Source organism: Lynx rufus, unplaced genomic scaffold, assembly GCF_022079265.1.
Source record: "Lynx rufus isolate CCGP_SWC_20201006 ecotype Redwood Valley unplaced genomic scaffold, mLynRuf1.p SCAF_30, whole genome shotgun sequence".
Lineage (NCBI taxonomy): Eukaryota > Metazoa > Chordata > Mammalia > Carnivora > Felidae > Lynx > Lynx rufus.
Window position 1 is genome coordinate 6475669 of NW_025814846.1, and position 144179 is coordinate 6619847.

Sequence of the window (144179 nt, forward strand, 5' to 3'; positions counted from 1 at the left end):
GGAATGTTTTTCCATTTCATTGCATCATCTTCAATTTCTGTAATCAGTGTTTTATAGTTTTCAGAATCCAGGTCTTTCACCTCTTTGGGTAGGTTTTTTCCTAGGTATATTATTGTTCTTAATGTAATTGTAATGAGATTGAATCCTATATTTCCCTTTGTGCTGCTTCATTGTTGGTGTACAGAAACGCAACAGGTTTCTGTACGTTGATTTTGTATCCTGCGACTTTACTGAATTTGTGTATCAGGTCTACCATGTTTTTGGTGGAGCCTTTCAGGATTTCTATATAGAGTATCATGTCAACTGCAAATAGTGAAGTTTTACTTCTTTGCTGATTTGGATGCCTTTTGTTTATTTTTGTTGTCTGGTTGCTGAGGGTAGGCCTTCCGGTACTATGTTAAATAAAAAATGGCAGGGGTGGTCATCCCTGTCTTATTCCTGAGGATGATATTAGCTGTTTTTTTTTTTTGTATATTAGTTTTATTATGTTGAAGTATGTTCCCTCTATCTCTACTTTGTGGAGGGTTTTTATAATGAATAGATGTTGTATTTTGTCAAAGGCTCTTTCTGCATCCCATTGAGAGGATCATGTGGTTCTTATATGTTATTTTATTAATATGTATCACATTAATTGATCTGTGAATATTGAACCACTTGCAGCCCAGGAATAAATCTTCTACTTGATCATGGTGAATTATTCCTTTAATTTACTTTTGGGTTTCATTTGCTAATATTTTGTTAAGATTTTTTGCATCCATGTTCATCAGGAATATTAGGCTGTGGTTTCTTTTTTAGTGGACTTTTTTCTCTGGTTTTGGAATCAGTGCAATGCTGGCCTCATAAAAAGAATTTGGGAGTTTTCCCTACATTTTTTTTATTTTTTGGAATAGTTTGGGAAGAATAGATGTTAACTCTTCTTTAAATGTTTGGTAGAATTTGGCTGTGAAACCATCTGGCCCTGGAATTTTGTTTGTTGGAAGACTTTTTATTACTTATTCTATTTCTTTACTCATGTTCAGTCTGTTCATGTTTTATATTTCTTCCTGTTTCAGTTTTGGTAGTTTATATATTTCTAAGAATTTATCCATTTCCTCCAGGTTGTCCAATTTGTTGGCATATGGTTTTTCATAAAATTCTCTCTTTTTTTAATTTTTAAATGTGTATTTACCTTTGAGAGAGAGAGAGAGAGAGAGAGAGAGAGAGAGAGAAGGGGGGGCAGAGAGAAAGGGAGACAGAATCCAAAGCAGGCTTCAGGCTCTGAGCTGTCAACACAGATCCCAATGGGGCTGGAACTTGTGGACCATGAGATCATGATCTGAGCCAAAGTCAGATGCCCAGTCAACTGAGACACCCAGGTCCTCCCCCCTCCCCCCTGTTTTCTCTCTTCTTCCAATGGGAGTCCTGTAATACAAATGCTATGTTTGATGGAATCACTGAGTTCCCTAAGTCTATTCTTATGTTGCCTAATTCTTCTATCTCTCTTTTGTTCAGCTTCATTTTTTTCCCATTATTTTGTCTTCTGGGTCACTAAGTCATCCTTATGCTTCTTCTAGCCTGCTACTGATTGCATTGAGTCTGTTTCTGAACTCATTTATTGTGTTCTTCATTTCCAATTGATTCTTTTTTAATTCTTTTATCACTGTGGTAAAAGTCTACCTGATGTGTTCTTTTCTTTTCTCGAGCCCAGTGATTATTTTATGATTTTTATTATTTTTGCTTTATATTCTTCCTTGAGCATGTTATTTATAACTATTCCCCTTAGATCTCTCACTGTAGCCTCATCTTGTTCTTTAATTTGGAATAAATTTCTCCATATTGGCATTTTGTCTAAGTCTCAGCTTTCTTCTCTGCATTATAAAGTCCAGTTATGTGTCCTGGTTCTGAACATAATGGCTTTATGAAGAAAAGGTCGTGTAGTGTCCAGTGCCTGGTGCTTCAGGAAGTGTCTCTGGTGTGTGCTGTTTGTACTCACACGTTGTGTTGTGGCTGCTCTATCCTTCAGACCAGTCGTCTGCAGTTGTATCCTTGCCTGTTGTGGGCAATGTGTGGTTCATGGCCTTAATGTGGTATGTTTTAACTAAGTGTACTCTTATCTGCTTGTGAAATGAGACCTGACATCAACTCCAACAGAACTGAGGCTTTGTGGAACACTCTGTTCTGGAGATGTGGTGTGGAGAGAAGTTTGCGCTAGTCTTCTGAGGCAAGGGCTTAATGTGCTGTGACTGAGGCAAGCTTGACTGAGAAGGGTAGTCCCACAGAACACAGGGCTATGTGGTTTCATGTAAGCAAGTTAGGCAGCCTATGTCTGCACTGAGCTGCTTCTCCCAGGTGACTCTGTGTTTATCTTAGGGATGGGGGAGGGAAATGTTGCTAGCCAGCTCCTTTGTTCCTAGAGAGGTGTCTCTTGAAGGCTGTCTTTCAGGGAAGTGCTTCTGGAATAAAGAATAGTCTCCTGCGGTCCCCAGGTGTTCTTCAAATTGCAGTTTGCACCCTATCTGTCTCAGGGCTTTTTGCCTGCCTTCTCTCCAGGAACAGTGCAGTGCTTTCCTGGCTCTATCCCAGTCAAGCTTGTTGACCTTTACAACTCCAGGATTTAGAGAGGTGGTGTAGGATGCGGTTTGTGCTGGTCTTCTGGGGGAAGGGCCTGCCATGCTGGGACTAAGGCAACTTTGACTGAGAAAGGCAGTTTCATCAGAGCACAGGGACATGGGGTTTTGTGTAAGCAAGTTAGTCAGCCAGTGTCAACAAGTCAAGTGACTGTGTTTATGCTGATGGGTGTGGGAGGTAAATGGCTCCAGCCAACTCCTTTGTTCCCAGTGAGGTATCCCTGTGAATGCTGTCTCTCAGGGATTTTCTCCAAGAAGAGTGAATAATCTCCCCACTCTGCCCCAAGCATTTTTTCAGATCACTGTTTCCATGCTGTCTGCTCCCCCTTTCCTGCTTGTTTGCCTGCCTTCTATCTAGTATTGCAGTGCTTTTCAGGTGGTATCCCAGCCAAGCTCACTGACCTTAAAACTCCTGCCTTCAAGCCCTGCTGGTTGTAAGAACTTATGAAATTCAGCCCTTCTCATTTTCCAAGCCAATGGCTTTGGGGAAATATTCTCCTTGTGCATTCTCCTATGTACTCCTCCCTCTCTCCATCCCTTCTCCATCACCATAGCTCCCTCCCCTCCACAGCACCCATGATCCATTTCTTCCCTAAACCATGTCTCCACACTTCCTACCTTCTTCAATGTGGCCTCTTCTTTCCCTTTAGTTGTGGAGTTTGTTCTGTCAGTCTTCATGTCAATTTCTATGGTATTTAGGATGATTTGATAGTTATTGAGTTGTGTTCGTGAGACAAGATGGGCCTAGGGTCCTCCTACTCTGCTACCATCTTCCCTAGACATCCCTGGTCATGGGCCTTTCTGTGTAGCAGGCATTCTATCAGGACAACTAAAGCTGAAGTGGGTATAGGCTGAGGTGTCCTTACTGTGCAGAACTTGGAGGAGAGTTAAAGCCTGTGTGTCCTAGGGTGCTCTGTGCAAGGGTTGCTTTGGCAGGGTGGCTGGAGCTAAGGCAGTGTGTAGGACTGGACTCATTTTGCAGAAGGTGCCCCCAATGTAGGTACAAGCCAGGGTTTTCTAAGATTCTTCATGCAGGGTGAAGTATGGCTGGAGGGGTGACAGAAGCTGAGGTGGGATACAAGTTACAGGGTTCTGGGGCATTCCATGAACGGGGTGCCTAAAGTTAATATGGAATGCACTGGTGTTGTTCCCTGGGCTCTCCATGCAAAACGTGTTCTAGCAGGACAATGGATGCTAAAGTGGTTGCAAGCTGTCTTGTTCTGGGACTCTCCACATTGAGGGTGACAGGGAAGGAAAGCTGAAGCTGAACTGTATGCAAGCTTCGGTGTCCCAAGATCCTCAGCACTTAGGTTGCCCTGGTCAGGTGACTGGAGCCAGTGCTGGTGCAGACAGGGATGTCTGGGGTGCTCCATGCAAGGTGTGCCTTTTTAGGGTTATTGGATATGAGGCAGATATCACCTGGAAGGTTCCGGAATACTACATACTAGGTATATACTAGGGGTGCCCCAGCAAAACACCTGAAGCAAAAGTGGTGTGAGCCTGGCATGTTCAAGGGTGCTTCATGCTGGTGTCACCTTAGTGCAAAGGCTGGAGCTGTAGTGGGCACTAAACAGTGGTGTCTCATTGTGCACCACTTTGTGGCCATTTTGGTAAGATGGCTGGAGATAGTATAGGCTATGGGCCCAGGGCTCACTGAGGCTAGTTAGGCACTCAAAATATGCACTGGTCTGTGCTTTTTTTTAGGTAGAGGAGGAGTATAGACTGTGTTTCTCAGTTTCTTCCATCAGGAGAGATTTCTAGCAGCCTCCTGGTAATTTGGTGGAGTTGTGGTACTGACTTTTTTATATGCTAGTTTTTCTTTTTTTAAATATAATTTATTGTCAAATTGGCTTACATACAATACCCAGTGCTCATCCCAAATGCCCTCCTCAAAAAATTAAAAATAGAACTACCCTATGACCCAGCAATAGCACTACTAGGAATTTACCCAAGGGATACAGGAGTGCTGATGCATAATTTTTCTTTTAATCCATGCCTTTTTTTTATGTGACAGGGTGTCCAAGACTGGTGTGGGTTAAGGGACCATGTGTTTGCTGAGGTGGCATGCAATTTTGGAATCTGGACCCTGTTCTGGTCTGCACTTCTGAGGTGGAGGGGAGGATATAAACCATGTCATTCTCTGGTCCCTGTGACCAAAAGAGAGTTCCAGCAGCCCTCCCACTGTTTGGCAGAATTCTAGGGCTGGCTCCTTTATATGCTGGATGCTTTTAAATTGCCACCTTTTTCTGTGCCCAAGGACAGAGGAATCTGCTCCTGGTCCTTCAGTACTATCCCTCCCCACTGAAGATTGTAGCATCAGGGATAGGAGATGTCTCTGTCTCCTTACTGTGTCTCATTACTGTGTCTCTGTCTCACTTAACTGTTTTCTTTCACCATTCTTTCCTACCTTTTCTTGTGCAGAAGCAGTTCAGTCAGCCCTCAGATCTTCTTCAGGAGGAATTGCTTTATAAATAGGTGTAATTTGATGTGCTCCATGGAAGAAGAGTTCAGGGTCTTTCTACATCACCATTTTACTTCATAATCTTCAATCTTTGTTTTAAAGTCTATTTTGTCTAATGAGTATTGCTATCTTGACTGGTTTTTTTTTCACTTTTATTTGCATGGCACATCTTTTTCTGTCCCTCCACTTACAGTCTAAATGTGTCTTTAGGTCTGAGGCAACACTTGTAGGTAGCATATGGATGGATCTCATTTGTTATTGCTGTTGGTGGTGGTGTTTATCCATTCAGTTATCCTATCTCTTTTGATTGCAGCATTTAGTTCATTTACATTTAAAGCAATTATTGATAGGAATGCATTTATTGTCATTTTGTTAATTGTTTTTTTAAAGTTTTTATGTTATTTCCAGTTAGTTAACATATAGTGTTACTTTAGTGCCAGGTGTACAATATACTGATTCAACAATTCCGTGCATCACCCAGTGCTCAACATGGCCAAGTGTCCTCCTTAATCCCATCACCTATTTAACCCATTTTCCCACCTGGCTCCCCTCTGGTAACCCTTAGTTTTTTTCTCTACAGTTAAGAATTTGTTTCTTGGTTTGACTTTCCCTCTTTTTTTCCCATTTGCTTATTTTGTTTCTTAAATTGCCAGGTGAGTGAAAGAAATCATATGGTATTTGTTCTCTGACTTATTTCACTTAGCATTATAGTCTCTATCTCCATTCACGTCATTGCAAACGGTAATATTTCATTGTTTTTGATGGCTGAACAATATTCTTGTGTGTGTGTGTGTGTGTGTACCAGTTCTTTATCTACTCATCTAATTCATCTATTGATGGACACTTGCACTGCTTCCATAGTTCGGCTATTGTAATTAATGCTGCTGTAAACATAAAGGTGTTAATATCCCTTTGAATTAGTGTTTTTGTATTTGTTGGGTATATACTCAATAGTGCAATTCCTGGATCAGAGGGTAGTTCTATTTTTAATTTCTTGAGGAACTTCCTTACTGCTTTCCACGGTGACTGTACCGGTTTACATTCCCATCAACAATGCACGAATGTTCCTTTTTCTCCACATCCTTGCCAACACCCACTGTTTCTTGTATTTTTGATTTTAGTCATTTTGACAGGTATGAGGTGATATCTCATTGTAATTGTGATCATAAGAGATAATGAACATCTTTTCATGTGTCGGTGAGCCATCTGGATGTCTTTGGAGAAATGTCTGTTCATGTCCTTTGCCCATTTTTTAATTGGACTGTTTGTCTTTTGGGTGTTGATTTGTATATGTTATTTAATATTTTGGATACTAACCCTTTATCAGATATGTCATTTGCAAATATCTTCTCACATTCTGAAGATTGATTTTTAGTTTGTTGATTGTTTCCTTTGTTGTGCAGAAGCTTTTTATTTTGATGTAGTCTCAATAGTTTATTTTTGCTTTTGTTTTCCGTGCCTTAGGAGACATATATAGAAAAAAGTTGCGGGGATTCTGGGAAGATGGCGGCGTAGGAGGACGCTGGGCTCACCGCGCGTCCTGCTGATCACTTAGATTCCACCTACACCTGCCTAAATAACCCAGAAAACCGCCAGAGGATTAGCAGAACAGAGTCACCGGACCCAAGTGCAGACGAGAGGCCCACGGAAGAGGGTAGGAAGGGCGGCGAGGCGGTGCGCGCTCCACGGACTGGCGGGAGGGAGCCGGGGCGGAGGGGCGGCTCGCCGGCCAAGCAGAGCCCCCGAGTCCGGCTTGCAAAAGCGGAGGGGCCTGACAGACTGTGTTCCGACAGCAAGCGCGACTTAGCGTCTGGGAGGTCATAAGTTAACAGCTCTGCTCGGAAAGCGGGAAGGCTGGAGGACAAAGGGAGGGTGAGCTGCGGAGCCCCCGGACGACAGAGCTCAGTTTGGCGGGGAACAAAGGCGCTCACCAGCGCCATCTCCCCCGCCCATCCCCCAGCCAAAATCCCAAAGGGAACCGGCTCTGGCCAGGGAAATTGCTCGCTCCGCGCGAACACCCAACTCTGTGCTTCTGCGGAGCCAAACCTCCGGCAGCGATCTGACTCCCTCTGGCTGCCACAGGGCCCCTCCTGAAGTGGATCACCTAAGGAGAAGCGAGCTAAGCCTGCCCCCCCTGCCGCCGTGCACCTTGCCTTCCCACCCCAGCTAATACGCCAGATCCCCAGCATCACAAGCCTGGCAGTGTGCAAGTAGCCCAGACGGGCCACGCCACCCCACAGTGAATCCTGCCCCTAGGAGAGGGGAAGAGAAGGCACACACCAGTCTGACTGTGGCCCCAGCGGTGGGCTGGGGGCAGACATCAGGTCGGACTGCGGCCCCGCCCACCAACTCCAGTTATACACCACAGCACAGGGGAAGTGCCCTGCAGGCCCTCACCACACCAGGGACTATCCAAAATGACCAAGCGGAAGAATTCCCCTCAGAAGAATCTCCAGGAAATAACAACAGCTAATGAGCTGATCAAAAAGGATTTAAATAATATAACAGAAAGTGAATTTAGAATAATAGTCATAAAATTAATCGCTGGGCTGGAAAACAGCATACAGGACAGCAGAGAATCTCTTGCTACAGACATCAGGGGACTAAGGAACAGTCACGAGGAGCTGAAAAACGCTTTAAAGGAAATGGAAAACAAAATGCAAACCACCACGGCTCGGATGGAAGAGGCAGAGGAGAGAATAGGTGAACTAGAAGATAAAGTTATGGAAAAAGAGGAAGCTGAGAAAAAGAGAGATAAAAAAATCCAGGAGTATGAGGGGAAAATTAGAGAACTAAGTGATACACTAAAAAGAAATAATATATGCATAATTGGTATCCCAGAGGAGGAAGAGAGAGGGAAAGGTGCTGAAGGTGTACTTGAAGAAATCATAGCTGAGAACTTCCCTGAACTGGGGAAGGAAAAAGGCATTGAAATCCAAGAGGCACAGAGAACTCCCTTCAGACGTAACTTGAATCGATCTTCTGCACGACATATCATAGTGAAACTGGCAAAATACAAGGATAAAGAGAAAATTCTGAAAGCAGCAAGGGGTAAACGTGCCCTCACATATAAAGGGAGACCTATAAGACTCGTGACTGATCTCTCTTTTGAAACTTGGCAGGCCAGAAAGAATTGGCACGAGATTTTCAGGGTGCTAGACAGCAAAAATATGCAGCCGAGAATCCTTTATCCAGCAAGTCTGTCATTTAGAATAGAAGGAGAGATAAAGGTCTTCCCAAACAAACAAAAACTGAAGGAATTTGTCACCACTAAACCAGCCCTACAAGAGATCCTAAGGGGGACCCTGTGAGACAAAGTACCAGAGACATCACTACAAGCATAAAACATACAGACATCACAATGACTCTAAACCCGTATCTTTCTATAATAACACTGAATGTAAATGGATTAAATGCGCCAACCAAAAGACATAGGGTATCAGAATGGATAAAAAAACAAGACCCATCTATTTGCTGTCTACAAGAGACTCATTTTAGACCTGAGGACACCTTTAGATTCAGAGTGAGGGGATGGAGAACTATTTATCATGCTACTGGAAGCCAGAAGAAAGCTGGAGTAGCCATACTTATATCAGACAAACTAGACTTTAAATTAAAGGCTGTAACAAGAGATGAAGAAGGACATTATATAATAGTTACAGGGTCTATCCATCAGGAAGAGCTAACAATTATAAATGTCTATGCGCCAAATACCGGAGCCCCCAAATATATAAAACAATTACTCATAAACAGAAGCAACCTTATTGATAAGAATGTGGTAATTGCTGGGGACATTAACACCCCACTTACAGAAATGGATAGATCATCTAGACACACGGCCAATAAAGAAACAAGGGCCCTGAATGAGACACTGGATCAGATGGACTTGACAGATATATTTAGAAGTCTGCATCCCAAAGCAACAGAATATACTTTTTTCTCGAGTGCACATGGAACATTCTCCAAGATAGATCATATACTGGTTCACAAAACAGCCCTTCATAAGTTTACAAGAATTGAAATTATACCATGCATACTTTCAGACCACAATGCTATGAAGCTTGAAATCAACCACAGGAAAAAGTCTGGAAAACCTCCAAAAGCATGGAGGTTAAAGAACACCCTCCTAACGAATGAGTGGGTCAACCAGGCAATTAGAGAAGAAATCAAAAAATATATGGAAACAAATGAAAATGAAAAGACAACAATCCAAACGCTTTGGGACGCAGCGAAGGCAGTCCTGAGAGGAAAATACATCGCAATCCAGGCCTATCTCAAGAAACAAGAAAAATCCCAAATACAAAATCTAACAGCACACCTAAAGGAAATAGAAGCAGAACAGCAAAGGCAGCCTAAACCCAGCAGAAGAAGAGAAATAATAAAGATCAGAGCAGAAATAAACAATATAGAATCTAAAAAAACTGTAGAGCAGATCAACGAAACCAAGAGTTGGTTTTTTGAAAAAATAAACAAAATTGACAAACCTCTAGCCAGGCTTCTCAAAAAGAAAAGGGAGATGACCCAAATAGATAAAATCATGAATGAAAATGGAATTATTACAACCAATCCCTCAGAGATACAAACATTTATCAGGGAATACTATGAAAAATTATATGCCAACAAATTGGACAACCTGGAAGAAATGGACAAATTCCTGAACACCCACACTCTTCCAAAACTCAATCAGGAGGAAATAGAAAGCTTGAACAGACCCATAACCAGCGAAGAAATTGAATCGGTTATCAAAAATCTCCCAACAAATAAGAGTCCAGGACCAGATGGCTTCCCAGGGGAGTTCTACCAGACGTTTAAAGCAGAGATAATACCTATCCTTCTCAAGCTATTCCAAGAAATAGAAAGGGAAGGAAAACTTCCAGACTCATTCTATGAAGCCAGTATTCCTTTGATTCCTAAACCAGACAGAGGCCCAGTAAAAAAAGAGAACTACAGGCCAATATCCCTGAGGAATATGGATGCCAAAATTCTCAATAAGATACTAGCAAATCGAATTCAACGGCATATAAATAGAATTATTCACCATGACCAAGTGGGATTCATTCCTGGGATGCAGGGCTGGTTCAACATTCGCAAATCAATCAACGTGATACATCACATTAACAAAAAAAAAGAGAAGAACCATATGATCCTGTCAATCGATGCAGAAAAGGCCTTTGACAAAATCCAGCACCGTTTCTTAATAAAAACCCTTGAGAAAGTCTGGATAGAAGGAACATACTTAAAGATCATAGAAGCCATTTATGAAAAGCCCACAGCTAACATCATCCTCAACGGGGAAAAAATGAGAGCTTTTTCCCTGAGATCAGGAACACGACAGGGATGCCCACTCTCACCGTTGTTGTTTAACATAGTGCTGGAAGTGCTAGCATCAGCAATCAGACAACAAAAGGAAATCAAAGGCATCAAAATTGGCAAAGATGAAGTCAAGCTTTCGCTTTTTGCAGATGACATGATATTATACATGGAAAATCCGATAGACTCCACCAAAAGTCTGCTAGAACTGATACATGAATTCAGCAAAGTGGCAGGATACAAAATCAATGTACAGAAATCAGTTGCATTCTTATACACTAACAATGAAGCAACAGAAAGACAAATAAAGAAACTGATCCCATTCACAATTGCACCAAGAAGCATAAAATACCTAGGAATAAATCTAACCAAAGATGTAAAGGATCTGTATGCTGAAAACTATAGAAAGCTTATGAAGGCAATTGAAGAAGATTTAAAGAAATGGAAAGACATTCCCTGCTCATGGATTGGAAAAATAAATATTGTCAAAATGTCAATACTACCCAAAGCTATCTACACATTCAATGCAATCCCAATCAAAATTGCACCAGCATTCTTCTCGAAACTAGAACAAGCAATCTTAAAATTCATATGGAACCACAAAAGGCCCCGAATAGCCAAAGGAATTTTGAAGAAGAAGACCAAAGCAGGAGGCATCACAATCCCAGACTTTAGCCTCTACTACAAAGCTGTCATCATCAAGACAGCATGGTATTGGCACAAAAACAGACACACAGACCAATGGAATAGAATAGAAACCCCAGAACTAGACCCACAAACATATGGCCAACTCATCTTTGACAAAGCAGGAAAGAACATCCAATGGAAAAAAGACAGCCTCTTTAACAAATGGTGCTGGGAGAACTAGACAGCAACATGCAGAAGGTTGAAACTAGACCACTTTCTCACACCATTTACAAAAATAAACTCAAAATGGATAAAGGACCTAAATGTGAGACAGGAAACCATCAGAACCTTAGAGGAGAAAGCAGGAAAAGACCTCTCTGACCTCAGCCGTAGCAATCTCTTACTCGACACATCCCCAAAGGCAAGGGAATTAAAAGCAAAAGTGAATTACTGGGACCTTATGAAGATAAAAAGCTTCTGCACAGCAAAGGAAACAACCAACAAAACTAAAAGGCAACCAACGGAATGGGAAAAGATATTTGCAAATGACATATCGGACAAAGGGCTAGTATCTAAAATCTATAAAGAGCTCACCAAACTCCACACACGAAAAACAAATAACCCAGTGAAGAAATGGGCAGAAAACATGAATAGACACTTCTCTAAAGAAGACATCCAGATGGCCAACAGGCACATGAAAAGATGTTCAGCGTCGCTCCTTATCAGGGAAATACAAATCAAAACCACACTCAGGTATCACCTCACGCCAGTCAGAGTGGCCAAAATGAACAAATCAGGAGACTATAGATGCTGGCGAGGATGTGGAGAAACGGGAACCCTCTTGCACTGTTGGTGGGAATGCAAATTGGTGCAGCCGCTCTGGAAAGCAGTGTGGAGGTTCCTCAGAAAATTAAAAATAGACCTACCCTATGACCCAGCAATAGCACTGCTAGGAATCTACCCAAGGGATACAGGAGTACTGATGCATAGGGGCACTTGTACCCCAATGTTCATAGCAGCACTCTCAACAATAGCCAAATTATGGAAAGAGCCTAAATGTCCATCAACTGATGAATGGATAAAGAAATTGTGGTTTATATACACAATGGAATACTACGTGGCAATGAGAAAAAATGAAATATGGCCTTTTGTAGCAACGTGGATGGAACTGGAGAGTGTGATGCTAAGTGAAATAAGCCATACAGAGAAAGACAGATACCATATGGTTTCACTCTTATGTGGATCCTGAGAAACTTAACAGGAACCCATGGGGGAGGGGAAGGAAAAAAAAAAAAAAAAGGACGTTAGAGTGGGAGAGAGCCAAAGCATAAGAGACTGTTAAAAACTGAGAACAAACTGAGGGTTGATGGGGGGTGGGAGGGAGGGGCGGGTGGGTGATGGGTATTGAGGAGGGCACCTTTTGGGATGAGCACTGGGTGTTGTATGGAAACCAATTTGTCAATAAACTTCATATAAAAAAAAAAGAAAAGAAAAAAGTTGCTACATACAATCAATGTCAAAGAAGTTACTGCCTTTGTTCTTTTCTAAGATTTTTATGGTTTTATGTATTACTTTAAGTCTTGAGTCCACTTAGAATTTATTTTTGTGTATGGTGTAAGTTTATTTCATTCTTTTGCATGTTGCTGTCCAGTTTTCCCAACCCCATTTATTGAAAAGACTGGTTTTTTTCCTATTGGATATTCTTTCCTGTTTTGTTGAAGATTAATTGACCATATACTTGTGGGTTTATTTCTAGTTTTTCTATTCTGTTCCTTTGGATCTATGTGTCTATTTTTGTGCCAGTACCAAAGCGTTTTGATCACTAGAGCTTTGCAATATAACTTGAAGTTGGAATTGGCTTATGTCCATCATTGTTTTTCTTTTTCAAGATTGCTTAGTCTACTCAGGTTCTTTTGTGGTTGATTACAAATTTAGGATTTTTCTAGCTCTGTGAAAAATACTATTAGTATTTTGATAAAAATTGCATTAAATGTGTATATTGTTTTGGATAGTATAGACATTTTAACAATATTTGTTCTTCCAATCCATGAGCAAGAAGTATGCTTCAATCTTTGTGTCATTTTTAATATCCTTCATCAGTGTTTTATACTTTTAAGAGTACACGTCTTCCACTGATTTGGTTAGGTTTATTCCTAGGTATTTTACCACTTTTGGTGCAATTTTAAATGTGATTGATTCCCTAATTTCTCTTCCTGTGCTTTATTGTTGGCGAATAGAAATGTAATAGATTACTGTGCATTGATTTTGTATCCTGAAATATTACTGATTTTCCTTATCAGTTCTAGTAGTGTTTTGGTGGAGTCTTTTGCGTTTTCTATAAAGAGTATCAAGTCATCTGCAATAGTGACAGTTTTACTTCTTCCTTACCAATTGGATGCCTTTATTTCTTTTTGTTTCTGACTGCTGTGGCTGGGACTTCCAGTACTATGTTCACTAAAGGTGGTGAGAGTGGATATCCATGTCTTTTTTCTGAAATTAGGGAAAAATCTCAAAGATTTTCTCCACTAAGAATGACGTTAACTGTGTTTTTAATATATGGACTTTATTATATTGAGGTGAATTCCCTCTAAACCTACTTTGTTGAAGGTTTTCATTATGAATGGATGTTGTGCTTTGTCAAATGCTTTTATTGTGTCTATTGAAATGATCATATGTTTTTTAATCCTTTCTGATTCTTGATGTGCTGTATCATGTTGATTAATTTGTGAATACTGAACAACACTTGCAACCCAGGAATAAATATCATTTGCTCGTGATTCATGATTTTTTAATATGTATTGTTGGAATTGGTTTGCTAGTAATTTGTTGAGGATTTTTGCATCAATGTTCATCAAGAATATTGGCCTATAGTTCTTGTTTTTAGTGGTGCTTTGATTTGCTTTTGTATCAGGGTAATGCCGGCCTCATAGAATGAATTTGGAAGTTTTTCTTCCCTTTCCAGTTTCTGGAATAATTTGAGCAGAATAGGTATCAACTCTTCTTTAAATGTTTGCTAGATTCTGCCTGTGAAGCCATCTGGCACTGGGCTTTTGTTTGTTGGGCGTTTTTTTATTACTGATTCAGTTTATTTGCTGGCTATTGGCCTATTCACATTTTAAATTTCCTCCTGTTTCAGTTTTTGTAATTTATTTGTTTCTAGGAATTTATCCATTTCTACCTGGTTGTCCAATTTGTTGGCATACAGTTTTTCATCATATTCTCTAATAATTTGTTGTGTTTCCTTGGTGTCGGTTTTTATTTCTCCTCTCTCATTTATGATTTTCTTTATTTGAGTCTTTTCTCTTTTATCTTGATGTCTGGTGAGAGGTTTATCAATTTTACTGATTTGGGGGGGCACTTGGGTTGTTCAATTGGTTAATCATGCAACTTCATCTCAGGTCATGATCTCATAGTTCGTGACCTCAGATACCCACATTGGGTTCTCTGCTGTCAGCCTGCTTCAGATCCTCTGTCTCCCTCTCTCTCTGCCCATACCCCACTCACACACAAACTCTCTCAAAAATAACATTTTCAAAAAATTTTATTGATGTTTTCAAAGAACCACCTCCTGGTTTCATTGATCCCATCTATTGTATTTTTACTTTCTATATCACTTATTTATGTTCCAATATTTATTATTTCCTTAATTCTACTGTTTTTACCTTTTGTTTGTTGTTCTTTCTCTAGCTCCTTTAGGTCTAAGTTTAGGTAAGTTATTTGAGATTTTTCTTTCTTCTTGAGGTTTGCCTGTATTACTATAAAGTTCCATATTAGACCACACTTGCTGCATTCCAATAGTTTTGGACCATTTTGTTTTCATTTTCATTTGTTTCTATGTAATTTTTATATCATTTCCTGGTTGACCCATTCATTGTTTAGCAGCGTGTTATTTAACCTCCATGTATTTGTGGGATTTCCTGATGTTTTCTTGTGGTTGACTTTTAGTTTCGTAGTGTTTTGATCAGAAAAGGTGTATGGTATGACTACAATTTTCTTGAGTTTGTTGAAGCTTGTTTTGTGGCCTAATATGTGATCTAGTCTGGAGAATGTTCTGTGTGCACTTGAAAAGAATGTGTATTCTGCTGTTTTCAGATGAACTGTTTTGGATATATGTTGTCCACCTGGTCCAGTGAGTCATTCAAATCCACTGTTTTCTTGTTTATATTCTGTTTAGAGGCTCTATTGATGTAATTGGGATGTTAAAGTCCCCTACTATTATGGTGTCATTATCAATTCATTCTTTTATGTTTGTTATTAACTGTTTTATGTATTTGGGTGCCTCCATGTTGGGTACATAAGTATTTACATTTGTTATATCTGCTTGATCAATTGTCGTAATAATTATGACATAGTGCCCTTCTTTATCTCTTGTTACTTTGTTTTAAAATCTACTATGTTCAGGGGCGCCTGGGTGGCTCAGTCGGTTAAGCGTCCGACTTCAGCTCAGGTCATGATCTCACAGTTTGTGGGTTCGAGCCCCACGTCAGGCTCTGTGCTGATAGCTCAGAGCCTGGAGCCTGTTTCAGATTCTGTGTTTCCCTCTCTGCCCCCCTCTTGTTCACAGTCCCAAAAACAAATAAACGTTAATTTTTTTTATTCTAAGTTCAATATAAGTATTGTTACTCCAGCTTTTATTCGACCTCCGTTAGCAAGATGTTTCTCAACCCCCTCACTTTGAATCTTCAGGTGTTTTTTGATGTAAAATGAGTCTTTTCTGGGTGGCATATAGATACAGCTTGATTATATATATATATATATATATATATATATTCTGTCATCCTATGTCTTTTTATTGGAGCATTTAGTCCACTTGATTTCAACATTATTGATACATATGTATTTATTTTTATATTATTTCTTTTGTGGTTGAAGATTTTCTCTGATTATTTCTTGTCTTTCTCTTCAGTTTCCTGGTTTTCTTTGGTAATATATTTGGATTTCATTCTTTTTATTCTTTCCATTTTTGATATATGGTTACCATTAGGTTTGTGTGTAAACTCTTCTGCATATAGCAGTCTATATTAAGTTGATGGTTGTTTAAGTTTGAACTCATTCTTTAATCCTCTCTTCCCTACATTTTGGGTATATACTGTCATATTTTATATTCTTTTATTTTGTGAGATCATTGATTTTTTAGATAAATATTCATTTTTGCTGCTTTTGTGTTTCCTACCATATAATGGAATATTATTCAGCAATAAAAAGGAATGAAATTTTTCCATTTGCAATAACATTGCAAAGGGGAGATGGGTGAAATTGGTGATGTTGATAAAGAGTGCACTTGCTGTGATGACTACTGGGTTATGTATGGAATTGTTGAATCACTGTATGGTACACCTGAAACTAATATAACTGTATGTTAACTATACTGGAATTAAAATAAAATTTAAAAATAAAAAAAAGTTAAAAAATAGTATGCCCTCAGAGCAGTGGTTCCCAAGTCTGGCTACTAATTGGAATCATCAAATATACTGATGGCTGTATCCCACTACTAGAGATTGTAATTTGATCTGAGGATGAGGTCTGGTCTTTTAAAACAACTTTTACAATTCCAATGTGCAGACCAATTTAGGCACCACTGGCTGAAAGTTTTCTTGTGAAGGATTTAAAGCTCACATAATACATGGTTTACTTTTCTGTGCAAGTGTGGTTCACCAAGAAGGAGACTGGTAAATGAGACAATGTGCTAGGTTCAAGACAGCCTGGAAGTCTTACCTGGGTCTGTTTCCTCATCTGTAAAACTAGCATAAGTACATTTAGGTTATAAAATTGACATGTTTCATAAGCAACAAAGTACTTCCCAACAGCTTTTGTACATATATACACTCCATCTTCACTTCACACTCCACTCCTCACTGCCTTTTGCAACAGGGTTCAAGGTAATTTCTCTGACCTTTATTGGAACTGCAATAAGTAGTAGGAAATTGGCAAGCCTGGAGTACTTCCCAATAAGGAAGCAGGACAGGGCCTGACTATCCCAGGAGGAGTCTAGAGACCCTTCACAAGAAATTCTAAAGCCCCAAGTCCAAGTGAGCCCAGGAGCATCCCATGATCAATTCAGGGCCCACCTACACTGGAAAAGTTGACCTGTAGTCCTGGAAACTGTGTAGGCAATTAAGTCAGACAGTCTTGTCCCTTGGGTAGTGTTTTCTCAAGTCCATTGCTTCCCTCCTAAAATGAGGATGGTAATATCCACTCTCCATAGGACTGAAATGAGTATGAAATGAGACCAGGATTGGAAGGTGGTCTACAGAATGTAAATTACAGTGAAGTATCTTACAACCACCCACTCATACATACTACAACAAAATATCAAGTCACAGAGAAGTCTTCCTTTTATTGGCACTGAAACAGAACATGAGTTGAGCATAAACCCCTCCAAAAAAATTTTTAAAACCCCCCAAAATACACATGCACACAAAAACCTAAATACAAAATCTAACCTTTCTTCCCAGCCTCCCTGTGAATGGGTTATTGCCCTTAAGGCAGCTAAACTGCCCTACAATTTCAGGTTTGAATTTAGCTAGTATAGGGCATATCACCAAGAGAGTGTCAATATAATTCACAGCAATGCACATGACTCCCCAAAGTCAGAATGAAGTCAGGGAGGGATCAAAGCCAAGGGCTCTGGGCTAGGGGCATTGCATGGAAGGACAGTATAACCCCTTGGGAACTGAACTCTTGGGAGAAGGCAAAATAAAAACAATGAAACAAATACCAAGTATTTTAAGAAGGGACTGTAGGACCTATAGTGACAGGTGACATCACTAATACTGAAAGCTTCTTGCAATAATGTTTCTGGCAAAATATTCTTTAATAATATAGTATATGCTTCCCAGGTGTGGGGATGGTAAGGGAATGAGGCCAAAATGATCCTGCCTCAAGACTAATATCTTCTAAGAGTGCATTAGCAAGAAACACAGAAATCAATATTGAATTAGATGCCACTAGAATATATAATACTTGTAAAAAAAAAAAAGAGCACACATGAAACATAGAGGAAGGGGAGGTTAATCCTGGATTGAAAGAAAGATGTTGGAGTGTAGAAGGGACCAGACCAGAGCCCCCAACATCTGTCTGGTTCACAACTTCAAGGGGCAGCACAGCTGGGGCAAGACTTGGGTAGAGGTTTGTTAAACAGAAGCAGGGCCCATTCATCACCTTGGGGTGAGGGAAAGGAGCTATTAAGGATCTCAGGGGGGTCAAGTAAACAGTGGGATCCAGGCTGAAGGCTTTTCTCACCACACTCAGCATCTTCTACCCACTCACCAATTGAACCAACTGGCATCAAGCTCCAGAGCTCACCATACTAAGGCATGGATGGCCCTGAAGCAGGAATGGTGGCCCACATAGCTCTGATGGAAGCTCTGATGAAAGAAGTGACCTTAGAACCCTGGCAGAAAAAATACTGAAGCCCAGTGTGAACATTTCCTCCCTTTGGCAAGAGTGCTGGATGGGACTGGCTAGGTTTTTGGGTAACCATCCCTACCATTCTAGCTGGAGGGAATTTGGGGGTTGGAGTGGGGAGGGGCAGATCCCACGAAGGAAGGAACTCAGAATAATACATTTTCCGCCCATAAAGCTCACTTGAAACAAGCCTAGGCTCCTATAAAACATTAGGGTAGGCTCTCCTATCCAGCCTTGCCTGAAGTGAATGGCCAACAGCCTTCTAAGACGTTGGTGAAGTCTCTTGAAGGTACTGTCTCCTGCCATCTCGCCATGGGGAGAAACTGAATTCCTAAACTCAGGGATAAAACTTATTAGAACTGAGTTTGTAGCAGGCCCCATCTGGGAGGTATAGAGAAGAATGACTGAACATCTTTTTAGCTTCCAATCATTATAAAGCCTAAATAACTCTAGAAGAAGTGGGAATTGGAAGGGCTAATCCTAGGTCATTTGACATCCTAGAGCATATACTCAGGGCCGTGCCTCCTTTCCTAAACCATGTGATTTTCTGCAAATCACAGGACCCTGAAAAGGAAGGCAGTCTGTGGCAGGGGTGTGGGGGTTATTTTTCAACCAATACCACACTTCACCCCTACAGAACAACAGTAAATGAGGGGGTATTTCCCAAATCAAGTGCGAAGTGCCTCTGAGCTAGGGAAGTGGTCTTTTCCTGTAAGCTATATTAAATGGGACAGAGGGAAAGAGGGTCCAATTGGCACCATTGTGGGCCATTTACTTGTCCAAGGAAGTGAGTGGGAGCTGAGGGGCTAGGTTTGGTCCCATGGCTACACTGAATGCTTGGCATGACTCCAGGGCTGTTCTAGTTAGTGGCTTCAGCACAGTGTGAGTTAGGCAGGAGTAAAAGTGTGTGGGGGCAAGGAAGAAGGGAGGAGGGGTCCCTACAGTTGGGGTGACCATTACATCGACTCAAATTCATCGATGCGCTGCTTGGTATTGCCCTGCCGGATCTGACGCAAGGTCTTGTATTTGTCTCGGCCAAGTCGCATGTTCTCAGCATGTATCATGTCATTGGCAGTCTTCTTGGACTCATCGCGGGCATTGGCCAGTTCTGAAGTGAGGGCCTGTGCAGGTGTAAGGGGATGAGGGGTTAATGGCTTGATCTAACTTTACCTTCCCTTAAGCAGATTCTCTCTCTCTACCCCCCCTCCACACACATTCACCCCTCTTTTTCTATATACACTAACACATACACATACAAACACACACACACACACACACATTTGTTGAGGACCATTTTCAGCCCTGTTGGGACTGCAGTGGAGCAAAAATAAAACAAACCCCCCACAAACTTAGGGGACCAATTGATTGATGGCAGGTATTCTCTAAGAGTAGAATAATGGTAGAAATCAGGTCAGGGTATTTTCTGAATACAAAAGTTAAATGGAGTATGGGGCAAAAAGAAAAAAACAAGGAATAGGGGGCCAGGTCTGATGAGTAAGTGATGGGTGCCTACCCTTAAAGCTCTTGTCATAGAAAGGCTCAGCCTCCCACACTCCACTGAGACAGGCTCCTCTACCTAACTCCCATGATGATCTAGAGAATGCACATGGTATCTTTGACCCTTTGGCCCTGCCAAGATACCTTCAGATGCTTCTGCACACGCTCATTCTTCTCTGCCTCAGTGGTACGTTCCTCCTCACTGCGGTCCTTGGCCATGGCATCAGCCCGCAGGTCAGCACTGGCCTCTGCCCCATTCTCATCCTGCTCATCCTGCTCATTCTCAGCAGGCTCGGCTACATGAGGTGTACTCATAGCAGTCTTCAACTCAGCACGGGTCTTCTCCAAATCTTCTTGTACCATCTGAGCCTGTCCAGTAACAGAGGGAAAGAAAGACCAGCAGTCAGACCAGGCTAACTTGTGGCATCCTACATGTGCATAGACTAGCCCAGAAGGAGGCAGGCATCAGGTAGTCCAAGTCACTTTGTCTTTAGTTTCTGCAGCTGTATAATAGGAGCAATTTACTAATGTCCTGGTGTATTAGAGAATTCTGGGAAGTATTTGAGAAAGCCTTGAGCTCTTTCTCCCATGATGCCTGCTGTCAAGGAGGGATGGAAGGGGTAAGGAGCCCAAATCTGAGGAATCTAAGGAACTGAAACTTATTCATATAGTACTCTTTCCCATAATGCTTTGCTCTGGGCACTGTGTCTCACCTTCTGCTGCCATTCCACAGCTTCACTTTCCTTCTTCTGTCGGGCCATCTCCAGCTGGGAGATTCGAGCTGTCAACTCTGCCATTTCCAAGGCCTATGGATAAATTGGAAGGTTGTGAGAGCTGAGCCTTCTGGTCCTCAGGCCCCAGGTATCTTCAACACCAGTTCCCCTGGGGAACAAATAGGGAACCTGCTGTTCCACTTGCTTGCTGTTCTGGAGCCTCTTTTTACCACACCTCCTCCAGGAAGCCTGGAAGACCACTCCTATTCTCAGATCTACTATTCTTTAACTCCAAATCATTTCCATATAAGTCAGAGATCCCCATCTAGACTATAGACCTCCTAAAGACAAACATGTCATTTCTCTCTTCTTCATCTCTTTCTCTCTCTCTCTTTCCTCTCTCCCCCTCTCCCTCCTTCCTTCTATCCCTCTCCCTCTCAATTTCTCTTACATACACTACTGCCCACTGCATAGTTAGGGCCTCCATAAAGCTTTGGAGATCACTGTGTCACTAGCTAAAGTACCAGAACCTTTCCTGTTTTCCTAGAATGCTCAGGGTTTCCACTAAGACTCCTCCCAGGACAAGTATAGGAAAGACACTGTAGTGTCACAAGACGATCTGAACAAGGGAAAAAGCCTATACACACCCTCATACCTTGGACAGGTATCCTAGAGGAAACTTCCCTCTGCTAACTAGGTCTTAGTTCCTGCACTCTCACTCCAAACAGTACAAGGGAAGAACATGTATCAAGGAATTTGGGCCACAGGTTCTTAATTTCTGAGTCACAGAACCCTTGGAAACATGATAAAAGTAAGGATGCTAACCCTCCTCCCTGATAAATGCATAGACACATAGTCTTACATATGATTTAGAGAGCAAACCCTTCAAAGAGAGGCAAAAATGGGTTCTTATCCTTATTCAGTGACATTGTGTGACCTTTGACAAGTCTCCTAAACCTCCTTGAGCCCTAATTTCCTTATCTGGGCATAGTATCTGTATGGGTTAACCTCATAGGGTTATTGGAGAGGAAATAAGAAAATAAGGGGAAAGGAAAAGTCATGAGCATAACTTGTAACACACAGGCAGTCAATTAAGTGTAAATCCCTTCGCTTCTTTCATCCCTCCCTTTCCTTTGTCAGGTCATCAGCTCAGATACCCAAGGGCTAAGAAGAAAGTAGAATAAAAGTAAGGGTAACGGAAGACAGTTTGCAAAGATTTCTGGGCCACACCAATGACTTTGCATCTTGCTTCTGAATAAGCCATCTGCTGGGGGCCCATAGACTGGGACCCTGCTGGAAGAAGCCAGCCCTGCAGGCAAGGGTAACTGTGAACAGGTAGGCAGACAGAGAAGAAAATTCAGGTACCACAATCCTAGCCCATTTGGTAGCTTTACCAGCTGTTCCTGGGTCTTCTTCTGATCCTGAGAGGCCTGCAACAGGGCTTCCTTGGCTTCTTCAGCTTCTTGACGCTCTTTGGCTAGTTTTTCAGCCTCACTCTGGGCACGCTTCCGCTCCTGCTCAAGCTCCAGAGCCCTGCGGGTCTGTTCTTCCAGTTCTGGAAAGAGAAGAAGGGGGAAAAGTGGTGAAGAGTGCAGATATGAAGAAGAAATACCTAGTTTCCCTTCTGGAGATGCTTCACCCTAGAGCACAGCTGGCAGAAAGTTCTAGGCACTCTTCCTCTTGCCCAATCTTTCATCTATCTGTAGCCATATATGGATTATACAGCCTGAGTCTGCAGCTCAGGCAGAAGGGTCTCCAGCTCATAAAGTCAGGCTCTAGGAAAACCCAGTCTCAAAAATGACTCTAAGCCTCACCATGCTGAGCCTTCTTAGTCTGTTCCTCAATCTGCTTCAGTCTCTCCATCAGTTCCTCCTTTTCCCGTTCGATCTTCTCCTTCTCCTTTTCTGCCATCTCACGCTTCTTCTTCTCATTTTCCAGCAGAGCACTAAGAACAGAGAAAGGATGGAATAGTATATCAAGGTTACATGGAAAGACCCCAAGTCTCCCTTGCTCTTGACCCTCAGCCCCTACCACACTTAGAGCTTGTGAGTTGGGAACACATTGCCTTATCTCCACATTTTTGTCTTCACATCATAGCCCCATGTGGGCCAGTATACTCAGGACCCTGTCAGTTTGTCCCTGAGTCAGGAGATCCAACCTGGACTCCCAGCTCTACTAGTAACCAATGGGTAACCAGTGGGTAACCTTAGCTATGTCACTTCTTTGTTCTTGTTCTCAGTATCCCATCTGTAAAATGGCCTATTTGTCCTGCCTTGTCTACCTCATAGTTATAGGGAGTCAAGTTTTGACTCTGCTAGGATACTGTGCTTCAAGTCCAATAATCTCTATGGCTAGGGTATCAGTCCTTAGGCTTAACTCTGCTTGCCCTCTGAAGCCCAGCTCTAGGCTCTTTTTTTCCCCAGAATGTGTTGCAAATCTAGAACAAGTATTCACTTTTTCTTGTCCCAATACCTCTTTAAAGAGGTTGCTTCTCACTCTAGCCTAGATGTCTTTTCTTTTTCTGGGCCCTCAGAATACTTGTCCTATCCTTCTCCCCATCTTTCCCCTTTATTATTTTTCTCCACAGCACTTATTACCATCTCACATACTGTTTAATTTGCTTATTTGTTCTGCCTCTTCCCACTAGAATATCAGCTTCCTGAGAGCAGAGATTTTTGGTTTTTTTCACTGCTCAATAATTATTGAGTGAAAAGATGACCCAGCCTTTGTACCTTCAACAGTTATGTACATACTGTTTTTTTTTCTCTTTATCCTACAAGACTATATATAAGGTCCTTGAGGGAAGGTTACTGTCAGATCCAGCTCTGTGAACTGCCCCCAATCTCAGTAAAATGTTTTTGAATAAGAACCATGGTGTCTAATGTCTCAGACATGAACTCATTTATATTAGAAGCTTCTTGAGGATCCAAACTCTTTATGACAGAGTACCTACTAGAGCAGTGCTCTCAAACCTTGAAATGTATAGCAATCACCTGGGATCTCATTTTTTAAATAAACCTATTGAGGTGAAATTCATATAATAGTAACCATTATAAAGCAAACAATTTGGTGGCATTTACTACATTCACAATGTTGTATATTTGCCACTTCTATCTAGTTCAAAAACATTTTCATCACTCCAAAACAAAAGCCTATATCCATTAAGCAAGTCTCTTCCTATCTCTCCTCCCCATAGCCCCTAATAACCACCAACTTGCATTCTGCCTCTACAGATTTATCTATTCTAGATATTTCATATAAATGGGATCATACAGTATGTGAACTTTGTGTCTGGTTTCTTTCACTTAGCATAATGTTACAGAGGTTCATAAACATTGCAATATGTATCAGTACTTCATTCCTTTTTACAGCTGAATAATATTCCATTGTATGGTTGTACAATTTGTGTATCCATTCATCGGTTGGGCATTTGGACTGTTTCTACCTTTTGGATATGAACACTTGTGTACATGTACTCTTTAAGTTTATTTACTTTTGAGGGAGAGAGAGAGAAAGTGTGAGTAGGGGAGGGGCAGAGAGAGAGGGAGAGAGGGAGAATCCCAAGGAGGCTCCACACTCTTAGTGTAGAGTCAGATGCTTACCTGACTGAGCCACCCTGGCGACCCACATGTACTCTTTTCAACACTTTTGAGTATATACCTAGTAGTGGAGTTGTGGGATCATATGATAATTCGGCTTATTTTTTAATTTTTTAAAATAGTTATTTTTGAGAGGGAGAGAGACATATTGTTAGCACGGGAGGGGTAGAGAGAGAGAGAGGGAGATACAGAATCTGAGGCAGGATCCAGGCTCTGAACTGTCAGCACAGAGTCCAATGCAGGGCTTGAAACCATGAACTGCAAGATCATGACCTGAGCAGAGGTCAGAGAGTCAACCGACTGAGCGACCCAGGTGCCCCTCATGTGGTAATTCTATGTTACACTTTTTGAGAAACCACCAAACTATTTTCCACAGTAGCTGAAACATTTTACATTTCTACCAGTAATTTACATGAGTTTCAATTTCTCCACATGCTTGACAATGCTATTATTTTCTATATTGATTTATTTACTTATTCTATATTAGTGAGTTATCAAGTGCTACCTCATTGTAGTTTTGATTTGCATTTCCCTAATAGACTAAGGATGTTTTCATGTGCCTGGTGGCTTCTTTGGAGAACTGATCACCTAGGATCTTAAGATGCAGATTCTGAGTCAGTAGATCTGGGGTAGGGTCTCAGATTCTGACTTTCTAATAAGTTCCCAAGTAGATGTTGATGTTGCTGAGCTTTGCTACACTTTCAATAACAAAGGGGTTACAGAGAGAGTACAGGGGCTTCATAAGGAAAATTCTGGTGGCTCTTCCTAATTCCACTCAAAAATCCCTACAGAATCCATGTTTAAATGTGCATGAAAAGTTTCTGCTAATGCCACCACACTGGTCAGATAATCTGGAGCAACCCAGAGTCTGCATAGAAGAGCAACAACATTAAGGTCAAAGACAATGTGGAACTATGAAATCCTTCATAAGCCTCTGAAATCCTAGGCTTCTAATGCCTGCTTCCTGGGTAAAGGGATGCCTGAGACTTGAGAAAGTGTCAGACCTGTACAGCTCCCTCTCTCTACCTATCCAAGGATGGCTTCATATCTTTGTTTTTTGTTTTTGTTTTTGTTTTTGTTTTTTATAATTTGACACCTTTGAGAAGTTTCTTTTCCCCAGCCCCAGCCTCCACTCCACTCCAGTTCCACAGAACCTACCGTTCCATCTGTTTCTGGTGCTTTTCCTCCCGGGCCTGTGCCTTCATCTGCTGCACCTCAATGGTGTCAGGCTTGCGGCGGCGCATGTATAGTTCATGGTTCCCCATGCACAGGGCCAAGATACGCTTGTTAATCCGCAGCCGGGGAGCATAAAAGACAAAGTCCTGATGGGAAACCAATAATAAAAATGAATTTTAAGGGACATATGAAGGTAAGCTTTTGCTTTTTGAAAAGCTAAGTCCAAAAGCATAGGAAAGGTTTTTTAGCCCAATTTTCTCATGTTAGAAATAGGAAAATTAATTATCAGAGTGGTGAAGTGACATAGCAAGCTAGCAACAGACCCAGGACTAGAACCCAGGTTTTTTGTCTCTGAAAACTACCAAACTACAATTTCTTGCAACTTGTGCTTATGAAAGCATCCTAAAATACCCTCAATCTAATTGAAAGATAGGAACTGACTACATCTGCTAATCAGGGATCCTGCTGAATCTCAGGGGCCTCTTTTAGAGACCCAATAACCCCTACATAACACACTGGTGAGTGCAGTATGGGTGGCTGGACTGTTTCTGTAATCTCCTAAAAGCACATCCCAGACACAGCCCCTTAAATTATTTTTGGAATAAGGCAAGTTGTAAATACATACATGAATACCTAAATCTCCTTAACATTGACTGTCCTAGCTGTCCTTTTTTTAAAAGAAGCCCTTGATCTCAGCTGGCTTTATTACTTACCTTTTTCTTATGAAAGTTGAACACAGCAGCAGTTTCAATAAACACACACACACACACACAAGTTGTGTGAGTCTGAGTTTGTTATTACAGATACCACTGGACCAAGATTATCAGATAATGGATTAACTACTAGCTCCTCTGCCACTGAACCCAAACTACTAGTGTATAAGCTACTATATAGCTTAGTGTGCAGTGGAAGGAGCACAGGCTCTAGAAGTCAAATAACTTAGGTATAAATCCCAGATTTACCATTTTTAGTTGTGTGATCTTGGGCAAATCACTCCATCTCTCCAAAACTCAGTTTAATCAGTTATAAAATTGGTATGCTACTACCTGACAATGCTGTTGAGGGTTAAATGAGATTATATATATATATATATATATATATATATATATATATGTAGTGCCTAGCAGCAGAAGTTCAGAGACCTCAAGGCTGGAGAAGAATGATTGAGGCCTCATAAGAATGGTCTGGCTGGGCATGGCCATTGACCTTGTTGCACATGAGGTACACCAAAAGAGGAGACTCTTTTTTGTTTTTTTGTTTTCTATCTTACTCCCAATCACCAGCTTTCCAGTCTTATTAGCCACAGGCAACTGAAAGGGTGAAAAGTATAATGAGGATATTAAAGGAATGAATGGACCCAAAGCCCTTTCTTGTTCTTGGGTTATTGTGGAGATAAGTCTTGAGAGGACAGCAGCAAAGTAACACCAAAAAACAAGTTTGGAGGATCATCTTTGGATCTGAACTTCCGACTCTATTCTTTCTTTAAAATTAAAAATAGGCCAAAGTACATGAACAGTTTAACTTTCTGGAGCCTAGATGCTTTAAAAAACAGATACACTCTCTGTTTCCACCCCTAGAGCATCAGGGCAGCATAAGACAGTGGCTAAGAGGCAGCATTTAGACTGCCTATGGCTCTCCCTCATCCATGCTTCTCCTGAGACACAGGTAGCAGGGCGGCACCAGCTACAGGATGCCTGTTAGCCATGTCTTGGCATCAAAATCCCCTTCCGGTACCAATCTCCTTTTGTGCCTCCTCCCCCCTACAAAAAAAAAAAAAAAGCCAGAAAAATGAGAGCAAGATGGTATGGTTGCTCCTAGCATTATCAAGGTCTTGGTAAGTACCTGTCTTGGCCAGTAGGAGGAATCACTTACCGGGGCTTTTTTGTCAATGGGCTTGATGACAAATTTCTTGTCATTGAAAGAAATGTTTCTGATTTCACTCCAGGGAAAGCCTATCTTGGGAGTCAGTCTGTAGAGAACAAGAACATCAGGACAAGGGAAAGATAAGAAGGACATAGAGGGTTGGTGGTTTGCCCTCCACGCCTCCAGCTTCTTCCTTAAGGAGGTAGATCCAGTGTTATCCTATGCCATGAGGTCAGATGCCAGTATTGAGGGTGCACAAAAGACCTCCTGATACTACAACCAACATATTATTCCTTGTCCCAATCTTTGAGGTTTGTTTTTTTTTTTTGTATTTTTTGTTGAGGCATGGACCTTATAAAAATCTCTCACAAGAATCTCCAGCCCTATTTTATTGGGACTCTTCCTCTCGAGGTTGTAACAGCTGGGAGAATGTAAACAATGAGCTCTAAGATTCAGAAATTACATGGAACAATAATTTATTATATCCATCCTCACCAAGGGCAGACAAAAGGGAAAAAATAAGCAAGTGAGATATGTTTGTAGCAAGAGGGATTATAGGCCAAAAGGTATTTAATCGTCATATGGGAATGGGATTAATTATAAACCCTCACAAGGTAGGTTCTAGGCTAGTGCTGTCCAATGGAAATATAATGAGAACCACACATGTAATTTTAAATTTTCTAATAGCTATATGAAAATAAGTAAAAAGAAATATGGTGGAATTAAATATAATAACAGTTCATTTAACCCAGTATATCCAAAATACTATCATTTGAACATGTAGATTAATATTAAAAAATATTAATGAGACATTCTACATTCTGTATTTCACACTAAGTCTCTAAAGTCTGGTGTATAGTTTATACTTATAACATATCTTAATTCAAGAGTAGCCACATTTCAAAGTGCTTAATAGCCACATGTGGCCAGTGACTACTGTAGTAGACACTGCAAATCTAGTCAATGCAAGATCTAGAGGCCTGGGAGGTTGTGCAAACATTTGGGCTGATCTAAACTAGGTAGAAAAAGGTGGGAGCCAGGTGGGACCCAGGAGGTACAGTCCTACTTCATCATGAGCCCTAGGTGTCAGAGTGGCCCAAATAAACTAAGAGACCTCTGAGATATACCTGTCATTCTGCTCATAGATGTTGAGACCTAGAGCATCCACCCCCAGCCACAGCTCTGAGCCTTTCTTGTTCTTGATGCTGAAGTAGTTCACACCATACATCTCCAGGTCCTGGGCAATCTTCAGATACTCTAGGACAGCATCTTCCCTAAATGACAGATATGGAGGTGTTACAGAGGGGAGCCTATGAATTAGACCCAGGAAGACAGCATCCCTGTTCTGCACTTATGACAAGAATGTTCTTAGCAGAGCCCAGATGGTGTGGTGATGGCAAAATGAGAAGATTTATTCCTTAACTAGACAACACCTAAATGATTTACTATGTTTAGAGAGCTCCTTCCCCATTTCTTTGTTGGGAAGAAGCCCTTGGTACCCCAGAAGTTCTCTAGGGATACTGAGGTCCCTTTCATTTCTTTACAGTCAAAACTGTTTGGGCTAACAGTTGCCATCATTCACAAAAATAATCCTGATTTGCCTTCTATCTCTACTTTCCCCTATAAATTGCATTCCTGTCCCTTTACCTCCAACATCTCCAGTGTCTTTAGTCTTTTGTCTCTTTTCCCCCACAACCTACTCTCATTCTCCCTAAAAAAAAGCAGTAGAACCCATAGTTTCCAGGGCAGGCTTACCTAAGCATGCCCCGGTGCTCCTCATGCCACACCTGGATCCGCTCCTCCCACTGGTCCTTGTTGAGTTTATGCTGCTCCAGGACCCTGGAAACACAACAGATAGTAGTTTCAAGCACAAAACCCAAATGAAGGAGTAAAAGGGAGCTCACTTAGCTCTCTGAAGGGTTGATGCAAAGAAAATATGGAAGTCAGCCCACTGAAGTCATATTGGAAGTAGATGGAAATTACAGCAGGAGGTATTAATTAGACATAGGGAACTGCCTGAGATGTAGGAGGGTTACAATAATGGGTGGAAAACAAAGACAATGGAAACATCTTCCTTTGTAGTTTTAACCAAAAAATCCAATACTAAGGGGGTACCTGGGTGGCTCAGTTGGTTAAGTGTCCAACTCTTGATTTCGGCTCAGGCCATAAACTCACATTGTGAGATTGAGCCCTGTGTCAGGCTCCATGCTGGGAGTGGAGCCTGCTTAAGATCCTCTCTCTCCATCCCCCTCTGCCTGCTTCTCTCTCTCTCCCTCCCTCTCCCTTTCTCTCTCTCTCTCTCTCTCAAACACACACGCACACACACACACACACACACACACACACACAATAATATGTTGTGGTCTCCAAGTAGGGCAGTAATGTATCAAGAGTCTGTGCTGAATTGAGAGGCTAAGAGTCAGGACACTCTCTCCTAGATCCCTGTGGGACCAATAGTTTGTGTTTATGAGAAAATTGCTCAGGGATGAGATCACAGCCCGTGTGATCAGAGAACTGAGCCCAAATAGCTTTGGAAGAAACTAACAGGCTCAACTTCCCAGATGTACTACATCATAAACAAGACTTGTATTAACTTTTTTATGTTTATTTATTTGAGAGAGAGAGAGAGAGAGAGGCAGAGAGAGAGGGAGACACACAGAATCAGAAGCAGGCTCCAGGTTCTGAGCTGTCAGCACAGAGCCTGATGCAACAACAAACCAACAAACTGCAAGATCATAACCTGAGCTGAAGTCAGATGCTTAAACCGACTGAGCCACCCCGGTCCCCCAAGACTTGTTTTAAATATGCCATCTCAGACATCAAAGCAGTGATCAGGTAGAGTTCCAGGGAACAACCACTATCCCTAACACTTTCAGGTAAGTTGTGCATATGCCACAGCTCCAGTGGGACTGAGGATCCCAGAATCAAGAACTTTCCCTTCTATCCGAAAGCTTATGAAAATGGCCATTGGATGCAGTAGGGAAAAAAACAGGGTTAAAAATTCAAAAGACTAGGGCTCCAGGTCTGATTCTGTTTCAAATGAGCTGTGAGAGATCTGGCAATTCATAGTGAGTGCCCCTGCTCTATTTCCTTAGCCAGGAAATAAGTATAATGCCTGCCTTATTCATTTTATGTGTTGTCGCGATGCTAAAACAAAAATAATGAATGTTTGAGAGCATTCAGCTTTGATGTTTATAAAAGCAGAAGTCTCTATACACTGGCTGTCAATATTAAAAGACTGTTGGAACTCCCCCACATCCTGGCTTGGGTATTTCTCTCTCTCCTCTGTGAACCTCTGATACAAGAGGTCTAAATCAGTGGAAAGGATTGAGAAAATGGAACCAGGATAGGATATGTCAAGCTGTCTCTGGTAATCCATACAAGCACCTGTTTCCAGAGTAAAGAAGTTCTGTAATCAGGCAGAGAGGGAAAAAAAAAAAACTTTTTATTTTGAGAGTCAGAGAGACAATAGGGTATGGCGCCATATGCAAATATGTCTCTCTGAGCAGCATAAGATGGTCCTCAGACAGACCCTAGTGGAAAGGAACAGATCTGGCAGTCCCTGTGTAATAGAGATTGGTCAGCCATGGACTGCAGCCCCCTCCCGCCAAAGGCACCACCTTACCTCTGTGGCAGCAACTTGTCCCCAGCCAAGTAGCCAGACTTGTGGACTTCCTTATTGAAGTCACCATATTTAGACTGGACAGCATAGGAGGCCAGCAGCACAGCAGTCTCAGGTGGGCAGTAAATATCATCGTTGAGAATGCCCTCCTTCACTTGCAGGAAGAACAGGCGCTGGGTGATGTCCTGGATCAATTCCTCAGATACATCCTCAGGGTAGAACTTAGCTCGGAACTTGAAGAGTAGAGGGCTTTCCTTCCGCACATCCTGGGCAGTCACCTGGGAATAATAAGAGATTATGGGCTCTCAAAAAAATATTTTGGCTGTAGGATGGGGAGAAACACTGAAAGGTCATCAATTTGGGTAATCCCAAAGAGCCAGGGGACAATTGTTTTGGTAATTCAGAAAGGAGACACATTGCTTTCACTTGGGGACCCAATCCCATGTCTGTAATTGCTTCCCTTCAGAGATTCCTTCCTGAAATGACCTAAGACCCACTAATGATCATAAGCCTTTAAGATCCCACCATCTGACAATATATCCAACTGCCCCCAAATTTTGAGGTTAGGCTTAAGAAAGCTCCTCTTTTAAGTCTCCCACAACACTGTAAGTTAGCAAAGTAAAAACCAGTATGTATCATTGAGCCCTGGGAATTGGCTAGGCAAGATAACAAACTAGAATGCTTTTTAAAACCTGAAGTTGGCTCTTGAGAGCTCCACATTTGCCCAGCAAATGTCTCCACTCCTCTGGAAAAGAAGACTTTGCCAGCAGAGGGTGGGGCACCTATCCCCTAGACACAATCAGAAACACAAGCCACAGGACATTGGAAATCCCCAAGGACAAAGTTGGGAAGTTTGAGGATACTTAGATGGAGGACTACCATGTTCCTGCAGAGATACTGCATGGAGGTGATGAGCTTGAGTGGACATATACTCAAATCATCTCATTTGGAGTTCGACTGAGATAGAAAATGAAGAAAGAATGGGTTAAATAGATGATGGGTATTATGGAGGGTACTTGTTATGAGCACCAGGTGTTGTATGTAAATAATGAATCACTAAATTCTTCACCTGAAAATAATATTGCACTGTATGTTAACTAGCTGCAATTTATGAACTTGGAGGAAAAAATATGTGCTAATAAACTTATGTGTAGATGCCTATAGAGGAAAAATAGAAAATCAAGAAAGAGGGAAGCATCTGTATGGAAGTTAGGTATGAGTTGACAGGTGGAGCAGGGACAAAATAAGATTAGGAGACCCTCAAGATTCTTTCCAGTTCAAGAGTCAGTAATTCTCTTTTAAACAATCCTCCTAAAGCCCTTGAGTTTGGCAAGAAAAAATAGGATGCTAATCCCCTCTTGAAAAGGCATTAATGGCTGTGGTCTAAAACAAGTCAAAGTTTAAGACAGAGCTCCCAGAAAAAAAGAAAGGGTCTCTCCATCCTTGGACATTGGCCATTCTCACTGTTAAAAGTCTAAGTGGAGACAGAGCAAGAGCTCTGCCTTGGCTGAGGTCCTCTGCCTTTATTCTGATCTAGTGGTCAATGGACCACCCCAGTGGTGAAAAACACAGCCCAGAATTTTCCAGCTAGCACATATTACCCCATGAATAAGATGTAATGGAGAAATGAATTCCAAACCCAACAATGGGGTAAACAGTTACCTTTTTATTGAGTTTCAGCCAAGTAGAGAAACTTTTAGTGTCCTGGTACTGCAGACCAAAGAACCAAACTTCCCTCAGGCCAATAGTTTTTACCACCTAGAAAAGAAAATAAAAAGCAACAACTGATTGAATACATACTTTGTGCCAGGGACAGAGGATACAAAAGTCCAACATGGTCCCTGAATTTATTTTTTTTCCAAGTTTTTATTTAAATTCAAGTTAGTTAACATACAGTGTAATATTGGTTTCAGGAGTAGAGTTTAGTGATTTATCACTTACACAGTAACACCCAGGGCTCATCACAAGTGCCTCCTAATGCCCATCACGCATTTAACCCATCCCCCCACCCACCTTCCCCCCTAGCAACCCTCAGTTTGTTCTCTATAGTTAAGAGTCTCTTATGGTTTGCCTCTCTCTCTGTTTTTCTCTTATTTTATTTTTCCTTCCCTTCCCCCATGTTCATCTGTTTGTTTCTTAAATTCCACATATGAGTGAAATCATATGGTATTTGTCTTTTTGTGACTGACTTATTTCGCTTAGCATAATACATTCTAGTTCCATCCACATCACTGCAAATGGCAAGATTTCATTTTTCATGGCTGAGTAATATTCCACTATATATTTATATTTATATATATATATATATATATATATGTTCCACTATATATGATATATATATATATACACACACATATATATATCATATCTTCTTTATCCATTTATCAGTTGATTGGTCCCTGACTTTATTTTTTTTTAATTAAAAAAATGTTTATTTATTTGAGAGAGATAGTACAAGTGGGGGAGGGGCAGAAAGAGAGGGAGACAGAGAATCACAAGCAGGCTCTGCACTGTCAACACAGAGCCCGACATGGGGCTCGAACTCATGAATCCGTGAGATCATGTCCTGAGCAGAAACAAAGTGTCAGACACTTAACCAGCTGAGCCACCCAGGTGCCCCTGGTCCCTGATTTTAAAGTACATAAGGTGTCCAGGGTCTGGCAAGGAAATACACTTGGGCAGCAGTCAAGAAATGATGTCAGCATCTCTTTTGCACAAGATACTTCCGCTGAGGTAGGGAACAGATCTATTACTTATAACCACTACCACACATCAAAAACGTTATATCCATTATCTTCTTTGATTTTCACAAGCCCTGTGGTATATTTACAATTAGCCCAATTTTATAGTGAAAATAAGGTTGCAAGAAGTGAAAGTTCAGTTAGTGAGTAGCAGAATCCGGTCTGTTTGACTCCAAACACATTCAAATCCAGTGCTTTCTGCCACTTCTTCCCTCTATGATGTCATGTGCCTTTCCACTCCCAGGATGAATTAAAGGCTGGAAGTAGAAATTGTTGGTTTAACTCCTATATCTTGTTCTGCTGGATTGTTCCTTTATCTTTAGCAAGTAGGAATATTCCCACACTCTTTTAACTGAGTCCCATTTACAATGCCCAAGAAATAATGTTTGGGGAGACATAACAGGCATTGTGGTATCTATATACTCCAAAGATGTGCTGTGTCTGGGTGCTGAGATGCTTCTTTCCAGCCCTGATTTGAGGCTATTCATGATTCCCCTTACCACTCACACAGGTTGAGAGTGGGAAAGAGGGTAGAAACATGGTGAGTACCTCAGTATGTATAGTGGCTAAGGGGCCCGTTGTGTCGTGGGCCTTGTGGCTGAGAAATGGGTAGGAAAGGGAGAGCAGCCAGGAGATGGGGTTTGTTTTCCAGTCCCTGACATTAGCATTTTAATGGTTCTAGCTGGCAGCTGAACCCAGAATGGTCATCACTGGAGATGGAGGCAATAAAGTTGAGCCACACCCTAATTGGTTATGCTGACTACCTTGAGGCATGGGCAGGGGAGATAGGAGAGTGAGGTGAAGAAATGTACCTGGAGATAGAAACAGGGAAGAAAAACCCAATATTTCTAATATCCTTCCTTGTGAACAAATCATATATTCCCTCAAAACACACACACACACACACACACACACACACACACACAAACACACCTCCACGTATCCACAAAGTTTCTACTAGGCACCCGAAGCCAGGCCCCATAGTCACTCCCGAAGCTTATAATCTAGAACTTCAGAGGCCCCAAGGAAAAAGGATCTCATATCTATTAAGTAACTATTATGTACCAGGTACTGAACACTGAAAAACCCTGAGATAGCTATTATCTCCATTTTATAAATGAAGAAACAAAAGCTTATGGGGCAACCTGCCTACAACCATAAAGCCTAGACTAGAATCCTGATGTGCATGACTCTAAAACCCTTTCTTTTCTAGCATGCTCTCTTTTAATTACAAGAAATCATAGGGGCTTAGGAGCCCTGGGGTTCCCAAACGACTAACTGCCTTGTCTCTCTTTTGCCCACATATCCAAGGAAGGTAATGAGCTTTGACCATCTCTGCAGCTAGATATGGTTCCTGGCTTTCCCACTAGGTTCAGTCAGCAACCACTTTGGAGAGAAGCCATATATATCCCCCCAGTCATCAAACTTCATTGCTCACTGGGGCATGCATGGTGATAAACCTTCCCTTTCACAGCTTGAATAAGGCATGAATAAACCTGAGTGAAAGTCTCACCTGTCTCTGATTTGGTGTGTGATCTTTATGCAGCACATTTCCCTCTCTGGGACTTAGCTTCTTCATCTATCAAGCTTTTCCATCTACTACAACTCATATGGCTTGACTAGTCTCTTTCTTACCTCAAGTTCAGTCTACTAATTAGGTTTATTTTTAAATGACTAAGAAATACTGTCCCATTTCCCACCTACCTCTTGCTGACTTGGGTAACTAGGAACATGTTTAGAAAAGATAAGTTGTGGGGGGCATGGGATGAGAAAAGATCAAAAGACTTCCAGGATTCAAAGGCAAGGTGAGTCCCTGAGTCTAAGTTAACAATCAAAAGGAATTGCCTATAGGTTTTAGATGTAGAATACAAAATGCTCATGTTGAAATGTGATATTGGCATCTTTTGTAGAGGATAGAGGCAGGGCATGGACAGAAAAGATTATTTAAAGTACTATTATCTAATCCTAGTTCTAAGATAGAGCCCAATTAACAGTTCTGATGATTTTCACAGGGTTGCAGAATGATAGTGGGTCCAGATGCAATTGGTGGGAAGAAGTAGGTCAGCCCCAGGAGAGAGACACACTGAAGATGCAGAAGATTAGGGCCAGGATGCTAGGTCATGGAGTGGCAGACTGGAACAGAACTGGTAGGGCAGCAAGTTGCATCTACCAACTGTAGAGGTTCAGAGACACCAGAATTAAAAGGGAGTAAGGCAGGTACAGACAACATAGCCAGTTGTAGAGGTCCCAGAAGTGAACTCCCTAGCCTTGTTTTGTACCATATTGTTCATTTTACTAGAAGGATGGGTAGGAGTGTAATAAGAGGAAGACCACAGGACTCAAAATAGTTCTAGGATCTGGGATATCTCTGAGGAGAAGTTGGACAAATAACAGCTAAGGTGATGTCAAAAAACAAAAACAAAAGCAAAAAAGATTTCAGGATCAGTAAGGAATTTTAATCTCTCTGAGCTCTGCTTTTTCCTTTTCAAACACAGAGAAATCAGATGCATATAAATTTTCCATTTCCTTAGGCTCCAAGGCTTTGGAGAAATGAGCAATATCTCTCGGCTTTCAATGAAGTCCTAAAGTGAGGAAATGAGGGTGTGGAGGGAAGGAAATGTGATCTAAGGTCAGAATTGAGACTGAAAAAGAACAAAGGATAAAACAGATGACCCCTAGACTACAGGCTATAAGGAAGTCTCCAATTAAGGTCCACAGGGTACTGGGAATCATTTGTTCAGGCAACTCTTGTCTCCAAATGAGGCCAAGCTTCCCTTGCTTCCAGCTTTGCTTCCAGCTGAGACTTCCACTCCAGACAAAATGGAAACCCCATCTTCTAGTGGGAAAGAGTATCTAGGTTATGGTTCCAGGAACAACATCTGCTGCTGCAGTGACTAGGGTCCTTACCATTCCACTCTGAGAAATGGTTCCATTTCTGATAAAAAGATTCTTTCTTGGTTCCCTTTGACCCCAGACTGCCAACTTACCTGGCCTGAGCTAACATTTCTCAAATCTGCCATGGAATAAATCCATAAACAGCAGAAAATAATAAATACATATACTCAGAGGACACAAAAGGGTAGTATATCCCAGGGGATGTAAGTAGATGGCTTCAAGCCAGAATTTCTTTGTAGCCTCAGGTTTAATTAATCACATGTGCACATTTTACATCTACTCCTTAAATGTTTTAATAATGATATAGATAACATCTACAAGTAAAATTGATGCTCCAAGATACTAAATCAAATTCATCCCACAGCTCTGTGTACCTCCTAAAACCAGTTATATACACTTATATATACACTGACTGTGAATTCTATTGAGCCACACAACACAAACTCCCACAACAGACTGTGCAGCATTATAGAGTCCAAGCATCATAAACTAGAAAACTGAGGTCCAGTGAGGAGAAGAGATTTGCCTCTGAGAAAATCCTCACTAATTTCTAGGAGCATCTGAATGTAAGAAAGAACCCTCTTTTGTCACTCCTCTGCATGTGAATGCTGCTTACATCTGAGGTCTATGGATGGGAGGGGAGATCAGGTAAATTCTGGAGCCCAGAACCCTCTTTTCCATAACCCCCATGCATCTATCTGAGAAAACCAACAAGTGATGTAATCAGCCACTTCAGAATCCCAGATCAGGATTGGGAAGCAAGACTGGAGCTTCAAAAGGAAAACTGCATGAAAAATTATGTGCAAAATTCTGTCAATGCCCAAACACCTGAGGCCCACTGAGATCCCATTATAGGCTTGGCAGAAGCTCTATCAACCACCCATCTGAAAGCAAATCAACACACAAACTGAAAAGTTCTAGTAGGGGTTGCTACCAATGCTGTTTCTGCTGCCCTACACTGCCTGTGTTCAAGTGGCAGTTCAAGTAGATAGACCACACTCAGCTAGGATTCTAAGTTTAGGGACAAATTTCCTCCACTTAGAATAGGAACAGGTAAATAAAGGGGAGGTCTCAGAGGATATAGCTGACAAAAGGCATTGGGAAAACTGGAAAAGATATATGCCTTGATTCAAGCCACTATATCACTTCCTAGCTATCTGACCTTAAATAGGTCTTCCCCCCTGCTCTAAGCCTCTGCCCCTCATCTATAAGATGGAGATATTAGTATTATAATAATAAATGTTAGTTATTTTATAAAGTAAAAATGGAAGGAAGAGAAGAAAATGTTGTTGCCTTCAATGCAGAGTCCACAAACCCTAAGGAATTTACTGAGCCAGAAAATCTTCCTGATTTAATGGCTCTTTATCTGAACTCCCAGGGCAATTTCTACTACTTATTTAGCCTTTAATAAGAACAACCAACACTCAAATGTCTGCTGTATGCCAGACACTTTACTTATTTGAGGATTAAATCAGACCACAAAGTTTGTGAAATTAGTTTGATTACAACTTTACTGAAAAGAATAAAGTCCTAAGAGGCTAAATGAGTCATTCAAGCAGGACAGAATTTGAACCCAAGGCTGACACCAAATCCCATGCTTTATACACTGTGCACCACCTCTATACACAACCTTAACCTCAAGGGTGTTTTGTTCTATCTGGGAAGAAAGTTGCATTTACTTTTCTGTTTCTATAGGCAAAGAACTCCAAGTTCCTTAAAGACAGAGATGGTGTTTGATAGGTTTAGAGATTTTTCTTGAGACACAGTAGACTTTCAGTCAATAGTAAATCAGTCAATTAAAAATTAATGCTCTGAGATTTCACCTTTATTGTAGAGGTCAAAATCTTAAAGAGAAGGGGCTGGTTAAGCTAGAGGCCCTGGCTGGGGTGGAGCCGGCAAAGGGTTCTCAAAGTGGAACTCATGGTCGCAACACTGCCCCTTAGTGGCACCTACATAATCAAGAGCCTTTTTGGATATGCACCAGGATGGATCAGTCAGTTGAGCATCCATCTCTTGATCTTGGCTCAGGTCATGATCTCATAGTTCATGGTTTTGAGCCCCACATCTGTGCTGACAGTGCAAAGCCTGCTTGAGATTCTCTATCCCTCTCTCTCTGCCTCTCCCCTGCTCATGCTCCCTCTCTCTGCCTTTCTCTGTCTCTCTAAACAAACAAACAAACAAACTTTAAAAAAGAGCCCTTGGAAGAATCTCAGGCTTTAGAAGTGGTGGTAGGTGACAGAATTGCTCACACTCTTGTGCACACTCACAAGAAGAAACAAAAGTAAACGGAGGAACTAGGGGCTACACTTCCCTTTCCAATCAGGTCTTCTGTCTCCTCAAGCTATGACTTCCCATTGTTGCATGTTATGTATTACTGGTGCCAAAGAGGGTGCTTCCTCTCTAATTAGCTTCCTCTCTAGTCACTGGCCAGACAACTTCTGGGTTCCAAGATGGCCCCAGAGCTTTGGTAAATTCCTCCCAAGAAATTCCTCCCAGCTCCTTCCTCTTAGGCCCCAATTCCACCAGGAGGGCCTCCTTGAATAATGGGTCTCAAAGCCCAGATGGAATGGACTCCTTCCCTTATGACTCATCAAATTAGAAGGAAAAGATCATATCCCCCAATAGCCTGTGGAAACATACCTCTGTGGATCCCCATCCAGACCTGCACTAACCCCAAGAGTTCCAGATGTTCAACTTCTTGTCTGAGTTCAAATATTTTTCCCCTTTTCACCCATGGGGTCCCAGCTCTTCCCCATCTGACCTCACAGAACATTACTGTTTCCTCCTTCCTATGACAGTCCTTCAGAGATCTCAAAGCAGAAAACACATCTTCTCTTGAGTCTTCTCAACCCAAACAGCCTCACTCACCCTGCAGAATATTGCAGTGGGAAAACTATAGTTTTTTAGTCAGATTTGTATTTGAAACTCCATGTTATAACTTACTAAACTGCATAATCTAGAGTATATTATATCTCTCATAGGCAGGATCATTGTAAGGATTAAAGCACTTGGCCAAGGCTAGTCCATAGTAAGTGCTCAATAAATGATATTTCTCAAAACAACACTGATTTTCCCAATGAGAAGTCATGAACTTCCTGGTTTTCTCCCTTTCCTCTCCCCAGCCAGTATGAAAGATTAAAGTCTGTCAAAGGTTTTGTTTGGGAAGTAGTAGCTTTCACAACTATCATAACATCTGGCTAGGGTTCCCCACCATCTGGGCTTCCTACAGAACAACACCCACAGTACACAAATCAAACCAACACTAACAAAGAATTACCATGCCTTTTGGCTTTCTGAAGTTAATAAGTTAATAAGTTAATTCTTTGTTCAAGAATTTTTTCTGCCCTAGGATCTAAATTATGCCTTCTTCACCTTCCCTCTACAGTTATACCCCTCCAAAGCAAATGAACAAAGCCCCCAATGTTGACATCAGGAGATGGCATCATTTGGCTTGAAAAGGGTGATGTGTAGATCCAGGGATCTGGGAAAAAGTCTGAGAAAAGGCCAAAGGAGACTTTCTTCCTTTCCCTCCCCAGCTCTGGGCAAGTTCTTAGACAATAGAGGAACTCGGAGGGAAAAAGAGAAAGGGAAGCAAGAGGGCCTAGAAAATCCATCAAGGATGTAGTGCCAACATCCTGGACAATATCAGACCCCACCTCACCAGAAAGTGGAGGAGAAATGGGGTAATGGCCCATCTAAAGGGATCTCAGCCTCTGGAAATGGGAATACAATTTCACTCCTGGAAGTCTGGTCATAGATGGCACATTCCTTGGCCCTTGGAGAGTCTTTGAATGCTGAAAGATTCTATGGCCCCCACCTGGCTTTTACATTATATAGCACATCCCTTATGATAATAGTGAAGGGACACCCCTTGAGTTAGAGATGGGAATGAGACTTCAACATTAACTCCAAGGCATGACTGCAGGTTATGAAGTACCCTCATAATGTATTCATCACTCCCAGTGGTATCCTAAGTTCCAATATTCTTTTGAGGGCATACTACCTCAGGGAGAATAACTTGGTTTCCTTCTACTAGGAAGCAAAACAAAAACAAAAACATGTGACAGGGGCCATGGGGTGCAGTGACTAGAATGTAGCATTCAAATCCCAGCCAAATACCAGCTAGATACAAAAAGCTACTTAATTTCTGAGTCTCATCATTAAAATGGGGGAAGAGATCGCTTATATCTTTCCAACTTGAGAGGAAGGCTCCATGTGTTAACATTTTTAGAGCATCTAGCAGAGTCAGACCCTGCTTGCTTCTCTTTTGTTCCATGTTCAGGACCAAGGATAGGATTAATCGTGGACATCCAAGGAGCAGGCTGCCGAAGTTAAACTTTGCCTTTATTATTAAGGCATGGGTCAGCCTTTCTTTTGACCTAGCTTGGAGGAGCATGTAGGAGAAGAGATTCCCAAGAAGTGGGCATTGTGGTGGGAATTATTAGAAGTGGAAAAGGGTAAGAAACAAATAGTCCCTCTCTTACTTGATCAAACAGCTGTTTCCCAGTGGTGTTGGGCTGGATAGCAAACTCCAGCTCTGCATCCATGGTGGTCACACGCACATTGATCTAGAATGAGATCAAAGGAGGCAAGTTAGTTGTCTGGGTCTGTGCTTAGCAGAGCCTGGGACAAGTGTATCTGTTCAACAAGAGAAGAGGGAACTAGTAGTATGCTAAGAATCTGAGCAACTTAGATATTGGTGGGAAGGAAAGGAGAATATTTAGACAAACAAACAATAACTCAGCCTTGGCTCCCAACCAGCTTACTGAAGACAAAAAACATAGCCACAGAGCAATGCTTACCAAGGGGCAAACAGATAAATGCAAATCAGCATACTATCAAGAGGAAGCAACTGTTGATTGTACTTCTTCCAGGAAGCCTTCCCCACCTATATCAGCCAGCTGTAAACCCACACCATTCTCCTCCCACCTCTGATCCACAGCCTGAATTATCTATAGCACTGGTCTTTGCAGACGCAAGTTAAGGGCAAGATAAAGAACACTGGGTTCCAAGCCTAGCACTGTACCTGGCTCAATATACTGGCTTATCTCCTTCCTGGGCCTTAGTTCACCTCATCTGTACAACAGTAGTAATGCAAGGAAAGAAGTCAATTACACTAAGTGATGACCATTTCAGTTCTACTGTCTATGGTTCTATATACTGACTTGCATTGTTAGTACCTCCTGAATTATTGGTCTCCCTAAGAAGAAAAGTGGAAAGGGGCCTCAGCAAAGGTAGTTGTTCATTGCACAGAAGTGTTACCAAAGCCAAGTCAGCAGAGGGATAAGGGACAGGAACAGGCACTGATGAAAACAACAGGTAGTTACATACATGATTTTATAGGCACTGGAATAAAGTACCTTCCACTTTTATGAGTAGATCCCCCATCTCAGGTCAATGATAGCTGAAGTTTCATCAGTAGAGATTTTTTACTTTGGCTGAAAATTTGGTAGTGATGGTAATATTAGTAGCAATATGCAGTAGTTTTCACGTATGGAAACTTGGTACTCACAAGGCAATTCGTGTGCACTAGCCCATTTAATATAAACAATCACTTTGTGAGGTAGATAATGTTATCTCCATATTGAATAAATAATAAAGATAAAGAAATAAATGTTATCTAAAGTCCTATCACTAGGATGTAGGGAAGACAGGGTTTGAATTCTGATCTAAATCCAAACCTCATAATTTAAACTGATACATTAAGCCCTTCATACATCAAAGTACAAAATATCTCCCATGAAAATAAATGATGGATTAATTCTTTAAATTATAGGACATTTTGCTTAAGTAATCTATATGGTACAGCCACAAGATGGTTTGTTATAAGGTCATATAAAATATTCTGAAAACTATTTCATTCCCAAGTAAAATAGTTCAGTAACATTAAGTAAGGAAGGGAAAGCAACAAGAGTGCATGAGCTCAATGCCATAAAAAGTATGCACAGAGAGGGGCGCCTGGGTGGCGCAGTCGGTTAAGCGTCCGACTTCAGCCAGGTCACGATCTCGCAGTCCGTGAGTTCGAGCCCTGCGTCAGGCTCTGGGCTGATGGCTCGGAGCCTGGAGCCTGTTTCCGATTCTGTGTCTCCCTCTCTCTCTGCCCCTCCCCTGTTCATGCTCTGTCTCTCTCTGTCCCAAAAATAAATAAAAATGTTGAAAAAAAATTTTAAAGAAAGTATGCACAGAGAGATAATAATTGGAATCATGCCTAAGTGTTAGTCAGGCTTGGTTTTAGGGTGGTGATGAGTGTGTTCCCTCTTCTTTAAATTAAAAAAAAAAAAGACCCACTAATCCACATTTTCTAAGATGCTTACATACTACTTGTACTATTGGGTGGGAGACTAAAAATAGAATTATCAAAAATGCAAATCCCCATGGAGTGGGTAAGACATTAAGTCTTATCAGTCTTTGACACCTCTGGGTCTTTCCTGACCATAAGGGTCAGTTAGCGGGGAAGAGGGGGTCAAACAGCCATTTTGCCAGCTAAACAATTCTGATGAGGACCAGGCCTGGGGAAGTCAGGGAGTCAGGGAGGAAATCTATTTCAAGATTGACAATGGGACAGGAAAGGCCCTGAAGGCAGGAACAAGTAAGGCAAGTTACCCCAGTGGGAGACAACAGGCAAGATTAGCCACCTTGACTTGGTGTTATCCTAGGCTTCCTGCCAATCCAGTGACCTCTGTAGAATGGGCCCTCATAAGATAGGGATAATGAAGCCCAATGGGCTAGAATATGGCTTCAACATCTAGCCTCAAATCACCCTTGAAGTGGGTCAAGGGAGACTTCAAATCACCAATGACTTGAGGAGATAGGACAGGGTGAAAAAGAGACAGTGGGCCTTTTAGTAAACTGGACTTCATTATCACCTCAAGGTTTCTGTCTTACTTAGATTTACTTCCCAATACCAAAGACTCAGTAGGTACTCAAAGGATGTTGGTTAAATGAGCACTTCTAAGCATGGGGATATAAGGTCACCTTTTTACTGTGCCATGGACCCTTCTGGCAGTCTGGTAAAGTCTATGGACCCCTTTTTGGAATTTTTATAAATACGTGAAATAAAGTGATATAAGTAAACCAATTATATTGAAATAGTTATAAAAATATGTGCTTTTTATGATATTAAGTAAATGTCTAGCACCGTATCTTATTAGTTATTTCTACTGTAATTTCAACATTGTGTTGAGCATAGTGATACTTTGAGAAATCTACAATAACTAGAGAATTGAGTAATGTATAGAGCTGTCAAATTATTATGTTGTACACCTGAAACTAACATTGTATATCAACTATACTTCAATAATAAATTTTTAAATAAATAAAATAAAAAAGTAAACATCACCAAAAAATTGTGATATAAAACTTTAGTAGATTTCTACTAGTGACAAAGTCACAGGTACTGCCATTATTACCACTTCCTTTTTTTTTTTTTGGCCTGTATTCATAATTGAAGGAGGAGCTAAATCTCAATGAGAGATCAGTAAAAACAAATATATAATTTTTCCCAATCCAAGTTCATGGATCGTTCTCACTTCAGATTATATCCATGGACCCTCATGGAGGCCTAAGGATTCAGGGTCAAAGAGCTTCCTATAATTTATTTCAATTCACCCAATATCAATGGAACACAATATTTAAGGAACTATAGTTAGAGTAGAGCTATCGGACCAGTCCCTGATCCCAAGCCACTTATTGAATAATAAGAAAACTATAATATACAAGGAATACAAAGAAGACCATGAGAAATGCCATAGCAGAACAAAAGAAACTTTTTGTGGAAATAAGGAACCACAGTTCAAAGTGATATTTGCACTGGTCCCTGAGAATAAACTTCATTTTAAAAGAAGGGATACTGCAGGAGTTGGGGGTAAGAACACCCAAATGTCTCAGGTAGAGAAATCAATATGTGCAATGGCCCAGAATGAGACAGGGATGGAGATGGTTCATTAAGACCTGCAAACATGCAGGTCTACTCCAGTGTGAATGAGGCCTGCATAGTGAAAAACAGGCAGGGAGGCCTAAAAGGTAGGCAGAGGGCCTTGAAGGCTATGCTAGAAAGCTGGGCCTTATCCTGTTAGCAGTAGCCAGAGAGCCTTGAAATTCTGAGCAGAGTGGGGCAGAATCAGAATAGGGCTTTTTGGAAGAAAGTGCCCAGGGAGGAAACTGACAAAAGAGGTGGGACTCCAGGGAAACATTCCACAGCCTAAGATTTCCCTTTAATTTCCACTATTGGGAAGGACTTCAGAAGAAATAAGCCAGTGGCAATCACAGATCATGTCAATCACAGGCCATGTCAATGTAGTATCTTCAGGGCCTAGCTCATAGGCCCAAATATTTAAGTCAAATATTTGTTAAATAAATGTTTCTTGAATAAAATCAACTAGTAGATGGTAATGCAAGCTGGTGCAGCCACTCTGGAAAACAGTATGGAGGTTCCTCAAAAAAGTAAAAATAGAACTACCCTACAACCCAGCAATTGCACTACTAGGCATTTATCCATGGGATACAGGTGTGCTGTTTCAAAGGGACACATGCACCCCCATGTTTATAGCATCATTATCAACAATAGCCAAAGTATGGAAAGAGCCCAAATGTCCATCGATGGATGAATGGATAAAGAAGAAGTGGTATATATACATATATACGATGAAGTATTAGTCGGCAATCAAAAAGAATGAAATCTTGCCATTTGCAATTATGTGGATGGAACTGGAGGGTATTATGCTAAGTGAAATTAGTCAGTCAGAGAAAGACAAAAATCATATGACTTCACTCATGAGGACTGTAAGAGACAAAACAGATGAACATAAGGGAAGGGAAACAAAAATAACATAAAAACAAGGAGGGGACAAAACTTCTGTTTTGAGACTCATAAATATGGAGAACAAACTGAGGGTTACTGGAAGGGTTGTGGAAGGGGGGCGGGGCTAAATGGGTAAGGGGCATTAAGGAATCTACCCCTGAAATCATTGTTGCACTATATGCTAACTAATTTGGATGTAAATTTTAAAAAATTAAAATTAAAATTAAAAAAAAAGAAGTAAGGCAAGCTAAAAAAAATCAACTAGTAGAAAAGTCTGGGTTAAGAATACGCATGTCACACAGGCTAGTGTTGTCCATGCTTCCTTCCTCCTAAATAGACCATCACCCCAGAACAAGGGCTCTCCTAAAATCCAAAGATGTCCAGCTGAAACCAAACTGGAACCTACTTCTCCAGAAACCCTGCTCAGAGTTTCTGCCATTTCCACAGTGGCTGTTTCTTCAGGGAATATAGCCTGATATCTCTTGAACTTCACTGTGAAGACAAATACTCTTAGGTTTAAAATAATTAGAAAGGAAAGCAAACAAAAGGGAACTTCTATTCTTGCCACCACTTAACTCAGAAGAAAATGTGAGTCATGATGACAAGAGTCATAGGTCTGGTACTCTCCTGTTTTCTGCATGTTGGAGTTAGGGGCAAATAAGGATAAAAATATAGCTGAGGCCTTAAGGTTATAGGTAGAGTAGGATTCTTGATCAAAGAAGATCCCTTGTTCTCTGGAACCCTAGGGTGTAAGATGAACTGCAGGATCAGACCCACTTCCACACAGTGGATGCTCACAGGGCCCACTGGATGCTCACCCTAGCTTCACTGAAGGCTCACCCACTGTCTTCCTTTTAGGCATGACATCTGCAATTTCAATGAGAAGAGGGTGGTCTAGTTTGGGAGGCAAGAACCTGAAAATAAAACCTCCAAAGTCAGCAGAAAGTTCCCAGAAAGCCCCTCAGCTTGGCAAGAGTGGAGGAACTGGCCTATGTAGGGTAGCATTTCATACTTATAGAATTAAATCCCTTCCAAACCCTGTCCCTGCAGATCTAGGCACAGGCTGAGGTCAAAGATTGGGTCTCTGGAGACCACTAAGGCTTTAGGGAACAAAAAAAGTCTGAGTGTGGTAGGGATGGTATCACCCTCTCATATACACTAGCCCTCCCACCTCTAGCCCAAGAACAATAAATACACTGTTATTTATTGAACAACAATTGAACACGGACACTTCCCACACCAATGCTCTTCATTGGACACTAACAAACTTATCTCAGTGGTCTGCCAACCAAAGTCCTCAACAAACTGGGATCTCCAGTTGGCTGGCCTAGAAAATGAAAATAACCAGGCCAGATGCTACCTTGGCTGTAGCAGCTGGGGTACTTTGGACTCTGGGACTGGTCAGCTTCAAAGAAGGGACTGGCCCTCTCTTTTCCTAGAGCTAAGAACATACAGGTGAGCAATAGCCAGACCACAGCAAGGAGATCAGGACAATGTTTCCCATCACTTGCCCCATATCACTGAGCTACAAGATGGCCCTTCCTGGAGAGAAGTTTGGAGGAGACAGGGGAGAAAGCAGAGAAAGAGTCAAATAACAACAAATAATTTCCCTGAAGCATGGACATGTAAGCCAGAAAGAATTAAAATTACTGGTCCCACTTCATGGATGACGAAACTGAAGTACATAGAAGCACGTGACAGACAGATGGAAATGAATGCTTACTGAATACCAAATATGTGCCAAGCCCTTTCACCCATAGTCTCACTTAACATCACTGAAACCAAATTTAGTCAGCTCTAAGTGGGGGGAGACTGGTCTTCTAGACATTCCCGGAGCTCCTATCATGACTCCACCTACCTCTCTGGTCATGCTGATTTCACTGTTGCCTTCAGACACTGCCTTGACAACTATTTTGGCCAAGGCCCAAACACTCTGGCATTGAAAGCCTGAGCACATCTGGGAAGCAGTCCTTGGGAAGGCCCCCTCGCAGGGGCAGAGCTTGCAAGTCAGCCCAGTTGGGTCTGAGCTCAATACCTCACCCCCACCTGCCACCTCCCCATTCTCCTCAAAAGTCCACATGCTCCATCCTTCCAGTGGAACTGCTGGTATGAAGAAGACAAAGGCAAGTCAGGGAGGGGGACAAAGGCAGGACAAGCCTTACCAGGGCAACTCCAAAAATTTAGTCTCTCCCCTGGACAAAGAACAGTCACCAGAGTGTTACTTAAACTACCTAATCTCCATTATTTAGGCTCCAGCACCCACCATTTACTGCTGCCAGAACTGAGGCAAGGGCAGGGCAGGGCAGGGCAGGGCAAAGCCTGGTCTGTCTTGCCTCTTGGGATGACAGCACTGCCTCAAGCATCTGTTTTCCATAAGGGGAAAAACAAGGGTTGCTTTGAATCTCCAGCCTAGGAGGCATTCTCCATCTCCCCCTCCTCCTCCTCCACTGACTCACTCACTTCCCAGCAACTCAGCCATTTCCCTATTGACTTAGACATTGTACCTGGAACAGTTAGTTATCTGTTCTGACCTCTTCCTCCCCATCTCCATACCCTTAACACATCCAGAAAGACCTGCCTGGGGTTAACCCTTCCTATGCCTGTGTCTTTTTTTCCAGTAGTTTCTAGAAGGGAGAGCCACATCCAACCCCACGGACACCCATATCTTAATGGGTCAGCAGTAGTTCTTCAATAACTCCAATTGCTTCAAATGCCATGGGAGACAAGGCTCCCCTTTTACTTGCTTTGGCCCAGTCCTGCCCTCCAAAAGTTCCCCAAGAAGCATTGGGAGACAAGGGCATGTTGGAAATGGGGTGTTATTCCCCCAGTCACCATATATTTGGAGAAGTAACCTCCACATGTAACTAATCTCTCTTAGCAATGAGAACATAGCTAACTTGTCACTATGGGAATGAGAGTTCAGAGCAGAGCCTAAAGCTGAAAAGGTCAGGAACTGTAAGGCTACCTTACCAAGCTGTAGCTTCCCCATTAACCCAGGCTTAATTACATCAACCTCAGGCTGAGGCAGAGTCCCCCCCCACCCCCCACCCAACACATGAAAGTCAGGAAGGAAACTAGCTCCTCCCTATTTGCACTTATCTCCAGGAGTTACTCGCAAATTCAGCTCAGCCAAACCATATTCCAGAATAAAACAACACATACTTCTCTACCCCCACCCCAGTTCATCTCTTCTTAGCTACAGGGGCTGCCCACTAGCTCCTTACCATAGCCTCTTTACAATTCCTCAAGATTTCAATCCTAGAATCTCATCTGGCTCCTCCAGAATAACATCCTTATGAACTTCTCATCCCTCTTCTTCAAGAGAACAAACAGTTCAGAATCCTAAACTGTCAGAGCTGAAAGGAACCTTAGAGACAATTTGATTCAAATTTTGCAACATACAGCTGGGGAAGCTGAGGTCCAGGAAAGGAGAGACACTGTCCCGGAGTCATGCAGCTGTTAGGCAGAATGAGATCAGGGATTGAAAACCTGGCTCTTGATCCACTGGCTATTTAATAAACTATAGAACCACCCTGACTCTTAGAAACAGTAGACACCTCAAGTGAACCACTGCTGAAAGGCTATGTGGAGGAGGCTGGACCACCTTGCCTCCGTGAAAAACTCCAAGCTGGCATGGCTTGGAAGTCTAGGTTTCAACAGAAGGCAGGCCTAACTTTCAGGCTCTGAGACATTCATCAACACTCATTCTAGGGAGACTAAACCTTTCATAACACATCATACAAGAAAATTCAAAGATCCCTTGTTTCTAAGATAGCTTCTTTTGCACAAACTTGGATAGCAATTCATTGGGAAGTTCCATGATAAAAGACACAGGCAAGAACCAAGCTGGAGGTTGGTAGGGAGAGGGTGAGATGCAGTAGGGAACGAGGCAGGGAATTTGAGGAACAGATTTATATCTAAGTAGCCAAGAAGAACAGATTCTTTAATTCTCATAAAACTTTGATGCTACTGAAACAAAAGGGGACAGGATCCATCATTAATAAAGTAAGTCTTATAAATGGGCAAAGCCCCTCTCTGGGGCTACACCCAGCTGGACTTCATTCTCTCACATCAGTTTCCTGCTTGACCCAGTTTCCTGCCTACAAGTTTCACAAGAATGTAGACTGGAAGCACAGACCAAAATTTGCAGCTGCCTCGAGATGCCAGGCACCAGAGCACCAGATAAGGGCTTTACTTTCTCTGCTCAGAAACACACCCCTGCAACCTCCAGCATCACAGCTCTGAAGCACACTGGAGATGATCCAAGCCTCAGCTTGAGTTCTATCCAATGCTCATGGGATTTCTGTCCTGTCTTGTACTTCTGGGTGTTAAAAATTGCTGAAGCTAGAATCAGTTAACTCTGCAGCTGCAGGAGGGGGCTTCCATGCCAAGTCAAAAAGTTGTTTTTAACCCCAGAGCTAGGCTAGGGTCAGCTTCCTGCCTGCCAACCTTACTGGTAAGTCAACAGCTAAACCCATATCTAGGTAACCCACAAAATTAGAGTCCTCATCCCAGAAATAATTATCTCAGCTTTAGATGAGTGGAGCATGGTATATTAGAAAAAAAAAAAGCTCTTAGAGGAGTGGAGCATGGCATAATAGAAAAAAGCTCTGGAGCTTTTTTGACCTTCCTTTTCGTGAAACTCACTTTCCTAATCTAAAAAAAAATAGGTCTAATAATAACAACTTCACAACAGGGTTATTGGGAGCTTTAAGTTAAAATAATAGACATGGAAATACATAGCACATCATAAGTAGAATGTGAGGACTCCTAACCCCCCCCCTTTTTTAGTCATAGTATTACAAATACCCTACCTCTCAGGAATGATTTAAAATGAAAATGTGTTCAACTGTAGAGATCTTGGGGCTACCCAAGGAGATCTCTAGAGAGCCCTTCTAGCATAAAGGACTATCACTTTGGGAACAAACTCTAAAATGTGATTAGATTTCTAGTTGGTTATACAATATGAAGCCATGCACATCAGGTAGACATACACATATCCTTACATGCATTATTATAAATGCTTTCTCTCTTGGAAGGATGGGGATTTTCCCCAAGAGGCAGTGCTCTGAAGGGAGGTAGAACACAACAGAGCATGTATGCTACTTTTTCCTTTTCAGAGACTGCCTGATCTTTCCTAATCTTGGCTCTGCCTTGCCATTTTCTCCAATCACATTTCACCATAATACACAAACCTCCACCCCATAAACAAAACTCGCTGGGACCTCCAAATCACAAACTGGGCTGAAAACTGGCTCATCAGAATCACCTGGGGAAAATTTTTTTTTTTTTAAATACAGATTCCCTAAACCCACTCACAGATTTACTATATAAGAAGAAGAACCTGGATATCTGAAGTTAGGAGCTTTAGATAATTCTAAGGCCCAGCCATATTTGGGAACTTCTGGCATGGAATACGGTTCCCTGAACCAACCAGCCTCTCATGGGCTGGTGTATTATGGCTAGAGTGATGCTTGAAGGAAGAGAAACACAACAAGTAAAAAACAAAAAACAAAAAACAAACAAAAAACTATGGAGACATTTAGGCTGGGCCTGGTGAACGGCTCTCCAGAGTTGAATGCAGCCCACCTCCCCTAATGATGAGAGATGAAATCAGTCCTGCCACTGCCTCCAAACCCCTCTGCAACCTGGTCTCCCTATTTGTAAAATAGAGCAGGGATTATCCTTGGCCCTCGCTACCTAGTATCATCACTCCCCACCACCACAAACATTATTGTGCACTAAAACAATGTCCCTGTTGTAGAAAGAACATAACTTTGTATTCTGAAAACCTAAGTGCAAGATCCAACTCTACCAATAATCCATGAGCTCTTGATCTTTCCACCTGTAAAATGGGCATAATTATGACAACCTGGCAGAATGTTATGCAGTACTAATGTGGTGTTTCCCAAACTTAATTGATCATAAGAATCATTTGAAGCACTAATTTAAAACTCAGATTTCTAGACCCCACTCCAAACTTACTGAAATAGACTCTCCAGAGGAGGATCTTGGGAATTAGTCATTTTGGCCCCAGCTGATTCTTTTCCCTAGGAAATTTAAAGAACCATCACCTGGCACAGACACTGTTGAGAGGAGATTGAGGATTAGATCAGAGAGGTCTGGTCTTCCAAACTGCTGTCTGGCTGAAATATCCTTATGACAGGGACCTTGAGGTTAGGACCCAGAAGAGCAGGCTCTGCAGGCAGTAGAGGGAGGAGACTTTGGAATTCCAAACAGAAAGCTAAATGCTTTCTGGAATGAACAAATATTCAGGTCATTGTCCAGAGCTTTCCACCATCCTACCATCTAGTTAAGAATCAGACAGTGGGAGGAAATAGTCAATGCAGATACCTCACCAGCCAAAACACATGGATCAAAATGTTCTAACTACAGTCCTAATCAAAGCCTTCTTGAGTTCTCTTTCCCTTAAACACTCTATATTCACTCTTCCCCAGGAGAGCTTTCAGGCAAGGAGCAGACCTTAAATAATATTTTCCCGTTCTTAGATGTTCTGAGAACTTGGAAGAACAGAAGAGATATGGTGAGGGGGTCCTACATTTGCATAGAGATGTGAGAAGGTGGGGGACGTGAGAATGAGAGTCTAAGATAGATGTCATTAATAATGGTGCACTGGAACCAGCTTACACTAGACCTGATCATGTGCATCTCTTTACAATTCCTCCCTCAAGGACCTCATATTGGTACCTTGGAATCAGCCATGGTGAGAGTATTTACACCACAGGGATCACTAAACAGTATAAATCTTGACTTCACCAGGAAATTTGATTTTAAATATTTACCAGTACATTATACACATGTGAAGTAAGCATATTTAGCCCCATTTTACAAATGAAGAAACAAAGTCCCAATGAAGGGAAACAACTGCTGTCTTCAAGCTGCATCACCATAGCCAAGAACTAGTCTAGCAACAAATTCCTGGCTCTACCTACCAGCACCCTAAGGAAGCAGGAAAGCCTTCTTGTCAGCAAAAAGGTGGCTGACCCAAAAGGCTCCTCCATCATCTAAAGGCCAAACAAGGACACCTAAATATGCCTGGTGCCAAGGAAAGCTGTGGGTAAAGACCCAAGACTGAGATGTGAAAGCAACAAGAAACAGTCCCATCACTACCAGAGGAGAGAGACTGGAATAAGGCAGGAAATGGGTTAGCAAGCCCCAGTGGAAACTGCAGCACATTCTAAGAGTCTCTTCACAAATATCCAACAGTGTGGTCTCTGGCAGGGGGCCCTGGGACACTGCAATTTTCTAGACTTCTTGAATCCTCAGTTTCCCTACAAGTAAAATGGGAATAATAATGCCTACTTCACAGGATTGTTGTGAGGACAACCATCATCTCCTTTACTTATAGGAAAGAAACTTGCTTGACATTTAGCATGTATTAAATGTATGTATTAAATTAAATTTGATAAATTTTAATTCTTTTTCTCCTGCAACCTCATTATTCAATCCGGATTCTTCCAGGGTGCCTGGTTCACCTTAACAATAATAATCCCATCCCACATACACAGTGCCTTACAGCTTAAAAGACACTTGTTCATATGCATTCTTTCACTGAATTCAACTCTATATGAAAGTCAGGGCATAGACAAGCCCCATTTTACAGCAGGGAGAAATGGAAGCTCAGTGAAGTAAACAGCAATTTGCTCAAGTGTGAAGGAGAGAGGACTAGAACCCAGGTGTCCCCAGCTACTAGTACACTGTTTTTTACCCTTACAAGTTTATCTTATTCAAGGTTACAAGAGAGTCCAATGGCTTACTTATTGCCATTTAATTCATCCAAGAAATCTAGTGGCCTCTGGCCTCTGGCCTCTGGCTCTGTCTCAGATTGCTACGAGAGGAACTGTCCATGAGATGGGAGAAAATCAAGGCAGCAATGGAGTAGGAACAGTCTTCTTGTGGTAGAGGATACTACACCATTATCTAGGAGAAACCAGCTAAGAACAGTGGGCCAGAAATTGGTTCTGGGTCTGTCCCAGTAACCTTGGGATAATCCCTTACCCCTCTAGGTAGAGTGTCCCAAACTGTACTGCATAAGTCTTGCTCAGTGGTTTTCAATTTTATTTTATTTTTAGCAGCTTCTTGCCTCTTCACACTTCCAGATAGAAAACCACATGAAACTTCAAAATTTGAAGTACATAAAAGTAGAACTTTTCTAGCTAAAGGGGGACTGCAGCTTCCCAGGCAGTTCAACCAAATACAAACCACTGGACTACCACCTTAGGGAAAGTGAGAGAGCTCCAGGTATAACTTTCTAGAATTTTACTCAACTCTGCCACTATTTTTATAGGACTTCAAAGACTCTCTTGGCCTCAGTTTCCCCATCTAAGGTAGCTGGACCAATTGGCCTCTAAAGGCCCTTTTAGCATTGGGATTCAGGAAAAGAAAGCCCATCAATCCCCATGGTGACGAACTGTGAAGAGAGACCAACAAAAGCAAAGCCCCATCCCTTTGCCCTGGAAAGCCCCTCCACCTCTGGTGACTGTGAACTCTTCAATTAGTTCCTCAAGCACTGGGTAAATGGCAACAGGGCGGGTGGACAGACAGGCAGGAAGGCATGCACCCCACCCTCCCTTGCACAGGAAGCTAGCTACATCCTCTTTTCCCCACCCCAGGCAGCACATCTCCAAAGGTCCCCAAAAGAAGTAGTGGGGGCAGGGAGAAGAAGAGGATGAGGTTTGAAAGGAAACTGAACATGCAAATCGCCACAGTGTGCTAGGGAGCCATCTGGGGGGAGAGGAGTGACTAGGGCCCTGGGAAAGAGCAACAAAGCAGGCCCATTCTCTACTGGGGCCCAGCTTCCCCAACAAAACTATGCCAAAATGGTATATGGCTGCAAGAGTTACAAGGCAAACGTAGGCCCACCCACTCCTTACCAACTGAGTTTCTCCAGCCTGAAGAGTTGGGCCTCATTCATAGGCTATTACAGTTATTTCTTATAGTAAGAACACAGATGTGTATGCATAACTATACACATAAGTACACATAAGTGAACCCTTAAGAATACAGGGGCTCTTCCTGCCTCTCAGAGCCAAGGAGGCAGGTACCAACCCGCATGGCCACACCACCAGCCCACTTTCCTGTGCCCTCCCCAAACCCTGTAACTGGGGCCCAGCCTTCCCCACATCCTGTTCTCAGAGAACACGTGGCTGCCTGGGGAAAGATAATGTCATTACCACACTTCCCCTCCCTGGAGGAGGCTTTGGTTGACTGGGGAGGGAACTGGAGTTCTTTGCCTGATCAGGCTGAGTAATCTGCAGTAAATCTCCCAGTTTTACAGACAGGGACTGGAAGGGTGACAAGTTAACACTGAAAGCACCTTCCACATTACAGGATCCATGCTAGAGACAGATGGTGATGATCCAAAGTACTTCTGGAAAAATGAATTTTCTGGAAAAACACAAATTGGCAACTTTTCCTACATTTGGAAACTAGAATACAACATGCTAATGCTATTCCTTGATTAATGAGCTAGGAGATGCAAAAATACAATAAACTTATTTTTCAAAAAGTCTCCCAAACATTACTCAAGTCACTATACCTGGGTTTTAGATGTATCAACATTTCTGCTAAAGCAGCTTGATCTGCTGGCAATCTTAATGGGCCTAGAGTGGCTTTGGCCACTAGGAAAAAGAAAATGACTGCAGACCCATAAGAAAGAGCTCCCCAAACACACTCAAAGGAAGGGATGGAAAGAGGGTACCAGAGCCCGAACCCACTAATTGTTCAATTTTCCTTCACTCCTCTCTGATCAGCTGACTCCCTGGCTCACCCTTGTCTTCACTTCCCAGACTATAAGTAGCAAAGAATGTGGCTGAACATTCCATCTGAATATTCAGGGAGAACCTCCTCATTCATCAGCATGAAGTCAGGAGGCTTCACCATTAACAGAACTGCCTTACTAAGTGCAGACCTTCAGTGCAACATGATCCTTGTCCAGGCTTGTATGAGGGACCTTGGCTGACCGCCCCTAAGCAGGATGTCCTCAGTCCCACCCAGCCTGCTACTTACCCACACCTAATCTCACAGCCCAATCTGACTCTTGTCCCTATCAAGGAACAAGGTTTATCACATAGACCTTAAGAAAATACCGACTTCTCAGAACCTGCCTCCAGTGGATGTGCTGAAGGCTGAAGAGTAGTGTCATACCTGCCCTAGGTATCTCTGTTTGTTGCCATAGCTTATAGTCTTCATTTTTGTCATGGTCATCTTCCTGGAAGCAGAGGTATAAAGAGCCCAAATAATGCCCTTAAGCTCTATGGATCTGATTGTTTTGGAAAAGTTGCAGAGCAGGGGTGATCAGTAAGAGAACAGGGACATGACATCCATCTTATTAGTTTTGGTCCCTATGTAGATTGATATAACTTCTCTAAAAGCTGGCTTTGTATTTTTTTTTTCAGTTAATAAAGCCACATCTTGCCTTTCAAACTACAAGCTCAGCTATCAAATTACTGAGACTGGTAAAAACTGTTTAACTTATTTGGCCAACACTAGGGTTTTTAGCACCCTTCCACCACAAACATGCAACCTTTGTAGCCCCTAATGCTGAAGTGAGCGGGCACGAAACCACTCACCCTACACACACACACACACACACACACACACACACACGAGTTCTTTGGGTAGAGTAAGAAGTCCCCTTCCCCACTACCCTAATTTTGGTCTAGTTTGTTCAGATAGCAGCAGCAGGAAAGAGGCCTATCAGAACCTATACAGTAACTACCCAGCAGCCCCCCTAATGGCCCAGGCAATAGACCTTATTCCATAATCCAAAGTAAACCTTAAAATTGTACCTACAATGCTAGTAAGTGTTAGAAAAGCAAATAAGGCCACCTCTTACCTACCTTAGGTGTTTTAGAAAGGATCTGCACTCCTGATACAGTCACATAGACATACATGCTGGTTCCATATACCAACTTATTAGATGCCCAATATGGAGCAGGTCTCGAGATGATTTTAATGTTTGCACATGTGTGTGTGAAAGTGAGTGAATGAGCATGTGAGAGATTTGGGGTGGAGGTAGGCAGTGATCTGCAGAAAAGTGAGTGGGTAATTACCATTCTGTACACAGCAAGAACAGTAATTGAGGTAATCAAAGGGAACTGTGGAAACATAAAGGGGCACTCAGGCCATAATGGAGAAAGTAGGAAAGCAGAAGGTTTTTAGAGGAAGGGCTGACATGTCCTGAGATATAGAAGACTGTCACAGGAAAAAGATGTTAAATGGAAAGGAAAGCTCATGGTGTTCTGGATAGAGAAATAGCATGTATGAGGACACAGAGGCAAGAATCACAATGTATGCCCTCCAAATGCTGCAGTGAAATATCCAACATGTGAACACTATCCCTAAGATACAAAGGATCAAGCCTTACTATCCCAGTTTCAGGACTCTTCTCCCAGAATCTATCAGAAGAGAATAAATTACAGACCATTTCACCACCACAGAATTAGGCACCAGATCACCAGATCTGGGGGAGAGGTGTTCCACTGGCAGAGAGAGAAATTCCTGAAGACAAACCCAGACAAGATGGCTTAATATACAAGATATAGATAGGAATCTGGCTCTGTTCCACAGAGCCCCACTGAGGCACCAGCTTAACCTAATGAATAGTCTCTACCCTAGCTCCCACAAACCTGGGAGGAACCACTCCCCAGACCTCAAGGGAGCCTACCACAACCAACTTTCAGTCCATATGGAAAACTTGTCTACCTACAAATAGACCTGGAAAGGCAACTAGAATGAGATTTCCACTGCACTCACACCCCACCACACACACACACACACACACACACACACACACACACACACTCACAAAGAGGAAGTGAAAGCTACCAGCACAGCAAGGGCTTGGGACGGGCCTCAACCACAGCTGCCTGGCTTCTGCAAAGAGGTGGCGACCCACTGGTTTCACAAACTGCTGTGCCCTCTTGAGTAAGGGTTCCTCTCATCATTTTCTTCTCTGCACATCCTATCTTCTTCCCACCCCATACCCATCAAGTATAACCTGGGTCTCTTTTCCCCCACTCCCTCATTCTGGGATTTTCAAGGCTCCCCAGAGCTGGGATTCCTCTTCACAAAGCAAGATACACCCACACAGATTCTCACCACGCCCTCAATATGCTGCAGTGGAAGGCACAGCGTGGTTAACCACAAAGTAGGCCAGTAATTGTTTCAAATTAGGCATCATTGTTTCAAATATCAGTTTCCATATTTAAAAAAAATCATACAGATATAGTGCTATTACACTATCATAGGGAGCACACTTACAAATTACAGGCAAAGCCTAACTAGGGTCCTAAAATTACTATTTAAAGAGAGTAAAATGCCATGAAAGAAATTAAGAGAAACAGGCATTTATCAAGCACTTTCAATGTGTCAGGTCCCCTTCTAGATGTACTTTTACATGTGTGAGCTATTTTCTCTCTCATAAATCTGAAGGAAGTGGGTATCATTATCCACATTTCAAAAATTGAAAACTAAGGTTCAGAAAGGTTAAATGCCTTATCTAAGGGTATACAACTATATAAATAGTAGCTGATAATGATGCCACATAATTGACCTACTTTATTTACCTTCTGGCTGAGACCCATCCTTTCTCTCAAGTTACCTTGAACAATGCTGATGAGACCCCCACCCGAAAAAAGTCATGGGAAAGCCTGAGGCAACTCTACTTGGAATGTTTACTATTAATTGTCACATTAAAACCATTTAAGCTAATCTTACTCGCTGACTATTCACAAATATGGTTCAGCCATTAAAGGCAGAAACATCTTTGCATATTCCACAAAGTCTTCTACATTGTTGGGTTAGAGGCAAGGCATTAAGGACATTAGGGAAGGGGATAATAAGAGCAGCTTTGGTGAGTGCTGTTTACCTCCTTGTACCCTGGTCACCTCTGGTCAGGAAGGTCAGTGATTGAGTCTCCCAAGTAGTCTGGAATTGGGTATGTATCTGCAAGCCTAGGTGTGTTTGGGGAAGGCAGTCACAGCAGAAGGGAGAAGTCCCTAGAAAATCTGATACAACTCTTGTTAGAACTCTGACCTTTCCAGAAGAGTGACTCAGTCTTGACACCACACTCTCTCCATTCCAGGATTCCCAAAGACTTATCATGAATGGGCATAGGTGCCTGAATAGGCATGTACCCAGAAAAACACACAACAGCTAACATAGTAGAAACCCTCAGAACACTGGATGTAAGGGCTACAGATAGAGCTGGAATGTTTCCCTGTCTGGGTAAGCCTATCACTAGAGCTACATTGTAGTACCATCCCATAACTCCAGTTATGGTGTCATACTCCAAAAGTACCAAGATCCGCTCTGTTTAGGCATGGTCTCGCAAGAACACAAAGGAGTTACCTTCTCAAAAAGTCAGGCTTGATTTTAGGAGACTCAGCAAAGCCAAGGATTAAGGGTGGGGGAGGAAGAGGAAGAAGGAAGAACCCCAGCTCTGGAATCCCCTATTGAATGTAGCTTTGGACTTTTGTGTTTTCATTTTCAAATCTCCTTAATTATGATCAACAGCAGCTGTGTACTTACAAGATTTGGGGCCATCTGAGATGAAAAGTTAAGTCTTATATAGGAACAGTGAGCTGGAAGAAAATCATCATCTACCAGGTTCTTTTTACTCCAAGAAGGATACAATTTTAATTTTAACCCCAGTGACTGAGACCCCAAAGTGTACCCCAGAAGGAGACAGAGAGGTTTGGTTAGTTAGTAACTAACATGGAAAGGGCTGGCTACAAACAGCCTTATTACAAATCGGAATTCAGAGGTCTACCATGTGCATAGCTCAGGAAAGAGGTGTCATGAGTTTATAAGAAATTGGTATATAATAAATTGGTAGTATAGAGAATAGACTATTAAAGATTGGGAATCTGTTTCTGTTAGGCCCATAAGGTCTCTGTTGCATATTCTCCCATTTTTCTTTTTAACAATGTTTTTTGAAATGTGAAATCAGGTGCACCTTAGTGGCTCAGTCAGTTGAGTGTCTGACTTCAGTTCAGGTCATGATCTCATGGTTCATGGGTTCAACCCCATATCAGGCTTTCTGCTGTCAGCACAGAGCCTGCTTCGGATTCTGTGTCCCCCTCTCTCTCTGCCCCTCCCCTGCTTGTGCTTTCTCTGTCTCTCTCAAAATAAATAAACTTAAAAAAAATTAATGTGAAATCTATTTTTACTAACATAGGACTCAGAAACAAGTTTATCAACTGCCAGACTAGGCCAAATATTGTCAAGTTAGTCACTCCACTATCAACAAGGCCTCAAATCTGGTCTAACACCTCTCTTCACATTCTAATTTCCATTGAAGATGGACAGCAAGGGTCTGATCCAAAAGTTAGCTAAAGATAACTGGCCTAAACAGTAGGCTACTCCTTTCCTGAGTAAAAGCACTGGGAAAAAATAAGCAATAAGTTTAGAGCACTTGCCATCTTCCCAAAGGCTCATTCACATACCAGAAAGGCCCTGGGTCATGCTGATCCCCCTCAGTAGTATGCTCCAGTCCAGGAGCTAAGCCATGGAGTGCCTAGCGCCTAGGCTTCTGGCTCAAACCCCAGGCCTTGAAGAACAAGAGGCATGTATGAAGAAGAAAAAAGAACAGGACCTTCCCAGCTGGCCTATGAAGGGCTCAAGAAACAAAGGGGCATCTATAGCTTACTTCTCTCCTTATGTATTTAGAAAAGGTGTGGATAATAAAAAGAAATAAAGTCAGAGATGCCAAACTCAGTGGGAAGGAGAGTTAAGAATGAAATTAGTGCCAACCACAAAGCTCCAACACTAAAGATCTCCAGTTAGCACTTCTCTCATAAAGAAGTGGTGAGAAAAAAAAAAAAAAAACAACCATTCAGGAGTGCCCACCTTCTAACCTCCCACTCCATGCCTTGACTCCTCACATTTACCTCTCTTGTAGGAAAAAAAAGAAAAGAAAAGAAAAGAAAGAAAAGAAAACTATGTATGTGTGAAAGCATGTGTACCCTAAAATTCAACTACTGTTAAGAACTGTGGACTTCTAGAAACAGGGATACCACTGATGGCCAATGCTCAGATGTGGCCCTTTTCTCCCAGTTAGCTTCCAGATTCTTCCCTCAGGAAGGAAAGAATCTAGTCTGACTCAAAGGAGGAAGCAAGAGAAGAAAATTCAGCACCTATTGAGTACCTGAAAAGTGTGGGACAGGGTATTGGGCACTAAAAATACAAAGATTATCATAAGCCCTTACTTCAAAGGATTTCCCATTTAGTAGTGAAAAGATGTAATTATTGGGTCCCACAGAATGCAGTATGTGCTATATCTACCCTAAAGCTCCCAGTCACCTTTCTCTCCAAATAAAAAGTTTCTTTGGAGGCTGATGGCTGAAAAGAAATCAAGATATCCTCCTGGAATTGCCTCGTTCTCCACATCAAACACTCTCTTGTGCCCCAGGGAAGTCTTAGAATAAAAACCCCTTTCCTACCATAGAAGAAGCTTATGCTAAAGCTCAATTAAAATTGGGATGCCACATATAAAACTGTTAAAACATAATTAAAAAGCACACTGTGATATGGTACCAGGCCTTGTGGGAGAACTTCATGTACTCTAAAAGTATAGAAGCAGCAGAGGCTGGGGCCTAGTCGGGTGTAAAGGCCATGTAGCTGAAGCAGGAAACAGACAACAAGCAGTCTCCAGTTCCCAAGCACCTTGCTGTGGACACAGGGCAGGGTCCCAGCCCAGCACTTCTACAATGGCACTGAAAAATGAATTCACAGGGTCCTTGGGCTCTTACACACCAACTCCCTATGATGTTCCCACTAACTGAATGCCTTAGAGCCCACAGCATTATTCACTTCCCATCCTGTCCTGTCCTTTATCCCCTACCACAACTGGTCTGCACATTCCTGCTCTAAAGAGAGTTGTTTACTTCCCTTGGGCCCAGTTAGTTGCTTTGTGGGGTTTTGTTTGTTTGTTTTGTTTTTTGTTTTTGTTTTTGTTTAGAGAGAGAGTGGGAGAGAGGGGCAGAGAAAGAGAGAGAGAGAGAGAGAGAGAGAGAATCCCAAGCAGGCTCCATGCTCAGCACGGAGCCCAATGCTGGGCTCAATCCCATGACCCTGGGATTATGACCTGAGACAAAATCAAGAGTCTGACACTTAACTGACTGCATCACCAATGTACCCCCACTTAGTTACTTTGAATCCCACTCTTTCCTCCAGCACTTGGGGGTCACATAATTTCCATCTCATCCAGGCCCAGGGACCAAGTTTAAGGACTGCCTAATTGAGCTATCGGGGCCACCTTTTACCTCCAGCTACAAGAGTGAAGTGAAAAGAGCCCTGGACAAATCACAACTCAGCTCAGCTCTATTCACGCTGTGTGCGCATGGGCATAGGCCTCCCCTTTGTCAGAATCCTTTTTTATGGATGTAACATGAAGAGGTTTTGATTAGGTATGAGTTATCAACCTTAGCCCAACATTAAAATAGAAGAACTCTTAAAAAATACTGATGCCTGGGGCATCTAGGTGGCCCAGTCAGTTAAGTGTCCAACTTCAGCTCCATTCATTATCTCACTGTTCATGGGTTTGAGTCTCATATCAGGTTCTGTGCTGACAGCTCAGATCCTGGAGCCTGCTTTGGGTTCTATGTCTCCCTCTCTCTCTGCCTTTCCCCTGCTCATGCTCTGTCTCTCTCTGTCAAAAATAAATAAATATTTAAAAATTACAAAAAAATACTGACACCCAAAGCCCTAAGCCAGAACAATAAATCAGTCTACATGTGCTTCCTCAAGCTGGCCAAGACCGACTGCACAGGCAAGCTAGACTTTCCCAGTGGATCAGAAGGTAAGGAACCTAGCTGGCCCCATGTAAAACTCAGTCCCCCAAATATAAGAACAGCAGCTCTAACAGTTAAACTCCACCTTCATTCTGGCCCCTAGAGCTACTAGAGTCAGGAGTTCAAATTTCCCCCTTTTCCCAACTCTGCTTCAGATCTGTAAAGAAAAAAATAAAAATAAATAAATAAATAAATAAATAAATAAATACAAATGTATTAGAACTGATAAATTCAATGTCACATGCTTCGAAATCAAGCAAACATTATGACTTTTCCTTCTAAAGGACCAGGCCTATCTGCCATTATCAACTAGGTTTTTCCATTTGCCACATCTGGTCTCTATGGCCCATCTTATAGGAGCTCACACCCTACATAGAGGGGATGGTGACAAGGGAGATCTGCTCTTCTTGCTTCCACAGGCTTTGGCTGCTCTAGTGACACATTCCCATGTGATAGTGTCACATTCCTGAGGGCTTACCAACTACTTGTGACCAGGGACTATCTGGCCAGGGATTATACTAAACCATCTACCTCATGATGTCATTCTATAACCTGTTTCTGGTGGGCTCCCTATGAATTACCCTTTCAAAGCACCTCTTCCCTCTTCACCCATATCAGGCCTAGACTGACTCTTGCCACCCTTCCTGCCTTTCTCTCCACCCAGTTATGTTACTGAACATTCCCAGGACTTTCTATGAAGTCCTTCCATCCAAAAACTAGATAGTTGACCACTTCCAACGTGGCTTAACCATGCCTAGGGCTTAAGTCTAAGCCTTTGTGAAACAACATTCATCTCCCCTTCCAATACTCCAGAGTCTAAAACTGAAGTCACATTTGTTTTCCATTCAACTCCTGTCTCCCTTATTCATTCACTGAGTAATTTTTGTAGAGTCTCTTAACCTCTTTGAGCCTCAGTTTCCCCATATGCAAATATGGGGATAATAATTCCTAACCTGCCAACTGGAGAGAGCTAATGAATATTAAATGACATCATAATAGTGTTTGAAAGGGCTCTGACAGCTAGGATGCATATCACAAACATATCGAATTATTAGTATTTGTGTTGGAGACTTTTTTGTTTGGTTTGGTTTTTTGTCCAGCCAAGGGATAAGGAAAGCTAGAAACACTGGAAAATGACTGCAAGACAATGCCAGCCAACCTGTAAAGGGATTCCTTAAATTCACATATCTCAAGGTTGTTTTTTTTTTAAATTTTTTTTTCAACGTTTATTTATTTTTGGGACAGAGAGAGACAGAGCATGAACGGGGGAGGGGCAGAGAGAGAGGGAGACACAGAATCAGAAACAGGCTCCAGGCTCTGAGCCATCAGCCCAGAGCCCGACGCGGGGCTCGAACTCACGGACCGCGAGATCGTGACCTGGCTGAAGTCGGACGCTTAACCGACTGCGCCACCCAGGTGCCCCTCAAGGTTGTTTTAAACAGGGAACTACTTGGAAAGCAGGCAGCTATCCCCTAAATTTATAACTCCCTCCCAGCTTCCCAACCCTAGTATTCCATTTTCTGGGCTTCTCAACAGCTTAGAAGCTCCAGGGGAAATTGCCTAGAGGGGTCTCTAAGAGCTCTTTTAGTATTTCTTTAGTTTTGGCTCTTCCTAACAAAGGCTAAATCCCAGTACATTGGGGGAGGGATAACTTGTCAAACCCTCCGTTAGAATAACAGTCTATGTAGGATGATCTCGTACGCAGTCTCTCCTCCCTCCACTCTTTGAAGGCTTGACTCCCTTTCAATCCCAGTCTCATAAATTTGTCACCACTACCTGAGTTCACAGCTTGAAAAAATGGTACTGACCATCTTTTCTGACCAGGGAAGTAGAAGCCTATTTCTTTCCTTGCTCCAAAAGCCAAAGTTCACTGTTTTCCTTGTAGTTAAGGTCAGTTATCCACATCAACATAAGAGTAATACCTTATGGATAACTCAGCAGTAGCACTCTAACCACTTTATGTCCGAGAATTTTTTTAGAAAATATCTCCCTAATTATTCTTGTTTGGGCTGTCAGAAGAGCCAAGATAATTTGCATTCCCTGGGCTCACATGGCTTAGGAAAGGCAGTACACAGGTAACTAGAAGAAGAAACTGTTGTTATGGATAGTTGAGAGCTAACTATATGGCAATGCATCACTGATCCCAAATGGTCTATAAATGAGCTATTCCACAGAAGTGAACTTTTCCTAATAACTGAGGCTTATCATTTAAAAAAAATTATTACATTTATTTATTATTGAGAGACAGAGTGAGACAAAGTGAGAGTGGGGGAGGGGCAGAGAGAGAGGGAGACACAGAACCCGAAGCAGGCTCCAGGCTCTGAGCTGTCAGCACAGAGCCCAATGCAGGGCTCAAACCCACAAACCATGAGATCATGACCTGAACTGAAGTTGGACACCTAACCAACTGAGCCACCCAGGCACCCCTGAGGCTTATCCTTTTAAGGAACATAACCATTCTTTTTTTTTTTTTAAAGTTCATTTGTTTATTCTTAAGAGAAAGAGAGAGAAAGCACACACGAGGGGCAGAGAGAGAGGGAGAGAGAGAGAACCCCAAGCAGGCTTCACACAAGCATCGTGGAGCCCGATGTGGGGCTAGAATTCACAAACTGTGAAATCATGACCCAAGCTGAAACCACAAGTCAGACACTCAACAGACTGAGCCACCCAGGTGCCCAGGATCATAACCATTCTTAATGATGAAGTGAAAGTCTTTTATCCACTGGCACATTCCACTGCCTTTGTTGACAGAGGCTGTTAAAACATGACTTAAGCTTCTCTGAGCACCTGAAGCCTGTATGTTCATTTTCTACAGAACTCACATTTGAGGATTTTTCAGTGCTATCTTATCCAAGTTTCCCACCAACTCAGGCTAGTGTTATCATCTTCATTTTACCAGTGAAGAACGGGAGGTTCAGGGAAGTTAAAGGACTTCCCATAAGGTCACACAGCCAATATGCTAAAACACAGTTCTTCCTGAAAACTTGGCCTAAATAAGTGCCTGGAGATACTTTGGATCCAAGCAGCCCAAAGACTAAAGTATCCCAAAATGTAATTCCCCTTCCTTTTTTGGAGTCTGATCTCAGAGCCTTGCTCTCCTTGCCCTACAAGATTCAGAAAGCTCCAATTACTTATAATCTGCAGGCAGTTTCCTGTTTGTCTAAAGAGGAAGGCAATAATGCCTGCAGTGGCCTATAGGCCTGGCCCAATCAAGGTCAATCTCTGGTGGCAGAGGCTCCATGATTAAAGACTGAGTAAGCAGAAGTTCTGTTCCATCCACTGTGAAAGTCTGGGAACTAAGAGACACAAGAAGAGAGGGGAATGCCATGAGTGGGCAGAAGAGATCCTCCAATTCTGGTAATTCTACTTGTCTTCATTGGACCTGGTTCCTTTCAACATGATCAATATCTTCTAAGATCAGGAGAAGCCACTAGGATTTTTTTTTCAAAATATATTGTATACTTGTTTGTATTTCACAAATCACTATCCTCCTCAACTCTTCAACTGGATGGCTTAATTACAGCTGAGTAGTCTACAAAATTCCACTTTCCTGTCACCTGGACAAGATCCCTGATATGTATGGATAGCGGATGAGGATTCTAATCCAGCTTCACTGCTCGTCTCTGGAGAAGACTGGAAAAGCATATGCCCATGACTACCACCAACACAAACACACAAACACACACACACAAACACACACACACACACACACACACACACACACACACACACACACACGTATGCACCAGCTTCTTTCCTTAACCTCAAACATCTATGGTAGCAGAGGTCTTCTGGTGAACAGGGCTCTCAGTTTGGAATCAAGCTACCCCAAACTGGCAAAACCACAGGAGAGAGAAGTGTCCATATTAAGCAAAGGAAAGTGGTTTACCTTCCACTGACATCATTTAGACACTGGTGAAATAATAGCAATCTCTAGATGTGGGACTTGAAAAGGGAAATAGTTTTCATCATCCCATCCTTCATGCTAACAAAAGGGTCCACAATTCCCACCTTCTCCATAAAGCCTTTCTCTCTCAGGAAGGCAAACACTTACAATGTCTTCTTTATTTTCCACTCAAAAAAGAATATGGGCCCTTTTCATTTGTATAGATTTTAAGTGTTCCACCCATTTGATAACTTGCTTATTAATGAGCCCATACAGACATTAAAATCTGATTTGACATGAGAAGATGGTCATCACAAAATAAGTAAAAAAAAAAAAGTTGCAGAATGGATTTGTTTTATGTGTGTGTTTAAAATTATGTGTGTAGGGGCACCTGGGTGGCTCAGTCAGTTAAGCGTCCGACTTCAGCTTAGGTCATGACTTCACAGATCATGACTTCCAGCCCCACATCAGGCTCTGTGCTGACAGCTGGGAACCTGGAGCCTGCTTTGGATTCTCTGTCTCCCTCTCTCTCTGCCCCTCCCCCACCCACACTCTGTCTCCCTCTCTCTGTCTCAAAAATAAACATTAAATGTTTTTTAGGGAATTAAAAAAATTATATGTGTATAAATGTACTTATAAAGGAGTCTAAGTTAATATAACTGGTAAATGGTGGTTCTCTCTGAAGAATAGTCAGGGGCAGAAGACAGAAACTTTTATATTTTTCAGTACTGTTTCATTTCTTACAGCAAATATGTCTTAGTTTCATAATGAAGAAAACAAATCACAAATTGTAAAATAAATTAATCTTTCTTTAAACCTGCCCTACCAAACAGCACAGACTGTTAATATACCCTATATGTTGTCTAGCTCAGCAGTATAGAAACAGATAGAGAAGGCATTTAAAGACATGATGACCTTCAGAGGTGCTTAACTATTTTGGAGCACCCAACTCTATCTAGTAGGCTTCAATCTATACTTCCAAAATACTGGTCACACACCATTCTTGGGAATGTGTAGAAAAAAGAAGACCTTCTCTTGTTTCCCAACATAGCCTACCTTGATTAACACTTGCCCAAATCTGCAAAGATATGCATCTCTGGGCCCTAAAGCAGCTTGGATGATGGTGGTGGCAGTGGTGGTGGCAACAGTGGCAAAAGCAGAAGAACACAGCTGCTGAGTTCCCAAACATGATTCCCTGCTGTCCTCCCTGATCTGTGCCTGGCCATGCCCATCCCTGAGCATAGGAGTCAACTCAATTCCTAAACCTCAGGAGCACATACCTCTCAGGATTAGATTGCACAATGTAGCCCTACCTGTGTTACCAGCACACATAAAAAAATAAATTTAAAAACTGGGTAATGCTTCAAATATGTACTCTATGGCCAAAGTGTGAGTTGCTTCACAAAGGCAGATAGAAATGCCTGTTATAATTCACTAAAAATTTTGATTCAAATATTCTCCCTTTGTGTGAATGCTACTACATTGTGTGAAGACATGGAAAAAGGGAGTGGAAATTGGCTGTGAACAAGCTGGCCACTCACAGGTAAACAAACTCTCCAAGGTACACAAGAGGGACAACTCCTCTCCATTCCTTGGCACTACACAGCTCCATTCTGCCAGGGTCCAGCTGGGTCTACATTAGCTAATTTACAGTGGGCCACTGGAATTTTGTTTGGCTTTCCAGTAGACTTAGCTAAAGAAGTCTATGAAAGACAATCCGACTTGACAACAGTAGCTATTACTGTATCTATTCAACATATATTTGTTGAGTACCTCCTCTATGTTAGACACTGTGCTAGGTACTGGAGATACAATGGGTAGTGGGAAACTTTCCCTGTTCTCATGAAGTTTACATTCCTAGTGGGATAGGCTGATAGGATGGAAAGAACATACTCCTGAGAGTCATGGCTTTAAGACTTGATTCTGTCCCTGACTCATTATGGGATCTTGAGCAAGTCCATTCTCCTTGTTGTGTTTTATAGTTAATGAATATTCCATAGATTCATACCATTTGCTTCCCTTATAAAACAAAATCCTGGGGTGACTTAGGGGTTTTCAAATGGCCAGGACAGCATCAAGAAGCCATTGTGGTATGGGGAGAAAACAAAAAGCACACTAGATGAAGGAGAATATCCATCCAAAGACTTTAAATCTGGCCATGGTTCATGGTTCCCCATGAGCTAATTGCCCAAGACAGGTGGGATGGGCAAGTCTTTAAGGAACATATAGTCAGTGACAGACACAGAGACCTGTCCTTCTAATCATGGCAGGCTTGTCCTTCTAACCACAAGGCCTGAAAGATACCCAGTTTCACTGCAGCTTATATAAATACTTCCACCTCCCAAGGTGCCTGGGTGGCTGAGTCGGCCAAATGTCCTACTCTTGATTTCAGCTCAGGTTATGATCTCCCTCAGGTCATGATCTCATGGTTCATGAGTTTGAGCCCTGTGACGGACTTCCTCACTAACAGCACAGAGCTTGTTTGGGATTCTCTCTCCACCTCTCCCCTACTTGTGCTCTCTCTCTCTCTCAAAAATAAATGCATAAACTTTTAAATAAATAAATAAATAAATAAATAAATAAATAAATAAACAAATAAATACTTCTGCTTCTAGCTGAAGGGTTGTTAGGAAACCCTCTACTGTAGTACCATTCATTTGATGCTAAATAGCTGGGAGGGGAAGGTGCCACCTCCCTTTCTAGCCATTTGGGGCCATTCTTGAGTAAGGCTGTAAGAAGGCTACCTGGAGCGATGCTGCTCAAGTGAGTAGGGAGATGAGACTTACCTGCATACCTTCCACTAAAACAGCAAGCTGTGGGACTTGCTCAGGGAAACTATAGCATCTTGCATTCTGGGCTTACAGGCTTAATAGGAAACACACATAGGAAAGAACTTTAATAGAACAGCTAGAAAAATTCTGGAGAGTCCTGGGCCTACCCTCCCTCTCTTGTGCTCCATACCTCTCAGAGGACTTCCAGATGCATTAGTGCCTGAATGTTCACCATAACCCTAAGAAGTAGGGTGTTATCATTCTTTCCATACTACAGATAGGAAACTGATATCTGAAATGATTTAAGAAGTTTATACTGGTGGGCCAAGACCAACAAGACTCTCTCTCAGGGGCCTGTTATCCCTACAGGTGCTAATGCCCCTTTTCCTACTCCAAAGTATATTTTCTCTATTACTAGCACCTAGTATATCCCACCAGGTGCTAATCCAACACTGTTGAATCCCTTGCATACATTACTGCTGCTTCTCCCCCTCCATGTCTGTCACTGACTACGCATTCTTCAAAGACCTACCCATCCCTAACCACGTCTGCCTGAACAAGAGACCCTTCTTGAAGCAAAGGGGATTATAAACTTTCAAGACAACAAGTCCAATGAGGGAGAAAGTCTTGGAGCCCAGACAGTTGCAACATCATGTGGTAAGTATCATAACAGAAATTCCTATGAGAGAAGTAGAGTCAGCACATAGAAGATGATGCAACTAATACTACCTAGGAGTATTAAAGAAAGTTTCCAGTGGAGGTAACATGGAGTGGGGAGAGGTGAAAAAGACACCCTTGACATTTCAAACTGAAAGAAAAGACATGCTAGAGCTGAAAGATATAAAAGGTATGGTTTACTTGGAAAACTTTGATCCCACAAAGCCACAGTATAGCATACATGTGGGGAACTAAGTCTGGAAAGTGAGCTAGAATGAAGCCAGGTATCAAAGGGTTCTCTCTATATACCATGCTAAGGAGTTTAGATTTTCTCCTCTTCATATTTACTGCAGTGTTATAAATACTGGCAAATGCTGGGCGTAATCTAAATGACTCTCAAAAGGTTAATGGTAAATTATGGCACAGCCATTGGATGGAATTTTATAAAGCCATTAAAGTGTTCATTTTAAAAACTAAAAAGCATCTACCTAAGCTTTTAGTGATATATTAAGTAAGGATAAAGAAGTAGGACTTTTTTGGGGGCACCTGGGTGGCTCAGTCAGTTAAGTGTCTGACTCTTGGTTTTGGCTCAGGTCATGATCTCATGGTTTGTGAGTTCGAGCCCCACATCAGGCTCCGTGCTGACAGTGCAGAGCCTGCTTGAGATTCTCTCTCTCCCTCTCTCTCCTTTCCCCTCCCATTTACTCTCTCTCTCTCAAAAATAAATAAATACACATTATTTTTTTAAAAAAGAAGTAGTACACTATTACTATGTAGTACACTATGTACACTATGCACAATGGAAAATTATAATACACATATGAGCTATGACAAGAAATATACATAAATAATAATTGCTCTATTAAAATGGTGGATTTATGAAAGATTTCTCCCTCTATTTACTAAACTTTGCCATATGATGCCATGTTGGGTTTTATAAAAAGGGGAAATACAAAAATAACTACTACTCTTCTGTTTGACTCTTCTTTCCTTCTCCCCTTTTCACTCATCCACTTGCTTACTTACCCTCCCTCACCAACAGTCATTCTAATATACCACCTTCAGCTGGAATCCTTAACAACACATGCAAGGCCCATAGGAGGGAAATACTGCCAGCAAGGTGTCTGCACCCAGCAGCAACTTGTTACATGGCCCAGAGGCTATTCTAGCCCAATGTTGGGGAAGAATCTTCTACCCAAAAGCACTGCCCAGCTCTACCCAACTAAGCCTTCTCTGGTTAAACTGCCATAAGAACTTGTTTCCAAAGGAAGGAAGACAGATATTAAGAATACTTATATCATGCCCTCCCTCAAGAGGGCTCAGGGCAGTTGAAGATCAAACTCATGGCCAACTCCTAGGTGGCTGAAATACAGCCTGGGATCCTTGATTCACAAGTAGAACTACAAAATGTCAGTAAAGAGGAAGAAGAAGATGCGTGAAAACAGATCCAGCCAAGAGCACATCATTTCTAGAAACCTGCTTATGCCCTCATCACCCCATTAGGCCTTGACAGGAAATTCAGAAATCACTCTCCTTTGATCTGCAGGTCTAACACCAAAGGAAGCCATATTCACAAAATGCAAAATCAGTTGAAGGCTTAACACTAGGCATGTGGCAATCTCTCTCACTGGAAATTCCTCCCCTTTATTCCAAGCCCACATCACCTAGCTCTCCCCATCCAAGAGCAACATAGACATCAGTGACTCAAACAGAGGAAGGGGAAGGGGACATTAGCAATTTAAGACTTGGCCAAAAGCAACTTCATAGGCTTAAGGTAGCTAAGTTGTGGAGGAAGGTGGTAAAGGAAGTCAAATCTCATTAGCATTCAGTTTTGGTTTATTTCTTAGTCTTCCCCTTCCCTGATGGAACAATGACCAATTCAGGGTCTTCTATTCTTCCTGTAGTCACCAATGACCCAAAATAACCAGCAATTGCGGTTTGCAGGCTGGACTCCAAGGCCCCACCCAAGGCACTCAGTCAACAGTTGTCTCTCCAAGCCAGGATGCCCACAGTGATCTCTGTGTTAAGTGGATCCAATATCTCTAAGAAGAACTCACTGAAATAAAGAGGGCTAATTATACATGGATATCTGGGGGGAGAAACAATGCTCCCAATGCCGTTGCAAAGAAAGGGTAACTTCTCCAAATAGTTGCTTCTCTCTGTTCTGTTACACTCTTTCTAAGAAGCCCTTACTATCTTCTTAAAGAATAGGAATAAAAAAAATCATAATAACAGAAAAATCCAATGTTCTCATTTTATAGATATTAAAGTTAAGGCCCATAGAAATTACTTGCCCAAGGTCACACAGGCAGAGACTAAATAACCAGATATCCTGATTAAGTACATTATTCTTTTCATTGCATCATTTCTATTAAAATGCATTAGGAAAAAAAAAAAAACATCCAGACAGGTGCTTCAAGCTTTAAATGTCAAAAAGCTCAGCTTTTCTAACCTAGGGCTAGACAGCTCAGGACTGAGGATTGGAAGCAGACAGACAGTGGACCAATTCCATTCAGGAAAGCGAAGTGAGAAGTTTAGGCATACAAAAGGCACACACAAAGAATTTACCAACTGGAGTGTTTTACTTACTCCAAAGGAATAGTTTAAGATGCTGAAAGCCCCAGCACCACCTTGCCCACCCCCACACTCTGAGCCTTTTTAGGTCAAGCAAGACTACCCCTAGGTTATCAGAGATCTAAGTAAGAAGCTAGAGGGGGTGGCCAGGCTGAGTCAAGAGGGCAAGGAGAGATAAGAGAGAAGGGGGACAGTGGGGCGCTTGGGTGGCTCAGCTGGCTGAGCATCCGACTTCGGCTCAGGTCATGATCTCATAGCTCCGCATCGGGCTCTGTGCTGACAGCTCGGAGCCTGGAGCCTGCTTCAGATTCTGGTCTTCCTCTCTCTTTGTCCCTAACCCACTCGCATTCTGTCTCTGTATCTCTCAAAAATAAATAAATAAACATTTAAAAACTTTAAAAAAAAGAAAGAAGGGGGAGAAATGAAAGAAGGATGGAGAAATTATGGTAATTCCAGAGCATTTGCATCTTTCTCTCTCCTCTCCCACTTCTCCCCCACCTCTATCAAAGAGCCTCACCACCTGTTCTAAGCAAGCCCTATACTAGGAAAAAAGAAAAGTTTGCAGGTAGCACTATATAAACTTGAGAAATGTGTTCCCTGTACCAAAAAAAAAAAAAGAACAGGGAACTAGTTGAGGTGGTAAAGGGCATTTGAGGGGGGAGAAAATAGCCAAATAAGGCATACTTGACTGGTAGGGAATCATCAGGAAAGGTTCCCAAAGCTGACGTCAGAGGGAGGAAGCTTTTAGTCATTGGTTTCCTCTGGCAACTGGCCTAAGGCCAGGAGACAAACTCCCAACCTTAGGAAAATGCCCAGGCTATGGCAGACAGAAAGACAACCAAAAGACATTTTCCCCAGGCCCAATGCAGGCTCTGCTGGAACAGCTCTCCAAGTACCAGCAGAGAGGTATAGTGTAATTCTGAAGAAAAATGCCAGATGTTCTCACTAAGCATATGCTAGACATACCATTGCCCAGGTTCCAGAAGGAGTAAGAAACCTGGGGAAGACAGATTTGATCTACTCTGGTTACATATTTCTGATATTGCTGATAGTTTCATGTTAGAAGAAAGAAAATTTCAAAGGCAAAAGGCTAAGTGGCTTTTGTTCTCAGCAAGGGAATTTCTGAGTTATTAATCTCCCAAGAGATCAGCAAGGATGTTTGGAGAGGAGTTTTGCTCATTTAAAACCCTTGAAGACAGCAAAGATTTGTACAACTTAACTGATGACACTCAAATTGGCTATTACCTTGACCCCTACCCTACACCTTCATTCCACAGTATAGTCAACCACAAAGATTACAACAGGTAAGAACATCTTGGTGTACTTCAACCTGCAAGTGAGATGTCTGAAAAAGGACAAGGAGTTGGGGAATGTGGCAGGGAGTGGTAGGGGGCAGATTAGACCAAGACAGCAAAATCAGGAATCTTATCTAAACACACTACACTGGAGAAAAATAAAGCCTGATCCTTCCCAGTTATTTAAGGGAGTCCCAGACTAAAAGAGAGGGAAGGAAATGCTGACCAAGCCTGATAGGTATGCATTGTTCCCCCTACTAGGCCCTGACCTCTGTCACCTCCCAAATACATATCCAAGAAAAGATTTCTTTGGATTATTCCTTGTTTTGTGAGACCAAATGCCCACACCTCAACTTTTCTCTACCACTAGGCCCTGCTTGATACTCTGCCACACAAAATACCAAATTCTTACAAAGTAGAAGGGTCACCAGACACAGAAAGAATATTTGGCCTTTAAAGTCACCAGTTATAGGGGCGCCTGGGTGGTTCAGTCGGTTGAGCGTCCGGCTTCAGCTCAGGTCATGATCTCACAGTTCATGGTTTTGAGCCCCAAGTCAGGCTCTGTGCTGACAGCTCAGAGCCTGGAGCCTACTTCAGATTCTGTGTCTCCCTCACTCTCTTCCCCTCCCCCCACTCATGCTGTCTCTCTATGTCCCTCAAAAATGAATAAATGTTAAAAAAATTAAAGTCACCAATTATAGGACCTACCTGACAAAACATTACTACTAAGCATGCTCAGTGGTAAATGACCATATCTGTGGCCTAGGAGTTATGTTAACACAACAAGTCCACTGAAAGGAACATCAGATCTGGTTTTGTCATCAGGCACAAAGAACTGTGTTTTAAAAGTCACCCAAAAAGTCTTTCCTTGAAGTTTAAGGCCCAGATGCTGCAGATGGGACCTGGCCAGAAAATAACATGCTCCTTAACCTATTCCAATCACACACTAAAAAATTATCCCCTCATTTCCATCTTTCCCAAATACCTATCTCATAGTAAACCCATTGGGAAAACTGAAAGCTGTTTGTAGGCTGCTGGCCTAAAAAGTAATTACTAAGCTCCATTCCTTGATTTAGTTCATATGGAAATGTGAAGGAAGAAGTCTCTTACATACCTACATGGGCAACAAAGACAGTAAAATTTATTTCAGTAACTAATCCAATTCTATAAAACCCAAGGTTCAGTTCTTCCCCAACAAACCCCTTCAGAACATTTGGCATTTGAGACAGGACTATTGGCTGTCACCGACCCTAGAAAGAGTAACTTGGTCTATGTCACATGTACTTTGTGGCTCCCCTTGAAACAATTAGCACCTCAAGGCTTCCTTCATTTTAGACAAACTCACTTTCAAGAGAGCACTGGCCTAGGGTTTATGCCCATGTACCAAAAGCATGTCACTCACCCACCGAGAACAGCTACTGCTCCCACCTTCAAAGTTCTGTTCATTAAACCCCCTTCTTCTGAAAATCTATAGAGAATGTCATGTAAAGTATTTATTTTTCTTAAAATGTTTTTAAGTGAGTTAGCTCCAAATCTCCAATTAAATGGGACATCTATAAATTCAGGAACTATATACTCAGTTCACTTATTTCTATCCCTTATAGTAAAGAGTACTTAGTAACCACTCAATAAATGGTGAGAATGTAACTGCCTGCCTTCTTTCTTACCATTTTACCTAGCACAGGGTTGGGCATATAGTAGTTCAGTTCCATAAGTAGTTATAATAACTGACATTTGCATCTAACTTATTAGATGCTAGGCACAGTTCTAAGCACTTTACACAAATTGGCCCATTCAGTCCTCAAACAACCCTGTGAGATAGGTACTATTATTGTCTTCACTTTACAGTTGAAGAAAATGAGACACAGAAGTTAAGTAACTTGCCCAAGGGTATACAAATAATTGGTCACAGAGCTAGGATTTGAGCCCAAGCAGTCTGGTTCCAGAGTCTGTGCTTTTCCCCACTGCTCTATGTTAGCTTTCTATGAAGGCCTTAAAAGTCTTTTGGTTTTGTTTTGTTTTGTTTTGGTTATCCACCTGCCCCAGGTTTGGCCTGCAACAATTAGAAATGAGTAGTGAGGGTTGAGGCCAAGAGACTATTCTGAATTCAAATGGTTGTGACAACAGCAAATATTTCCACCAAAATACTAATGAAAATACCATAACGTTCCCCTATCTCAAGGAACGGGTCAAGCTTGAGGACTGAGTCAGATACAGAAAGAGAAGGACTCAAAATTTATTATTATTTTTTTTAATTTAGTACACTGTAGTTTTTTTATATTAAATATAATTTATTGTTAAACCGGTTTCCATATAACACCCGGTGCTCATCCCAACAGGTGCCTTTCAATGCCCATCACCCACTTTCCCCTCTCCCCCACCCCCATCAACCCTCAGTTTGTTCTCAGTATTTAAGAGTCTCTTATGGCTTGTCTCCCTCCCTCTCTGTAACTTTTTTCCCCCTTCCCCTCCCCCATGGCCTTCTGTTAAGATTCTCAGGATCCTCATATGAGTGAAAACATATGGTATCTTTCTATGCCTGACTTATTTCACTTAGCATGATACCCTCCAGTTCCATCCATGTTGCTGCAAATGGTCAGATTTCATTCTTTCTCATTGCCAAGTAGTATTCCATTGTGTATATAAACCACATCTTCTTTATCCCTTCGTCAGTTGATGGACATTTAGTCTCTTTCCATAATTTGACTATGTTGAAAGTGCTGCTATAAACATTGGGGTACAAGTGCTCCTGTGCATCAGCACTCTTGTATCCCTTGGGTAAATTCCTAGCAGTGCTATTGCTAGTTCATAAATCTAAAAAGGCAAAGTGAAAGCAGGGATTTGGGTGAAGGGGGGCTGGAAGAGAGAAACGTCATTCTGGGACCCCAGAAGAACTGAGTCACCCACTGACTGAAATCTGTTAGAGCAGAAGCTATTTAGGGGAACTCCACTGCAGCCATCTTGTTAATGTAATCACCACAGAGCCAATTCTCTGGAAGTCTGTGTCCCCTTGGTGAAAAGAGTCATTCTTCCAAGATAGGCAAATCCAGTGAGAGACCACTAACTTGGTAATCAAGAAAGCCAAGTTCTCCATTCAATACTATTACCAACTTTATGTGATCCTGAGCAAGCTGGATAACTCCTCTAGTTATGAGTACAGAAAAGAATTCTGGTCCATAAAAACTCTTAGTACAGTTGAGGCCCAATCTCAAGCAGGAAAATGTGACCAGTTTCCTTTCTTTACCTCCCTTCAACACACATGCATCTGTTTTCTACAACCCTTTGCAGACAAAGCAAAAAACATTTACCTTCCTGGGAAGTGCTACAGAGTCCCAAAGGCACTGTCAGAGCCTTAATCATCTCCATATAAAGTAACCTCTGAGGTCAGTTCTACACATTCAGAAGGACTTGCTCTTCCCATGACCATAATAACACTATGGTCAAGTCACCCCAGCACAGAGGGAGAAAACACTGAGTACCCTGCACCAAGTGCCATTTAGAAGGCAGACAAAAGTTCCTCCTCTACACTGGGGCTAGGCAATTTTGGTTTAGTCCCAGCCTTATTATCAGTTCACTCATATCACTTCCCTTTTCTGGACTTTGCTATCCTCATCCAAAACATAAAGGTAGAACTAAAAAGTTTAAGATGAGGTCATTTGCTCTGTGGTTTAAAACACTCCTGTGAGAAACCCAGACAATCCAGAACAATCAGCTGAAGTGAAGGTTAAGGATGAGGAAGCTCTGGGTCATCCTAAATAAAGATGCATTTGAAATGCTGTACCCCACAACAGCTAGCCCTCAGCTCACTGGTGGTAGTTATCTTGAGAGGTTAGTTTATGCCCACCAGTTCCTCAAAGTTTACCAATATCTAACTACCACACTCATAAGGTTAAAAGTACATTTGGAACATAACCTAAAAGCTTCCTGGAATTTCAGCAGAACTACAGGGAGTATATGCTTCTGGCAGCCAGTGAGAAGGAAACCCATGCAATTTTCAGTGTTTGTCTGAGGCTCTTCAGTCAACTCATAGCCTTCACAATATAGTGTCATTTGGTTTCTTGTTCCTCCGTAAGGAAAGATATAGTCCTTTTCCCTCCATAGACTTAAGAAGAAGCAGCCAAGAACACTCATACCAGTGTTCTTGTCAAAGCTACTAATGAAACAAACCAACTCCCAAGCTAAAAATTCTCCATTCTGAACTCAGTACCCAGGAAAACACAGTCCCCCAGAGGTGTAAGGGGACAAAAAAGTACATTTTAGCAAGTGCTGCTGAACTTTTTACATCCAGAAAATTCTAGCACACTGCCTGGTACATACATAGAAGGCACTCAAATTTTGAGGGAAAAAATGTCTTAAGGAAAAAAAAAACATATAAATGGGAGGCTTGAAGCTGTATCATCAAGGCTCTCAAGGACATTAAGATCCCTAGAGTGTATTTATTACTAATGCAGTACCCTCATGACAAATTGGAGAGACTGAAGAGACTGAATAAAGGACTTGCCTAACTATTCACTTCATTTGAATCACTTAATTAAGGACAGGGAAGATGTTTTTCTTACATGAAAAGAGAAGAAAAATTCTCCGGTTAGTGTTACTTGCCACTTTCCAAACCAATGGAGTCCTGAGCTACCCTTCAAGTGACTGCTCCTATGACACAAATCAGAACATGGAATTGAAAAGGTTTTCAGCTCTATCAAGCATGAAATGGGAAGGATGAACAGCAAAGCCAGCCAATCATGATAAGACCACCTCTCTACTTGACCACTAAACTGTCCCAAAGGAGACCATCTTTGTACTCTGTTTTTGTTTTTTGTTTTTTTGTTTTTTTTCTTTTGGGGCAGAAGAGTGGGTATGGTAGCAGCAAGAAAAGATTGTGAATTAGGAAAAATGTACTTTATAAATTCAATTCTATCTCTGAAAAATCAGAAACACACTGTTCCCAACCTGTAATAATGCCAATTTCCAGCAACTTCTAGCCATAAAGGCCCAACCCTGGTCATGTTGGTAACCAGATATTTTCCCCTCTGGGGATCTTGACTCTGAAAATTCAAGTAAGGGGGACTCCCAAGAAGACACAAAGGAACCTAGACAGACAATTGCCAAGCAACACTATTAGAACAGAGTTCAGAATAAATGTAGGGGTCATCTTATCTCATCCATAGAATTGGATGTGGAGCTAGAGAGATAGACCAGATGACCTCTAAATATCCCTTCAACATCCATTAAAGCATTCTCTTGAGAGCAGAAAGAGAGAAAAGTAAAAATAACACCCTTAAAACAAGCTACTGTTATGGGAAGCTAGAGAATAATGGAGAGTTAGCAGACTAGTGGTCAATACCACCTCTGTCAACCCACTCACAGAACAACCTTCCCCGCTCCAAGCCTAAGTATAGATTATTTGTTGCCTTCAAGGATCCTCTTGCCTAACCAGTCCCTCTCTGTCCAGAAAGCTATTCAAGGAGAAGCCTAAAGGAAATCCCCAAGATAGTTCCTGCTCTATCATCTACACTTTCACAAATGGTAGAGTAAACTGGGGAAATAAAGAAGTGGAGAGATGCAGGATCCAAAGAATCACCTTCTCTCATGTATAACTTCCATTCCTGATCCCTTTCCTTTCCCTAAAGTCTGTATGCAGGGCTGGTTCAATGGTTGAAAAACTGATATTCTGCCTCCTATTCATGAAGTACCATTTTAGTGCCACTCGAGTGGCTCAAGCAATGCTAGGAATGGCAGAAGAATAAATAGTCCACACAGTCCCTGTTAAAGTTTAGCTGAATGCAGATCCAGAAGCCTTCAAATACTTCAAGAAGCTGGACTCTATATCTGCTCACATGGATGGTCACATTAATGACCACTTGATCACCCTTCCCCTGACCTATTGAGCTAGGGCTAAAAATTCAGCAAAATAAAAAGGTTTTACCAAGACTGATTCAAGACCTAGATTCAAGTCCTGGATTTACTAATGACATGCTACATCATTCTAGGTCAGCCCCTCCCTATCTGTGGGTCTCAGTTTTCCCATATATACAATGAGAAGGGTTAGACTTGATAGTTGTGAAGAGCCTTTTCAACTCTAACAAACCAAAAACTCAAGAAAACCTTGAAAATTAAAAACAATCTCTTTTTAGGGAGTCCTAAAGACTTTCTGACCAAAAAAAAAAAAATTAAAGAGGGCAGAGAAGGAGAAAGACTTTGTTTTTACAACTGTCTTATCAGCAGAAAGTGTAGATAGCAAGTTAATAAGCTTCTTCATTCTGGCTGCTAAAGCAGACTTAGGAAACTGGCAACTAGAAGCATAATCCAAGAATTGGAAGAAAGAGGATACAGAGGAGCATGTTTTAATAGATTTAATGGAAGTTGGGCTAAGGGAGACAATTGGCTGTAAAAGTGAAACCCAGCCTTGACAGACTGCAGACATGGTTCATATGAATGAACACATTTGATTTTTCCATTACCCTTCCCTATCTGTCATACTCCAGAAATAGCCTAATAGCCTAACTAGTAAAGAAGGAGCAGAAAACAGGGAATTTTCTCCCTTCACTAAAGTTACTAGCTGGCATGCAGTGAACTAGTGAAAGCCCCTGGATGCCTCAGAATTGTGATGAGGAATGAGAAAAATAACAAGAGACACCTTGTGAAACCCTCAACTCTCACCAGGAGAACACACAAATTCCAGTGTTACTTTGCCTAAATTATCCACTTTCTTTTATCTGAGGACCAGGAAGTCCTAAGAACAGAGGGCAGTTTGCTTTGGGCAGGAGAGGGGCTTCAATTTCAAGAACCCAATTACTGAGTCAGAACAGAGGGTCAATGGGATAAGCATCAAAAACCTTGGACCCCAATCTTGGTTTTGTCACCATGTGCCCTTAGGTAGGTTCCTTTCTGTTAGCCTAATATCCTCATTAGTTAAAAAAAGAAATATTTGGGTGAGGAGGGGGAGAAAGTTGTACTAGACAGTCTCAGAGGTCTGAGGTCTACACCCTTTCAGGTCAAGATTCTATGGTCTTAATAAGCATGATATAGTTGTTTCTCCTAAATTTGACCATTACTTGAACAGAACAACATGGAAAATTCTCCAAAGTTTTCAGGCTATCAAAATTCAGCCCTCTTCTTCCAATCTGATTCAAGTTTCTGTCAATCTGCATAAAAATACCTTCAGTGTTCAGGTAACTTCAGTACCCTAGCCTGGACCTCAAACAGCTCATTCTCGTCTCTCTCCATGCCCAGAAAAAGGATCACCACGCTCTTCTTTGCCATTTCTGACTGAGATGGGATGGTTAAGGCAACTCTGAGGCAATTTCTAGGCCCATCGAGTTACGTTTAAAGGTGAGCTACCTTAGAACTGACCATGAAATATGCCACTAGTGAAAAGAGGTCATAGGGTAAAGTCTGTTCCCAGAGATCCACCCATCTATTTAGGTAAAAACACCCACAGAGAGCTAAACTCAAGAAGAGGCTCCTGAAAGGATCTTTATAATCCTCTGTGTTGGCAGAGACAGTGGGCTTTTTTTCCATCTTTTTTCTTTTCAAAACCATTCTCTCTCACTTTATGTGTGTTGGGGAAGGGGAGCCAAGTGTGGGAAAACCCCGTGTCATAAAACCACCACAGCAATTTAAAGGAGAGAAGGTAAAAGGACATACTTGTTGAAAACTTGGTGGTTTTGATGGACAGGGTTCTGGAAAGGCAAGAATGACTTGACAGAAAGGCTGGAATACAGCAACGTGGCAACCAAATTCAGCATACGCCCGAAGAACCAGGCACCCCACTCCTCTCCTCCAGGGACCCTTGGCCCTTCTCAAGGCTACTAGTCACTATCTCAGCTCTACAAGGCTCAGGTAGTCCTCTAGGGAGAGGGGTCTGTAAGCACAACAAGCTGCTTGCCAGTGTGGTCACCAGGCCTTCCGGAACAAGAAAAGGGCCCTAGTAGCTTTTTGGCATGACTTGCACAAAAGCAAGCAGGACTCATTATTCAGGCACACCCCTCCCCTACCCCTCCCTTCTGGGCATCCGGCCTCCCTAGGCCCCACTCCCAGGACGCTTCTGCTCTTCTCATAGCAGCCAGCGGGGTGGAGACCAAATCCTAGAAGCTACCACCATTTTAGAAAGGTGCAGCCCCACAAGGGAGAATCCACACCTCACAGAAAAGTCTGGAGGGGATAGGGGGAGATAGAGACCCATTAAGCAATGGGAAGGGCAAGGATCTGTCGGTGGAAAGGAGGAAGAAACCAGTCTTCTACCCTAGAAGTAAAGCAGACCTCTCCTCAGACTGGTGCCCAGTTAAGTATTAGTGATCCTGGGTAAAAGCAAACAGTTTCTGATGTGTCCCTGCACAACTCTCTCCTCCACCAACTCTTTCTTCCCCTATTAGTGAGAAACAGCTGGAGCTGCCAGGGGAAGCTATGAGAAAGGTGAGTGGGGGTGGGGGATCAGCCCATTGCAGCTTCCTACCCCCTCCTTCCTTCTCAGTTCCCCTGGCCCCTCCTGGACCATGGCAGCTTTGCCCCTCAGAAAGGCACCAATTCATGAACTGGAGAAAGTGTTCCTTTCCCCTGCCCCCATAGCACATCAGGGGTAAGAAGAGACCTCGGGCTCCCAAGGAACCCTACTTACTGCCTCATCCCACACGGAGGAAACTGTAATCTGAGAAAGAGGCAGGTCCCACCTAGTCCACACTTCTAGCCCAGCACCCACTCACACCCGAGGACGCACCAGACCAGAGGACTCCATTCTCTCCCTCCCTAACCCAGGTCTTGGCGGAGGGCTCGGCGTTCTGAGTGGGCGGTTGGCTGGCCAAGCTCCTAGCCACCAGCAAGGGGCTACCAGAGTCAGCTAGAGCCCCCAAGGTGGCAGCGTACATCCTCAGGACTCACCGTCTTAGGCATGGTGGCTGCAAAAGTGGCAGAGTTGATGGAAGTTCGGCTAGGAGCTGTCGGGCAGCGCTGAGCACACAGTACACACAGCACGGACTCGGGACTGGGGTTTCGGATTGGGTCCCTCGCTAGCGTCAGGGCAACTGCTCGGCTTCCTGCTAACGGGCCACGACTTCAGAAACCCCACCCAGGAAAGAGCCGCCCCTGTCGCGTCGCCCGCTTCTTTCTGTGGCCGGGCTTCCGTGCTGCTCCCCGCCCTCGCGCCCGCCTTCTTGCCGGCCGCTGGCCCCGCCCAGCCCAGCCCAACCCAGCCTGGTCACAGCAGCCACGTGGGGCTCAGGCTGGGCCTGGGAGCTCCAACGGGGATTCCTATCCCTGAACCAGCCCCACTCTTTCTCCCGTCCCTTTCACAGCCCCTGCCTCTTTGAATCCAGGCCATCTGGCCCCACCCCAAAGCAGAGACTGGCCCTGGGCTGAATCTTGGCAAAGGCTTAGAGCCCTTGACAGTAAGTGTCCACTAATGGGGAGCTTACTACCTACCAAAACTGTCTGTGCCCTCTCAAGACAGCTCTGATTCTCAGAAAGTCCTTGTGTGTAGCCGAACTCCTTTTCTCCTGTGGATCTCAGCTTTGCTCCCTGTGGCCACACAAATCATCTACTGTCCTTAATAATTCCTTAGAGGTCTGAAGATTACATGCCACCCCCCCCCCCCCGCAAACTTCTCTTCTCTTGGCTACACTACCTCAGCTCCTCCTACACTTCATTCATTCTCTTCTGTAGGTTTCTATATCCCTTTTCCCATCATATTTCCTCCCCATTCTTGCTCAATCCTCATTTTCAACAGAATTGGGCTTCTTTTCTATATCTGCCCTCTACTCATTTTCCTTCCTTCAAATCCCAGCCTTCATCTTCTTCAAATCAATGCCTTGATGCTTCATCCTCTCCTCCAACATATTCATGATTTATGTGTTTACTTTCTAATAAGGCTATCATTGCCCAAGTTGGATGCACCCCCAGTCCACTCCTTTGAGATGTGTCTGTCTGCCAGCACTCATTCTACTTCATAAGGCCACAGAATCCCAGGACAACAGAGTTCAAGACTACAGCTGTTATCTGGATAAGTTTGAGTTTTACTTTGAAAGTGACTGATCACAATTATTTTTTCTCCTATCCACAGGCAACCATGTGAAAGTATAGTCTGAGTATCCTTTACAAAGTAAGGCATCACATACCTCAAGGATGATGAGCCAACTTGGAGCAGTGGAATGGATATTTGAGAGGGGTAGTCAGGACACTTGGCCTCTAGTTGTAGCTTTGCCACTAATTCACTCTGTGACCACTATATGGCTTTGTGTAACTCCCTTCCCCATCTGAGCGTGAGTTTTCTCTTCTGGAGCAAGAAATGACTGGGTTCTGGGCTTCCAAGTTCCTTTCCCACTCTGACATTATAAAAGGATGAGAAAATAAGTAGATTCCCTAGGACAATAGATGAATCTAACAGGGTTGTATAAAGACTGGCTTTGCATTTTCATTCAGGAGTCAGCAGTCCTATTCCCTGCTCCTCTGCTTTCCCAACTCACCAATGTTAATGAATCAGTGTGCCTCAGTTTCTCTCACTGCTGTCAAGATTCATTGATGTGTGCTAGGGTATACAAAGTTCCCTGCCCAGCTCATCATCAGGGAAGTGCAAATCAAAACTGCAAGGAGATATCACCTCACACCTGTCAGAAACTGGCTAAAATGAAAAGCACAAGAAACAACAAGTGTTGGTGAAGATGTGGAGAAAAAGGAAACTTCTTGCACTGGGGGTGGGAATGCAAATGTGCAGCTACTCTTGAAAACAGTATGAAGGTTCCTCAAAAAGTTAAAAATACAACTACCCTATGATCCAGTAATTGCACTACTGTATGTTTACCAAAATAAATAAATAAACACTAATTCGAAGGGATACATGCACCCTTATATTTATAGCAGCAGTATTTACAATAGCCAAATTATGGAAGCAGCCCATGTCCATCAATAGATGAATGGTTAAAAAGGAGGTGATATATATATACACAATGGAACATTATTCATTCATAAAAGGGAATTAAATCTTGCCATTTGCAATGACATGGATGGAGCTAGAAAGTATAATGCTAAGTGAAATAAGTCAGTCAGAGAAAGCCAAATACCATATAATCTCATGCATATGTGGAATTTAAGAAACAAACAAATGATCATATGTGAAAAAAAGAGTCATACCATGAAACAGACTCATAACTATAGAGAACACACTGATAGTTACCAGAGAGAAGGGGGATGGAGGAGATGGGTTAAACAAGTGATGGGGATTAAGGAGTGCACTTGTGAGAAGCACTGGGTGATGTATGGAACTGTTGAATCACTATATTGTATACCTGAAAGTAATATAACACTGTGCATTAACTATACTGGAATTTAAAATAAAATTTAAAAAATAAAAGTATTTTAGATGTATTAAAGAATTGAAAAAAAAAAAGTTATCTACCAAAGCTATTTCCTTGAGCTGAGCAGTTGACCCTCCAAGGAAGAGCAGCACTTCCCAGAAAGCCTTAGTAGCAGGGATAGCAATAATGGCCAATCACATTCCTTGACATTACCATGCCTCTTTTCCCCCAGAAGTTCAAGGAACTCACTGACTCACTCATTTATGTTCTCCTAAAGCCCACTAGGGCCTTGAACTAGGCTAAGTGCCAAAAGGAGGGGAAGTTGATTGGAGACTTCAACTTTCATTATCCATTCTGGAGAGTGGAAACCCCCTGTGTGTCATTCCCCATGTCCCATGTCAACACTCTCTGTAATACACAAGAGAAATCTGGTTGGGGAATGTCAAGCAGCTGAACACACTATTAAAAGAGAAAAGGGGCACAAGAGTCTAAATGGAAAAAGGGAGGTCAGAGGGTGGGGAAACTAAGGAGGAGAAGGATGGGAAAGGGAGGAAAGCATAGATGATCAGAAACTGTTTATTTCAGCCCCCGTACATGTTGAGGAAACTGAGGATCAAAAAGAGGAAAGAACTTACCCAAGATTGGGCAACAAGCATAGAGGACAGATTCAGGGATTATAGGGAGGATAAAGAGCTCAGTTAAGCTGTTGTGATAATACAAGCAAGAAATGTTGAAAGCTAGAACAAGGGAAGTAGTCCCAACCACACCCCTCCACCTTCACCAGACAGAAGCTGGGTATGGCGATTATGGTCAAGCATCTGGACATACTTGAAGGTTACATTCAAAACCCTATGTCTAGGAGGGACCCATCTCAGCTATCCCCCCATCTCCAAAGCAAAGTAGAGGCAGCTGAGGTGCTCTCTTGTTCTTCAAGATGGTCAGAGAAACACACCTTTGTTTCTTACCTCTTTGTAAAACACTTTTTACCTATATGGTCAGAACTTCTGATCTCCCCCACCCCATTCCCTGTAATGATCCCATGTGAATTGAGAGTTAGTTCAATCTTCCTGGGATCAGAGTAATCTCCACACTTAGGTTTAGATATGAGATATATGCCACTGTTTGCAGAGAGAAGACATGTGAATAAGGGCTAACATATTGGTTACCCTGGGTGAGGAAAGTAAAAGGTATAAAGACACTTGAATTTTCAGAAAAGCTGAATTCAAAAGGTTCAATGAGGAATAGGGAAGTATTTTTCAAACAGTAAAGGTAGGTAAGGGCTAGTATGAACAGAAGGTGGCACAGAAAATTTCTGGAGCTGGAGTCCAAGGAAACTGGGAGCATCTGAATCAAGGGACAAAAGATGCAAAGGGAAAAATTTGACTGAGGCTTAGGGCCAGAAAGGGGTCCAGGTGGAAAGGCTCAGCATTCCTGAGAGGCCAAGACCATTCTGGAGCAGCGGCAAGTCTGGATACTAAAGTCAAGGAAACTGAAAGCAGGAATTGCGTAATGCAGATTTGTGTGAAAGTCTATGCCAAGCTAAAGAGAAAAATGAGATTGGACTTTTAATCACCTCCTACCTAAGACTTAAACTCACTTCAATAAAGAAGCCTACACTCTATGGTATTTCTCCTTTAGAGGACACAATAGTGCAGGAGAGACAATACCAGAGAGGAACTGGGTAGGGCAGAGTCCTGAATCCAGTGATATTTTGAATAAAGAAGCAACCCCCCTCCCATTTATTGGATAGTTGAAAGATCCCCATCACTTAGAACATTTTGAGGGCTGCTTTTCATTTTCATCACTGTTGGAAAGTCCTTCTTTACATCTAAATTAGATCTTTTCTGCTTCTCTCAGCACAATTGCTCTTGGCTGATGGTTAGGAAAGAATTAACTAAGCCTCTGAAGCTGATCTTCTCTCCTATTCATAGAAGAGAAATATGACAGAGACAACAGCAAACATTAGCTTGAGGCCACAAACTCTGAAGCCTTCTCTCTCTCTCTCTTCCTTCTGCTGGGTCAGTAGCCCAAGCACTAGGCTAGCTGTACCCTTTAAACAAATACAGAATAAGCAAAAGAATATACTCCTTTCTCCCCAAAGAAAATAGGTCCTTCTGGTACAATATGGTTGAGAATACAAACTTCCACAGTCGAGAAATACTGCTTTTAATCATCCTTAATCTTCTACCCACTTCTTGGAAGCAAAAGCTGGGATTTGGATGAAAGGGGACACAATAACATTAATGAGGCCCCTAAGTGAAAGGGGACATGATAACATTAATGAGGTACCTATCAAGTGCTGAGCAGTGGGGAGGACACTTCAATATCTAGTAAGGAACTTTAGAAGTACAAATGAAGAGTTTGAAGCTTTGAGAAGTGAAGCAACTTATCCAAAAGTCACACAGTTTGTTGATCATGGGACAAGGATCTGGGCACATGTTTTGTGAGTCCAAAGTCCACATTCTTCCCACAACCTTTCCACAAGCTGACCTGTGACCAGGCAAACTTGAGGAGGGAGATGTATTTTAAGATTCATCTCACCCCTGCACTTCAGTGGACAGACTAGACAGCTTGAGATAGCAGGTGGGCAATAATAAACAGTGATGATACAGCATCTTGCCAAGATCAAGTGCCTGGGAATATTTATTATTAACCATATCAAAGGACCACAGCAAGCTTTTCTCTGGCCTTTCCCCTCAAAAGCCTGGAAACTTTTTAAAAGCTTCTTCCAGCCAGCTAATATCAGTTCAGTTTGAGCCAGTGTCCTCTTGGAATACGAAATTAGCCCTGCAGAAAGGGTCTCCGAGTAGAGTCACTAGCTCCCAGTCCTACCCCCAGTGACCAGAGACCATATGTGGTCAAATAGCCTGTTGAACATATGGCAACCTCCATGAACGACCCACAGTTCACAAACTAAATACCCCTAGAAGGAAACTATTTGTCCACTCCATCCATGCCTTCAGCAGTGACCAGGTGCCTGGTTCTATATGAGGCTCTACAAGGGATATTGATCCTCTTCCTCCCCAGGAGCTCTCTTTCCTGTTGGCTCTGTGTCTGTTGGTGGTTCTGCTGTTTGCACCGTCCTTTATGTGCACACTGTCATCATCTTTAACTCCCCTCTGCCCAACTCCTACCATCCAGCCACCAGACCCTGATTTTTGTCTGTCTTTCATGGCTTCTCTCCCTGTCATCTTCACATTCAGTGCCCTAGGTCAACCTTCAGTGGCTCCCCGGTCTCCCTGCCCTCAAGATGCCCCACCTACGCTATCTTCCACATGGCCATCTAGGATCTGTGGATCACAGGCATCATGGTGATCTTCAGAAGTGAAGCCATCACCTGTGCATAGAGTCGTCAGGTGACCTCCTGTGCCCAACATGCACACTTAACCTTTGTAGCCTTCTCTTTCTCCCACAGCTCCCCAGCACAGCCCTTCCCCTGGAGCCAGGCTATTCCCACTACATGTACACAGTACAGCATGCTCACTCTTATCTCTGTACAAGTCCCTCCTTTGATCTCTCCTGCCCTCCTTGTGCTCTCTGCTTATCCCCAGCTCCTGCAGTGCCCAAGGTCTGCAGTGCTCATGTATCCCCCCACCACACACACATCTTGCTTTGTCTTGTCAACTGCTGCCTTTTTTGTTTTTTCCTCCATTCCAGGCTGGCTGTAGTTGTTCCTGAAAAGTGATAAAATTTTGTGATCCATGCAGAAGGAGCTCAGCACATTTCCAGGCATATCTTTGGAGCTCAGGACAAATTGCTCAGCTAAGCCAGAGGAAGAGAGGGATCTACCATTCTCATGTCCAGCACTGTTGGCCTATCAAGTTGTATTATGTCCAGATTTGGAAGGTCCCAAGTTTCCACTTACACTGTCTCAAATTTTCCTGTTAGGAGACAAAACTAATGGAACACAGTCTCCTATTCCTACCTCATTACTCCTTCCCCCACTTACAACACACTCTCTTTTCCTTTTGTGTGTGAGATGTGTGTGTGTGTGTGCCAGCTCTGCTACCAGTCTACCTTAGGGAAACACTCTACTGTGCATGAGGAGGAATTAGCAAGAACTGTGATACTATGATAATTAAAGGAAACAACCTTAATATCCCTCACTAGGGGGCTAATCATATATATATATATATATATATATATATATATATATATATAGTGGTATATTCATTTAACAGGATGCTGTTTAACATTTTAAAACCATAAACTAGCATGAAAAGAACTATGACCATACTGTGAGGTTAAAGAACAATATGAATAATATGATACTATTCATGAATTAAAATATCCATGTGTTTACATATACGTTTGTAAGTCCCCAGAAAAGGAGAAATATGCATAGAAAACTCATATCAGTTGTTATCTCCAGAGAGAACTGAGATTAGAGAAGAAAGAGACAATTCTTTAAGAATGTATATATTTCTATATTATTTAATTTTTTTAGTGAGCCTGAATTACTTTTTTAATCATATAAAATGGTTTAAAAAAAGAGAAACATGGCTAGAAGGAGGAAGAAAAGGGGAAGAAGAGAACAAAAAAGAATGAAAAGAAGAATCTGGGAGAGAATGTAAGTAATAGAATTAGAATCCAAAGGTTTGTGATGAGAACAAATAATGGTAAAGCTTAAAAGTAGAACAAATGTAAGATTTGTGGTAGAGTCCAAATAGTCAACCTCAGGAGGAAAAGATGAGGAAATGTGACTTAGCAGAAGCATGGCTAAAAAGACCTCTGAAGCAATGTATGGAATTGTTGAATCACTATATTACACACCTGAAACTAATATAACACTGTTATAAAATAAAATAAAATAAAATAAAATAAAATAAAATAAAATAAAATAAAATAAAATAAAATATTGGAAAAAAAGACCTCTGAGGTTTTACTTGATAATGAACTTCATAAATGTTAGCAGTGAGCTGTGGTTTCCAGGAGAGTTAATTCAAACCTAAAATACTAAGGTCCAGAAGGAAAGAGAGTTCTGCCTTTTTCTTCCCTGGTCAGATCCCATTTGAAGAAGTGTATACTGCTGTGGTCCTCCCACTCTAAGGGGAGACACATACATTGAGATATATCCATAAGAGAGTGAGCTAGCTCTCAAGGGCCTGGGACCCAGGATTCATGAGAAACAGTTGGAGGACCTGAGGTTGTTTGACTCTGAAAAGATTCAGGGGGATGTTGTCTATGTATTTGGACTTCAAAGTGGTCACCCTAAGACAAGGGAATAGATGATCTCTATATGGCCCCAAAGAGAAGAGCTGGGAAAAAGATATAAAGAGATTCAAGGAAGAACGTTCTTATCATATCTAAAACTGAAGACTGTCACTGAATAAGTACTGAAGTCATAATAGGAGATAAGTGAGCAAAGGTTGGAAGAGCTCACATTCTGGGAGGTTGAAGAAGAGATTCTTATACTCTGAGAGTCTATAAAAACAATATGTTAAAAACCCTCAAGTCAAAACAGAGTCTCTTTCTTTTTTTTTTATTTCCCATTTTTCTTGTGTTTTCTTTTTCTTACCCATTTGAAAAAATGGAGAAGATGGTGGCATAACGGAGTCACTTTCAAATCATTATCTCATTTACTCCTAAGAACATCTTAGGTAGAAAGTTAGGTATTAATCTTTATTTGACAGATAAGGTAACTGAGGTTCAAAAACGTGATGTCACTTGGTCATGATCACACTACAAGTAAGAACCTGAAATTAAACCATCTGACTGTATTATTATCCAGCCACTCATTTTATTCATTCAGAAAATGTGTATGTATATTCTCACTATGCACAATGCACTCTACTAGGCTCTAGGGATATAGACATGAAAAGACAGAAGTCCCTACTCTCACAGAGCTCCCTGCCTGGTGGAAGAGACAGGCAAGAAACATTATGGAAATATTGTGTTCTTTTTACCATTCCTCACATCCTAAGTGTTGAGATATGGGGATCAAAGTCTTCATTTCAGCAAAGCCAACTGAAACCATTTCCAATGCTCTGAAAAAGTGTAGGTAAATGGACAAGGAACAGAGGAAGAATGGCTCAAGGGTTTGGGCAGACTCCTCCCCCCATTACTGAAGGCCTCCTTAATAATACTTCCCAATACCCTCTGCTGATGGCTAGAATTGTAGACGGTTTATTCATATGCATATATGTATATGCAGCAAGATATCTGCATGATTTTTTTTTGTATGTGCATAAGAGAGGGAAAGAAAGTGCCACTTGGACAAGACACCATAAAGAACACTGCATTTGGAACCAGGAGACCTATTTTTAGCCTCTGTTATGTCATTTACTGGTTCAAAAAATTTAGGCAAATCAATTGATTAACCCCAACCCCCAGTTTTCTCATGTGTAAAAACTGAGGTAATCATAATTGATACTTCCCAGGATTGTTGTCAAAGGAGATACAAAGTTGAACATGAGAAGCATTTTTGCAAAACATGAAGTGCTTACATATGGTAAATGGATGATCATAGCTATGTGGATAGAAATGTAAATTCCAAGGTCTTTGGGGGTTTAAATGTGCCTCTGTTTGTCCATATGGGTGTTGTCTATAGCTCCCATACTTGTTTATGTGTCCTTTTGAGTGTATGTGTGTTGATGGGCCTAAATTGTATTTTCCAGTTGCTGATAAGAAAATTCACCTCAGAAACACATTTTCTCATTCCTTAACCTCCAGTCTCAGATCAAAAAACATTCTAATATCTTTTATCTGAGAAACACAGGTTTATTTTTTTTCAATATATGAAGTTTATTGTCAAATTGGTTTCCATACAACACCCAGTGCTCATCCCAAAAGGTGCCCTCCTCAATACCCATCACTCACCCCCCCTCCCTCCCACCCCCATCATCCCTCAGTTTGTGAGAAACACAGGTTTCAAACTATTTTTAGAGCCCTTCTTCATCTTCCCATCCCCCCAAAGGCACTTTGCTTATGATCAACTCAGCCATGTGTATACATGCAGATGAGAGGTCATATCCAGATGTGTCTCAGTGAGGAAAATGCAGGGCCCTCCGCCAAGTTTGACATGCCCCTCAGAACCAGCCACATCATGAGTCCCTGGACCTCCTCAGTGGCTCCAGAGGATGTGTTGCTGGCAGGTGTAATGCCTCAGGGGAAGAAGAAGAACTGTTCTCTACTTCCTCTCACACACATATCCCTACCTAACCCCCTCAGCCTCCTCTTCTCCAAAGCTTTGGGATTAGAGGCTGAGAGGTCTGGATATACTTTATTCAGATCAACAAAACCTCAAATGTGCTGCCAGATTACTGGGCTCAAAGATATCCAGCCAATTTTTCTGTGTCAGAATTTTTAGGAGAAGAAAGAGAGCCTGGAGAGAGCACTCTGTGTTTAACTCATAGAAACACTGAATCTTAGAGCTAGCCTCATCTTTCATCATTGCCTAACCCCACCTCTTCCATATCCTTGTGAAATGATGAAAACAGAAATCAGAATCCTAGAATATCACACCTTTAGCTAGGCTACATGCCCCATTTTATAAAGAACACTAAGTCCAAGAGGAGCCAATGAACTTGTTCAGGGAAAACCTAGCTCTCATGATTCCCATGCGAATGTTCTTCTGCTGGGTCTCCAGATTCAAGAGCAGTAAGGATGAATCCAGTTAGTTAAAAAACAAAAGTTCCTATACTTCTGTCGCTGTGGCGACATCTCCTAAAAACAGAAGCTGAATAATTCTTTCAACGTTTATTTATTTTTGGGACAGAGAGAGACAGAGCATGAACGGGGGAGGAGCAGAGAGAGAGGGAGACACAGAGTCGGAAACAGGCTCCAGGCTCTGAGCCATCAGCCCAGAGCCCGACGCGGGGCTCGAACTCACGGACCGCGAGATCGTGACCTGGCTGAAGTCGGACGCTTAACTGACTGCGCCACCCAGGCGCCCCAAGAAGCTGAATAATTCTAAGGGAGAAAAATAAAAATAGAGACTGACTGTTAAGTGTCTCTGCTGAGAGCAAACCTGGACAGAGTATCTACAATGACTCAGGGCAGGATCTGAGACCCAGGAAAAATACTTCTAGCAACTGATCCGAAAACTGGGGAGGTCTTGTTCCCCTTGCAAAATGAGTTACAGATCTCCAACAAAATCTCCTAAAATCAAAGGTTGTGGCTTTCATTCTCTTCTCATCTCCCAGAAACTTGCACAGCTCCAGGCTTTCCTGATTGATAATGTTTGCCATAGAAATGAAATAATCCTGGCTTCCTTAGCAAAGGGACCTCTGTCTGGATCCACCCACTGACTGGCTATGTCCCAGAGCTGTAAGTGTACCAGTTCTCTGGTGCTCCACACTCTGGTTGTTTCCATTTTCTATGAAGCTGGCTCAGCACAGTATACCCTAGAGATCATAGGGTTGCCTGATGGTCTAGGGGGGTTGCTTCTCATCCCTAAAGGCTCTGGTATCATAGATTATATGGAAAATGGAGATGGAAGTAATGAAATCACTTTACCTCATCATATTTACCCATTTATCATCTCATTTACCTCTTGAAGGTATTCTGATCCTACCTGAGTTCTCCCACTCCCTAGGCAAGGCTGGACTAGGGATACTTCCACTTCTTGTTCAGTATCATACTCTTCCCACTTTAGGGTATCTGCAGATACTGTTCCTTCTGACTGGTACACTTTTTTTGGGACACTCTTCCTCTGGCTATTTGCATGACTGGCTCTTTCTCTTCATTTAGATCTCAGCTTAAATATAACTCCTTTCTTTAACCATTCTTTCTAAAATAGAATGCCCTCTACCCCCCTTCAAGAAAAGAAAAACACTTCATTCTCAATCCCAGATGTTTATCTCCTTCACAGCAGTTACTATCGTTTGCAATGATGTATTTTATCTATGTGTTTACTTAATATCTACCTTCCTACAGCAGGCAGAATAACAGAATAATGGTCCCAACAAAGATGTCCACATCCTAATCCCCAGGACCTGGAGATGTGTTATATTATATAATAAAGAGGAATTAAGATTGCAGATGGAATTAAGGTTACTAATTAGCTGACTTTGATATGGAGAGATTATTCACAACCAAGAAACTGGAAAAGACAAGGAAATGGATTCTCCTCTAGTCTACAGAAGCAATGCAGCCTTGCTAACCCGTTTTAGGCATCTGACCTCAAGAACTGTAAGAGAATAAATTAGTGTTGCTTTAAGCTGCTAAGTTCATAGTGATTTATTACAATAGTCATAGAAAACTATTACACTCCCCATTAGACTATAATGACAGATATTCTTTTTCATACTTTCATATATACAGATGATGATTTTCAACCAAGAACATTCTCTAGAGCACCTTCTCTGTGCCATGTACAAGGGTGGAAGCTTGCTCATATGTTATTTGCAGTGGTGGTGGTGGTATGTTTGTCACGTGTTATATCTTATTGTATCATTTACTCCTTGCCGTGGCAAGGTAGATTACTAGCCCTACCATAGTAGGGCTTTTCATAAAAAGGCTCAAAGAAGGTATGAGCTCTCCTGAAGGCCACAAATCCAGTGAGTATAAAAGCTAGATTAGAATCCAGTTCTCCAGACACTAAATCCAATAATAATTTTATATTTTTAACTACAACCTACTGCCACCACTCCATTAAACACAACCTCTCATATACTGAACCTATCTTATCTCTTCCCTTAGACCACATTCTGAGCATTCCAACCTTCTCCTTTCGGAAGTAATACACCCTGCATTTTAGCAACTACTTTTTCTCCATTTTCTCCTGGTGAAAGATATCACTGAGTAGAAAGATCACAGGGTTTGGCCTCCCAGCCTAGGTTTGGTGCTCACTTGATGACAGTGATATTTGGCACTCTCTCCTCATCCACAGCCAAGACCCACCTTTCACTTACAACTGCATTTCTCTTTTTAAGTGCAGCTGAATTTCTCTAGTCAGGCTGATGTCTTCATTGTTCAGATCTGTTCCCCACCACACACCCACACAAACACTCAACAACAGTCAATATTTATTGAGTGCTTATTATGTGTCAAGCCCCTTGCTAAGGACTTGATATGCATTATTATCTCATTTAATCCTCACAACCTCAAATCATAGGTATTATTATCAGCATGTTATAGATGAGGATGCTGACGCTGAGAGAGATTAAGTAACTTGCTCAAGGCCATTGGCACCTGAAGATGACAGGATATCAGCCCAGATGCTCTATGCAGGACCCACACTTTTAGCTACTATACTCATTCTACACACACACACACACACACACACGCACGCACACACCCTGCACAGTCACACCTTAAAGACTTTCCTGTAGCTCTTCCTTCCTCCTGGAAAGTGGGAATGGAGGGGAGGAATAAGAAAAGTGTTGCATCAAATAGAAGGAACAGAATCTACAAAGTCAAGGAAGCAAAAGAGATCATACAAATTTAGAAATCAACAAGTTGGATCTGGATGAAGCTGTAGCATTAGGTCATATGGCAAACAGGTTCCACCTCACAGATGCCTCCAATTCAACATTTCCAAAAACCCTTCCTATCTTCCCTATCAAACCTGTTCTCCTTCAGAAACCTAAGAGTCATCCTTACACCTCCTTCGTCCTTACCCCATGCCAGTTAAGTCTACTGCCAAGACCTATCAAAGGTCCTCCTAACTAGTTTTCAAATCTGTCCACTTCTTTCCATCTCCGCTGTTGCTACTTTGGTCCCAGCAAAGTTGAATAGATAGCTGTAGCAGGTTCCTAACTGATCTCCCCACATCCTTTCTGGCTTTCCCCTAACCTATTCTCCACAAATCAGTCAGAGTAATCTTTTCTTTTTTTTTTTTAAATATATGAAATTTATTGTCAAATTGGTTTCCATACAACACCCAGTGCTCATCCCAAAGGGTGCCCTCCTCAATACCCATCACCCACCCTCCCCTCCCTCCCACCCCACATCAACCCTCAGTTTGTTCTCAGTTTTTAACAGTCTCTTATGCTTTGGCTCTCTCCCACTCTAACCTCTTTTTTTGTTCCTTCCCCTCCCCCATGGGTTTCTGTTAAGTTTCTCAGGATCCACATAAGAGTGAAACCATATGGTATCTGTCTTTCTCTGTATGGCTTATTTCACTTAGCATCACTCTCCAGTCCCATCCACGTTGCTACAAAAGGCCATATTTCATTTTTTCTCATTGCCACGTAGTATTCCATTGTGTATATAAAGCACAATTTCTTTATCCATTCATCAGTTGATGGACATTTAGGCTCTTTCCATAATTTGGCTATTGTTGAGAGTGCTGCTATAAACATTGGGGTACAAGTGCCCCTATGCATCAGTACTCCTGTATCCCTTGGATAAATTCCTAGCAGTGCTATTGCTGGGTCATAGGGTAGGTCTATTTTTAATTTTCTGAGGAACCTCCACACGGCTTTCCAGAGCGGCTGCACCAATTTGCATTCCCACCAACAGTGCAAGAGGGTTCCCGTTTCTCCACATCCTCGCCAGCATCTATAGTCTCCTGATTTGTTCATTTTGGCCACTCTGGCGTGAGGTGATATCTGAGTGTGGTTTTGATTTGTATTTCCCTGATGAGGAGCGACGTTGAGCATCTTTTCATGTGCCTGTTGGCCATCCGGATGTCTTCTTTAGAGAAGTGTCTATTCATGTTTTCTGCCCATTTCTTCACTGGGTTATTTGTTTTTCGGGTGTGGAGTTTGGTGAGCTCTTTGTAGATTTTGGATACTAGCCCTTTGTCCGATATGTCATTTGCAAATATCTTTTCCCATTCCGTTGGGTGCCTTTTAGTTTTGTTGATTGTTTCCTTTGCTGTGCAGAAGCTTTTTATCTTCATAAGGTCCCAGTAATTCACTTTTGCTTTTAATTCCCTTCCTTTGGGGATGTGTCGAGTAAGAGATTGCTACGGCTGAGGTCAGAGAGGTTTTTTCCTGCTTTCTCCTCTAGGGTTTTGATGGTTTCCTGTCTCACATTCAGGCCCTTTATCCATTTTGAGTTTATTTTTGTGAATGGTGTCAGAAAGTAGTCTAGTTTCAACCTTCTGCATGTTGCTGTCCAGTTCTCCCAGCACCATTTGTTAGAGACTGTCTTTTATCCATTGGATGTTCTTTCCTGCTTTGTCAAAGATGAGTTGGCCATACGTTTGTGGGTCTAGTTCTGGGGTTTCTATTCTATTCCATTGGTGTGTGTGTCTGTTTTTGTGCCAATACCATGCTGTCTTGATGATGACAGCTTTGTAGTAGAGGCTAAAGTCTGGGATTGTGATGCCTCCTGCTTTGGTCTTCTTCTTCAAAATTACCTTGGCTATTTGGGGCCTTTTGTGGTTCCATATGAATTTTAGGATTGCTTGTTCTAGTTTCGAGAAGAATGCTGGTGCAATTTTGATTGGGATTGCATTGAAGGTGTAGATAGCTTTGGGTAGTATTGACATTTTGACAATATTTATTCTTCCAATCCATGAGCAGGGAATGTCTTTCCATTTCTTTAAATCTTCTTCAATTACCTTCATAAGTTTTCTATAGTTTTCAGCATACAGATCTCTGACATCTTTGGTTAGATTTATTCCTAGGTATTTTATGCTTCTTGGTGCAATTGTGAATGGGATCAGTTTCTTTGTCTTTCTGTTGCTTCATTGTTAGTGTATAAGAATGCAACTGATTTCTGTACATTGATTTTGTATCTTGCAACTTTGCTGAATTCATGTATCAGTTCTAGCAGACTTTTGGTGGAGTCTATCGGATTTTCCATGTATAATATCATGTCATCTGCAAAAAGCGAAAGCTTGACTTCATCTTTGCCAATTTTGATGCCTTTGATTTCCTTTTGTTGACTGATTGCTGATGCTAGCACTTCCAGCACTATGTTAAACAACAGTGGTGAGAGTGGGCATCCCTGTCGTGTTCCTGATCTCAGGGAAAAAGCTCTCAGTTTATCCCCGTTGAGGATGATGTTAGCTGTGGGCTTTTCATAAATCGCTTTTATGATCTTTAAGTATGTTCCTTCTATCCCGACTTTCTCAAGGGTTTTTATTAAGAAACGGTGCTGGATTTTGTCAAAGGCCTTTTCTGCATCGATTGACAGGATCATATGGTTCTTCTCTTTTTTTTTTTTGTTAATGTGATGTAACACGTTGATTGATTTGTGAATGTTGAACCAGCCCTGAATCCCAGGAATGAATCCCACTTGGTCATGGTGAATAATTCTTTTTATATGCCGTTGAATTCGATTTGCTAGTATCTTATTGAGAATTTTTGCATCCATATTCATCAGGGATATTGGCCTGTAGTTCTCTTTTTTTACTGGGTCTCTGTCTGGTCTAGGAATCAAAGGAATACTGGCTTCATAGAATTAGTCTGGAAGTTTTCCTTCCCCTTCTATTTCTTGGAATAGCTTAAGAAGGATAGGTATTATCTCTGCTTTAAACGTCTGGTAGAACTCCCCTGGGAAGCCATCTGGTCCTGGACTCTTATTTGTTGGGAGATTTTTTGATAACCGATTCAATTTCTTCGCTGGTTATGGGTCTGTTCAAGCTTTCTATTTCCTCCTGATTGAGTTTTGGAAGAGTGTGGGTGTTTAGGAATTTGTCCATTTCTTCCAAGTTGTCCAATTTGTCAGCATATAATTTTTCATAGTATTCCCTCAAAATTCTTTGTATCTCTGAGGAAATAATTCCATTTTCATTCATGATTTTATCTATTTGGGTCATCTCCCTTTTCTTTTTGAGAAGCCTGGCTAGAGGTTTGTCAATTTTGTTTATTTTTTCAAAAAACCAACTCTTGGTTTTGTTGATCTGCTCTACCGTTTTTGTAGATTCTATATTGTTTATTTCTGCTCTGATCTTTATTATTTCTCTTCTTCTGCTGGGTTTAGGCTGCCTTTGCTGTTCTGCTTCTATTTCCTTTAGGTGTGCTGTTAGATTTTGTATTTGGGATTTTTCTTGTTTCTTGAGATAGGCCTGGATTGCAATGTATTTTCCTCTCAGGACTGCCTTCGCTGCGTCCCAAAGCGTTTGGATTGTTGTCTTTTCATTTTCGTTTGTTTCCATATATTTTTTAATTTCTTCTCTAATTGCCTGGTTGACCCACTCATTCGTTAGTAGGGTGTTCTTTAACCTCCATGCTTTTGGAGGTTTTCCAGACTTTTTCCTGTGGTTGATTTCAAGCTTCATAGCATTGTGGTCTGAAAGTATGCATGGTATAATTTCAATTCTTGTAAACTTATGAAGGGCTGTTTTGTGACCCAGTATATGATCTATCTTGGAGAATGTTCCATGTGCACTCGAGAAGAAAGTATATTCTGTCGCTTTGGGATGCAGAGTTCTAAATAGATCTGTCAAGTCCATCTGATCCAATGTATCATTCAGGGCCCTTGTTTCTCTATTGACCGTGTGTCTAGATGATCTATCCATTTCTGTAAGTGGGGTGTTAAAGTCCCCTGCAATTACCACATTCTTATCAATAAGGTTACTTATGTTTATGAGTAATCGTTTTATATATTTGGGGGCTCCGGTATTCGGCGCATAGACATTTATAATTGTTAGCTCTTCCTGGTGGATAGACCCTGTAAGTATTATATAATGCCCTTCTTCATCTCTTGTTACAGCCTTGAATTTAAAGTCTAGTTTGTCTGATATAAGTATGGCTACTCCAGCTTTCTTTTGGCTTCCAGTAGCATGATAAATAGTTCTCCATCCCCTCACTCTCAATCTAAAGGTGTCCTCAGGTCTAAAATGAGTCTCTTGTAGACAGAAAATAGATGGGTCTTGTTTTTTTATCCATTCTGATACCCTATGTCTTTTGGTTGGTGCATTTAATCCATTTACATTCAGTGTTATTATAGAAAGATACGGGTTTAGAGTCATTGTGATGTCTGTATATTTTATGCTTGTAGTGATGTCTCTGGTACTTTGTCTCACAGGATCCCCCTTAGGATCTCTTTTAGGGCTGGTTTAGTGGTGACAAATTCCTTCAGTTTTTGTTTGTTTGGGAAGACCTTTATCTCTCCTTCTCTTCTAAATGACAGACTTGCTGGATAAAGGATTCTCGGCTGCATATATTTTCTGTTTAGCACACTGAAGATCTCGTGCCAATTCTTTCTGGCCTGCCAAGTTTCAAAAGAGAGATCAGTCACGAGTCTTATAGGTCTCCCTTTATATGTGAGGGCACGTTTACCCCTTGCTGCTTTCAGAATTTTCTCTTTATCCTTGTATTTTGCCAGTTTCACTATGATATGTCGTGCAGAAGATCGATTCAAGTTACGTCTGAAGGGAGTTCTCTGTGCCTCTTGGATTTCAATGCCTTTTTCCTTCCCCAGTTCAGGGAAGTTCTCAGCTATGATTTCTTCAAGTACCCCTTCAGCACCTTTCCCTCTCTCTTCCTCCTCTGGGATACCAATTATGCGTATATTATTTCTTTTTAGTGTATCACCTAGTTCTCTAATTTTCCCCTCATACTCCTGGATTTTTTACCTCTAGTTCTCTCAGCTTCCTCTTTTTCCATAACTTTATCTTCTAGTTCATGTATTCTCTCCTCTGCCTCTTCAATCCGAGCTGTCGTCATTTCCATTTTGTTTTGCATTTCGTTTAAAGCGCTTTTTAGCTCCTCGTGACTGTTCCTTAGTCCCTTGATCTCTGTAGCAAGAGATTCTCTGCTGTCCTGTATACTGTTTTCAAGCCCAGCGATTAATTTTATGACCATTATTCTAAATTCATTTTCTGTTATATTATTTAAATCCTTTTTTTTTTTTTTTATTTTTAAAAAAAATTTTTTTTTTCAACGTTTATTTATTTTTGGGACAGAGAGAGACAGAGCATGAACGGGGGAGGGGCAGAGAGAGAGGGAGACACAGAGTCGGAAACAGGCTCCAGGCTCCGAGCCATCAGCCCAGAGCCCGACGCGGGGCTCGAACTCACGGACCGCGAGATCGTGACCTGGCTGAAGTCGGACGCTTAACCGACTGCGCCACCCAGGCGCCCCTTATTTAAATCCTTTTTGATCAGTTCATTAGCTGTTGTTATTTCCTGGATTTTTTTTGAGGGGGATTCTTCTGTTTAGTCATTTTGGATAGTCCTTGGAGTGGTGCGGGGCTGCAGGGCACTTCCCCTGTGCTGTGGTGTATAACTGGAGTTGGTGGGCGGGTCCGCAGTCCGACCTGAATCTGCCCCCAGCCCACCGCTAGGGCCACAGTCAGACTGGTGTGTGCCTTCTCTTCCCCTCTCCTAGGGGCGGGATTCACTGTGGGGTGGCATGGCCACTCTGGGCTACTTGTACACTGCCAGGCTTGTGATGCTGGGGATCTGGTGTATTAGCTGGGGTGGGTAGGCAAGGTGCTCGGGGGCAGGAGCGGCAGCCTTAGCTCGCTCTTCCTTAGGTGATCCACTTCAGGAGGGGCCCTGTGGCAGCCGGAGGGAGTCAGATCCGCTACCGGAGGTTTGGCTCCGCAGAAGCACAGAGTTGGGTGTTTGTGAGGAGCGAGCAAGTTCCCTGGCAGGAACTGGTTCCCTTTGGGATTTTGGCTGGGGGATGTGGGGGGGAGATGGCACTGGCAAGCGCCTTTGTTCCCCACCAAACTGAGCTCTGTAGTCTGGGGGCTCAGCCGCTCTCCCTCCCTTTGTCCTCCAGCCTTCCCGCTTTCCGAGCAGAGCTGTTAACTTATGACCTCCCAGACGCTAAGTCGCGCTTGCTGTCGGAACACAGTCTGTCCGGCCCCTCCGCTTTTGCGAGCCAGACTCGGGGCTCTGCTTGGCCGGCGAGCCGCCCCTCCGCCCCGGCTCCCTCCCGCCAGTCCATGGAGAGCGCACTGCCTCGCCGTCCTTCCTACCCTCTTCCGTGGGCCTCTCGTCTGCGCTTGGCTCCGGAGACTCCATTCTGCTAATCCTCTGGCGGTTTTCTGGGTTATTTAGGCAGGTGTAGGTGGAATCTAAGTGATCAGCAGGACGCGGGGTGAGCCCAGCGTCCTCCTAAGCCGCCATCTTCCCTCTCTCCTCCCAGAGTAATCTTTTCAATATTAAAATCTTATCATGTCACTCTCCAGCTTAAAAGCCTTCAATGGTTTCTTCTCTTTGCTCTTATGATAAAGAACAGAATCTTTGTCATGGTCTTTAAAAGCTCTTTGTGGTCTGGTTCCTGCCTACCTCTTTAACCTCTCAATCAATTCTCCCTGTTCTTGCACGAAGAAGCATAAAATACCTAGGAATAAATCTAACCAAAGATGTCAGAGATCTGTATGCTGAAAACTATAGAAAACTTATGAAGGTAATTGAAGAAGATTTAAAGAAATGGAAAGACATTCCCTGCTCATGGATTGGAAGAATAAATATTGTCAAAATGTCAATACTACCCAAAGCTATCTACACCTTCAATGCAATCCCAATCAAAATTGCACCAGCATTCTTCTCGAAACTAGAACAAGCAATCCTAAAATTCATATGGAACCACAAAAGGCCCCAAATAGCCAAGGTAATTTTGAAGAAGAAGACCAAAGCAGGAGGCATCACAATCCCAGACTTTAGCCTCTACTACAAAGCTGTCATCATCAAGACAGCATGGTATTGGCACAAAAACAGACACACACACCAATGGAATAGAATAGAAACCCCAGAACTAGACCCACAAACGTATGGCCAACTCATCTTTGACAAAGCAGGAAAGAACATCCAATGGATAAAAGACAGTCTCTAACAAATGGTGCTGGGAGAACTGGACAGCAACATGCAGAAGGTTGAAACTAGACTACTTTCTGACACCATTCACAAAAATAAACTCAAAATGGATAAAGGGCCTGAATGTGAGACAGGAAACCATCAAAACCCTAGAGGAGAAAGCAGGAAAAAACCTCTCTGACCTCAGCCGTAGCAATCTCTTACTCGACACATCCCCAAAGGAAGGGAATTAAAAGCAAAAGTGAATTACTGGGACCTTATGAAGATAAAAAGCTTCTGCACAGCAAAGGAAACAATCAACAAAACTAAAAGGCACCCAACGGAATGGGAAAAGATATTTGCAAATGACATATCGGACAAAGGGCTAGTATCCAAAATCTACAAAGAGCTCACCAAACTCCACACCCGAAAAACAAATAACCCAGTGAAGAAATGGGCAGAAAACATGAATAGACACTTCTCTAAAGAAGACATCCGGATGGCCAACAGGCACATGAAAAGATGCTCAACGTCGCTCCTCATCAGGGAAATACAAATCAAAACCACACTCAGATATCACCTCACGCCAGAGTGGCCAAAATGAACAAATCAGGAGACTATAGATGCTGGCGAGGATGTGGAGAAACGGGAACCCTCTTGCACTGTTGGTGGGAATGCAAATTGGTGCAGCCGCTCTGGAAAGCCGTGTGGAGGTTCCTCAGAAAATTAAAAATAGACCTCCCCTATGACCCAGCAATAGCACTGCTAGGAATTTATCCAAGGGATACAGGAGTACTGATGCATAGGGGCACTTGTACCCCAATGTTCATAGCAGCACTCTCAACAATAGCCAAATTATGGAAAGAGCCTAAATGTCCATCAACTGATGAATGGATAAAGAAATTGTGCTTTATATACACAATGAAGTACTAACGTGGCAATGAGAAAGAATGAAATATGGACCTTTGTAGCCACATGGATGGAACTGGAGAGTGTTATGCTAAGTGAAATAAGCCATACAGAGAAAGACAGATACCATATGGTTTCAGTCTTATGTGGATCCTGAGAAACTGAACAGAAACCCATGGGGGAGGGGAAGGAAAAAAAAGAGGTTAGAGTGGAAGAGAGCCAAAGCATAAGAGACTGTTAAAAACTGAGAACAAACTGAGGGTTGATGTGGGGTGGGAGGGAGGGGAGGGTGAGTGATGGGTATTGAGGAGGGCACCTTTTGGGATGAGCACTGGGTGTTGTATGGAAACCAATTTGACAATAAACTTCATATATTGAAAAAAAAATTCTCCCTGTTGCTATTTGGCTCCCAGCCACACTGGCCTTCTTTCCGTTTCTAAAATGTATCATTCTTCTTCTAATCCATCCCCTACAAAAATCTTTTCATGCTATTTATTCTGCAGGGGGCACATGCTTCTCCACTCTCACAACTTACCTAGTTAGCACCAACCCAACCCTTTCTTTAGATAAAATATTACTTCTTGTGGAACTTTCTAAAACTAAGGGTCCCTGCCATATGTCCTCAGAGAACTAGCCAGTCTTCCTCCAGATAACTTAACCACAGTTTTTAAGTATACATTTATTTGAGTGTTGAGTAATATCTGCCTCCCCCAAGAAATGTATAAATTCTATGAGAACAGGAACAGTGTCTATTTTTTAATCCCTATTGAATACCAGTGCCTAGCACAGTGTTTGGCACATGGTATAATTGGTACTTGATAAGTATAAATAAATGAGAGGTGGTAAGGCTGAGAGGGGCCTTGAACCTCATGATAAGGGTTTTTAATGCTATTCTCAGGATGAGAAACTGCTAATGTTTTCAAAACACATGAGTGACAATAAAGTTTTGCTTTTAGAAAGGATAACATTGCTTTCTAAAGTAATGTTAGAAAGCAATACTAACTTTGCTTATGAAAGTAATACTATGTTAGAAAGCAATACTAACTTTGTCTTCCTTCCAAGACAGGAAGACAGATAAGAGGGGATGAGATAGAGTGTGGGATATAGAACTCAGTTTGGAAGCCACTGTAATAATTTAGACAAAAATTATGAGGATCTGAGCTATTTTATCTCCTGTAGGCCAACCATCTCTCAATTTATCCATCTCTGCACTCATTACACAAATGATCTGAGGAAACTTACCTCAGAAAAGCAACACAATTATAAAAATAAATAACAATTTGGGGCGCCTGGGTGGCTCAGTCGGTTGAACGTCCAACTTTGGCTCAGGTCATGATCTCACAGTCTGTAAGTTTGAGCCCTGCGTCGGGCTCTGTGCTGACAGCTCAGAGCCCGGAGCCTGCTTCGGATTCTGTGTCTCCCTCTCTCTCTGCCCTTCCCCCGCTCATGCTCTGTCTCTCTCTGTCAAAAATAAATAAACATTAAAATACTAATAGTAAAAATAAATAACAATTTTAAATAAAAATGAAAAATGTAAGAATCAGGAAGTCAAAATTGAGGAACCCTATTGATGAAGGTAAAAGAGAAGAAGAATTTAGTAAGATATGGAAGATATGGAAGCCACTAGAGCTCACACAGTTGAGCTATGAATTTATCCCTGAGCTTTCTGGAATCCACGTGGAAAGGGAGATGTGATCAGCCACATACTTTTCCTTATAGAAAAAGAAAGGCATTATTCTTCAGTTCTGACTAGGGAGGTAGTATTAAGAATGGAGAGAAGAGGATAAATTAGAGAGAGATTAAAGAGGTAGAAGTGGTAGGACTAGGTAATTAGAAACCCTAGAAGAGAACCAGTTTGTGGGGTAAGGAAAAGATGATAAAGTTTTTGGGTATGGTGAGCTTGAGGTATCCATGAACATCCAGGTGAAGAGGCCCAACAGTAGTTGAGTTGTCTCATCTCAACATTTCCTCCCCCATTCCCTACCCTCCCTTGCTCCACCATTCGTTTCCTCTCTGTTGGAACCACACCTAATCATCCCTGGGTAGGTCTCAGCTCTGTTCCTTTGAGCCTATTGTTCCCTCAGTTTTATAATCCTTCTCTCCCTGGCCAACTCCTACTCGCCCTTGCTAACCCAAGGCAAAAGTCATTTTCACTGGGAAGCTGCCCCACGACCCACAGAAACTCCCTTCCTGCTTCTGTGCTCCCATTTGCTTTGGACACCAAACTTGCCCACTGTCCTCTAATTACAATTGTCTGTAATTGTACATTAGACTTCCCCGTTAGACTGTCATTCCCCATTAGACTGTCAACTAAATGAACATGCTTTAGGGAAACTCCACATAGAAGAAAAAAAGAGAACCTCATGCTATGGTGACCTGAGAGTAGGAGGGGTCATTACATAAAGCCCAGAAGACAGATGGGGAAAATTCCTCCAGTGCAGATGAGACCAGGACCAGAGAAGAGATCCATGGGGACACATTGCCAGGGAGCAGTATCTGCCAAGGGTAGAGGGGCCAGGTGCTCTGGGCCCTTGCCCCCAGAGCATACTCTGGGAGAGACAACCTGAAGGTCAGCCAGCCTGGGCTCAGATTCTTCCTGGCTCTGTCCACATAAGGGAGGATGGGGCTAAACCTTCACACAGGAGCTGGGTTCCTCCCAGCCCAGTATCGCAGAAATGAGTCAGTCATGGCTTAGTTTCAGCTCCATTACTGGTAGCTTGGGCCAGGAAAGTGTTAGTGCTGTTCTGAGATTCAGGATAACCAACTTTTGCATTATTTTTGTTAATCCTTCTCTATTTGCCCTGGAGTTAAAACTGGGTTCAAGAGAGTTAAATATCTGACTCAAAAAAAAAAAAAACAAAAAAACTTTCAGTGGTGTTCTGACACCTACAAGCTAAAGCCCAAACTCCTTAGTAAGACATATATGACTAGCCTAATCTGTCCACTTAACCATCATCCTGCCCTCCAGTCATAAAAAACTGAGACTGAACTGAAAAGCCATATTTTCTGACTCCTTTCGGCTATTGGGCATGCTGTTCCCATTATCTAAAATACCTTTCCCCTTCTGCTTCCTCCTTCCCCCACTGCCCCTGTTTACCCAAAAAACTAGTAATTTTCTTTTAGTCTCAGTTCACCTTATCTGAGATGTCCTCCATGACTATAGCCACTTCTCCAGACTGGATTTTGTTCCCCTGTCCTAAGCTCCCACAGCTCCTTGAGCTTCTTTTTCTCTTTGAACTCAGACAGTGTTTGTAGGAGAAATTAAATATGATGCCTTCCAAAAGGACATATGGGCTTATGGGAGTCAAGAATATTGTTTGACAATGTTTTGTGACTCTGGAATGAAGGAGCTGGGCACCAAGGTGTGCTGAGTTTGAGTTTTAGCTCTGCCACTAGTGAGCTGCATTATCTTGTTATCTGTATTATCAGTTATTTTACCTCTCTAGGCCTCCATCACTCCATTTGATTGTGGTATAGGACTGAAAGATGTCAGTGGTCAATTCCAGCTCTGATATCCTAGAATTTTTTAAATGTAGAGAAAGAGATAAATTAACTCATGGAAGAGAAGAAAAGGATAAATGAGAGCCATTCTATCATCACAAGGCACATTACAGATTTAACTGTCAATAGTCCTGTGACCTTTCCAGGCTGGCAGGTACTGCTTATTATTTATAACATTCTGTCCAGTATTGTATGCATTGTTTTACAGATCACTGAGTTCTTTCACTTGCATTGTTTCATTTTATAGCAGCCAGTGAGAGAGGCATAACAAGCATTTAAAACTGTTGGTGTTCTTTAGAAGAGAAAACTAAGAAAGAGAAAGAAGTGGTTGTCCCAATCAGTGCTCAAATGACTTAAGGTTTAAATACTTGCAGTCACCCTTTGTAGAGTCACCAACCTTTCCAGTTTGCTAGGGATGTGAGACTTTCAGTTTTAAAATGAGAAAAGTCCAGGCAAACCAGAAAGTTTGGTTATCTATACAATTGACTAGCCTTCCTGCTCCTAATCACTCTTGAGGTAAGCAGATGTAGTTGGGGAGCAGTGGAGTAGTATCATCTCTCCCCTATGATCCTGCCCTACTGAGGACCAGGAGGCTAATCTAGCCGTGTTTGTTCTCCCCTAATCTGGATTACATCTGACTGGGCTTCTCACAGCTTAGTGGTTCACAGCATTGGCTGAATGTTAGAAAAACCTGGGGAGATTTGCAAAAATTACTATGCCTGGACCCCAAGCCAGATCAATTAGATAGAATCCTCTGGCTTGAATAAAGTCTGTTCACCAGTATTTTTATAAGCTCTCTGGGTGATTCTAATGTGCAGTCAAGCCTAGGAACTACTGTGTCTAGCTGTTCTAAGTTTTAACCACAAAATAGATTAGGTCCTTGGATGGAAAAATTTCTCCCCCAAAGGCCTTCTCCCCTCTTCTCCTTTCCTAGCCTTCCAACATACAAAATTTCCTCTAGACACTCACAAGAGGCCTTCTGCAGAATACAGAAGCCCTTCCCCATCCCTCTCCTTTTCCTAGCAGCTTACGGTGGTCTCCTTCCTGAAATTATTGGCATTTTTGCAAAAGAATTTTGGAAAGCATTCAAGACTCAAAGAACAAAGCACTAATGGTGAAAAATTAGACACTGGGGAGGTCTCTTAAAACAGGGATTGATCTAGTAGCCTTGGAATCACACTACCTAGGTAACCTCTTGCCTATCAGCCTAATAATGGAGCTAATTTAAATTAGGACCCAGTAGGAGAAAGAGCTGTGGAAGTTCCAGTCTCCTTACTGGAAGCTCTGCAGTTCTCACAGGTCAGATGTTGTAGGAAAAGGAAGGGGCTGGTGGGGCAAGGAAGCCAGGCAAGGAAAAAAAAAGGATCTCTGCAAGGGTCTGGCTGGAAAGCCAGGGTGATTGTGTTTTTTGTTCTCACTGCAGGTCCCACTGCTAGGCCCCTGCCCTTGACTTCCCCATCAGCCCCAGGCAGCAGTGTAGGCCCACAGCATTTGTCAAGTCTGAGACTCACAAAAACTAGAAGAAAAGTGACTTGGAAGCCACCTGACTCTGTGACCCTCTCTTTACATACCTTCATTGGTGATAAACTCAGTCCAATCCTTAGTTGGACAGTCTACTTGATCACAAGAGAGTTAGGGCATTCAAAGAGCTTCTTTTATTTAAGCCAAAATTGGTTTCCCTGGAATTTTTAACCTCTGGCTCCAATTCCTTCAACTATTTCTCTGAGTTAGGTCCACTCCTTCTTAGCCCACTTACTTCCTTCTTGGACAGGATCCAATTTGTCATTTGTCTGTGTGCCTGTTAACATACCATGTCCAAAGCTGGACCTGGACTCTGCCTAATAAAGAGATGAACTTCTTCTAGAAATGATATTTCTATTAATATAGTCCAGGGTATCACACACACACACACACACACACACACACACCATAATTTACATTCTACATATTGCTTTTTACACTCAACAGTATTTCATGGGCATCTGTGTATGTCAACTAAAATGAGTCTATTTTAACATTTTAAGTGGTGTCATTGAATGGATACACCATGGCCTATTTAACCATTCTGCTATCAAAGGACACTTGGACTGTTTCCTATTGTGTACTATCAAACAACATTATACATGTATTTCTGCACACTGGTCCACATTTATTCCTCAGTTGGTCAAAGGGTAAGTAAATTTTAAATTTCAATAAAATAAATAAAATAAATTTCAATGTCACCCAACAATCCTTAGAGAAATTGTTCTGACTCTCATTTCCACAAACAGTGCGTGCAAGTACTTTTACCTTGACATGCCAACAATACTGGGTATTAGTCATTTTAATATTTGCCAATATGCTAGAAGAAAAACAATCTCTTTCATCTTGATTTTCATTTATTTAATTACTAATGAAGTTGAGCATCTTTTCATGGTAATTTAGTGATTTATATTTCTTTTTTATAAATTATTTATTCATATTATTTGTTCAACTTTTCCTGAGGTTTTATCTTTTAGTTATTGATTTATAAAATTTCTTTATATTTTAAGGATGTCAGCCCCTTTTATGTCAAATATCTTGCCGATTTGTCCCTAGTTTGTCCTTTGTGTTTTGATTTTAATTTTTGCAACACAATTTTCTTAATTTTTAGGTCACCAGCCTTTATCAATATTCATTTTGTTATTTATGTATTATACTACCAAGGTTATAAGAATATCAATCCATATTTACTTTTAATACATTCAGACCCTCATTCCAGCTACTATACTTTTCCTCCTCCCACCTCTGCCTTCCATCATAACTCACCACCTGGAATCTACTCTCCTCTGCTTTCTGCTAGGTGACTGCTAGGTTAAAACTCATAAACTGAGATATGCTAATAGCTGCATATATGTTCTCAGGCTTGCAGGTATGTTTTCCAGACAGGTTGATAGGAAATTCTTGGAAGTAATTCTTGGAGGTATTCCCCATAGGAATACCTCTCTAATGATGTCATTCTAAGTACTAAGACAGATGGGTGAAGGAAATGATTTGGAGGCAGCAGGTTCAGGGATGTAGGTGGTATAGTGGAAATAGTACCAGGTTTAAAGTTAGACAATTATGCATTTTGGATCCCAGCACTAGCTGTGTGTTGTGGCCAATTTATATTCCCTCTCTGAGACCGAATTTCTTCATCCATAAAATGATAAGGCTACTATGTGTTCTTTATAGTTATTACCTGTTTGTCATCTGTATCCTCCCCTTCCAGTCTCATTACCACTAAACTCCCAGCATCCAGTGCAGCACCTGACAGATAATAGGTGCACAGCAAATGTTTATTACTTGAATGAATGGATCCATGGAAAAGTGGCTGGCAAATAGTAGGTAATGTGTAGGTTTCTGTGTAGGTACTGTGTAGGTTCCTGTGGTTTCCTTCCCTCTCAGAATCCTCCCAGAGCAGGCCCAGGCTTTAGCTGCCCCTCATGGGAAAAAAACTCTCATAGTTCTATCCCCCTCCTATTTCAGACAGTAAAAAGTGGCCTCCTTTTCCCTGATTAAGAAGATAGCCAAGAACACCTAAGCTAAGACAAACCTGGGGGCAAAAGGGGACCACTCTCTATTTGCCTCAGTGGGGCAAAGCATGCTGCCAAGGATGTGCCAGTCTTTTCTGAGGACAGCACACCATATTTACATGCTTCCTTAGGATCCAGGAACCCTGGAGCCCATAACCTTATTACTTCCCAGACAGACAGCAAGCTTCCAACCTAGGAGATTCATATGGGGGTCTGGGGTCTTGGCTCTGCCACTTATTTATTCTGCAACCTTGGAAAATTCACTTCCACTTCTCAGGGTCTCTGGAAAATGGAGCTCATAATATTTTCCCTACTTCCCTCATAAAGAGCAAGCAAGTTAATGAGAGGTTCACATATTTGTTACAGCACTTTATACATGCAGAGTTATTTCATTGCATCCTCACCACGACCCCATGTGGTGAGTATTAAGATGCCTATATTACAGGACATGAAACTGGGACTCAGCAGGGTTAAGTAAGTTCCCCAAGATCACACAGCAATAAATTGGCACAGTTGGATTTAAATTCAGATCTGATTACAGCTGCTCCTACTGAATGCCAGGCACTGTGCTAGGCACTAAGAATATCATCATCAAGCCGTAGTTCCTCAGGGAGCTTATAGTTTAGTAGGTGAGGCAGATATGTAAATAGATGACCAAGGTACAGCGTGACAAATAAAATGACAGAGAGATTATGGGATAATGGAGGAGGGGCATCTAATTCAGCCTTGCAGAAGCAGAAAAGTTTCACAAAAATGTGGAGCTTCAGCTGAGACTTGAAGAGTAAGCAGCAGTTCTCCACATAGACCAAGGAGAGGGAAGCTCATGCCAGGCAGAAGGAACAGCAAGTACACAAGTGAGAAGTGTGAAAGCGTATATCAACCATAAAAACTGCAGTAATTAAAACACTTTGGTACCAAAGAAAGAACAAAAATTCAGTTGGTCAACATAGAATTTATTCATAGTCTCAAATGCATAAGAGAATTTATGTTTATCACTTGTTGAATTTCATTCAATGAATATTTATTGAAAACCTATGATTTGATACTTGCTCTATTAGGTACTGAGGATACAGCTGTGTAGAAAAATCATTGCCATCATGCCATTACATTCTAGTGGGAGAGACAGACAAATAAATAAATCAGTCTAATAGGTAGTAAAATAGATGGCAATAAGTACTAAATAATAAAGCAGGGGGAGGAAATAAAGGATGTGAGGGCAGTACTAAATTTAGATAAAGAGGTCAGAGAAGGCCTCACTGAGATGGCCACAGTTAAGTAACAACATGAAGGAACTGAAGGGACAAGCAAAATATCTGGGGAAAGAGCATTCCAGGGCAGAGGCATTAGCAAGGGCAAAGGTCCTGAGGTGGTAGCTCATGTGTTCTTAGAACAACAAGGAGGCCCTTATCACTGGATCAGAGAGGGATAGAATAACAAGGATTAGGTTGGAGAGATGGTTGCCTTTGGATGGCATTAGGGCATGGAAAGTTTGAGGGGTTTTACTTTTCATTTTACTATGCTGTTTGAATTTCTACATGTAGGCATGTGTTAACTATTGTGGATTGTTTTTTGCTTGTTTGTTTTTTGTTTGTTTGAGAGAGAAAGAGAGAGAATGTCAGGTCAGGAGAATGTGGAGAATGTCAGTTTTGAAGGTTGCAAAGGGAAACATTGCAAGTAAGGGAAGAATTTGGAAAGATAAGTGGGAACTAAATCACAATGAGGTTTAGACTTTTGTGTCAAGCTAAGAAGTTTGGGATTTTATCCAATATGTACTGGAGAGCTAGTGAACTCTTTAAGCAGAAGTGACACAGTCAGAGCTGGATTTCCACTCCTACCCCCACCCCTAAATATGAAAGTTTTCTCTGGCCAGTAGAGAAACTAGTAGAGACTGGATTTCCCAGGGAGAGTCCAGAATCCATGCCAGAAATACAAAACTAGGGTAGAGGTGAAGGAGATGGATCTAAGATATTCTTTCTTTCTCCCTTCCTTTTGAGAGATATTAATAGCACCCTCTTCAGCATTCCCCACATACACATATTGAGGGAGAAAGACCAACTGACCTCTAGGATCCCCCCCAGCTGGGACACTTTGAGGTCTTGGAATGTGAGGTGCTTTATTCACCTCCTTCCTGCTTTCTGGCTGGCTCATCATTGGTTGCCACTTCTCCCCTTTCCCTCCATGTCCCACTCTGGGGCAGTACTACTATTGTTTTATCAGGGCTGGTAGGAGCTGAGGAAGAATAGAAAGTAGGCCTCAGTTCTTTTATCATGAATGAATCCTTTGGCATCTCAGGCTGAATGGAGGGGTAGGAGCCTTCTGGGATATTTTGAAAGCATCTAAAAATAGCCTCAAGGCCTTAGTCAGAGAAGGCAGGACTAGGACACTAACTGAACATTGGAACTCACAGTCTTTGCCAAGTTCCCACCCTAGGCTCCATCCTCTTACTAAATAAGTCAGTTTTCCCTCCTTCCTTAGCTGTCTCTTTGGAGGCTCCACCCAAGCCTAAAAAGTTCAAATTTAGCCCTAAGTCTCCATCCCTAACTGTCCTGGAAAGAAAGTTCAAAATACAGCAGCTTATGCTCTCTAGAAGTCCCTGTGGGTTCTGGGATAGGAAAGAAAATAAAACAGGGAAAAGACGAAACCAAGACATGTGCTCACAGAGGTCAGGAAACAAAGGAAGAGACACTGGGATATGAAAAAATAGAGAAGGAACAAGAATAAGGAGAGAAACATAAAGGATAAGATTAAAAGAGAAACAGAGTCTAAGATTGGGGTAGAGAAGGAGAAAGACTCAGAGATAGAAATAAATACAGAGGGCAAGAAAAAAGCAAAAAGAAAAAGTAAAACATATATAGAATCAGAAACAGGCAGAGAAAATGGGAGAGTAGGACCCAGACAAAGGAGAGGGATCCTCAGTTCCTTGTTTTGTCCTAAACCTTTGTATCAAGCCAACAGCCTGTGAATGAGCCCTGAATTGAGCCCTGGAGGTAGCCTCTATTGAACCCAATTCCTCAGGTGGGAGCTGGCAGGGCCCCCTGGAGGCCTGACTGACCGAGGACCAAGGTAAGTATGGCATTGAGCCCAAGCAACCCTCATATTTGCATGGTGCTGTCACCAGACACACACCCACCATGTACTGAAGATAGGCCAACAAATAGTCACCCTCAAAGCAAGTGCTTAATGTTTATTTATTTTTAAACAGAGAGAGAGAGAGAGAGAGAGAGAGCAGGGGAGGGGCAGAGAGAGGGAGAAAGATAAAGAATCCCAAGCAGGTTCAGCACAGAGCCCAGTGCAGGGCTCCAACTGAAATCAAGAGTTGGATGCTTGAGTGAGCTATCTGGGCACCCTTATATTTGATATTTAAAAAGACTTCAGGGGCTCCTGGGTGGCTCAGTCAGTTAAGCGTCCGACTCTTGATTTCCACTCAGGTTGTGATCTCATGGTTCAGTTTGTGGGTTCGAGCCCCCCCATGGGGCTCTGTGCTGGCAGCACAAGGCCTCCTTGGAATTCTCTCTCTCCCTTTCTTTCTGCCCTCCCCCACTCATGCTCTCTCTCTCAAAAATAAATAAATAAATAACTTCAAATAAAAAGTTATATTAAGAGATATCAGAATATTAATGAACTTCTTTACACTGATTTCAATGGCTTATTATTTTTATTTTTAATTTCATAGGAGCAGGGACACTAGAACATGTTCATCATTTACAGCCTTGAAGGTCTTCACCTAACCTGCTACCATGGTTCTGGGTATTAGGGTAAGGTGGGATATGCTGCCCTTCTGGGCCTGTTTGAATGCCTCTCTGCCGCTTCTCAGTCATCTTTGTCAGGGTCCCTGGACAAGAAGTAGAAACTTTTTTTAGCAAAACTTCTTTTGGGGTTTGTGAGGGCCAGCTGGGAAGAAAGCAAATAGATTAGTCCAAGAAGGTGAATAAAGGGGGTCTGGTCTGGTGGTAATGCATTGGACCACATAGATTTAAGGCCCAATTCTGCCCCTGAAATGCCGTGTGACCTTGGGTTCTGACTTCAACTTTCTGGAACTCAGCTTCCTTCTTAATAAAATGGAACTATTACCCATTGTACTGGAGTTCTCATGAGGTTTGCAGAAGAATAAGCTATTAGAAACTACAAATGTGAGAATATTTCCTATTACTACAAATCGCTTTAAGAAATGTTGGGCCATTAAGGGGAACAGGACTCCTGGTAGAAATGAGGCTCTATGAATTTCACTAGGGCAGGAATAAGAGGAGAGAGCAAGAAAGCCTCAGAGAAGCCTGGGGAAAAACAGGGGAAACTGAAGCAGAGAGTTAAAAATTGGAAATATGACTTTATTGTCTTAATAAGAACTGAGATGTAATTAATTTTTATGGCCTTATTGGGCTTTGTTTGGTGATGGGTTAGAGAGGAATTATAAATATATCTAATATGTAAAAAGCTCTTTATAAAAGAAACCCTTAAAAAGGGAGCATGGCCAGCCTACCAGGGACCCAGGAAGTAGCCAGTCTTTGCTAGAAGCCTGAGCAGGAATCCCTGAGAGGTGGAGCACCATGAAATTCTCCAACCTGGCCAAATGTTACTCTTGGCGCTTACATGGCTCTCAGTGCCTATGAAGTTAATTCTAAACTCCTTTTTGTAGTATATAAGTCCTTGTTTCATCCCTTATCACACTCTCCCCAGACTCTGGCTTCTCTCCACCTCTATATCCCTGACGTACAGCCATATTAAAATTCTGGCCACCATAATCTGTATTTACTCTCTGCCTGAAATGCATCCATGTCACCCCTCTCTTTGCTTTGATTAGCTAAGCTAAGGGCTTTGCTAAAGAACACCTTTACTGGGAAATCTTCCTGACCATCTTCTATCCCCAGTCTGGGGTATGGTTCATGCTTCCTCCACTCAGCAATCTAGATTGACATTATTTGTTTTCATGATTATGTTCCCCATAGGATAATTAATATTTTGAGTGTGGGGACAATATCATCCCCATCTTTGTAATAATAATGGGAAGTGACTGATAAGATACACAGTGTTTATTTTTATGGTGATGAAAATGTTTTATTTTTTAAGTTTTTATTAAATTCAAGTTAACATACAGGTTAGTTTCAGGTATATAATTAGTGCAATATTAGGTTCAGGGGAACAATTTAGTGATTCAACACTTCCATCTATCACACAGTGCTCATCACAAGTGCCCTCCTTAATCCCCATCACCTATTTAACCTATCACCCCACTCGCCTCCCCTCTGATAACCATCATTTTGTTCTCTAAAGTTATGAGTTTGTTTCTTGGTTTGCTTCTCTCTCTCTCTTTTTTCCCTCTTTTGTCTGTTTAGTTTCTTAAATCCCACATATGAGTGAAACTATAAGGTACTTGTCTTTCTCTGACTGACTCATTTCATTTCACATAATACTGTCCAGCTCCATCCATGTTGTTGCAAATGGGAAAATTTGATTCTTTTTTATGGATGAGTATTATTCAATTTGGTATATATGCCATATCTTCTTTATCCACTAATCGGTCAATAGACACATGGGCTGTTATATTATTTGGCTATAATAATGCCATAAACATCGGGATGCATATATCCTTTTGAATAAGTACTTTTGAATTCTTTCCGTAAATACCTACTAGTACAATTGCTGGATTGTAGGGTAGCTTTATTTTTAACTATTTGATGAACATCCATATTGTTTTCCAGAGTGGCTTCACCAGTTTGCATTCCCACCAAAAGTGCAAGAAGGTTCCCCTTTCTCCACCTCCTCACCAACACCTGTTGTTTCTTGTGTTGTTAATTTTAGCCATTCTGACTAGTGTGAGATACTGTCTCATTGTAGTTTTGATTTGTATTTCCTTATTGATGAGTGATGTTGAGCATCTTTTCATGTGTCTGTTGGCCATCTGTATGTGATCTTTGGAAAAAAATGTCTATTCATGTCTTCTGCCCATTTTTTAACTGGATTATTTGTTTTTTGAGTGTTGTGTTTTATAAATTACTTATATTTTTTGAATACTAACCCTTTATCAGATATACCATTTGCAAATATTCTTCTCTCATTCTGTTGGTATATTTTTTACTAAATATTCAGTTTATTTGCTGGTTATTGGTATGTTCATTTTTTCTATTTCTTCCTGTTTCTTTTTGGTAGTTAATATGTTTCTAGTAATTCATCCCTTTCTTCTAGGTTGTCCAATTCATTGACATATAGTTTTTTATAATATTCTCTTAAAACTGTTTGTATTTCTGAGTGTTGGTTGTTATTTCTCCTCTGTCATTTGTGATTCTACTTATTTGGGTCCTTTCTCTTTTCTTTTTGATAAGTTTGGCTAGAGGTTTACCAATTTTATTAATTTTTTTTCAAAGAAACAGCTCCTGCTTTCACTGATCTGTTTTATTTGGGGTTTCTATTTGTTTCTATATAACTTATTTCTGTTGTGATTTTTATTATTTCCTTCCTTCTGCTAGCTTTAGGTTTTGTTTGTTGTTCTTTTTCTAGCTCCCTTAGGTATAACATCAGGTTGTTTATTTGAGATTTTTCTTGCTTTTTGGTATAGGCCTATATTGCTATATACTTCCCTCTTAGGACTGCATTCACTGCATTCCAAATGTTTCAGACCGTTTGGTTTTAATTTTCATTTGTTTCCATATATTTTTTATTTCTTTTTTTAATATATATTTTTTTAATTTTTATTTATTTTTGAGACAGAGAGACAGAGCATGAGTGGGGGAGGGGCAGAGAGAGAAGGAGACACAGAATCCGAAGGAGGCTCCAGGCTCTGAGCTGTCAGCATAGAGCTTGATGCAGGGCTCAAACTCACAGACTGTGAGATCACAGCCTGAGCTGAAGTCAGACGCTCAACTGACTGAGCCACCCAGGAGCCCCATATTTCTTATTTGATTTACTGATTGACCTATTAATTGTTCAGTAGCATGTTGTTTTCCCTTCATATATTTGTGGTCTTTCCAGAGTTTTTCTTGTGGTTGACTTCTAGCTTCATAGTGTTTTAGTCAGAAAAGGTGCCTGGTATGATTTCAATCTTGTATTTGTTGAGTCCCGTTTTGTGACCATGTGCACTTGAAAATAATGTTTATTTTGCTGTTTAAGGATGGAATGTTCTTAATGTATTTGTTAAGTAAATTTGGTCCAGTGTGTCGTTCAGAGCTATTATTTCCTTGATTATTTCTGTTTAGATGATCTATTGATGTAAGTGGGGATTTAAAGTTCTAACATTATTAATTAGTTCTTTTATATTTATTATTAATTGCTTTATGTATTTGGATGCTACCATGTTGAGTGATTAAATAGTTACAATTGTTAATCTTTTGTTGGATTGTTCTTTTTATGATTATATAGTGTCCTTCTTTGTCTTCTGTTAGTCTTCGTTTTAAAGTCTATTTTGGGGGCGCCTGGGTGGCGCAGTCGGTTAAGCGTCCAACTTCAGCCAGGTCACGATCTCGCGGTCCGTGAGTTCGAGCCCCGCGTCGGGCTCTGGGCTGATGGCTCAGAGCCTGGAGCCTGTTTCCGATTCTGTGTCTCCCTCTCTCTCTGCCCCTCCCCCGTTCATGCTCTGTCTCTCTCTGTCCCAAAAATAAATAAACGTTGAAAAAAAAAATAAAGTCTATTTTGTCAGATGTAAGTATTGCTACTCTGGCTTTCTTATGACATCCATTTGCATGATAAATGTTACACCATCCCATCACTTTAGGATTTAGGTCTCAAATGAGTCTCTTATAGACAGCATATACATGGGTCTTGTTTTTTTTTTTTAATCCATTCTGACACCCTATGTCTTTTGATTGGAGCATTTTGCCCATTTACATTCAAAGTAATTATTGATAGATATGTATTTATTGCTATTTTATTACCTGTTTTGCCATTGCTTCTGGAGATTTTCTCTGATCTTTTCTTGTTTTTGTCACTTTGGGTGTCTCCTTTGCATTCAAAGAGTCCCCTTTATATTAAAGGGGGACATATTTTATGTCTTGATGGGCTGGTTTGGTGGTTACAAGATCCTTTACTTTTTGTTTGTCTGGGAAACTCTTTATCTCTCCTTCTATTCTGAATGATGGCCATGCTGTATAGAATATTCTTGGCTGCAGATTTTTCTCATTCAGCACTTTGTATATATTATGATACTCCCTTCTGGTTTGCCAAGTTTCTCCTTTGAGTCTTCCCTCATAAGTTAGGGACCTCTTTTTCTTGCTGCCTTTAAGGTTTTTTCTTTGTCACTATATCTTGGAAATTTAATTAGAATATGACTTGGCCTGACTTTGTTGATTTTGATGGGAGTTCTCTGTGCCTCCTGGATCTGGATGTCTGTTTCCTTCCCCAGATTTGGGAAGTTTCCAGCTATTATTTCCTCAAGTAAATTTTCTTCCCCCTTTTCTCTGTTCTTCTTGAGACTCCTATAATCCAAATGTTACTACAGTTGATTGTCACTGAGTTCCCTAAGTATATTCTCCTGTGCATAATTCTTTTTTCTCTCTTTTATTCAGCTGCATTTTTCCCATTACTTTGTCTTCTGAGCCACTAATTTTTCCCTCTGCTTCTTCCAGCCTGATGTTCATTGCATTAAGCCTGTTTCGAATCTTGATTATTGCACTCTTCATGTGTAATTGATTCTTTTTTTAAATTCTTTTAATCTATGTAGTAAGGGTTTCACTGATGTCTTCTATTCTTTTCTCAATCCCATTGAGTATCCTTAGGATTGTTCCTTTATATTCTCCATCAAGTGTGTTGCTTATATTTGTTTCACGTAGATCTTTGGCCTGGACTTTATCTTGTTCTTTCATTTCAGATAAATTCCTCCATCTTCACATTTTGTCTAAGTCTCAACCTTTTTTCTCTGTATTAGAAAAGCCAGTTATGTCTCTTGCTTCTAAAAGTAATGGCCTTATGCTAAGAGACACATGAAAAGATGTTCAATATCACTCATCATCAGGGAAATACAGATCAAAACCACAATGAGAAATCACCACACACCTGTCAGAATAGCTAAAATTAACAACTCAGGAAACAACAGACGTTAGTGAGGATACGGAGAAAGGGGAACCCTTTTGCACTGTCGGTCAGAATGCAAACTAGTGTGAACACTCTTGAAAACAATATGGAGGGTCCTCAAAAAGTAAAAAATAGAACTACCCTACAATCCAGGAATTGCACCGCTAGGTATTTATCCAAAGGATACAAAAGTGCTGATTCGAAGGAGCACATGCACTTCAATGTTTATAGCAGTGCCATCAACAATTGCCAAATAATGGAAAGAGCCCAAATGTCCATTGACTGAGAAATGGATAAAGAAGATGTGGTACATATATACAGTGGAATATTACTCAGCCATATAAAGGAATATAATCTAGCCATTTGCAACAATGTGGATGGAACTAGAGGGTATTATCCTAAGCGAAACAAGTCAGAGAAAGGTAAATATCATGTTTTCATATGTAGAATTTAAGAAACAAAACAGATGAACATAGGGGAAGGGAAGAAAAAATAAGATAAAAGAGAGAGAGGCAAACCATATCAGACTCTTAAATACAAAGAATAAACTAAGGGTTGTTGGAGGAGGTGTGGGTGGGGGGTGGTTTAAATATTTGAAGGGATTTAAGGAGGACATTTTTTGGGGATGAGCACTGGGTGTCATATGTAAGAAATGATCACTGGTTTCTACTCCAGAACCCAAGACTACACTTTATGTTAACTAACTTGAATTTAAATAAAAAAAAAAGCAATGGCATTATAAAGAAGAGATCATGTGGTATCCAGGGCCTGACATTTCATGGTGTGTCTCTGGTATGTGCTGTGTATGATCTGCTATTGTGTTTTGGCTGCTCTATCCTTCAGACCACTCACTCGCAGAGGCTCTCCTTGGTTTTTGTGGGCAGTGTGTGGTCCCAGGCCTGAATGTGTTGTTTTTTTTTTTATTTTTAATGTCTATTTATTTTTGAGAGAGATACAGAGACAGAGCACGAGTGGGGGAGGAGCAGTGAGAGAGGGAGACACAGAATCCAAAGCAGGATCCAGGCTCTGAGCTGTCAGCACAGAGCCCAATGCGGGGCTCGATCTCATGAACAGTGAGATCATGACCCAAGCTGAAGTCGGATGCTTAACTGACTGAGCCACCTAGGTGCCCCCTGAATGTGGTGAGTTTTAACTAGGTGTGCTCTGGTCGGCTTGTGAAATTAGACCTGACACCAACTCCAGCATAACTACAAAACTCTCTGTTTCAGAGATGTGATGTGTCCATGGGTTTGTGTTGATCTCTTAGGGGATAGGCTTTCTGCACTGGGACTGAGGCAAGCTTAACTGAGAAGCAGTCCTGCCAGAGCACTGGGGAATGGGATATTGTGTAAGGAAGTTAGGCAGTCAGTGTCAGTGCTGCAATCCTTCCCACAAGTTGTTCTGTGTTTATGCTGAAGGTCATGGGAGGGAAATGTTTCCAGCCAGCTCCTTTGTTCCCAGAGAAGTGTCTCCATGAATGCTGCCTCTCAGTGACATGCTCTGAGGAGAGCAAATAATCTCTCCACTCTGTGATCCAGGAACTTAAAATTGCTGTTTCCATACTGTCGGTTCCTGGCTTGTTTTCCTGCCTTCTCTCCACAAGCAGCACAGTGTCTTCCAGACTCTAACCCAGCCAAACCCACTGACCTTTACAACTCCAGGCTTTAAGCCCCACTGGTTGCAAGAACTCACAAAATTCTGCCCCTCTCATTTTCCAAGCCAATACTTTTGTGGAAACATTCTCCTTGTACATTTCTCTGTGTGCTTCTCTCTCTCACACCATGACTTCTCTCTCTCTTCTCCATGACAATGGCTCCCTCTTCTCCACAGTACCCATGATCTGTTTCTCCCCTAAACCCCAACTGCACACTTCCTACTTTCCTTGATGGAGCTTCTTCTCTCCCTTTAATTGTGGAGTTTGTCCTGTCAGTCTTCAGATTGATTTCTGGTGTATTTAGGATAATTTTTCATTACCCAGTTGTGTTCATGGGGGACCAGGCAAGCCTAAGGTCCTCATACTCCACTGCCATCTTCTCTCAATAACCAAACTTCTTTTAAGAACTACAGTGGATCACCAGGAGGAAGAAGCTGCAGAGCTCATCCCCTGCAAGTGTCCACACCCTGTATATGTCTGCTGTAAGTTCTCTGAGGGCTCCGTGAAGGACAAATGCATAACTTCTATTTTACCTCACTTACAACTCAGACCACTCTAAAGTTTCACCTCAGGCTCAGTGCAATCCTGGATAAGTGTTGGATTGGCCCATCACAGAGCCTATCTGCAAAGACTGGGAGACATGCTTCGTATTTTGTAATTTTTCTTGATGGAGGATGTTTTTCTTTTGTTATTGTTGTTTGTTATTGTTTGTTTTTGTTTCCAGCTCCTGGCATTCAAAGAAATTCATCAAAACACTAGCCAAACATGAGCTTAAGAAATAGATACTTCAGAGACCATACATGACAAGGAATTCAGTCTTTCCAAAAATAGTTTGGAATACTCATTAAACATACATACTATAACCTTCAGCAATCAATAGAACAGCAAATCTTGGAAGAGTAAAAGAATTTGATTTCCAGAGTTACCACATTATAATATTCAAATGTCCAGTTTCCAACAACAAAAAAAGTAAGATAAAAAAAGGAACATTATATTTAGAGTACTGGAAAAATAACTGCCAGTGAAGAATTTTGTATATGGCAAAACTCTTCTTCAAAAATGGGAAAATTGGGACATTTCCAGATAAACAATAGCTTAGGGAATATGTTAACACTAGACCTGGTCTACAAGAAATGTTAAAGGGAGTCTTTTAGGTTGAAATAAAAGGATATATGCAGTAACTATAAATCATGTGTAGAAATAAACTTCTATGATAAAGGTCCATAAATGGGCAAACATAAAAGCCAATATTATTGTGCTTTTAGTTTTAAACTAGTTTTTATTTCTTACATTATTTAAAGACAAACGTATAAAAATAATTATAACTATATTATTGAGCATAAAACATATAAAGCTGTGATTTGTGAAAACCATAACATAAAGAGACAGAGCTGTATCTTAGCAGAGTCTGAATAATATTGAAGTTAAGTTGGTAACAATTTAAGTTAGATTGTGAAATCTAATCCCCATGGCAACCATAAAATAACATCTAATGCATATACACAGAAGCAAAAAAAGAAGAGACTGAAGACAATTCTCAAAAACCACTGAACATACAAGTAGCAAGTAACAGAGAAAATGAGGGACAAATAAAAATACAATAATTATATTAAACGTAAATGTATCAAACTACCCAATCAAAAGGCAGCGATTAATGAAATTGTTTCTGAACATGACCCAACTATATGCTGTTCACAAAAGATTCACTTTATTTTTTTTTAATTTTTAATGTTTATTTTAGAGAGAGAGAGAGACAGAGATAGAGACAGAGACAGAGAAAGAAACAGAGCTTAAGCAGGGGAGGGGCAGAGAGAGGGAGACACAGAGTCCAAAACAAGCTCCAGGCTCTGAGCTGTTGGGCACAGAGCCCAACATGGGACTCTATACACGAACTGTGAGATCATGATCCCAACCAAAGTCGGAACCTTAACCAACTGAGCCACCCAGGTGCCCCCAAAAGATTAACTTTATATCCAAAGACACAGATAAGTTGAAATTGAAAATATGGGAAAATATTTTTCTTGAAAATAGCAACCAAAAGATAGCTAGGTATGAGTATCAGATAAAATAGACTTCAAGCTAAAACCTTTTACAAGGGACACTGAAGGGAATGATAGGGTAGTCAATTTATCAGAAACATAATAATTATAAACATATATGCACCAAACAATTGAGCCACCTAAATATGAAGCAAATATTGACAAAATTAAAGTGAGAAATAAACAATTGTACAATAAGAGTGAGAAACTTAATATCCCACTTTCAATCATAAATAGAACATTTAGACAGAAGATAAATAAAAAAATAAAAGACTTGCACAACACTGCAAACTAACTAAACTTAAAAAATATAAATTACTCCTCCCAATGGGATGTCTGGGTGGCTCAGTCAGTTAAGCATCCGACTTTGGCTTAGATCATGATCCCAGAGTCTGTGGCTTTGAAGCCTGCATCAGGCTCTGCACTGACAGCCCAGGGCCTGGAGCCTGCTTTGGATTCTGTGTTCCCATCTCCCTCTGACCTTCCCCACTTGCACTGTCTCTCTCTCTCTGTGTCTCTCTCTGTCTCTGTCAAAAATAAACATTAAAAACATTAATTAATAAATTAATAATTTACTCCAACCAACAACAGCAGAATGCACATTCTTCTCAAGTGCACATGGAGCATTCTCCAGAAGAGGCCATATGTTAGGTCACAAAACAAATCCCAATAAATATTGAAAAGATTGAAACATACAAAATGTTTTTTCCAACCACAATGAAATGAAGCCAGAAATCAATAACAAAAAAAATGTAAATGTTGACATTTTGTGGAAATGAAACAACATAATCTTTTTTTTCCCCTCACTGTTCAAAGTTTATTTGGTATTTTAGTTGGTTGACATGACACTTGTTTATATATAGATATTTCTTTTTGCATTATATGGCAATGTACACTATATTCTAACATATACAGTACACAAAATAAGATCCTTTCGAACAGTTTTATGCACAATACATGCAATATTACGTTTATACATTGAATCACAGGATGTGATTGACTGGAGAAAAAAAGTTGGACTAGGCATGTTGGGTGAAGGAACCAGATGTTATATATCACACAGTAAATATACATCTGGTTTGGAGAGCAACTTCAGCATATGTAATATGCCTCTCAAGTGGTGGAACTATTTTACATTAACCAATTTAGGACTACACAAGTACCATCCAGCATCAGGATATAGCGGCAGGGTTTTGTGAATCATTCCTATTTGTAACTTTAGGAAACTGATGCTTTTCCTAAGCCATTCAATTTTTTTTTATATATGGAATTTATTGACAAATTGGTTTACATACAACACCCAGTGCTCATCCCAAAAGGTGCCCTCCTCAATACCCATCACCCACCCGCCCCTCCCTCCCACCCCCCATCAACCCTCAGTTTGTTCTCAGTTTTAAACAGTCTCTTATGCTTTGGCTCTCTCCCACTCTAACCTCTTTTTTTTTTTTTCCTTCGCCTCCACCATGGGTTCCTGTTAAGTTTCTCAGGATCCACATAAGAGTGAAACCATATGGTATCTGTCTTTCTCTGTATGGCTTATTTCACTTAGCATCACACTCTCCAGTTCCATCCACGTTGCTACAAAAGGCCATATTTCATTTTTTCTCATTGCCACGTAGTATTCCATTGTGTATATATACCACAATTTCTTTATCCATTCATCAGTTGATGGACATTTAGGCTCTTTCCATAATTTGGCTATTGTTGAGAGTGCTGCTATGAACATTGGGGTACAAGTGCCCCTATGCATCAGTACTCCTGTATCCCTTGGATAAATTCCTAGCAGTGCTATTGCTGGGTCATAGGGGAGGTCTATTTTTAATTTTCTGAGGAACCTCCACACTGCTTTCCAGAGCGGCTGCACCAATTTGCATTCCCACCAACAGTGCAAGAGGGTTCCCGTTTCTCCACATCTTCTCCAGCATCTATAGTCTCCTGATTTGTTCATTTTGGCCACTCTGACTGGCGTGAGGTGATGCCTGAGTGTGGTTTTGATTTGTATTTCCCTGATAAGGAGCGACGCTGAACATCTTTTCATGTGCCTGTTGGCCATCTGGATGTCTTCTTTAGAGAAGTGTCTATTCATGTTTTCTGCCCATTTCTTCACTGGGTTATTTGTTTTTCGGGTGTGGAGTTTGGTGAGCTCTTTATAGATTTTGGATACTAGCCCTTTGTCCGATATGTCATTTGCAAATATCTTTTCCCATTCCGTTGGTTGCCTTTTAGTTTTGTTGGTTGTTTCCTTTGCTGTGCAGAAGCTTTTTATCTTCATAAGGTCCCAGTAATTCACTTTTGCTTTGAATTCCCTTGCCTTTGGGGATGTGTCGAGTAAGAGATTGCTACGGCTGAGGTCAGAGAGGTCTTTTCCTGCTTTCTCCTCTAGGGTTTTGATGGTTTCCTGTCTCACATTCAGGTCCTTTATCCATTTTGAGTTTATTTTTGTGAATGGTGTCAGAAAGTGGTCTAGTTTCAACCTTCTGCATATTGCTGTCCAGTTCTCCCAGCACCATTTGTTAAAGAGACTGTCTTTTTTCCATTGGATGTTCTTTCCTGCTTTGTCAAAGATGAGTTGACCATACGTTTGTGGGTCTAGTTCTGGGGTTTCTATTCTATTCCATTGGTGTGTGTGTCTGTTTTTGTGCCAATACCATGCTGTCTTGATGATGACAGCTTTGTAGTAGAGGCTAAAGTCTGGGATTGTGATGCCTCCTGCTTTGGTCTTCTTCTTCAAAATTCCTTTGGCTATTCGGGGCCTTTTGTGGTTCCATATGAATTTTAGGATTGCTTGTTCTAGTTTCGAGAAGAATGCTGGTGCAATTTTGATTGGGATTGCATTGAATGTGTAGATAGCTTTGGGTAGTATTGACATTTTGACAATATTTATTTTTCCAATCCATGAGCAGGGAATGTCTTTCCATTTCTTTAAATCTTCTTCAATTACCTTCATAAGCTTTCTATAGTTTTCAGCATACAGATCCTTTACATCTTTGGTTAGATTTATTCCTAGGTATTTTATGCTTCTTGGTGCAATTGTGAATGGGATCAGTTTCTTTATTTGTCTTTCTGTTGCTTCATTGTTAGTGTATAAGAATGCAACTGATTTCTGTACATTGATTTTGTATCCTGCCACTTTGCTGAATTCATGTATCAGTTCTAGCAGACTTTTGGTGGAGTCTATCGGATTTTCCATGTATAATATCATGTCATCTGCAAAAAGCGAAAGCTTGACTTCATCTTTGCCAATTTTGATGCCTTTGATTTCCTTTTGTTGTCTGATTGCTGATGCTAGAACTTCCAGCACTATGTTAGACAACAGTGGTGAGAGTGGGCATCCCTGTTGTGTTCCTGATCTCAGGGAAAAAGCTCTCAGTTTTTCCCCGTTGAGGATGATGTTAGCTGTGGGCTTTTCATAAATGGCTTTTATGACCTTTAAGTATGTTCCTTCTATCCCGACTTTCTCAAGGGTTTTTATTAAGAAAGGGTGCTGGATTTTGTCAAAGGCCTTTTCTGCATCGATTGACAGGATCATATGGTTCTTCTCTTTTTTTTGTTAATGTGATGTATCACGTTGATTGATTTGCGAATGTTGAACCAGCCCTGCATCCCAGGAATGAATCCCACTTGATCATGGTGAATAATTCTTTTTATATGCTGTTGAATTCGATTTGCTAGTATCTTATTGAGAATTTTTGCATCCATATTCATCAGGGATATTGGCCTGTAGTTCTCTTTTTTTACTGGGTCTCTGTCTGGTTTAGGAATCAAAGGAATACTGGCTTCATAGAATGAGTCTGGAAGTTTTCCTTCCCTTTCTATTTCTTGGAATAGCTTGAGAAGGATAGGTATTATCTCTGCTTTAAACGTCTGGTAGAACTCCCCTGGGAAGCCATCTGGTCCTGGACTCTTATTTGTTGGGAGATTTTTGATAACCGATTCAATTTCTTCACTGGTTACGGGTCTGTTCAAGCTTTCTATTTCCTCCTGATTGAGTTTTGGAAGAGTGTGGGTGTTCAGGAATTTGTCCATTTCTTCCAGGTTGTCCAATTTGTTGGCATATAATTTTTCATAGTATTCCCTGATAATTGTTTGTATCTCTGAGGGATTGGTTGTAATAATTCCATTTTCATTCATGATTTTATCTATTTGGGTCATCTCCCTTTTCTTTTTGAGAAACCTGGCTAGAGGTTTGTCAATTTTGTTTATTTTTTCAAAAAACCAACTCTTGGTTTCGTTGATCTGCTCTACAGTTTTTTTAGATTTTATATTGTTTATTTCTGCTCTGATCTTTATTATTTCTCTTCTTCTGCTGGGTTTGGGGTGTCTTTGCTGTTCTGCTTCTCTTTCCTTTAGGTGTGCTGTTAGATTTTGTATTTGGGATTTTTCTTGTTTCTTGAGATAGGCCTCGATTGCGATGTATTTTCCTCTCAGGACTGCCTTCGCTGCGTCCCAAAGCGTTTGGATTGTTGTCTTTTCATTTTCATTTGTTTCCATATATTTTTTAATTTCTTCTCTAATTGCCTGGTTGACCCACTCATTCGTTAGTAGGGGGTTCTTTAACCTCCATGCTTTTGGAGGTTTTCCAGTCTTTTTCCTGTGGTTGATTTCAAGCTTCATCGCATTGTGGTCTGAAAGTATGCATGGTATAATTTCAATTCTTGTAAACTTATGAAGGGCTGTTTTGTGACCCAGTATATGATCTATCTTGGAGAATGTTCCATGTGCTCTCGAGAAGAAAGTATATTCTGTTGCTTTGGGATGCAGAGTTCTAAATATATCTGTCAAGTCCATCTGATCCAATGTCTCATTCAGGGCCCTTGTTTCTTTATTGACCGTGTGTCTAGATGATCTATCCATTTCTGTAAGTGGGGTGTTAAAGTCCCCAGCAATTACCACATTCTTATCAATAAGGTTGCTTATGTTTATGAGTAATTGTTTTATATATTTGGGGGCTCCGGTATTCGGCGCATACACATTTATAATTGTTAGCTCTTCCTGATGGATAGACCCTGTAACTATTATATAATGTCCTTCTTCATCTCTTATTACAGCCTTTAATTTAAAGTCTAGTTTGTCTGATATATGTATGGCTACTCCAGCTTTCTTTTGGCTTCCAGTAGCATGATAAATAGTTCTCCATCCCTTCACTCTCAATCTAGAGGTGTCCTCAGGTCTAAAATGAGTCTCTTGTAGACAGAAAATAGATGGGTCTTGTGTTTTTATCCATTCTGATACCCTATGTCTTTTGGTTGGCGCATTTAATCCATTTACATTCAGTGTTATTATAGAAAGATACGGGTTTAGAGTCATTGTGATGTCTGTCTGTTTTATGCTTGTAGTGATGTCTCTGGTACTTTGTCTCACAGGATCCCCCTTAGGATCTCTTGTAGGGCTGGTTTAGTGGTGACAAATTCCGTCAGTTTTTGTTTGTTTGGGAAGACCTTTATCTCTCCTTCTATTCTAAATGACAGACTTGCTGGATAAAGGATTCTCGGCTGCATATATTTTCTGTTTAGCACACTGAAGATCTCGTGGCAATTCTTTCTGGCCTGCCAAGTTTCAAAAGAGAGATCAGTCACGAGTCTTATAGGTCTCCCTTTATATGTGAGGGCACGTTTACCCCTTGCTGCTTTCAGAATTTTCTCTTTATCCTTGTATTTTGCCAGTTTCACTATGATATGTCGTGCAGAAGATCGATTCAAGTTACGTCTGAAGGGAGTTCTCTCTGCCTCTTGGATTTCAATGCCTTTTTCCTTCCCCAGTTCAGGGAAGTTCTCAGCTATTATTTCTTCAAGTACCCCTTCAGCACCTTTCCCTCTCTCTTCCTCCTCTGGGATACCAATTATGCGTATATTATTTCTTTTTAGTGTATCACTTAGTTCTCTAATTTTCCCCTCATACTCATGGATTTTTTATCTCTCTTTTTCTCAGCTTCCTCTTTTTCCATAACTTTATCTTCTAGTTCACCTATTCTCTCCTCTGCCTCTTCCATCCGAGCCGTGGTGGTTTCCATTTTGTTTTGCATTTCATTTAAAGCGTTTTTCAGCTCCTCGTGACTGTTCCTTACTCCCTTGATCTCTGTAGCAAGAGATTCTCTGCTGTCCTCTATACTGTTTTCAAGGCCAGCGATTAATTTTATGAGTATTATTCTAAATTCACTTTCTGTTATATTATTTAAATCCTTTTTGATCAGCTCATTAGCTGTTGTTATTTCCTGGAGATTCTTCTGAGGGGAATTCTTCCGCTTGGTCATTTTGGATAGTCCCTGGTGTGGTGAGGACCTGCAGGGCACTTCCCCTGTGCTGTGGTGTATAACTGGAGTTGGTGGGCGGGGCCGCAGTCCGACCTGATGTCTGCCCCCAGCCCACCGCTGGGGCCACAGTCAGACTGGTGTGTGCCTTCTCTTCCCCTCTCCCAGGGGCGGGATTCACTGTGGGGTGGCGTGGCCCGTCTGGGCTACTTGCACACTGCCAGGCTTGTGATGCTGGGGATCTGGCGTAGTAGCTGGGGTGGGTAGGCAAGGTGCACGGCGGCAGGAGGGGCAGGCTTAGCTCGCTTCTCCTTAGGTGATCCACTTCAGGAGGGGCCCTGTCGCCGTGGGAGGGAGTCAGATCCACTGCCAGAGGTTTGGCTCCGCAGAAGCACAGAGTTGGGTGTTTGTGCGGAGCGAGCAGTTTCCCTGGCAGGAACCGGTTCCCTTTGGGATTTTGGCTGGGTTATGGGCAGGGGAGATGGCGCTGGCGAGCGCCTTTTTTCCCCACCAAACTGAGCTCTGTCGTCCGGGGGCTCCGCAGCTCTCCCTCCCTTTGTCCTCCAGCCTTCCCGCTTTCTGAGCAGAGCTGTTAACTTATGACCTCCCAGACGCTAAGTCGCGCTTGCTGTCGGAACACAGTCCGTCAGGCCCCTCCGCTTTTGCAAGCCAGACTCAGGGACACTGCTTGGCCGGCGAGCTGCCCCTCCGCCCCGGCTCCCTCCCGCCAGTCCGTGGAGCACGCACCCTCTTTTGTGGGCCTCTCGTCTGTGCTTGGGTCTGGCGACTCCGTTCTGCTAATCCTCTGGCGGTTTTCTGGGTTATTTAGGCCGGTGTAGGTGGAATCTAAGTGATCAGCAGGACGCGCGGTGAGCCCAGCGTCCTCCTACACCGCCATATTCCCCTCCTCCTAAGCCATTTTAATACTACTTGAATAATAGATCAGATAATAAGGATGATATATACAACCTCCAGCTAAAATCCTGTTATAGTCTAGACAGTGAACTGGTACAACATAAGAAAACTTTAAAACTACTGTTCTTTTTGGATCCCCCAATGTGCATCTGCACTATTCTTCAAATGGGCCTCTTCCTCAGTAGTCAGAGTCACCTTCACAACATCTGAGATTCCATTCTGTCCCAAGATGCAAAGAACACTAAGGTAAACAGCATCTTTTATTCCATAGAGACCCTTAGTCATGATGGAAATTGGATGCACTTGCCTATGATTCTTCATTATACTTTCTTCCAAATCTTCCACAAATAGCCCAATGGCCCAGGAAGTGTAGCCTTTTCAGTTTGATCACCTCATAGGCACTGTCAACCACCTATTTGTGAACCTCTTTCCATTGTTCCTTATCTGCATCAGTGCCTAAGTCAGGGTGAAGTTTCTTAAGGAAGACACCAGCAACATTTACTCCACTGCATAGAGGCACACTAGAATCTCCATGCTCCCCAGGGACCCACCTTATGCCAGCTTAATGGGTGAACTCCCAGCCTTTCCCCAATTAAGTAATGGAACCAGAATGAACCCAGATTACAACCACTTCCAGTAACACGGTTTTTGGGAAAGCCACTTATCTTCCAAGCCGCATAGGTCAAGATACCCACTGGATTGGAAACAACAAACAACTTGCAGTTTAGGCTGTATTTTACGATATTAAGAATGATTAATTTAAAATGTTCATGTTATGCTGGACCAAATTAAGAAGGTTTTCTCTCTGTGAAAATAACCAGCTTGGAGTTTGTAGTCACATTATAGTCTTTGCCAGAGACAAATTTTGGTGTTCTAAGGAAAAGCCTTCCATGCTGGAGATTCGTCATCTCTCGTTTCAATTTGTCTTCCACGACATCAACAAGAGCAAGTTCATTTGACAAGTCCTTCATTAAAATACAGATGGCCACAAGCCATGCTAACAACAGCAACCCTAACAACCGTAATCTTATCTGGGGGGTATAGTCTTAAGAATATTCTGAATCAACTGATCCTTGAGAGCTGCTGTATTTGACTTAGAACCAAAAAGAATTGGGAGTGCACGTCGGGTGGGTGCACAGGCATTGACAGTGCACAAGGTTGGGTTCAGACTTGGTGGCAGCTGGTCCCCTAAACAGCATAATCTTAAAAATTAAATGGATCAAAGAATAAGAAAATCTATCAATGTAACATATCACAATAATAGAATGAAGGTAAAAATCACATAATCATTTCAAATGAGGCAGAAAAGGCATTTCACAAAATGCACACCCTTTAATGATAAAAAAAAAAGTCAGAAAGCAAGGAATCAAAGTGAATGTCCTCAACATGGACAATTACATTTATGAAAAACCCAGCTAATATCATACTCAGTTGTAAGAGACTTGAAAGCTTTATTCTTAAAATCTGGACCAAGACAAAAATGCCTACTTTTACCATTGCTATTAAACATTTTACTGGAAGTTCTAGCTAGAGCAATAAGACACACAAAGAAAGAAATAAAAAGCACCCAATTGTAAAGAAAAAAAGTAGAATTATCTTTATTCACAAATAACATAATCCCATATATAGAAAAATCCCAAAGAATTCACTAAAAAATATCTAGTAGTAGAGCTAATAAACAAATTCAGCCAAGTTTCATAATGCAATATCAGCATACAAAATCATTTGTATTTGTATTCACCAGCAATGAGCAATCCAAAAAGAAAAAAGAAATTAAGAAAGCAATTACACTTAAAATCACATGTAAAAGAATTCAATACCTAGGAATAAATTTAACCAACAAGGTGAAATAAGTGTACACTGAAACTATAAGACATGCTGAAGAAAATTAATAAGATTTAAGTAAATGAAACACCCTATGCTAGTGGTATGAAGACTTACTATTGTTAAAGTATCAATATTACTATCCTAGCAATCTACAGATTCAATGTAATCCCTACCATATTCCAGCAGTCTTTTTTGAAAAATGAAAAGCCAACCCTTAAATTCATATAGAGTTGTAAGCCAAAACATTCTTGAAAAAAAGTAGAAAGCCAGAATTCTGGAGGGATATTTCCCCAATTTTAAAATTACTGCAAAGATACAGTCATCAAAAAAGTGTGGTGACAGCATAAGTACAGACATATAGACCAATGGAATAGAATTGAAAGCCCAGAAATAAATACATACACCTATTTCCAATTGATTTTTGACAAGGGTACCAAGACCATTCAATGAAGGGAAAATAGTTTTTTCAATGCATGATGCTGGAACAATTGGACTTCCACATGAAAAAGAATGAAATTGGACTCTGGCCTCATACCATATACAAAAATAAAGTCAATAGCAATGATAAAGAATGAAATATGGCCATTTTCAGCAATGTGGATGGAACTGGAGGGTATTATGCTAAGTGAAATGTCAGTCAGAGAAAGACCGATACCATATGTTTTCACTCATGTGTGGATCTCGAGAGACTTAACAGAAGGCCATGGGGGAGGGAAGGGAAAAAAAGTTACAGAGAGGAAGAGAGGCAAACCATAAGAGACTCTTGAATACTGAGAACAAACAGGGTTGATGGGGAGTAGAGAGAGGGGAAAGTGGGTGATGGGCACTGAGGAGGGCACTTGTTTGGATGAGCACTGGGTGTTGTATGGAAACCAATTTGACAATAAATTATATTTTAAAAAATCAAGTCAAAATGCATCAGTGGCCTAAATATAAAAGCTAAAACCATAGGGACATCTGGGTGGCTCACTCAGTTAAGTGTCCGACTTAAGCTCAGGTCATGATCTCATGGTTTATGAGTTTGGGCGCCACATCATGCTCTCTGCTGTCAGCTCAGAGCTCACTTCAGATCCTCTGTCCCACTCTTTCTTTGTTCCTACCCCGCTTGTGCTCTCTCTCTCAAAAATAAATATTTAAGAAAAAGCTAAAACTATAAAACCTTTATAAAAAACATAGATGTGAATCTTCATGATCTTGGATTTGGCATTCTTAGCTATGACACCAAAGGAACAAAACTTGAAGTAGATAAATTGGACTTTATCAAAATTAAAATCTTTTGTGTATTGAAGGACATTATCAAGAAACTGAAAAGAAAACCTACATAATGACAGAAAACATTTACAAATCATATATGTGATAAGAGTTTAATATTCAGAATATATAAAGAACTCTTACAACTCACCAACAAAAAAAACAAAAAAATGAAAAAAAATTAGGCAAAAGAATTTGTGACGACATGTATGGAGCTAGAAAGTATAACACTAAGCAAAATAAGTCAGTCAGAGAAAGACATGATTTCACTCATATGTGGAATTTAAGAAACAAAAAAGAAAGGGAAAAAATAAGAAGGAGAGATTGAAATTAAGAAAAAAGACTCTTAAATATAGAGATCAAACTGATGGTTACCAAAGGGGAGGTGGTTGGGGGGATGGAATAAATAGGTGACGGAGATTAAAGAGTGCACTTGTGATGAGCAAAGCATGATGTATGGAAGTGTTGAATTACTATATTTTACATCCGAAACTAATATAACACTGTATTTTCATTCACTGGAATTAAAATTAATACATACATACATAAATACCAGAATAAATAAATAAATGTTGAGGCACTGGAACAAATAGGCAAAAGAGTTGAATAGCCATTTCTCCAGGAAGATATAAAATGTCAAATAAACACATAATCATTTCAAATGAGGCAGAATATGAATATGAATATGATGCTGAACATCATATTCATTAGGGAAATGTTCACCAAAACCACAATGAGATATCACTTAGCCATTAAGATAACTATAATACGAAAAGAATGGAGTGTGGTGAGGATGTGGGGACATTAATACACTTGTGCCCTGTTGATGGGAATTTAAAATGGTATAGTTGCTATGGAAAACAGTATGACAGTTCCTCAAAAAATTGAAAATAAAATTACTATATGATCCAGCAATTCCACTTCTGGGTATATCAGTCAGAGAAAGACAGATATCATATGATTTCACTCATTTTTAGAATTTGATAGGGGAAGAGAAGGAAAAATAAGACAAAAGCAGAGAGGAAGGCAAACCATAAAACTCTTAAATAGAAAAGTCTGAGGGTTGCTGGGAAGGTTATGGGTTAAATGGGTGATGGACATTAAGGAGGGGACTTTTTGGGATTAGCACTGGGTGTCATATGTAAGAGATGAATAACTGGGTTCTACTCCTGAAATCAAGACTACACTATGTGTTATCTAACTTGAATTAAAAAAAATAGTTTTAAAAAAATGAAGTGGAATCTTGACACCCGTGTTCACAGCAGCATTGTTAACAATAGCCAAAATGTGGAAGCAACCCAAGTGCCCATCATCGGATGAATGGATAAGCAAAATGTGGTATGTGCACATGATGAAATATTATTTAACCTTTTAAATAATGGAAATGCTAACACAGGCTACAACATGGATGAATCTTGAGGGCATTATGCTAAGTGAAATAAACCAGTAACCAAAAGGCAAATCCTGTATGACTCCATGTATATGAGGCATCCAGAGTAAAATTGAGACAGAAGGTAGAATGGTAGTTGCCAGGAAAAAGGCAAATAGGAAATTGTTGTGTAATGGATATAGAGCTTCAGTTTTATAAGATGAAAAGAGTTCTGGATATTGTTTGCACTACAATGTGAATGTGCTAACACTACTGAACTGTGCACTTTAAAATAATTAAGATGATGAATTTTTATTGAAATAAGTCAGGCAGAGAAAGATACCATATGTTTTCACCGTTATGTGTATCTTGAGAAACTTAATAGAGGACCAGGGGGGAGGGGAAGGGGGAAAAAAGTTACAGAGAGGGAAGGAGGCAAACCATGAGAACAAACTGAAGGTTGATGGGGGGTGGGGGATAGGGCATAGTGTGTGATGGGCACTGAGGAGGGCACTTGTTGGGATGAGCACTGGGTGTTGTATGGAAACCAATTTGACAATAAATTATATATATATATACACACACACACACACACACACATATATATATATAATAATATTTTTTAAAATGTTTATTTATTTTTGAGAGAGAGAACAAGCAGGAGAGGGGCAGAGAGAAGGAGACACAGAATCTGGAGCAGGTCCCAGGCTCTGAGCTATCAGCACAGAGCCTGATGTATGGCTTGAACTCATGAACTGTGAGATCATGACCTGAGGTGAAGTCAGATGCTTAACCGACTGAGCCACCCAGGCACCCCAAGATGGTAAATTTTATGTTATATATATTTTATCACAATTCTAAATAATAAATAAATAAATAAATAAATAAATAAATAATAAATAAATATCAAAAGCTTAAAAATGAAAAGTGTTGGCAAAGTTATAGAAATTCAAACCCTCATATACTTCCGATGGAAATGTTAAATGAATAGTGCAGTCACTATGGAAAACAATTTGACAGTTCCTCAAAAAGCCAAACATGGAATTATATATGACCTAAGCAATTCCACATATATATACCCAAAAGAATTGAAAATACGGACTCAAACTGATACTTATATCCCAATTTCATTCCAGCATTATGCACAGTGGCCACAATTGCGAAGCAACCCAAGTGTCCGTAAACAAATGAATGGATAAATAAAATGGATATATATATATATACAATGGAATATTATTCAACCACCAAAAGAAATGACATTCTAAGAGAGGTTTCTGCTTGTTTTCTCCTGTAGGATTTTGATATTTTCGTGTTTCACATTTAGGTCTTTGATACATTTTGAATTTATTTATGTGTATGATGCAAGACAGAGGTCCAATTTCATTCTTCTGCATGTCGCTCTCCACTTCTCCCAGCACAATTTGCTAAAGAGACTTTTTGTCCATTAGATACTCTTCCCTGCTTTGCCAAAGATGAGTTGGCCACATATTTGTGAATCCATTTCTGGGTGTTCTATTCTATTCCACTGATCCATGTGTCTGTTTTTGTGCCAGTACCATCCATCTTGATGATTACAGCTTTGTAATACACCTTGAAGCCTGGAATTGTGATGCCTCCCGCTTTGGTTTTCTTTTTTAATGTTACTTTGGCTATTTCAAGTCTTTTGTGGTCCCATACAAATTTTAGGATTGTTTTTTCTAGCTCTGTGAAGAATACTGGTGCTATTTTGATAGGGATTGCATTGAATTGTAGATTGCTTTGGATAGTATTGACATTTTAACAATATTTGTTCTTCCACTTCATGAGCAATGGAAGATTTTTCAATTTTTGGTGCATTCTTCAATTGCTTTCACAAGCTATCTATAGATTTCATGTATAGATTTTTCACCTCTTTGGTTAGGTTTATTCCCAGGTGTCTTAGGGATTTTGGTGCAATTGTAAATGGGATCGATTATTGATATCTCTTTCTGCTGCTTTATTATTGGTGTATAGATATGCGACTGATTTCTGTACTTTGATTTTATATCCTGTGATATTGTTGAATTCTTGTATCAGCTCTAGTAGTATTTTGGTGGAGTCTTTCAGGTTTTCCATGTAAAGTATCATGTCATCTGCAAAGAGTAAATGGATGCTTGATATGGATGCTTCCTCGCTGATATGGATGCTTTTTATTTCTTTTTGTTTTCTGATTGCTGAGGCTAGGACATCCAGTACTCCATTGAACACCAGTGGTGAGAGTGGACATCACTGTTGTGTTCACAGCAACTTCTTTCTTGACGCGACTTCAGAGGCAAGGTAAATATAAGCAAAAATGAACTATTGGGACCTCATCAAGATAAAAAAAAGCTTCTGCACAGCAAAGGAAACCATCAATAAGACTAAAGAGCAACTGACAGAATGCGAGAAGATATTTGCAAATGACATCGGATAAAGGGTTAGTATCCACAATCTATAAAGAACTTATCCATGGATTTTTGGAAAGATGGCAGCATAGGAGGACACAGGGCTCACCGAGCGTCCTGCTGATCACTTAGATTCCACCTACACCTGCCTGAATAACCCAGAAAACCACCAGAAGACTAGCAGAACGGAGTCTCCAGAGCCAAGCGCAGATGAGACACCTACGGAAGAGGGTAGGAAGGGCTGAGAGGCAGTGCGCCCTGCACGGACTGGCGGGAGGGAGCCGGGGCAGAGGGGCAGCCTGCCTGCCAAGCAGAGCCCCCAAGTCTGGCTTGCAAAAGCGGAGGGGCCAGACGGAGTGTGTTCCCACAGCAAGTGTGACTTAGCATCTGGGAGGTTGTAGGTTAACAGCTCTGCTCAGAAAGCAGGAAGGCTGGAGAACAAAGGGAGGGAGAGTTGCTGAGCCCCGGGATGACAGAGCTCAGTCTGGCAGGGAACAAAGACGCTCACCAGTGCCATCTCCCTCGCCCATCCCCCAGCCAAAATCTCAAAGGGAACCAGTTCCTGCCAGGGAACTTGCTTCCTCCTCGCAAACACCCAACGCTGTGCTTCTGCGGATCCATCCCTCTGGCAGCGGGTCTGACTCCCTCCTGCTGCCACAGGGCCCCTCCTGGAGTGGATCACCTAAGGAGAAGCCTGCCCCTCCTGCCCCCGTGCACCTTGCCTACCTACCCCAGCTAATACGCCAGATCCCGAGCACCACAAGCCTGGCAGTGTGCAAGTAGCCCAGATGGGCCATGGCACCCCACAGTGAATCCCGCTCCTAGGAGAGGGGAAGAGAAGGCACACACTGTGGCCCCAGCGGTGGGCTGGGGGCAGACATCAGGTCTGACTGCGGCCCCACCCACCAACTCCAGTTATACACCACAGCACAGGGGAAGTGCCCTGCAGGTCCCCACCACTCCAGGGACTATCCAAAATGACCAAACAGAAGAATTCCGCTCAAAAGAATCCCCAGGAAATAACAACAGCTAATGAAATAATCAAAAAGGATTTAAATAATATAACAGAAAGTGAACTTAGAATAATAGTCATAGGGGTGCCTGGGTGGCTCAGTCGGTTAAGCGTCCGACTTAGGCTCAGGTCATGATCTCAAGGTTCGTGAGTTCGAGCCCTGCACCGGGCTCTGTGCTGACAGCTCAGAGCCTGGAACCTGCTTCAGATTCTGTGTCTCCCTCTCTCTCTGACCCTCCCCTGTTCATGCTCTCTCTCTGTCTCAAAAATAAATAAACATTTAAAAAATTAAAAAAAATAATAGTCATAAAATTAATCGCTGGGCTTGAAAACAGTATAGAGGACAGCAGAGAATCTATTGCTACAGACATCAAGGGACTAAGGAACAGTCACGAGGAGCTGAAAAACGCTTTAAACGAGATGCAAAATACAATGGAAATGACCACGGCTCGGATTGAAGAGGCAGAGGAGAGAATAGGTGAACTAGAAGATAAAATTATGGAAAAAGAGGAAGCTGAGAAAAAGAGAGATAAAAAAAATCCAGGAGTATGAAGGGAAAATTAGAGAACTAAGTGATACACTAAAAAGAAATAATATATGCATAATTGGTATCCCAGAGGAGGAAGAGAGAGAGGAAGGTGCTGAAGGTGTACTTGAAGAAATAATAGCTGAGAACTTCCCTGAACTCGGGAAGGAAAAAAGCATTGAAATCCAAGAGGCACAGAGAACTCCCTTCAGACATAACTTGAATCGATCTGCACGACATATCATAGTCAAACTGGCAAAATACAAGGATAAAGAGAAAATTCTGAAAGCAGCAAGGGATACACATGCCCTAACATATAAAGGGAGACCTATAAGACTCATGACTGATCTCTGTTTTGAAACTTGGCAGGCCAGAAAAGATTGGCAGGAGATCTTCAATATGTTGAACAGAAAAAAATATGCAGCCGAGAATTCTTTATCCAGCTAGTCTGTCATTTAGAAGAGAAGGAGAGATAAAGGTCTTCCCAAGCAACAAAAACTGAAGGAATTCGTCACCACTAAACCAGCCCCACAAGAGATCCTAAGGGGGATCCTGTGAGACAAAGTACCAGAGACATCACTACAAGCATAAAACATACAGACATCACAATGACTCTAAACCCGTATCTTTCTATAATAGCACTGAATGTAAATGGATTAAATGCGCCAACCAAAAGACATAGGGTATCAGAATGGATAAAAAAACAAGACCCATCTATTTGCTGTCTACAAGACTCATTTTAGATCTGAGGACACGTTTAGATTGAGAGTGAGGGGATGGAGAACTATTTAACATGCTACTGGAAGCCAAAAGAAAGCTGGAGTAGCCATACTTATATCAGACAAACTAGACTTTAAATTAAAGGCTGTAACAAGAGATGAAGAAGGGCATTATACAATAATTACAGGGTCTATCCATCAGGAAGAGCTAACAATTATAAATGTCTATGCGCCGAATACCGGAGCCCCCAAATATATAAAACAATTACTCATAAACATAAGCAACCTTATTGATAAGAATATGGTAATTGCAGGGGACTTAAACACTCCACTTACAGAAATGGATAGATCATCTAGACACACGGTCAATAAAGAAACAAGGGCCCTGAATGAGACATTGGATCAGATGGACTTGACAGATATATTTAGAAGTCTGCATCCCAAAGCAACAGAATATACTTTCTTCTCGAGTGCACATGGAACATTCTCCAAGATAGATCACATACTGGGTCACAAAACAGCCTTTCATAAGTATACAAGAATTGAAACCATACCATGCATACTTTCAGACCACAATGCTATGAAGCTTGAAATCAACCACAGGAAAAAGTCTGGAAAACCTCCAAAAGCATGGAGGTTAAAGAACACCCTACTAAAGAATGAGTGGGTCAACCAGGCAATTAGAGAAGAAATTAAAAAATATATGGAAACAAACGAAAATGAAAATACAACAATCCAAATGCTTTGGGACGCAGCGAAGGCAGTCCTGAGAGGAAAATACATTCCAGTCCAGGCCTATCTCAGGAAACAAAAAAAATCCCAAATACAAAATCTAACAGCACACCTAAAGGAAATAGAAGCAGAACAGCAAAGGCAGCCTAAACCCAGCAGAAGAAGAGAAATAATAAAGATCAGAGCAGAAATAAACAATATAGAATCTAAAAAAACTGTAGAGCAGATCAACGAAACCAAGAGTTGGTGTTTTGAAAAAATAAACAAAATTGACAAACCTCTAGCCAGGCTTCTCAAAAAGAAAAGTGAGATGACCCAAATAGATAAAATCATGAATGAAAATGGAATTATTACAACCAATCCCTCAGAGATACAAGCAATTATCAGGGAATACTATGAAAGATTATATACCAACAAACTGGACAACCTGGAAGAAATGGACAAATTCCTAAACACCCACACTCTTCCAAAACTCAATCAGGAGGAAATAGAAAGCTTGAACAGACCCATAACCAGCGAAGAAATTGAATCGGTTATCAAAAATCTCCCAACAAATAAGAGTCCAGGACCAGATGGCTTCCTAGGGGAGTTCTACCAGACGTTTAAAGCAGAGATAATACCTATCCTTCTCAAGCTATTCCAAGAAATAGAAAGGGAAGGAAAACGTCCAGACTCTTTCTATGAAGCCAGTATTCCTTTGATTCCTAAACCAGACAGAGACCCAGTAAAAAAAGAGAACTACAGGCCAATATCCCTGATGAATATGGATGCAAAAATTCTCAATAAGATACTAGCAAATCGAATTCAACAGCATATAAAAAGAATGATTCACCATGATCAAGTGGGATTCATTCCTGGGATGCAGGGGTGGTTCAACATTCGCAAATCAATCAATGTGATACTTCACATTAATAAAAGAAGAGATAAGAACCATATGATCCTGTCAATCAATGCAGAAAAGGCCTTTGACAAAATCCAGCACCTTTTCTTAATAAAAACCCTTGAGAAAGTCGGGATAGAAGGAACATACTTAAAGATCATAAAAGCCATTTATGAAAAGCCCACAGCTAACATCATCCTCAATGAGGAAAAACCGAGAGCTTTTTCCCTGAGATCAGGAACACGACAGGGATGTCCACTCTCACCACTGTTGTTTAACATAGTGTTGGAAGTTCTAGCATCAGCAATCAGACAACAAAAGGATATCAAAGGCATCAAAATTGGCAAAGATTTTGCCAATGACAAAATCTTTCACTTTTTGCAGATGACATGATATTATACATGGAAAATCCGATAGACTCCACCAAAAGTCTGCTAGAACTGACACATGAATTCAGCAAAGTTGAAGGATACAAAATCAATGTACAGAAATCAGTTGCATTCTTATACTCTAACAATGAAGCAACAGAAAGACAAATAAAGAAACTGATCCCATTCACAATTGCACCAAGAAGCATAAAAGACCTAGGAATAAATCTAACCAAAGATGTCAAAGATCTGTATGCTGAAAACCAAAGAAAGCTTATGAAGGAAATTGAAGAAGATATAAAGAAATGGAAAGACATTCCCTGCTCATGGATTGGAAGAATAAATATTGTCAAAATGTCAATACTACCCAAAGCTATCTACACATTCAATGCAATCCCAATCAAAATTGCAACAGCATTCTTCTCGAAACTAGAACAAGCAATTCTAAAATTCATATGGAACCACAAAAGCCAAAGTAATTTTGAAGAAGAAGACCAAAGCAGGAGGCATCACAATCCCAGATTTTAGCCTCTACTACAAAGCTGTCATCATCAAGACAGCATGGTATTGGCACAAAAACAGACACATAGACCAATGGAATAGAATAGAAACCCCAGAACTAGACCCACAAACGTATGGCCAACTCATCTTTGACAAAGCAGGAAAGAACATCCAATGGAAAAAAGACAGCCTCTTTAACAAATGGTGCTGGGAGAACTGGACAGCAACATGCAGAAGGTTGAAACTAGACCACTTTCTCACACCATTCACAAAAATAAACTCAAAATGGATAAAGGACCTGAATGTGAGACAGGAAACCATCAAAACCCTAGAGGAGACAGCAGGAAAAGACCTCTCTGACCTCAGCCGTAGCAATCTCTTACTCGACACATCCCCAAAGGCAAGGGAATTAAAAGCAAAAATGAATTACTGGGACCTTATGAAGATAAAAAGCTTCTGCACAGCAAAGGAAACAACCAACAAAAGTAAAAGGCAACCAACGGAATGGGAAAAGATATTTGCAAATGACATATCGGACAAAGGGCTAGTATCCAAAATCTACAAAGAGCTCACCAAACTCCACACCCGATAAACAAATAACCCAGTGAAGAAATGGGCAGAAAACATGAATAGACACTTCTCTAAAGAAGACATCCAGATGGCCAACAGGCACATGAAAAGATGCTCAACGTCGCTCCTTATCAGGGAAATACAAATCAAAACCACACTCAGATATCACCTCACGCCAGTCAGAGTGGCCAGAATGAACAAATGAGGAGACTATAGATGCTGGAGTGGATGTGGGAAACGGGAACCCTCATGCACTGTTGGTGGGAATGCAAATTGGTGCAGCCGCTCTGGAAAACAGTGTGGAGGTTCCTCAGAAAATTAAAGTAGACCTCCCCTATGACCCAGCAATAGCACTGCTAGGAATTTATCCAAGGGATACAGGAGTACTGATGCATAGGGGCACTTGTACCCCAATGTTTATAGCAGCACTCTCAACAATAGCCAAATTATGGAAAGAGCGTAAATGTCCATCAACTGATGAATGGATAAAGGAATTGTGGTTTATATACACAATGGAATACTACATGGCAATGAGAAAGAACGAAATATGGCTCTTTGTAGCAACGTGGATGGAACTCGAGAGTGTGATGCTAAGTGAAATAAGCCATACAGAGAAAGACAGATACCATATGGTTTCACTCTTATGTGGATCCTGAGTAACTTAATAGAAACCCATGGAGGAGGGGAAGGAAAAAAAAAGACGTTAGAGTGGGAGAGAGCCAAAGCATAAGAGACTGTTAACAACTGAGAACAAACTGAGGGTTGATGGGGGGGTGGGAGGGAGGGGAGGGTGGGTGATGGGTATTGAGGAGAGCACCTTTTGGGATGAGCACTGGGTGTTGTATGGAAACCAATTTGACAATAAATTTCATATATTGAAAAAAAAGAACTTATCAAACTCAACACCCAATAAACAAAGGATTCAGTGGAGTAATTGGCAGAAGACATGAATAGACAATTTTCCATAGAAGACATCTAGATGGCTAACAGATACATGAAAAGATGCTCAACATTACTCATCATCAGAGAAATACAAATCAAAACCACAATGAGATACCACCTCACATCTGTCAGAACGACTAAAATAAACAACTCAGGAAACAACAAATGTTGGCAATGATGCAGAGAAAGGGGAACCATTTTTCACTTTTGGTGGGAATGCAAACTAGTGTAGTCACTCTCGAAAACAGTATGGAGATTCATTAAAAGAACAGAACTACCCTACAACCCAGCAATTGCACTACTAGGAATTTATCCAAAGGATACAAAAATGCCAATTCAAAAGGGCACGTGCCTCCTAATGTTTACAGTGGTGCTATCCACAATTGCCAAATTATGGACAGAGCACAAATATCCATTGACTGATGAGTGGATAAAGTAGATGTGGTATATATATGTAATGGAATACTATTCATTGATGAAAAAGAATGAAATCTTGCCATTTGCAACAATGTGGATGGAACTAGAGGTTATTATGCTAAGCGAAATAAGTCAGAGAATGACAGATATCATTATTTCACTCATATGTGGAATTTGAGAAATTCACCAATGAACATATGTTAAGGGAAGGAAAAATAAGATAAAAACAGAGATGGAGGCAAATCATAAGAGATTCTTAAATACAAAGAGTAAACTGAGGGTTACTGGGGGGGTGGTTGAGGAATGGGTTAATGGGTGATGGGCACTAAGGAGAACACTTTTTGGGATGATCACTGGGTGTCATATGTAAGAGATGTATTACTTGCCAAGACTACACTGTATGTTAACTAACATGAATTTAAATACATAAAAAAATAAAGAAATGACATTCTCATATGTGGCATAACATGGATGAACCTTGAAAACATTATACTCGGTGAAATAAGCCAGAAACTAAAGGTCAAATATGGTATGCTTCCACTTAGATGAAATATCCAGAATAGGGAAATTCATTGACACAGAAAGTAGATTAGGGGTTACCAGTTGTTGGGGGAGTGGAAGAATTCAGAGTTATTGCTTAATGGCTGCATATTTTCTGTTTGGGATGACAGAATTGTTTAAG

At 41.4% G+C, this 144179-nt stretch overlaps 1 protein-coding gene and 1 pseudogene across 1 annotated transcript; both read right to left on the reverse strand.

Moving 5' to 3' along the window:
- Positions 1-17316: 17316 nt before the first annotated feature.
- Positions 17317-82348, reverse strand: MSN (moesin). Its single transcript, XM_047092475.1, has 13 exons — positions 82189-82348; positions 41002-41085; positions 32544-32639; positions 30885-31159; positions 29015-29098; positions 28387-28533; positions 27269-27365; positions 25379-25542; positions 22436-22566; positions 22016-22176; positions 20622-20714; positions 20053-20277; positions 17317-19532 (listed from the first exon to the last, which is right to left on the reverse strand). The coding sequence occupies exons 1-13, from the start codon at positions 82198-82200 to the stop codon at positions 19368-19370; spliced, it is 1734 nt and encodes a 577-aa protein (XP_046948431.1). The 5' UTR covers positions 82201-82348; the 3' UTR covers positions 17317-19367.
- A 47750-nt stretch (positions 82349-130098) lies between these two features.
- On the reverse strand, positions 130099-130977 carry LOC124521551 (L-lactate dehydrogenase A chain-like; annotated as a pseudogene).
- Between the last annotated feature and the right edge of the window lie 13202 nt (positions 130978-144179).

Coding starts and splice junctions, on each gene's coding strand:
- MSN (XM_047092475.1), bottom strand. Junction 31,160..32,543: donor GGCTGAAACTCAATAAAAAG/GTAACTGTTTAC, acceptor TATTATTCCCAG/GTGACTGCCCAGGATGTGCG. Junction 22,177..22,435: donor GACTAAGAAGGCTCAGCATG/GTGAGGCTTAGA, acceptor TTCTCTTTCCAG/AACTGGAAGAACAGACCCGC.